Below are 144179 nucleotides of genomic sequence, written 5' to 3'. Positions count from 1 at the left end.
GCTGAATGAGAGCATACACAATTTCAAAACTGTTGTTTTTATTTGAAGTTTTGGAAGCTGAATTCTTTGGGAATTTAATTAAATGACGTTGCCCTCAATTTTTCAGGAAAAGCTGATAAAATTTTAATATATACTAAAATAGAATAGAATAACAGAGTTGGAAGGGATCTTGGAGATCTTCTAGTCCAAACCTCTTCTCTGCACTCTTTCAAGAGTCAATTTTTTTTTTTTGCATTGTGGCAACCAAAATTGAATGCAGTATTCCAAGTGTGGTCTTACTAAGGCATTATAAAGTGGTATTAACACTTCTTATGACCTGGATTCTATCCCTCTGTTAATGCAGCCTAGAATTGTGCAGGCTTTTTTTGGCAGCTGCTACATACTCCTAGCTCATATTTAAATGGTTGTTCAATAGGACTCCAAGGTCCCTCTCACACTTACTACTGTTGAGCAAGATACCACATATACTATACCTGTGCATTTTGTTTTTCTTGCCCAAATGTAAAACCTTACTTTTTTTGCCATTGATTTTTTTTTGTTAGATAGCATCCAATGTTCAAGTCTGTCAAGATCCTTCTGTATCTTGAGCCTATCTTCTGGAGTGTTGGCTATTCCTGCAGTTTGTGTCAGCTAAAAATTTGATGCGTTCACCAACTATCCCCTCGCCCAAGTCATTGATGAAGATGTTGTAAGAATACTGGGCCTAAAACAGAACCTTGGGGTACTCCACTGCATACTTCCCTCCATGTAGGTGCAGTTCCATTGAGCACTACAGGTTGAGTGTGGTTGGTCAGAAAATTTGGAATCCATCTGGTGGTGTTGCTGTCTAACCCACATTCTTCTATTTTATCTAGTAATATCTAGGTCTACTTTATTAAATGCCTTATTGAAGTCCAAGTAGATTATATTGACAGCATTCTCCTAGTCTACTAATTTTGTCACTTTGTCAAAGAAAGCAATAAGATTAGTCTGTCATGATCTGTATTTCACAAACTCTTGTTGGCTTTTGGTTATTACTTTCTTTGCTTCTAGGTGTTCACTGATTCATTGCTTGATTATCTTTTCCAAAATCTTCCATGATAGGTCTGAGTCTTGTGGATCTATTATTTTCTTTTTTTGAAGATGGAAACTACATCAGCTCTTTTCCAGTCCTCTGGCAGTGCTCCAGGATATTTGAAAGATATAGTTCAGTGGTTCTGAAATCTCATCTGCCAGTTTCTTCAGATCCTTGGGGTGTAATCCATCTGGACCTGATGATTTGAACTCATCTAGGGTAGACAAGTTTTCATTTACCATTTTCTTCCCTATTTAATTTGTGTTCCTAATATGGTTTTATGGTGCTGTTTTTGAGAGGCTGGACTGCTTATTCCCTTTCTGTAAAGATAGATGCAAAAAATAAGTTAAATAGCTGAGAGAAAGTGTCAAGAAGGTGACAAGCAACAAGGAGAAAGAAGAGTTATTTAACTTATTTTTTGCATCTGTCTTTACACAAAGGGAATAAACAGTCATATGTTATTTTTTATTTTTGTCACAGGCCTTTGTTTATTGTGAGCCTTAGCTTTCCTCACTTAATCTTTACAGGTTCGGACTATTTGCTGGTATTCTGCCTTCGTTATTTCCCCTTCTTTCCACTTTTTACACTTGTCCTTTTTGTCTTTCAATTTTTCAGAAAGTTCTTTACGTAGCCATGCTGGGTTCTTTTGTGACCTATTATCTTTCTTCTTCATTGGTATTGTGCTAGACGGGGTATTTATAACCTCACTTTCCAAAATTTCCCATGTTTCTTGAGTTGTTTTCCCCTCTAGGATTCTCATCCATGGAATTCTCCCTAAGCTCTCTCTAAGTTTACTGAAATTAGCTCTATTAAAGCACAAGACTCTAGTTTGACACTGTTCTGCTGCTTGTATAATGTTTGCAAAAATGTTGAATTACAATATTGAATGATCACTTGCCCCCAAGTTTCCTGTAGCTTCAACACCTTCTATTATTTCATCTCTGTTAGTGAGAATTAAGTCCAATATGGCTGATCCCCTTGTTCCCTTCTCTACTTTTAGGGAAACAAAGTTGTCTGCTAGGTTTATTAGGATCTTGTTGGATCTTCCACTTTGTGCAAAGTCTGTCTTTCTATTGATGTCAGGGTAGTTAAAATCCCCATTACTATTGTGATGTGCTTCCTCCATACCTTAATTGGCTGACTAGCAAAAATTTCATCTACTTCCTCTGTTTGATTTGGTGGCCTATATTATAGACCTGTGGCAATGTCATTTCACACATCCCCTTTAATATTGACCCAGGTGCATTCAAGATATTTTTCATTATTTTTCTGCTCTATTTCTATAGAGATATAGTTATTTCTCATATAAAGTGCAACTCCACTTCCTCTTCTATTTGATCTATTTCTTTTAAATAATTTAAATCCCTCTAGCTGTATATTCCATTTCTCAGTTTCATTACACATGTTTCGCTAATGGCAACAATGTCATATCTTCCCTCATTTACTTGAATTTCTAATTTACCCTGTTTATTCCTCATACTCTGTACATTGATGTATATACATTTGAGTCCATTTTGATTGACCCTGTGTTTACTGTCTACATAACCTGTGTTGTGCCTGACTGACCCTACTTTCTTGCTGCCTGTTTGATTAGTGCACATGGTATGGAACTCACTATTAAATGCTTGGCTTTACTTGATAGCATGGCTGATAATCTTAACTGCACATACATCCATGTTGCATGAACTGATAGATTAGATTAGATTTATTAGATTTATATGCCGCCCCTCTCTGCAGACTTAATAACTCTATTAATTTTAGATTGTTGGCAATAGAAATATTCTGTATCAATGAATTCTCTGTCCCTGCTTTCAGTTTAAATGAATATCCAGGAAATGTGTGAATTTAATACTAAGTAACTCAGTCCCTTTTTTGATGGATGCAAACCATCTATTTTGTACAGTTTTTCATTGGACCAGCTGCAGACATCATGATTAATAAAACCAAAGCCTTCCCTTTTACACCACTCCTCCAGCCACACATTAAACTCCATTACATGCTGGCCTTTCCTTTTTTTTGTCCCTTATAAACTGGTAAAACCTCTGAAAAATAAGCCTACAACTTATACTACTAAGTTCATACCCCAAAGTCTGGAATCATTCTGCATTGAAAATACATCCTTTTGGGACAGATCATTTGTACCAAGATGTTAGACAGACAGACAGACAGACAGACAGACAGACAGACAGACAGACAGACAGACAGACAGACAGACAGACAGACAGACAGACAGACAGACAGACAGACAGACAGACAGACAGAAGCATCAACATCACAATCCTTACTGGGATTCTTGACTATCTTAAAAATATACCTCTTGTCTCTGCTGGCAGTAGTGCCTGGCAGATACCTGATCTTTTTCAAAACCTCCATATCCTTTCCTAAATTTACATCCCTTACAATTGAATCACCAACCAGAAGGTGGCTTCTTTTTTGGAGTACCTTGCTGTTCCTGTGTGACTGTTGTGTAACACCTGATTCACACTTTTCAGTATAAGTTCTTCATTTTGGACCATGATCCCCTGCTTATTTGAGTTATCGTTATCTCAACTATCTTGACCTGTCACTTTAGTGTCCCTATTAAGGTCATCAAGGACACTATATAAGTTATGCTGGGACACAGCAAAAGTTTTGTGTTCATGGTTCACAGCTCTCACCCTGCCATATATAATAGAGATAAACATGAAGCAATTTTTTAGACTGAGTACAATGCCATTTATGTTTTGTGTGGCAAGGCAGAAAGTATAGTGATTTTGTTTAATATTATATCCAGCTTTTATTTGCATATTTTTATAGTGTGTAATGACAGATTATATACTTTACCAAATGGAAATATAGTTTCTATTTGGATTTTTTAGAATGTGATTAATGGGTTTGTATGCTGCGCACAGTTCTAGCTATTCTGGGTGATAGGTATTAGAATTTAAATTGCATAGTAAGTATTTAAATATCAAAATATAGGCAAAATGGGGAAAATGTAGTGTAACCTCTTCCTGCTGGAAGATAAACATATTTATGACTCTTCTAAAAATTATATTGGAAGTAGAGATTTCCACCTTCAGGTTTAATAGACTATTTTAGAATGGTGAAATTGCAATTATAAATAAGATATGAAACTGATCTAACATTAACAATGAATAAAATGGTGACAATTCTCTTTAGTTATATCTGCTAAGGTTTTGATGATATATCACAGTTAACATGTTGAAAAAGGAATGAGCATTCAGCATTAGCACCTCAAAGTTGTCCAGAGTTTACAGTCTTAAATTTGGTAAATATTTGGCTCTTCTAGCCAAACCTTACCAATGCAAGAAATCTATTTCTCTAGCCTGTCTTGACATCAGTTAAAATTAGAGATGGGGACCCTAAGCCTAACCCTAAACTCCGCTGCATTGAAGATTTTGTCATATCTTGCAGACATTGATCTAAGATTGTGCCAACAAAGGCTACCTTGGTGAAATACTCTCAAATGGTTTCTTTAGTTTCTATTCTCTGCAATTCTCTATGGATTTCATACTCATGAAACCATCTGCTAAGAATTAAGCAATGTTTCTTTAAGGAACATCTCTCTGTAACCTCACCTCGCCCCTGTCTTTTCAAACACGGAGAAGATTCTAAGATAGGAAGAAGCTAATTCCCCAAAGCTATGGATCACCAAAAGCAAATGCAGATGGTGGAGACAGAGAGGTAAAAGGGCAGGAATTTTAAATAGACTAAGGATTAGGGTAAATAAAAAATCCACTCTCTTCAATCTTCCTAACCAATTTACATTCACTTGCTAATAAGATGATGAAAAACTCCTTTTAAACAGACACAGTTCTAATTTTTACAATTTATATTAATATTGTTTGTTTCCTGATTGCTTATTTGTACCCTATGACCAGTAGTAGGTTCCTACTGGTACACCTAATTGCATGCAGCTCTGCTGCATGAGCGCACATTTGAGCACAGATGCAGGAAACGAAATTTTACTTGAGTGCGCACTCATGTACCAGAGCTGCGGAGCTGCACAAGATTAGGCGCACCGGTGAGAACCTACTATTGCCTATGACAATCATTAGGTTTTGTACCTTATGATTCTTGATGAATGTATCTTGTCTTTTTATGTACACTGAGAGCATATGCACCAAAACCAAATTCCTTGTGTGTCCAATTACACTTGGCCAATAATGTATTCTATTCTATTCTATTCTATTCCATTCCATTCCATTCCAGTCTACTCCGGTCCAGCCCAGCCCAATCTAGTTTAGTTAGTCTAGTCTAGTCTATTTTTTCTTATTAAATGTAATTATCTTGGTCTTCCAAATATTATTTTTCAGATTTTTAGTCCTGCTTACATCATACAATCGATCTAGCCTATGCTGTAAATTTGGATTGTTAGCCAAATGTTGCACATTCATTCAGAAATGCTTTAAATAGCCAGATCAATATCAGAGATCTTTGTCTTATCTTTGCTCATTGTTGAACCATTCTCTAAGTTTATTTCCATTGTACGTTGCTTTTCTTGCATTCAGCAAACAACCATCAATTCACACAAAACATTCTATAATTCAACCCTCTCATTTCACATGCTTTATCTAAATCAATTTAAGTAGAAGACCGTTCTTCCTCCAAACGTTTCTAAATGATCTGCTACAGAGCAAACACAGACTATGCATTATTGCTTGATAGAAAGCCACACAGCACTTTCAAACTGTTGTTCATTTCATTTTTATTAATTGCATTCTGTAGAGCAGAATTCTACTAAATAGCTTTAATGTATTAAAAAATAAAATCCTCTTACAGTTTTATTAAAAAATAGATTAACAGAGTTGGAAGGGACCTTGTAGTCATCTAGTCCAACCCCTGCTCAAGCAGGAGACCCTACACCATTTCTGACAAATGACAGTCCAATCTCTTATTGAAAGCTGTTCCATTGGTTAATTGCTCTCACTGTCAGAAAGTTCCTCTTTATTCCTAGGTTGAATCGCTCCTCTGTCAGTTTCCATCCATTATCCCTTGTCTGGCTTTCAGTTACTTTGGAAAACAGCTTGACCCTCTCCTCTCTGTGGCAGCCTCTCAAATATTGGAACACTGCTATCACATCTCTGTATTACCTCTTGTTATCTTTCCGTTTGGAAATATCCCTCTATAGCAGTGATGGCGAACCTATGGCATGGGTGCCACAGGTGGCACACAAAGCCACTTTTGCTGGCACACGAGCCATTGCCCTAGCTCAGCTCCAACAAGCATGTGTGTCCTGGGAAGCTGATTTTTGGCTTGCCACAGAGGCTCTGAGAGGGCATTTTTGGCTTACAGAGACCTTCTGGAGGCATGAGGGTGTTTTTACCCTCCCTTAGCTCCAGGAAATAATTTGGCACCTGGTGAGGGCAAAACACAAGCCTACTGGGCCCACCAAAAGTTGGGAAACAGGACGTTTCCGGCCTCCAGAGGACCTCTATTGGGGTGGGAGAAGCTATTTTCGCCCTCCCCAGGCATTGAATTATGGGTGTGGGCACTAGCGCATGCAAAATAGCATGTGCATATGCTCTTTCAGCACCTGAGGGAAAAAGGGTTTACCATTACTGCTTTATAGTATACCTTTAAAACCTTACACAATTAATACACATGTGAGATAATTTCTACGCATATGTTAAACAAACTGCCCAGACACTGCATAGGCTAACTTCATGCACACTCAGACTTTTCTTCAGTCACATTTCTCCAGCATATGTACAATTTCTTTTTCATCAGTTACATCATAGACACTAACATTTGCATTTAGTTAAACCCCACTCTTTGGCATGTTCTCATACTAAAGTATTCTAAATATGAATTAGATTCAGCTAACTCATGACCATTTTGATTTTAACTTATTTTATGACATCCTTCCATGCTGAGTCAAGGAGGCATCCTAAGCTGGCATGACGCCAAGCCAGCAGCAAAGGTACAACCTTGTTCAACTAAACAACATTGAAAGATATTTTAAATTTCTATAGAGAGAAGATGAATTAGCAATGTTGCTTCATCCTACAGTTTCCCCATTTGGGAAATGGGGATGAGGCTAAAGAAAAAGAATGGAAAAAGAAGACCAATCATTAGAATTCACAACATTTAAAATAAAAGTACTTCACAGTTTCTCATGTGTAAATTAGTTAGTGACTTTAAAACTTCGAGAGGTTGTCTAATAAATAGTGGCTCCAAATGCAATAAGTACATTTCACAAAGTTTAATTGGAAAGATAACACTTCCTAAGAGAGAGAGCTTGCTTTAAATATCATTTTCTCCTTAAAAGGAAGCTGAATTGAAATGGAAGTAACTGAATCAAATTAACACAAGTCATGCATTCACTTAAGGTTCACACCTGCAATTTAACAGGTTTCTCAGAGCTCTCTATATTTATCTGATTGCCAGATTTTTTTAAAAAAATACCAAAGATTTTTGTCCAAAGAATGAAGCAAAACAAATAACAAACACAATCACTTACATTAGCACCATTCCTGTTATTTAAATTTCTGACAGCTGTTCCATTCATTTTATGAAAGTAGAGGATTTGTGAATGTAATTCCTTTTGAACAGTTTTGTCCGCCCTTAAACTGAAATATGTGAACAGTCTTTAAAAGAGGAATTTTAGGAGTTCACATTATAGCAAAAGAGTGATTTGAAATTGGCATATAGCTGTATTTCAGAACATTAACAGAAATGCCTTCTGCTGCACGAATCCCAGTGACCGGTTAGGTCCCACAGAGTTGGCCTTATCTGGGTCCCGTCGACTAAGCAATGTCGTTTGGCGGGACCCAGGTGAAGAGCCTTCTCTGTGGTGGCTCTGACCCTCTGGAACCAGCTCCCCCCAGAGATTAGGATTGCCCCCACCCTCCTTTCATAAACTTCTTAAAACCCACATCTGCAGTCAGGCATGGGGGAATTGAGACATCTCCCCTTGCCTATGTAGTTTTATGTATGGTATGTTTGTGTGTCTGCTTTTTATATGATGGGGCTTTTAGGCTTTTAATGTTAATTGTTATTTTAGACTTTAATATTAGATTTGTTATTGTATATTGTTTTATCACTGCTGTGAGCCACCCCGAGTCTGCGGAGAGGGGCGGCATACAAATCTAATAAATAAATAAACAAACAAACAAACAAACAAATAAATGCTCTATGGTGGAGTTGGAGCCTCTGCACATTTTAATATAAAAGCTATGTATCATTGATTCCAGAGGAATGTGACCATTGCTTATTTTTGTAGCTTTCCAGAAGCCTGTAAAGTTAGATATGGTTGATTTCCTAATGTGGAAAAACACAGGGGGGCTGAAATCACCACAACTGAACTTGCATGAACTCAGCTGGAGTACCTGCTAATGTGATTGGCAAGTGTGACAAGTTTATCTGTCAAAGAGATTGTGACTTATAGATGTTCTTCTTGAAAACGCCAGTAGTGGCTCTATCTCAATTCTCCAAACAGTCCCCAAAGAGAGTCCCCAAAGAGCAGGTTTTCAACCACCACATGAAATGCCTGCAAAGACATTTTTGATTTAGATATGTATCCCTTTCTCTCTTCCTCTTTCTCACCCCCTCTCTTTCTCTCTCATTTCTTCCCTCTCTCCCTTTCTTGACACAGCAAAGCCGTTCGCTTTCCCTCTCGGCAGGAAGGGGAAAAGGCGCGTCTCTCTTGCCTCCGGATCACAAGGGGGGCTGCTGTGGCCGTGGCTGACCACCAGGGAGCTCCTTCCGCAGGCGGCACTGCCCTGGCAGCTCGTTAGCTTCTAAAGTGAACTGAGCATGCACGTCCACCTTTTGCCCGTCTCCGCTTCTCTTGCTCTCCAGCTGAAAAGGCATGAAGGAGGGGAGGAAAGGCGTCCCCAGCATCCGTCCCCTCCCCCGCCGGCTTGTTTTATTTTAATTAACTGGAGGGACCAGCCTAGAAGCAGCCCCAACACCGCGTGTTGCCCTCCCCGGGCTTGCAAGCGGCACCCCCCGCTCCCGTGGCACAAGGCCAGCACGGCGGTCAGGGGTTGCTGTTGTGGCAGCAGGAGCCTGCTGATGTCAAGCCTGGTGGCGCTGAGCAAAGCTGGCTGCCTGGGGAAGCAGCGTGTTTGAAAAGCGCGCATTTGAAAAGAGGCTTTGCTGGCAGGCACAGGGCTTGATGTTAGCGGGTCCCTGCTGCCCCAACAGCAATCTCCAGACCGCCATGGTCCCCGCCCCCCAGCAAGATGGTTAATGGCACTGGAAGTCACCCATGGGCCGGATAAATGGCCTCGGTGGGCTGCATCCGTCCCGCAGCCCATAGTTTGCGGACCGCTGCCCTAAAGCCTCATCCAAATTCCCCATTGCAGGAACAGGCCCAGAGCCAACCACAACAATGTAATGTGTGGACTGACAGACAAATATACAAGTAAAAATCTTTTGAGGGAGAATAGTCAATAATCATATGAATACTTTAAGGCAATGAATGACAAGATAACTCAAACAGATGAAGAATTGCAAATAGAGAACTCTATAAGAATGCTGTGAGAAAATGTGTAGTAAAAATTATTATTGCCATTAAGCTGATGATCCTTCCTAGAGACCACAACTCCAGAATGATCTGTCCCCAATCTTGCCCTTCATGGTGCATTCATCTCATTGTAATTAATTCAATTCATCTCGTGGTCCCAGATGTATAGTGAGTTAAGTTGTCCAACTACTTATGACAATAATTGCTTTAGACAATTTAAGCAACCAATAAGGGCAGAGTGTGACCTCTTCTCAATATTCAATCAAGGACAGAACTTTTTCCCCAAAACATCAGGGAAAATACATAAATGACCTACAATGTTAAAAAAAATAACCAAACAAGCAAAAAAATACACATTTGGGAACTATTCAACCCATGAGACAAAAAGATCCCTCTCTCCCTCTAGAGCTTATGGAATATGTGTTAAATCAACATGTGCATAAGTAAATACATGCATATAAGTTATTGTTTTTGAGTACTGGTACTAGCAATAACAATAGCAAAAGCACCTGGACTGCTTCATAGTGCATTACAGCCTTTTCTAAATGGTTTGCGAAATCAACATATTATTTTGTTTATTTTTTATTTATTAGATTTGTATGCCGCCCCTCTCCGTAGACTTGGGGTGGCTCACAGCAACAATAAAAAAATGTTTGCCCCAGCCTCCTTCCCGCGTCTCTGTAGTTGTTGGGCGACATCTCCAATTCCCCAGTCCTTCAATAACACCGCAAAGTCATACAGCCACCACACAGTCTCCGCAAAGCTCGTCACAAGCCAGCAGCCTCCATGATGTTCTCCTCGGCTTCCTCCTCTACAGGGATGATTTCTTTCTCCCTCCGTAAGCCTCGCCATAGCTCTCTGGCACCCACAATGCTCCTCCAGCTTCCTCCTTCACCACCATGGCCATCTCACTTCCTCCGTAACAGCCCTCCACCCGACTGCCCCTCCAACGCCGAGCGCTCCCACCATACCCTTCTGGGCCCGCTGGGGAGGGAGGGAGGGGGCAGCTGTCCTCTAGTTAGCAGGTAGCATAAATGTTGGCTTTGTATGTTGGAATATCAGCAGATCTTGTTGGAATCTCCAGGGGATGATATGATGGGTGGTTTTTGTTGCATGCAAAATGGCTCCAGATGTTGACAACAATTGGGGCCTCATTTTACTGACTTCAAAATGATGGAAGACTGAGTCAATCGAGAGCCGGTGAGGATCAAACTGCTGGCAATCAGGAGAATTAATCTGCAATACCACATTTGAATTGCCCCAGTATTTTTCTCAAAGCGTCCTGCAGGGCAGATACGATCCACATTTTCCTTTTTGGGAATAAAATCCTTTAAATGGGACGTGAAAACTATTAAGTGTTCATTGTTCTCAATCTCATATCTTAACCCTAACCCATCCTACCACAGTACTTTCCAGATATTCAAATAGGAATTTTTATTCTTTAGCTGAAAATAAAGTGAATTTCTGAATACTGCTATACCATTTATATGCTTTTCCCTTATAGCTGATGGCCACCCATTTGTACACTAGCATTTATTTATGCCCCATTAAAGTCATAAACAGCATTTCTTCCAGAATTGCTCATAACCTAAAAGGAGTATAATATTAACTACATAACACTTTATCAGAATGTAGATGTATTTGAATAGAACATCCAGCAGTTACTGAGATTGCCACATAATTGGATACCATGACCTCATAAGAAAACACCACTTGTGTTAATTCTTATTTAAATAGCCCATGAGGTTGTAATTCTTACTAATACATATTCATACAGAAACTAAAATTTCTTTTGTATAAAGCAAGCTGCTACTTTAGATGTTATTGTTTGTTTGTTTGTTTGTCAAAACATGTATAAGATAACAGGCAAGGTTTAAACATAAACAAAAGCAAAGTAGGTATAGGTAAATTTGGACAACAGGACAGAAGGACAGGGACGGTAGGCACGATTGTGCACTTATGCATGTCCCTTGTGGAAGAAACCACACAGTCAGGTAGTGCATTCCAGGCATTGATCACTCTGTTGCTGAAGTCATATTTTCTGCAGTCGAATTTCGAGCGGTTTACACTGAGTTTGAATCTATTGTGTGTGCATGTGTTGTTGCAGTTGAAGCTGAAGTATTTATTGACAGGTAGGATATTGTAGTAGATGATTTTATGAACTACATTTTTAGATCAGATTGAAGGTGACATAGCTCTAAATTACCTAAACACAAAATTTCAAGTCTGGTGGAATAAGATATTCTGTTGCAAGCAGAGGAGTGGGTGACTTTTCTTGTGAAATATTTCTGGACTCTCTCAATTGCAACTTCAATGATGAGACAAGCAAGGCAGAATGACTTGAAATGCACTGTATGAGGAACTTCTATGATTTGCAAATAGAGACCAATATATGTTAGTTTTAATGGAAAAAAATAGCCTTGGAGTATTTTTCTCAAGTAGCAATTATCTATGATCACTGAAGACAGATAAGACCTACTGAAGAAAAACAAAAAATGAGCAATATATCAAAGAGGTGAGAGAAGAGAGATCAGTTTTTATGTACAGGTGAAACTTGAAAAATTAGAATATCATGCAAACGTTCATTGTAATGTAACTTAAAAGGTGAAACTTAATATATGAGAGATATTCATAACATGCAAGGCAAGATAGTTCAAGATAGTTCAAGCTGTGATTTGTCATAATTGTGATAATTATGGGGCACAGCTCATGAAAACCCTAAATCCCCCATGTCAGAAAATTAGAATGTTATATGCGATCAATAAAAGGATTGTATATAGAACAATATTGAATCTCTGAAAAGTATTAGCATGTATATGTATTCAGTATTTCATTTGGGCCCCTATTGGAGCAATTACTGCCTCAATGTGGAGTGGCATGGACGCTATCAGCCTGTGGCACTGCTGAGGTATTATGGAAGACCAGGATGCTTCAATAGCAGCCTTCAACTCTTCTGCATTGTATGGCCTGGTGACTCTCATCTTTCTCTTGGCAATGCTCCATAGATTTTTAATGGGGTTCAGGTCAAGCGAGTTTGCTGGCCAATCAAGGACAGTAATCCCATGATCATTGAAGCAGATTTTGGTCCTTTTAGCAGTGATGGCAGGTGACGAGTCTGGCTCGAATATTTAAGTCACTATCCCCATAAAGCTCATATGCGGATGGAAGCATAGAATGCCCCCAAATCTCCTGGTAGATGGCTGCGTTGACCCTGGACTTAATGAAGCACAGTGGACCAACACCAGCAGATGATATGGCTCCCCAAGTCAACACAGATTGTGGAAACTTTACACTGGACCTCAAGCATCTTGCAGTGCGTGCCTCTCTAGTCTTCCTCCACTCTGTGTCCTTGGTTTTCAAATGAGATGCATAGATTTCCACAGTCTGTGTTGATTTGGGGAGCCATACCATTTGTTTTACCTCTACATGTATATGCATGTCATCAATAGAATAGGTTTAACATTTAGGTTTATCCACATTATTGATAAATTAGAACTTGATTTTTATGCTCAAATCAATATTTCGGTTTCCTAAAACTTTTCTTTTACGATATGAAAAAAAATCTGTTGATTGACATCTTATTTAGATTTATTTGTTTGTTAGTTTAGATTTCATTACATTCTTCAGTCATTTTAATATAGAGAGAATACAACATGTGATGACAGAGGATGTGGCTATTAACTGGTTTCATTTATTTTACATTTCTCACTCACTTTTAAATCTTGGTTGCTGATTGCCCATGATCACTCCACCAGAAAAGCTAACCCATGATTTCTTCTCTTGAGATGCAGAAAAGTTCAAGATGGCACTAGGATAGAAATCCCTTTAATGTGTGCTCCATGGTTGTATAATCTATTACTTGTGGACTGCGGCTTACATTTTGCCATTTGGACAGGCTTTTTCCTAACTCCCATTTCTTGGTTTCTCTCTCTTTTTCTTTAAAAGTGTTGATTGTCTGTGTGTATGTGTGAGTGTGAGTATGTGTGCATGTGTGGTGTGTGTTTGTGTATTTCCTCATTTTTTTCTGTTAATTTGCAATGAAAATGTGGGGGGGAAATGAGAACACTGTGAAAATAATTCATCTATCAATGCAGTATTCATCTACACATTTATTTGGGAAGAAGTATCATTGCATAAAGTTAATGCTGAGTAAACATAGATAGACTTGTATGTAAAACTTATGAAGTAGAACAGGGGTGCCAAATTTAAGGTCTGGGGGCTGGATCTGGCTTGTGGGTTGTTTGATCTGGCCCACGGAGCCACAGTAGAAACTGCAAAGTACCTCTGCCAGCAAAAACAGAGCTATGGTGGGCTGCAGGCAGCCCTCCCAAGCTCCATTTTTTTCTGGAGAGAGTTGCAGGAAGCTGTCACAGCTGAAAATGGAGCTTGGGAGCCCACTTTTTCTGGCAGGGCACTCGGACCACCACAAGCATTTCTGACATGAGTGGCACTGAGCTGCCCATGCCCTGACCCCCAAAGTCAAACACAATCCTGATGCAGCCCTCAACGGAATTGAGTTTGAAGTATAAGGTTATATGAGTTGCATGAAACTTCCAACTTTTTTTATTTTCCCTTGATACTTCTTTGAATTTGTTTTTTATTTAATTGTAAGCACCCCCTCCCCCATTCACTTAGCTGAGATGGGCAGTGTAGAAATCTGATAAATAAATAACTAAATAAAATACCAAATGAACATGTCTTATTTAACAGTAAAAACTTGGCCCTACTTCACTTATACTTTTAAGAATTTAAGCAGGCAAATGCCATTGAAATACAAATTTTACTTAAGCTAATTAGTTCTAAATAATTGCCTATCATCAATGTTTTAACATATTTTCAAAGCCTTCCTATTTTGTGATTAGATGTGAATTTTGGATTTGGTGCATTAGTATCAGAGGTCCTGCATTTTCTAGAATTTTTCATTACCATTACCAAATGGGTCTGAATTATCTTAGCTCCCATGTGTCCTTCCTTCCTTCCTTCCTTCCTTCCTTCCTTCCTTCCTTCCTTCCTTCCTTCCTTCCTGTTTGTTTCTTTCTTTCTTTCTTTGTTTGTTTTCTATGCTGCCCAATTCACTAGGCACTCTAGGTAGCTCATAGCAAAAATATAAACATCAATAATAGTACTAAAACAATAGTACTAAAACTATTGCAATTTATAATACAAACTCCTGCATACCATTCATGGTCGGAGGTCATTGGTTACCACCGGGATCAATGGCCCCAGGCCTGTCAGAAAAGCCAGGTGTTTACCACTTTCCAGAAGGCCAATATGGTCGGGATAGTCTGGATCTCAGGAGGTAACTGATTGCAGAAAGCCGGGGCAGCCACAGAGAAGGCCCTCCACTGTGGACCTGCCAGGCAACACTATTTAGTTTATGGGTCCTGGAAAAGACCAACTCTGTAGGCCCGTATTGGTCACTGGGGACCAGGAGTGTGTTGCTGCCCAAATTGGGGGGGTGAAGTGGGGCTAGCAAAAATGGAGCTCCACCCCAGAGCATCCAATTTGCACCAAAAGATGTTGAAAGAAAATGCAGGGCATCCTCTTTGGGCAGCCTCTGCATTCTTCCCGAAAGCATTTAAAAACCCCAAAGCCAGCAATTTCCGAATGGCTATAATATTCTCTAGAACAGAGGTCTTCATTGCTGGCTGAAGAATTCTGGGAGTTGAAATGTACAAGTCTTAAAGTTGCCAAATTTGGGGACCCCTGCTCTAGAAAATAAAATGAATAATGCTTGAAAACTAAAGTTTTGCCAGAAACCTTGATTTTGTTTGATGGTCTGCAGGAAGGAGGGTTAAGATTGTTATGTGGAATGAAGCATTTTGGGATGTTCATTTAGGCTGTGAAAATAGCATGCAACACTTTAGATTGTTGCCTTTGAGTAAGTGATTATTTTGTGAGTGGCCATTTTAATCATAAAGGCACCTTTATGATAACGCTCAAAATTCTAAGTGAGATCTTTCTGTCATTTCACTCTACTATAGGTATTCACTTCTAGGATGTGGGTGAATTCGATGACTTGCTTGTTTTGAGTCCTTTGATATAGGTATTGTTTTGAGGTTTTTGAAAAATCCTTGCTCACGTCACATGATCGTTAAGCCACTCCCACATAGTCACATGGCCAGTAAGCCACTGTTACCCGGTCACATGACCAGCAAGCCACATCGACAGAATAAGCCAGGCCCACAGTATGGTAGTAAAAATTTGGCTGCCCTTAACTGCTGGGAGCTATGCAGTAGAAGGTGGTCTCAATGATAGTGTGGCCCTAAGCCATGTAGGGCTTTAAATATAATAAATAATAATTTAATAATGGTAATTATTAAATGAAGGCTTGAGTGGCAAGCAAAAATATGATTTTTTTAGATAAAAGAAATACATCAGGATTCCATCAAAGCAAAAGTTGCTTTGGTATGCATTCAAACATAACAAAAGTATTACATAATCAGGAAAGTCAGTACAAAAGCATGTGAATAATTGATAAACTACTTTAACAAAAGCTTTTTGGAAAATATATTTTTCCATATACAACCCCATATACTCTTGGGGATGAATGCAATTTCCCAAAGCCTTGAATAAGATCCTCAGAGTCCTTGGAAATTGCCAGTGAAGTGTACTTTTTAATGTGAAAAAACTATTTGTCCTGCTTGGCTGATTTTATTTTTTTTAAGTGTTTCCTTCTTAGCACATTATTTAGAGGCCCTGTTCTGGGAAAAGCTTGGCTGCTCCTGATACATATCAAAACATATAACTTTAGATGTTAGTTCTAAAGACTGGGAGAGCAAGAGGGGTCAAGTAACAATAATACTTGATGAAATCATCACAGAAATAGTTGAGTTATGAACTTGCATCAAATGTCAGGGCTTATGAATATAACTTTGTATAGTATATGCTGTGGTTGGCTCTGGCCCAGCTCCTGCCCCAAGGAAAGTGGAGGTGGATGTGGGGGAAACATCCACCTGCTCCAGGCCTGTTTTGCTTCCGATAGAGTCTCCCGACCAAGGCTCCTCTGACAAAGGAAGAGTGAGTAGCAGGGAAGAGGGGAGTTTGGTAGACAGCCCAGGAGGAGATCAATCATCCTTATCATCCCTGGATTCTGAACAAGAACTTATTACAGACCCACGCATGCGTAGAGTGATGCATAGGAGAGAACAACTGAAGGATTATTACAGGAGATAACCCCACCTGTGGTTGGGTGGGGCTGCTGTAATTAGTGCTACAGATAAAAATAACAGCATGCTGGCTTAGCCTTGTGGAAGTTTATCTGATTCATAGTTTCGTCAAGATCATGGTTTTGCTGTTTCCCTGTTCAAGATTGTGTGTGGACTTTCTGGACTTTGGAATTGGACTCAATTTCCCAGTTACTGGGTGAGAAATTGGATTGCATTTAACCTGTGCCTTGTGTGTACCAGAAAATCCCTTTGACATTTAAAAAGGGAATTTTTTCTGCTTTTCTGTTGATAAAGACTTTTGGTTTTCCTTCTATCGTGTGGTGTGTGTCTTTTTGGACTAATTACTCTGTAATTACAGGCGGTTGGGACACGCGGGCAGAACAGTACAGTAATACCTCATGATACGAACTTAATTGGTGCAAGGAGGAGGTTCGTAAGACGAAAGGTTCGTAAGACGAAACATTGTTTCCCATAGGAAACAATGTAAAGTCAATTAATCCGTGCAACCAAAAAAACCCCCGCAAAAAAACGGCTTTCGGCGACTGCTGGGAAGCCGCGCGGCTGTTTTAAAAGGTGACAGCCGGCCTGGGGGGCTTCCCAGCACCCCCCGAACCCAGGTTCGGGGGGGTGCTGGCAAGCCCCCCAGGTTCGGCTTTAGCGTTCGGCTTCAGGAGACAGCTGCGAAGCGGCGCAGGTGTTTTAAAAGGTCGCAGCCGGCCTGGGGGGCTTGCCAGTACCCCCCGAACCTGGGTGGGCGGAGCAGCAGGGCGGAGCAGCGTGGAGCAAAGGGAGGCTGAAACCGCCGGCGGCTTCAGCTTCCCATTGCTCCACGGGAGCGGCAGACTGCCTTTGTATTTTTGGCTTGGGGGGGAAGCAGGAGGCGCAGGATCGGGCCGGCGGCGGGCGCGCCGCAAGGTAGCAGGTCAGCATCCTGGGCGGCTGGGCGGCGGGCGAGGAGGCGCGGCCGAGCGGACCTGGCTCCGGCTAGACCTCCAGCGAGGATGGGGCGGGCAGTGGGCGCGGCGGCAGCGGTAGCGGCGAGGATGCATCCAATTCGGGGCTGGCGGTCCCCGACGCAGTGGGGAACATCGGCGCGGGAGGCAGGAGAGGACCGGGCGACTGGAGCAGCAGCGCGGCTTCTTTTTGCCTGGGAGGGAAGGTGAAATGCTGGCGGCTCAAGCAGCTGCTACGAGCGGCATTTCACCTTCCCTCCCAGGCAAAAAGATGCCGGGGAGAGGGGAACGCCTTCCGCCTGGGAAGTCCGGCCCCATCATCCCAGAATGCTGGCATCTTTTTGCCTGGGAGGGAAAGTGAAATGCCGCTCGTAGCAGCTGCTACGAGCGGCATTTCACCTTCCCTCCCAGGCAAAAAGATGCCGGGGAGAGGGGAACGCCTTCCGCCTGGGAAGTCCGGCCCCATCATCCCAGAATGCTGGCATCTTTTTGCCTGGGAGGGAAAGTGAAATGCCGCTCGTAGCAGCTGCTACGAGAGGCATTTCACAGCCGGGCTGGGGGGCTTCCCAGCAACCTCCCGAACCCCGAACTTCCGCGTTCGGCTTCGGGAGGCTCCTAGAAAGCCGTGCGGCTATTTTAAAAGGTGACAGCCGGGCTGGGGGGCTTCCCAGCACCCCCCCGAACCCAGAACTTTTGCCGAACTTCCGGGTTTGGGGTTCTGGGGGTGCTGGGAAGCCCCCCAGCCCGGCGGTCACCTTTTAAAACAGCCGGGCGGCTTCCCAGGAGCCTCCGAACGCTGAACCCAGAAGTTCGGGTTTGGCGTTCGTAACTCGAAAAACGTTCGTAAGAAGAGGCAAATTTTTTCTGAACCCTGGGTTCGTATCACGAGTTGTTCGTAAGACGAGGGGTTCGTATCTTGAGGTACCACTGTATATAACAAAATCACTCTATTATGTTACCATATACCCATCATCATTTCTAGGTTGTCATGTTTGTTTCAGATGCTGCTCATTCCCTACACCTTTGGTATACCATATATCAGGAAAATGCAAATATTGATATTAGTTTAAATAAAACATATTTTTAGTTTCAAACTTTTCTGGGCAACAATTAACCTTAAAACAAATAGCAAATAGCTCAAGGCTATTATTAATAATTTTACCAACTAAAAGCAATATATGCAGCTTTTCCATTTTAGAAGAAGAGCAAGAGATTCTTTAGTAGTTCCTCTCAAAGTCCTGATCTGAAATATATATGTATAAAATAACTTTCCATCCTCCTCTATATTTTGTGATACTCCTTTTATTTAAAACTTCATTTTATTTCTTATTTATAGTCTTTTGCAGAAATGCATCTGGATATTCCATAAACACTAGTAGTCATATTTGCATTTGACTGTCCCAAATCAAGCTTTCAGTAAGAAATCCAGTAAGACTAAGTTGGTTGGACTATGTTTCAGGATTTACCAAAGTTATATGTTTCTCTTCCAATACCTGCTTGAATGCTAGTTTTAAAGCTGAGAGATGAATAACTAGTCTAGATGTCATGTACAGCATTCTCAGTGGAAATTTTTCAATTGTCACCTTGAATACTTTTAAAATTCTTATTCCTTATAGAAGTGTCAGCTGGGCACTCATAACCCCTAATAAAATAAATTTAGAATTATATGAATAAATAATGGTATATTTTTTAAAAATGCAAAAGCTTTGGTTCAAATCAAGTCAAGCTTAGTTTTGTCCATACTTTTAATAGCTTAATGTGTTAACTTTATACTATGCTGAAATATTATTATCTTCTAGGCTAATGAACATGAACTGGTGCATTCACTGCAGGCAGTAACTATCATATTAAGAACAGCATTTTAGAACAAGAATACAGAAACTAGGAAGAAAAGTGCTGCTAGCTGAATTCAAAAACATTCCACCTGTTTCTGTCATTCACATTGAAGCAACTGCTGTGTTTATTATCCATGTTCTGTTATAAAAGGCAAATGCTTTGATATAGATGAAATATGTACATTATGGATTTTTTTAAATAATCAGTTATATTGATAACAGAGTTGTAAGTTTGAAATAAGGGATGTACCATGTGCCTTATCATACAAGTGTAATAATACATAAAAACCTGCTACAGTGGAGGGGCCTCTATGAGGGTGAGTTCATTCTCAGGTCTCGGGGTGCTTCCCCTTGGGGAGATGGGCCCTTCAATTGACTTAGTAGGGGCTCTTGGGCAAGTGGGAGTATTGCCACCCTTAGAGCCAGGCCCTTCAGTCAGTGCTGTTGATGACTTGGATTTGTCAGGAGGGGGAGGAGCCTGCCATTCATGGGGGGAGCGATCACTGGTAGACTGGGGCACTGGGAAGTGTTGTGTGTGTTCTGTCAGCCTTTGGAAATGTCAGATTTAGAAGAGGAAGGCGACGTAGAAGCTGTCAATTACCCTGATGTAAGAGATGTGGAGGATGATAGTGGTGATGAGAATTTAATAGAAAACCCAGTAGATGTTAGTATAGATAGTAATACTTCGTCATATAATGGGGGTTTAGAGAATAGTCCTTGGTTAAGTGCCAAATTTAGGTCAGAAAAAGGAAAAGACAAACTTGAGGGGAAAGAGGTTTTGAAAATGCTATTCAGTGTGTGTAAATGAATTAATTACCTCACATCCGGAATTGACCGGAAATGATGGATGCTTTTCTGCAAAGTGAAAAAGTCAAAATGGATGCAGTTTCTGCCATTTCTCCAGAAAAGTGAGTTTTTATATTGCATGATAAACTGTTTGGAAGTAGTGTGAACCTGACCCAGATATAAGGAGATGTTTGAAATGGACAGCCTGTTCATTTAGAAAGAGTTTATGACTCTGCAATTTAGTCTGCGAGCTTGGAATGCAATTTGCATGCCGGAGATGTGCTGTGACAAATTCCAATGTGGAAGAAAGCAAATAAAGAAGTGTTATTTTGGAAATCAAGTCTGTAAAGACCGTATTCCTGGAGCAGCCCACGCAGACCAGAAGAGAAAGGAAGAGGCAACCTTCTGTGACACCCCTTCTCCTCTCCCCGCATGTGTGCTCTTTGTCTTGGTTTTCCCTGTGCCACTGCAGTCAGCCATTGCTTTAGAAGGACACCTGCAAGGGAAAGTCATGGCTGTTTGGGTCACTTCATTGACATCTCGGAATGTTGGGAAGGGCAGAGCTGGCTCCCAGCCACTCAAAAAGTTCATGCCTAGACTCCAGAGCCAAAGAGGAGCATCACGTGGGCCAATTGCTGGCTTTTGCAGGGCGGCACAGGTGGCCTTGTAGAGCTCTCGGCAAGTGGAGGCAGGATCTGGCAGCCAATTGAAAGTGGTGATGATGTGAGACAGGCAGGAAATCTGTGAAATGGCTGTTGGTGCCAAGCGTTGGAATCGGCTGGCCTGTTAGCTCCCCAACGCCTTAATTTGACAGCACTGAGGGCTGAAAAGAGAGCCAAGGCTTGAGGCCTGCCTGTTTGTATTTTCACCATCTTTGACAAGGCACAATTATAGTATTGAGAAGTAAAGTTGTAGGCCAGCTATAGGAGCACAGGCTCCAGCTGGAAGGAGAGGCACGGTGGCTGCTCAAGCACAAGGCTTCTGGGGCTTCTCCTCCAGGCCAGTTTATAATGACAGTCCTCTCTCCCTATTTATTATCAGTGAGGTGCAGGCCAGCAACCCAATTTGGTGCAGATAAAGGCCTGCACTCGCTGCCTCAACAGCCGGTAATTCACACTTCAGAAATCAAGCAGGCCTTTGGCTGGAGGCACCTACTGCCTGGGCAGGGCCTGAACCACTCTTTCCTCCTCACAATGACAGGTGCCACTGGTAGAAAACTCACAGTGAAGCAGAGAGTCTGAAGATAGTCTAGATAGATAGAAAAGTGGAGATCCTTCAAGGATGGGAGAACACAAGTCCTAGGACAAGTCAAAAAAGGAGATGGGTGGTACAGAGGTTTTTTTTAATACTTCTGACTTGGTCCTGATTGGCTAAAGGACAGTGTCTTCCCATTATGGGGGCTAGCTCCTCCCACTATGGAGAACTAAGCCTCATTATATTAAATATAAATTAGTATATGTATTTGTGAGATATAGGTAAAGATAAAAGTTTCCCTGTCAGTAGTCTCCAACTCTAGGGCAGGGTGCTCATATCCATTTATTGGCCGAGGGAAGAGCATTGTCCAAAGATATTCTCCATGTTCATGTGGATAACATCAGTATATGCCAGAGGCAGGTGGAACACTGTTACCTTCCACTGAAGTTGTACCTATTTATCTACTCACATTTGCAATGCTTTCAAACTGCTAAATGGGCAGGATCTGATATATAACTTCTGAGATATAAAAGGTCCAAAAAACTGTTTTAGAGAATCATGGTATTCCCTTGCATACAAACATCATTCCACATGTTACTTTTTAGTACTTTAAATGTGAAGTTTTATCTCATTAATATTGTTTCCTAGGGCAAAGTAAATGCTTTGCAATGGATTTCTTTCTCCCTTCTGTTTTTAAATCCCCAGTGAAGCTTAAGATTGGCTTTGAAAGATTAACTTATGCTCATTGCAACATATAAGAAATGGGAGCTGAAAGGGGAGAGATTGTATTTCCACATTTTATGAAAATTCTTCCACCCCCAGAATAATCTTATTCGATTTTATCCATACTGTAGTGTTCTCTTCCAGGGACTTAAATATCTCTCTGAATTACTAAAATTAGTTACTAGATTGTCAACAGTAGACATAGTGTTTAACAGTCCAAAATGCCATGAGGAATAATCTAGCTAATGAAGGCGGCTTTCATTATACTAATGTGTGGATAATATGAACTTCTAATACATTTTAATTCCTACATTAATTGTTTGGGTAATGAGGAAACCATTTTGTAACCTAATAGAAGAAACTCTTTCCCAATAATAGATAAATGTCATGCATTCATCCAGTTCACAAAATCAATTTACATTGATAGAGCAATGCATACATAGCCAATAGATATTCTTTTCTCAGCCATTCTTCTATGCCCTTTCAGATTTCTATAAAGACATGCAGCTTATAGATCATAATATAGATGGCTATCACAACTGAGACATTTAAAGGAGAACACAATTTTTACAGGTTTTTTAAAAGTACAATTGCATTAAGAGTTGCATTAACTTTAATGAGTGGATTCTTTAAAGCAGTGGTGTTTTTGTTTTTAGGATTGTGCATAAATGTAAAAACAATTGGACTAATTTATTGGACTAGTCATATTTGAGTTTGGAAGAATAGACTGGACTGGACTGGAATGGACTGGGCTGGGTTGAGCTAGGTGAGACGAGACGAGAAGAGAAGAGACTAGATTTGAACTGAATTGAATTTCTTCAGATAGTAACCCTGTCTCATTTCTGACAAATGGTTATCCAGTCTCTTATTAAAAACTTCCAGTGTTGGAGCATTCACAACTTCTAAAGGCATGTTGTTCCATTGATTAATTGTTTTAACTTCTAAGAATTTGACAGGTTTTTGTTGTAGGCTCTAATATATTTATGAGAAAATAAAAACCGGAAGCTGTTATCAGGCATAGAAACATAGAAACATAGAAGGCTGACGGCAGAAAAAGACCTCATGGTCCATCTAGTCTGCCCTTATACTATTTCCTGTATTTTATCTTACAATGGATATATGTTTATCCCAGGCATGTTTAAATTAGTTCCCAGGCATGTTTAATTTAGTTACTGTGGATTTACCAACCACATCTGCTGGAAGTTTGTTCCAAGGATCTACTACTCTTTCAGTAAAATAAAATTTTCTCATGTTGCCTTTGATCTTTCCCCCAACTAACTTCAGATTGTGTCCCCTTGTTCTTCTGTTCACTTTCCTATTAAAAACACTTCCCTCCTGAACATTATTTAACCCTTTAACATATTTAATTGTTTCGATCATGTCCCCCCTTTTCCTTCTGTCCTCCAGACTATACAGATTGAGTTCATTAAGTCTTTCCTGATACGTTTTATACTCAAGACCTTCCACCATTCTTGTAGCCCGTCTTTGGACCCGTTCAATTTTGTCAATATCTTTTTGTAGGTGAGGTCTCCAGAACTGAACACAGTACTCCAAATGTGGTCTCACCAGCGCTCTATATAAGGGGATCACAATCTCCCTCTTCCTGCTTGTTATACCTCTAGCTATGCAGCCAAGCATCCTACTTGCTTTTCCTACCGCCCGACCACACTGCATGTTTGCCATATAGGCATAGGAAGTATCTCAGACCTTGCTAGACAAAGTCAGATGCTATTACTAACATCACAAGCAGAACCTGATGAAAACTTACAGAAGCAGCTACCGAGAGACAATTTAGGTAAACTAATGTCCATTGGACCATGGGAAGTTGGTAGCAATTAAACACTTGAACAACAGGAGCACCCATTCCAATGTTCACTGATATCTACTCTTATTGATAGAAGCGCTGCTGTTGGTTTTACCTCGGGATGTAATATTTTGTGCCTTTAAACACAGAATTTTATCATTATATGTTTTCTCTTTATTGGACATGAAAATCCCTGAATTATGTTATTAAAGGATACTTAGCTCATAATTGTCAGATTGCAATATGGGTTCAGATATGTACAAAGAAGATACATGCCATTATTTTACAAATCTCATTACTGTAAATTGGATAGCACAGTGTAAAATATCTTTTTCAAAAAGACCTTTTCCAAGAACAGTTGGAACTGACCAGAAGGTAGATGGCTGTCAAATTAATCCTAACATCTTAGGCTAGAGATATTGTACTGATTGAAAACAGTGTCTATACTCACTATATAATTTATATATATATAGAGAGAGAATCCAATAAAAACTTGTCTTCAGGATAAGAGCACTGGTAAAAAAGAAACAGAAAAAGAAAGCAAAGTGTCAAATTTATCTAGTCTGGAAGACCTTTAAAACCACAGTAATAGCAGCAGACCTAACATTCTTTTCACAGGCAATCAGTGTTGGGAACTATTAAAAAAGGAAGCCGGACACAAAATTGAAATCTTGCTGGAAAGGGGGAGGAAGGAAAGAAGGAAAAGGTTAACAAATAACTGCAAGCAGAAAGCAAAAAAAAGTGTTTCGAAGAAGATATTATTGTTAATATATGGTTCATGCAAACAATGCATAAGTAGTAAGGTCATTGGAAGACAAAAGAAGGAAAATCTGGAATAGTAAAGAAGTTGAATGAATTATTTTGCGACTATAGGTATCCATGTATGTAACTAACATGTAGTTACAGAGGGTGGACAAAAATTGGAAACACTTAACTTTTTGGCATCATAATGTTTGAACATGTTCAAATCAATCAAAACTTGACATATTTTAATGTTTTTTAAAATTCTGTTATTTGATATGTTTTTTTAAACTACCTTTTTTTACAGAAATTTAAGAAAATTGGTTATAACCTTCTAGAAATGGCAGACATCTCAGACTTTCAAAGAGGCCACATTGTTGGTGCTTGAATGGCAGGAGTTGGTGTAACAGAAAGTGCCTGAATGTTTGGTGTTTCAAGAGGTAATGTCTCAAAAGTAATCACTGCTTTTGAAAGAGAAGGGAAAACGTCCTCAGCCAAGCACAGGTCTGCTCGAAAGTCGAAGTTGTCTGAGAGAGACCGTTGGACTCTAAAGCGAATTGTTAGAGTGGATTGCAAGACCATAGCTCCGAAATCACTGCAGAGCTCAATAGACACGTACAGAACCCAGTTTCCACAAAAACTGTTCGAAGAGATCTTCACAAATCTGGATTCCACTGAAGAGCTGCAATTAGAAAACCTCTGCTCTCAGTCAATGTTTCAAGTGTTTAGAGTGGTGTAGAAACCACCAGAAATGGTCCCTCGAGCAGTGGAAAAATGTGATTTTCTCTGACGAATCATAATTTACCATTTTTCTGACCTCCGGTCATGTTTACATTTGGAGACAGCCAAAAGAATCATTTCATCCAGACTGCCTTCTCCCAACCATCAAACATAGTGGGGGTTCAGTGATGGTGGGGTGCTATTTCTTGGAAATCCACCAAGCCAATGATTTCCCTTCATGGAAGAATTAATAGCCATCACTATTTAAGAATTTTGGCCGACCAAATTCATCCTATGGTTCAAGAACTGTTTCCAGAGGGGGATGCCATCTTTCAAGATGATAATGCACCAATCCATAGAGCAAGAATTGTTAAAGAATGGCACGAGGAACATTCTAATGAAGTTCAGCATCTCATCTGGCCACCACAATCACCAGACCTCAACATTATTGAGCATTTATGGTCGATTTTAGAGATTCAAGTAAAAAGTCGATTTCCACCACCATTGTCTCTAAAAGAACTGGAGGATGCTTTAACTGAAGAATGGGCTAAAATTCCTTTGGAAACAATTCACAATTTGCATGAATCAATACCTTGGAGAATTGAGGCTGTATTTGCCGCAAAAGGTGGACCAATACCATATTAAAAGATATTTTGATTATTTTTTTCAAGGTGTTTCCATTTCTTTGTCCACCCCCTGTATCTTTTTAAAGTAACCCGTGAAGCCTCTGAATTTCATTAAGTACCATAGTATCCCTTCCACTATGGTATATTACTTTCATTCCAAATCCTGAACATTTATCCTTTGTTATGCTAAAATCTTGTTGAATAAGGCAGTAGGTTGGAGGTTTTGTTTTGTACTGCTTGTTTCTGGTTAAACAGATTTGCAGATTTTCATCCAGCTGGAACATTGCTTTCATTCAGCTAGTGGAAGATTCATTAAAAACAAGCTTATGAAATCTTTATGTATAAACAATGAAACAAATGGAGTTACGGCAGAAGAAATTTGTTTTATAATAATGACTATAATTCTGTGCAAGCCAAATCTTATTAGTTGTCTATATTTTTGTTTGCTAAATTTAAGTTTATTGCATCAAGTGTTTGGTCCTATGAGGTTTTATTCTTTTTCACTTTGATTTGGCCTCTACATTGATGTTTTTTCAGGCCTGTCTTTACAAAATCCTGGATAAACCATCTTATCACATGGTAACACACAGACCTACTCAACAGCCTAGATGGGTAGAATAATATAACGCCTCAGATTTATAGCGGAACTCATTATTGTTGTTGAAAGAGATGATCTGCGCTACTGCACATTTATGTGCTTGGTTGTCCACTGCTGCTGTATTTTCCTACCTAAGATGCAGTAGAAGATTATGGTCAATCATGGAAGAGTGATTTAGTAGAATCAAGACCAAAGTATAAAGAATAAATTAGAATTACTTTAAAATATGTAAATAGATATACTGCTCTTGAATTAAAATGGTATATAGAAAATATGCCCCCATTTTGGTGGAGGGGTATGAATGTTGTTTGGTGGTGAGCACTGAGCACATTGTTATGTGTTGTGTGAATGTTCTACTGATATATTGTTATTATAAAAATCAATTAAAACTTAAATTAATAAATCATGGAAGAGTGAAAAATGTCATTCTTCTTTTTAAATATTAGTACAACTATAAACATCTAGGGCTCAGAAATATTTAAGAACCTTAGAAAAATCCTGTTGCCTATTGTTATGAATTGTGCTGACTAAAAAATTACCAAGAGAAAAAAAATGTGTGAGGGCAAGTTTCTGCAATTCTATTAACAGCACTCATTTCAGATCAATGATTTTCCCCACCTCTCTCTCCACCAGCCTACAAAGCTTTATCATTTTTCAATGTACCCCAAGCTGGTGTCATTCCAATCCCTTAGTACTTTCATTGGGATCTGAATTTCCAAACAGAGATAAGAATGCCTAAAATTAGTAGCGGAAGTGTTCTTTTAGCCAATGAGTGAAGGATCTTATCTATAATATCACCTCTGATTAATGAGTCTCTGCTTTTATGCAGAGTACCTATTAGGATTGCACCAAGAAACCTGAAACAATGTATTTAGAAAATGAAATTCATGAGCTTACTTGGTTCCCATAAGTAGCCATAATAGCCATACCTTCAAATAATTTTAGAAATGCTGGCAAATAATAGCTAGAAAGAAATAAGTACTAACCAATGAGATTCTTCAGATGTTTAGTTGGATATCAGTAGGATGAACAATATATTTCCCTATACATTGGAATAATTAGCATAAATATTTGAAAAATATCATCTGTTTTGTGCCATGCCCCTCAATATTCCACATCATTAGAGAAGTACCGGTACCACCAGTAAGTCTATAGTCTTAATTTTGTTAAAGCTAATACAGAATAAGTGATCTCTTTAAAAGTAAGCACAGTTTTCATTGCTCTTTTAAATCGTAATGGTGATTTATATACAGATGAGCCTAAAGTTGTGAACAGCCATGAAAACACATTGATGGATCATTGAAGTAATCACTCCAGAGTTTTCTTTCAAGGAACAAATAACTAGGCTCAAATTATCACATGCAAAGACATAATTCTCTGGAGAAACCCCTGATACTGGGAAAAGTAAAGGAAAGAGAAGAAAAGGGTGATCAGTAGCAAGACAGACAAAGGCAGTTATTGTGGCAAGAAGCATACCATTGAAAGACTTGAAAAAAATAGGACAGAGATAAAGTAGGTGATCATGGGGAAAATCTATGTGATCGTGAAGATTCAAAGAATAACTTGATGGTACATAATCAAATTGCCTTTGGTTTACTGGATTAACTTTGGAAGATATTATTCCTTTGGTTAAGTGCCCCATTATCAAGTTGATGTGAAAACTGAACGGTATTACGGTAGTTTATTCTACCTTCTTCCTAGCTAAACTGTTTATATAAGATAGCCCCTTAATATTATTCTGCTGTTCTTATATAAAATGTATATGAGGGCCAAGAGATGATGATACATCAAGGAGAGTATGAATTTATGCCAAAGGACTTTCTTAGATATTGATTCAAGAGATACATGTACTCTATAAAGGAAGCATACAAATCTGCCTTAGGCAATTGATGGTAAAGAAGAAAGTCTTGATTCAGTATGGATGACTTGACTAAATTTTGCTTATTTGCCTGTGTTATCTTCTTTCAACCAAACTGGTCATTTGTAATGTCAGATATTTGACATAGAACATGCTAGTAATAGGATGATGGGAGTAAACTGAATAATCTGTCTTGCCTTTCTTGACAATGTAGTCAATTATGTTCAAACTTCACATATATGAGCTTGTCCATCAATATAAGATGGGTACTGTCTTTCATTTGATGGGAAAGAGGAGCATCTTCCTGGTTCAGTGCCTTGGTAAGAAGGCAGTGAAGGACTACCAAAATTTTTACTACCACACTGTGGGCGTGGCCTATGCAGGACGTCCTGCATTTTCTTTCAAAATCTTTCAGTGGGTGGAGTTCCATTTTTGCTACCCCACTGTGTTCCCTCCCATCCAGGCAGTAGCCCACCCCTGTAAGAAGGGCATATTCCTGACCTGCTGGTCTTTGTATGGCACTTAGGACTTGATTTTCTCTTAGGCATTGGATATATTGGCAGCTCCTCTTTAAGGGACAGGTAGGAAGGTGATTGTCCACAAGCATATGTTTTTGTGTGCTTCCCTCCCTTCTCTGCTTGATATATTTGCAATTTTAAACCTGACATTAGGCATATACTATTTCATTTTTGTATCAGACAACCCAATAAATTAGTAAATAAATAAATAAATGAGACCTGGATTGGAGGACATTAAAAACTGTCACAGTGTCTAGTTTTGTGTTGCCAAATTTTTCTTAAACCATGACCCAGTCAGGCAATTGTTTGCTATCTATGTCCAATCAAAAATTATAAATATAATATATAAATGTATTAACAAATTATTGATATTAAACTAAGAATATTATCTTGGAACTACAGGGGACATTTACTAATGAACAGTCCATGGTAAAGCTAGACATAGAATTACAAACTGAATTTAGCAAAGATGTTACAAGACTGATTTTTTATAAAAATGAGTTAAAATAGATTAGTACCTCAAGCAAAAAGTAACCCACAATCATCACAGGTCTTTCACAGAAAGATAGTTGATACAATAACCTAAGCAGTTCTTGAGTATAGATTCAAAATGAGCCACTTTGCAGAAAGAATATGGCTATACAGAGTTGTAATAAAACTGACTACTTGGCATCAAATGATTGGGCTGTTTCATCCAAATTAATTATGAGGCATTAACTAACAAAGTGATCTACGATCAATATGGAAAGTTGCTCTATATTATTTGAGAGTTCAAATGTTGATATATTGCCAGAATTAATTTAGTCTTTGATCACTTCATTCTATTTATTTATGCAGTCCACTAATCAAAGAGAGATGAATTAGCAATATTTATCACTTGACTGACTTTGTTTTAGATAAAAACAAGTGACAAAGCAATGTTAATGAGACTACCGCAGTATATTTACAGTTTCAATTTACTGCTGAAGTGAGCTTTAGTGGAGGAGAAAATTCATGGATCATTTAAAATTGATTTTTGAATTTTCTCATGCACTGATCCATTTCCATATTTTGACTGCTGTAAAAATCTAATGTATTTTATATTCCACTCCACAAATATTTATTTTTCTCCCTCATTAACAATTACTGTGTTATAATATAATGTAATATTAATCAATAGGTTTAATATATTTTTAAAAGTTAGTGAGCTTCTTTGGGTAGCGAGATACATTGGGAGGGAAAAATAACCATTGACAGTGTTACAGGCTAAAGTAGGTGTGGGTACTGGTGAAAATGCAGACAGATCCAGTGCTACCTTTTTGAAATCTTTAGAGTTCCTTAGATGATGATGATGATGATTCTTCTTCTTCTTCATCATCATCATCATCATCATCATCATCATTATTTAGATTTGTATGCCACCCCTCTCCAAAGATTTGGGGCGGCTCGCAGGATACAATATAAAACAGTAAATACCAAACAAATGTAATTAATTTAAAAACTACGTAAGCTAAAACCCCAGTATATTAAAATCAATCAAACAATTCAATCGCAGCCATACATCACATTTATTGGCCAGGGGATCTAGATCTAATTGCCCCAAGCCTAGCGACATAAGTGAGTCTTGAGACTCTTCTGAAAGGCGAGGAGGGTGGGGGCAGTACAAATCTCTGGGGGGGAGCTGATTCCAGAGTGCTGGGCCCCCCACAGAGAAGACTCTTCTCCTAGGCCCTGCCAAATGACATTGTCTGGTTGACGGAACCTGGAGAAGGCCAACTCTGTGGGACCTAACCGGCCATGGAATTCAGTGGCAAAATGAACAGCCAGCTGATTAAACAGCTGGCTGAAGATGCGATGGGGCTGGCAGAGAAATGCGGCTTTCGGCACTGCCACCAGCATGGGGAGATCATGTGAGATAGCGCACGATCTCCCCATTGCCCCCAGCCGGGCTGAGGTGTGTGTCTGCTCGCCTAGTAGCAGGCAATGCAGCAGCCTGTCCTGAGCTTCAGCTGGTTGCCTAGGCAACCAGCCCAAGCTGCTTTGACAGCTGGGGGCATGCCTGCTCACTCGGCAAAGGGTCATGCAGCAGCCCTTCCTGTGCTTTGGCTGAAGCTACCTTGACAGCTGGGGGCATGCTTGCTCGCCCAGCAATGGGTGATGAAGCAGCCCTTCCTGTGGTGTGGCTGGTTGCCTAGGCAACCGACCAAAACTACTTTGACAGCTGGGGGTGTGCCTTGTGAGCACTATAAATAGGGCTGCACAGGGGAAGCTCCTCCTTTTCACTCCGGCTGTCATCTCACGAGCGAACACCCGGCCACCCTCCTCTGTTTGGTAGTGTGTTTCTAGGGGTCACCTTTCAAGGGCCAAGTAGGAATTTTTTATAATTTCAACCTTTGTTGCGGCCATTTTTTGCCTACTTCACACTGGACAGTGAGGATGGACTGGTTAGGGGATGTGTCATACTGTAGTTTCAATCTGGATAAAATTGGCTTATCCCTTTGGTCATTGGGGTTTGGCAGGTTAGGGGCGGAAATGGCAGCAATAGCAATTGTGCATTCTCCTTTAGGGCATCTTTTGAGAGGTGATGGGCGGCCCCTCACCAGGAACTCCGGGCAGCTATTCACCTGAGCAATTGGAGGGGGAGTGTCCTTGGGACTCCCTTAACCCTATTCTCATATGGGGGTTGGATGGTGAGCCCCTCCTACATGCTTTGTGGGCATGGCCTAGAACATTGTGATGGGTTTGACCCCCACCTTGATCAGCAAGGAGCTATGCCCATAGTTGCCCGAGAATGTTTACCGTTAGGAATTTCCACCCCGTTTTTATGATTGGCCTCTGCAGGTGCTGATTATTAATTAATAATCAGTTATTTTAATGTTAAACAATAAAGTGGCCCATTTCTTCCAACTCTTTGTGTCCGTGTTCTCATTCCGCCTCCATCGCAAATAACAGTTTGGGGATTATATTAGATTTCACTTTATATTTATTTGTTGTTTTCCAAAATGTAGGTAGAAAGTAATCCCTTAATCTTTTTAAAAGCAAAACAATGTTCCCTACACATTTTAAAACCCACCATCGTGGAATAAGAAAAAAATAGTAATATCAAGTCCAGAGACATTTTTAGTAACAACCTCTCACAGACTTCTTTGCTGACAAATTTTGGGTGTTCCATTTCAGATTATTGTTATGCTTCCTGAAAGAAATGTGTGCAGAAGATGGTGGTAAATGCTATCATCATTTATCTGTAATTTCACACAAAATTTTATGTTGTTTCCTACTCAATGTCTAGATGAAAGAACTAGAAGGAGATACCAGATACTTTATTGATATTGATACTTTGGTGCTATTTCACATGACATATTAGTACCACTTTATAAAGCCTTAGTGAGGCCACATCTGGAATACTGCATCCAGTTTTGGTCACCACATTACAAAAAAGGTGTTTGGACTTTGGAAAAAGTGCAAAGAAGAGAAACTAAGATGATTAAAGGCCTGGAGATTAAAACATATGAAGAACAGTTGCATAATTTGTCTTTGGCTGGTCTAGAGAAAAGGACTAGGGAGGACATGATAGTAGTATTCTAGTATTTGAGAGTCTGCCACAAAGAGGAGGGGGTCAATTTATTTTCCAAATGGCAGGACAAGAAAAAATGGATGGAAACTAATCAAAAGAGAGAAGCAACCTAGAATTAAGGAAAAACTTCCTAACAGTGAGGACAATTAGTCAGTGGAACAGCTTGCCTTCAGAGGTTGTAGGTGCTTCATCTCTGGAGGTTTTTCAGAAGAAACTGGACAGTTACCTGTCTGAAAGGCTTGAGCAGGGGTTGAACTAGAACACACACACACACATCCAAGATTCCTTCCAGCTTTATTCTGATTGATTGATTTGCAAATAGTTTTCATTACTCTTCTGGAAATGAAATGGAATACAGTTTCTGGTTAAACAGAGAAAGAGAGAGAGAGTAGTAGGCCATACTATTTCTAGTCTAATTTCCTTCAAATATACAGTATTTTATTGGAAGAGAACAGTATCTGTTCTATATGATTTCGAAATCTGCTCTTAATTTATTCTACATTCTACATTCTACTTCTGAATCATTCTTGAAGGCTGGTAAAATTCATGATTCTATTTAAAATGGTGATAGTGGTAATACATATTCTGCACACCTAAAATCTATCCCCCCCCCCCCTCTGAGGCAACAAAAATAATGTGAAATAATCCTGCATAAGGAAGAGGGATTGGAAGATGCTTGGATTAAGAGGATTTTTGCCTAAGTACATCCAGTATTAGGACTCTGAAAAATGGACAGCATGAGATCTATATAACAGAGCAAGTTTTTCTGGCTGTTGAGAAAAGTGACAGGATGTGGCTGCTGTGTAAAATGTTTAGCAAGTTCCCTAGGTACCTATAGTCAAAGCAATTTCATTTGCATTCTTGTTGTGTTGTGAGTGGTCATTTCCCCAATGCTATCAACCAACTATAACTGGTGACAGTTTTACAAACTGGGACAGGATCTCTAACAGAAAAAATGTAGTTATTTACTGGCTTCAGAAATGCATCCATTTGAGAGAGGGCTGGTGAATCTTTTTTTTTTCCGGATTGTCTGCTCAAAGCATTTTTGTTTACATGTATAGAAATGCATTCACAAGGCTCAGAAGATTTTCCCAATGCCAGATCCCCTTTTCTATTTATATATAATTCAACACACATTTCCAAGTGCCTGTCTTTAGTTGAAAGAAGAGGAGAAAGATGATTTTGCTCTGATGAGATTGCTATGGAGTAAAAAGATTTGAACAGCATGTTGGCCTTTTTATTTTATTATGTATGCCAATTTATTATATGTGTGAGAAATTGGACTTTATTCTTGTAAGAAATTTTAAGAGCAAAGACACAGCCATCTTTATAACATATTATATTCTATAATAAGAAAAGGCTATTCTCACAGAAAAGGCTATTCCATATTCTGGAATAGCAGGATATGTTATGTTCACAATAGAGTGTGAGATTAGGTCATGCTGACATTAGATAGAAGAAGTGTGCAGATGTGAAATTCTAGGGAATTTCCATGCTGGAAGTCACCCGAGTAAAATGCCAAGGTGTTACATAATGGGAGTGGAACAATGGAATGGGAGGAGTAAGATTGTTGTTTGCCTATAGAGATAATTTGTATTTATATGGTATATTCAGATGACAATATTGCCTTTGGTCGGGGAACTCAATATTCTCTTTTCATTTGCCCTTTTGTCAAAGAATATTAATAAATGCTTTTTATTATTCATCTGGACTCCTGTTGATTTCCTTGGTGTATTGCAGCCATAGATCATTACACAACTTTGATATAGAACAAGGTTCAGAATAGACAACTTGATCTTTTAAAATAAATACTGAATTAATATGAGGTTGAATTTATCAGGTAATGGCTGGTAAATTAGAGTCAATACTACAGAGTAAAAGCACTCGGTGATAGCTAGTTTCTTAGTCCTAGACCTATTCCAGACATTTAATATTTGCATTTGATTCAACAAAGATACATCCAGGGAGGAACTATCATTGCTTCAAATTTTCAAATATGCTGATTTCTATATCTGCTGATGTTTCAATATGTTAAAGTATTGAAAAACTAGGAAATTATAATCTGCTTGTTTCATTTTTGGTCTTTTATCAAAATTTTGTGAAAGTTAATTTCTATAATTGGATTACCTGGACAAAGAAGTGCAATTTGTGAAACAAATTACTTGAAAAGGGGTAATATAATGCATCTGAAATCTGAACAGGAAGGAAGGAAGGAAGGAAGGAAGGAAGGAAGGAAGGAAGGAAGGAAGGAAGGAAGGAAGGAAGGAAGATTTCTTGTATTCTGCCACCCTTTGCAAAAAAAAAATCCTTAATGGGGAAATAAGGTCTCTTTAATATTTAATAATTAATATTGTTTCCTGATTGTTTATTTGATCCCTATGATAATTAAGTGTTGTACCTCATGATTCTTGATAAATGTATATTTTCTTTTATGTACACTGAGAGCAGTGAAGGGCTACCAAAATTTTTACTACCACACTGTGGGTGTGGCTTATGCAGGACACCCTGCATTTTCTTTCAACATCTTTCAGTGCAAATTGGGTGCTCTGAGGTGGAGATTCATTTTCACTACCCCACTGCGTTCCCCCACATCCGGGCAGCAGCCCCCCCCCCCTGACTGAGAGCAAATGCACCAAAGACAAATTCCTCATGTGTTCAATCACACTTTGCCAATAAAGAATTATTAACCATTTGAACTTTGTTTTTATATGTGATAACCAGAGCATAATTAGTGTAAGCATTCGGATTTGGCAACACCTACAATGAGTTGGTGAAGATGCTAGAACTTCTTGAGGTGGCCAAATTGACTTGGTTGATTAAAAATGAACAATATATACTTTTATTGCTGACTGGAAATCCTTTATAGACTTATGCATTTAATTTTTTTTAATGATTTGTGATTTTGATGTTTACATAAGATTATAGAAGAGAGTCATGATGTAATTTTAGGGGGGAAAGAGGATTTATAATCGTTCTTATAACTGCTATTGAGAAGATTGGAAGTCTTTGTATCTTTTTCTTTCTTTCCTATTATTCTTTTATGTTTTCTTTCTTTCACTTTTAGCTCTTTGGTTTCATTATTTTACTTTCTTCCTTACTCTATAATATTTTGTATTCATTTTTAATCTTTACATATCAAAATGTCAGGTAGTTTTCTCTACTTTTGAATATATATCAGCCTCCTTGGAGTAAGAAATATTACACATAAAACATAAGAAAAATATTTATCTGCAGATCAAATAAAATAAAATAAAATATTTATTATGTATGTTCTTTTTTGATGAAACATAGATTAATATGGGAATCACTGTGAGGGCAGCTAATACAGTGGTACCTCGAGATACGAGTTTAATTCGTTCCGGACCTGGGCTCTTAAGTCGAGCAGCTCTTATCTCGAACGACTTTTCCCCATAGGAATTAATGTAAATAATTTTAATTGGTTCCAGCCCTCAAAAAACTCACAAAGTTAGTCTAAATTATGCAGAAAGACATGTTTTTAATGAAGAAATGTACATGTACATATAAATGAATAATGAAGTTTCTTTCACTTAACTTGTAAACTTTCTTAAACTTTTAAATTTACATATGTTCAACTTCTCTGCCACCCAATCCTGTAGGACAGAGGTCCCCAACCCTTTTTGCACCAGGGACCAGCTTTAAGCGATCAAGAGAGTAAGAGAGGAATGAGTGAAGGGAGGGAGGGAGGGAAGAAGGTGGGAAGGAGAAAGAAAAGAAGAAATAGAGGAAGGGAAGGTAAAAGAGAGAAAGAAAAAGAGCAAGAAAGAAAGAAAGAAAGAAAGAAAGAAAGAAAGAAAGGGGGAAGGGACAGGAACAGAGGAAGGAAGCAAGGAAACTTATGAAAGGGGAGAGTAAGAGAGGAATGAGTGAAGGGAGGGAGGGAGGGAAGAAGGTGGGAAGGAGAAAGAAAAGAAGAAATAGAGGAAGGGAAGGTAAAAGAGAGAAAGAAAAAGAGCAAGAAAGAAAGCTGCAAGCACCCCCCCCCCGAGCCTCCCAGGCCGGCTGCAACCTTTTAAAACACGCGCGCCGCTTCGCAGCTGTCTCCTGAAGCCGAACGCGGAAGTTAGCGTTTGGCTTCAGGAGACAGCTCCTTGGCGCTTGTATCTCGAATTTGGGCTTGTAAGTAGAACAAAAATATCTCTCCCCTCCCAGCTCTTATCTCGAGTTGCTCTTAAGTAGAGCAGCTCTTATGTCGGGGTTCCACTGTAGATGGTAAATGAAGACAGATTCATGGTCATCATCCAAAGGATTTAAATATTTGCAAGTATAGAATGACATGGCATATAAAATGTTGGAAATACTGGAGCATATTTGAGGATGCCTTTTGTCAGTACATTCATTGATTTCTGACTGAATCCATGTCCACTTCTATTATTTAATATCTGAAAATTACTAAAGTTATTCCTTTAAACATATTTGTTTCAATAACAATACATTAGTGTGCTTTTTTATTTATACAGTCAATGTTTGAGCACATAAACATTTATATCCAGTATAAATAAAAGAACAGGACTAATCAAAGCCAAAAAAATAAATAAATAGCAGACAGAACTGAATAACAAGCAATGAAAAGGGAGATGAAGGAGCAATAAAAGATTTCAAATGACATACTGCATGTTACTTGAAATGTACAGTACATGTTGGTTAAACTGAGATGGTGCCATCTTTCTAAGGTGCAAATATGGGAGAAGGGCCAAGTTAAAATTCGCCAACTCTTGGAAAGCTTTTCCTCTGTGTAGCTAAACTAAGTGACCCCATCCAGTTTCATGACACAAATATTTGTGATCTCTGACACTTGAGGAGATTCACCTATTTGTTTCTGAGATCTCAGACTGCAAAAACCAACAGGAGACTCATTATTTTCACATGGAGAGCTCTGTGTGATAAATAAGAAATTACACAGTAACCTGCCAATCTGTACAGCAGTGAAAAATAAACTCAGCCCAGTAGATTTCAATGTAAGTATGTGGTATTGTTATTGCTAGTTTCACTACAGAAGAAGCTTTTTGCTATCAACAATACAATGGATTAAAGTTAACAGGTTTTTACCTAATGAAAAGTGTAGTGGTGTTCTTGGGACTTAAAAAAAAATCTGTTCCCCATGAATATATTATTTTTACTTTCACCTTTTCCTAAATTCCTTTAAAACATTTTTTTTTACATTTTATCACTGGTTTGTCGCTTAAAAATTCCTGTCCTTGGGTCTCATGTAAGGATTGGATGCATATATGGAATGAAATAACTGTCCACTATCCCTCTCATTCATTTTAGACAATGTTAATATCCAAATCTAAAACTTAGAAATAGAAATCTGAGAATTGTTGCAAGTACATTTCCAAAGGAAAGTAAATAACCATCTTACATTTTAAGGAGTGCCACTATTCCCAGTTTGCAGAAGGCTTGTTCTAGTTATCTGTTCAGTAAACTTTAAAACAGTTAAAAACTTTAGCAACAAAAGAAAGATGGCAATTTATCTTCTGAGAGTGGGAAGAAAATTGGGAACATCATAATAGGATTTTTTCTCACTGATTTCCACACCCAACCTTCAGAGATTTTTGTACATGTGTCTGAATTTCTTTATGTACATTTTTTATGTGATGATCTACTGTATAAACCTCCCTGCTTTTTCCAGACATCCAAGAAAAGAAGAAGACATCATCAGGAAATTGATCTTCTGCAGCTTTTTCCAGATAAGCAATTAGGGATAGGCAGGGAGCTACATCATAGTAAAGATAGAGGCAACCATTCATAGCCTCAAAGGGTGTATTAATTTGCCAGAAGCATGCAACCTGGTTTAACCTTGGTCTTAGGACCAATTTCTGAAAGTACAGTTTTCTTCAAATCACAATTTCAGCAATCCAGATACTACAATCCTATTTAAATTTTCCTTCACAAGTCCCCATAATACTGATCCAGTACTACAACTTGTGTATTCTCCGGGACTGAAACATTATTACATTTGATGATTCCAGAAGCAGCAAATTCACAAAAAAATCTCCACTCCTTTTTCCTCTTCTCATAATCAAGCAAGATTTTAGGTTCTTGTCAATATCTTACTCATTTGGTGAAATGCCAGGGCCTTAGAAGAATATTGCTATCTTCACTACGTATTTTCACATTCATCAAGTATAAAGTGTTTCCTGTGTTACCTGGGGAGTCTGACAACTATTCACTGTACTTAGCTTATTTATTGAACTGATAGAATGCAAATTATCCAATATGGAGTTAATTATTTGATTACCTCTGAAAAAGGGCTTATTTCATGTTCAAGAAGTACCTTTTCTTCATTTAATTTTCAGATAATGGTCCATTGGGAATCTAGATGGGATCAAGGTCTCCAGTAGTAATGCAGAATATAGATCACCCAGTGTCAGTAGCTTTGCTTGAGAGAATTTAATTTCTCTTTGTTTCATATGTTTCAACATTTGTACTGTCAGTTACATGATATGTTGGGAGCAGTTTACAATGTGCTAGATTCATGCCCCAAAATTGAGGTTAACTACCGTAATTACAAATGCTTTTGACGAACATAATGGTCTTTGGAAGAGCTTTATAGCTACCTGTGCTTTAAGAAAGTCCAAAGCCTTCTTAAAGATTCCTCTTATCCTGTGTACTATTACAATCTGGCAGATGGTGCAGAATAATAAAAACAAGGACAGATAGGTTAAAGATCAGTTTCAAAAAACAGGACATTAACTATATTGAATTCTACTGTATAATGCAATATTAATGCAATATCAGGGGTTTTCAGTTCAATTCTACAGAATGTGAAGGATCTGTGTTTGTGTTTTATTTTTATAGTGATAATGTACATTGAAGATGGCATTTAATTTTGTTGTACAAGGTGCAATGACAATAAAGTAAACTAACTAATTATATATATTATAAATCAATAGGGTGAGAGATATATTTTTAAAATTTCCCTGGCAGAATCTTTCTTGCCTCAGTAAAAAGAAATTCTGTTAGGCTGGACTTCTTGGCATCCTCAGGAGTGCCGTACTAAAAACGGGGTTATTCAATAAGCCTTAAATGCACGTTTTTTGGTGTGTATTTTACAGACTACTTGGAATATTCTATTCTATTCTATTCTATTCTATGTTAATACAGTGATCCCCCGGTTATTGCGTCCCCGACCATTGCGAACAGGGTAATTCACGATTTTTCAACCCGGAAGTCAAAACACCATCTGCGCATGCGTGCCCTTTTTTCTATGGGCACGCATGCGTAGATGGTGCCCGGCAGATCAGCTGCTGGGTGGCTTCCCTGGGTCTTCCCCCTCTTGCTGGCGGGAGGGTGAGCAGCGGGCATCAGCAAGGAGTTTCCCCACCGCCCACGCAAACTCCTCGCTGCCGCCCGCCCTTCGCCCGCCCACACCGTTCATTCTCGCGGCCAGAGCGAGCGCGGACAAGCCGTTCGCTGGCGCTAGCTCTCGCCTGCCTGCCCGCTAGCGAGGAGCCGCCTGCCTGCCCGCTAGCGAGGAGCCGAAGATTGGGGGCGGCGCGGCTGTTTTAAAACGTCGCCACCGGCATGGGGGGCTTGCCAGCACCCCCCGGACCCCCAACCCGGGTTTGGGGGGCTGCTAGGAAGCCCCCCATGCCGGCGGGGACGTTTTAAAACACCCCGCGCGACTTTCAAATGAGTCCCGAAGACAAACACGTTGTCTTCGGGACTCATTGGAAAGTCGCGCGGGTGTTTTAAAACATCCCCGCCGACATGGGGGGCTCGCTAGCACACCCCCAAACCCGGGTTGGGGGTTCGGGGGTGTGCTAGCGAGCCCCCCATGTCGGCGGGGATGTTTTAAAACACCCGTGTGACTTTCCAATGAGTCCCGAAGACAACGCGTTTGTCTTCGGGACTCATTGGAAAGTCGCGCGGGTGTTTTAAAACATCCCCGCCGACATGGGGGGCTCGCTAGCACACCCCCAAACCCGGGTTGGGGGTTCAGGGGGGTGCTAGCGAGCCCCCCATGTCGGCGGGGATGTTTTAAAACACCCGCGCGACTTTCCAATGAGTCCCGAAGACAACGCGTTTGTCTTCGGGACTCATTGGAAAGTCGCGCGGGTGTTTTAAAACATCCCCGCCGACATGGGGGGCTTGCTAGCACACCCCCAAACCCGGGTTGGGGGTTCGGGGGTGTGCTAGCGAGCCCCCCATGTCGGCGGGGATGTTTTAAAATACCCGCGCGACTTTCCAATGAGTCCCGAAGACAAACGCGTTGTCTTTGGGACTCATTGGAAAGTCGCGCGGGTGTTTTAAAACATCCCCGCCGACATGGGGGGCTCGCTAGCACACCCCCGAACCCCCAACCCGGGTTAGGGGGGTGCTAGCGAGCCCCCCATGTCGGCGGGGACGTTTTAAAACACCCGCGCCGCCCCCAATCTTCGGCTCCTCGCTAGCGCTGCGGAAGTAAAAACACCATCTGCACATGCGCAGATGGTGTTTTTACTTCCGCAGCGCTACTTCGCGAAAACCCGCTCGTTGCGGGGGGTCCTGGAACGGAACCCTCGCAACGAGCGGGGGATCACTGTAATCCCCTAAACCAGGAAAAACAAATTACCCATAACACTAAGGAAGCTCCAATTAAAAAAAATATCTTTGGCAAAAAACCAAAACTGGCTATGTAGCTAACTTTAAAAGCTGCTACAAAAACCGATGCTACCAGATAAAGACAGAATGCAATTATCACATCAAACAAGAGAAAGCCCACTTGTGCAGTTTGTAGATAACAAACTCAAAGACTCGAGAACCATCCCACCTCTAAATTATTTATTTATTTGTTTGTTTATTTATTTATTTATTTGTCAAACAATTATAAGATGGTAATTTGTACAAATAAACATTAGATAGGTAATGATAAAAAGTAATGACAGAAGACAATAGAACATTAGGACATGGATGATAGGACCGATGGTGCGCTTATGCACACCCCTTACAAACCTCTTAGAAAGGGGGAGAGGTCAATTGTAGATAATCTAAGGCTAAAGGTTTTGGGGTTGGGAGTAGAAACCACAGAGTCAGAAAGAGCATTCCAGGCATTGATTACTCTGTTGCTGAAGTCGTATTTTTTTGCAGTCTAGTTTGGAGCGGTTGACATTTAGTTTAAATCGTGCTCATGTATGGTTGTGGTTGAAGGTAAAGAATTCACTAACAGGTAGGACATTTGGTATATGATTTTATGAACAATAGTTAAATCGGAACAGAGATGTCAGAGTTGTAAGTTGTCTAATTGGAGAATTTCAAGTCTGGTGGAGTAAGGTATTTTGTTGTGAGAAGAGGAGTAAAAGACTCTTCTTGTAAAATATATCTGGACTCTCAATTGTATTGATGTCAGATATGCAATGTGGGTTCCATACAGGTGAGCTGTATTCTAGGATAGTCCTGACAAATGTTTTGTAAGCTAATGTTAGTAGATAAATATTACCAGAGAAGAAACTGCGAAGGATTACGTTAACAACTTTTAAAGCCTTTTTAGCTTTCCTATTTTGCTCAAAATAACAAATCTGTGAAATGGTTTTGAACTGAGTTGATATTAATATTGATATTTTACGGGAATAACATAGAAAAACCCACATACATTGAAAATGTAAAAATAATATAATAACAAAAATGCTTCTATATTAAAAACTTTATGTGACAGAGCAAAACTATGCCTATTTTTGGAATCAACACATCAAACTCCATAAAACAGACATATTACCTTTGCTGATGATTTTTGTGTGTGTTGACCAGTGATATCAGTGAAGCCCCCCCCCTCAGTTTTCTCAATTTGTTGATTATCTGCTATGATTATTAGAAGCATGGCAACTTGAATATATGGGAAACAACTAAATATTTCTGATTTAATCTTTTTTAAAAACCTTGAAAACTAAGTAATGCCATCAATTGTACAATAGTGAAAACCACCTGCTGTCATTCATGGTGTTATACTGGGTAGCTTTCATAAGGCTATTCTGTTTTAAACCTCTCCCTTAATTTTCCTATATTTATTTTTTTGTCGGTCTATGTACATCTGTTTCTAGACAGGATGCCTTCCCCTTTCCTGTCCCTGTAGTTTAACTGGCAGTGATTCAGAGTTGAGATGTAGAGTTCGTATCCTACTGTGACTGATAGAGAAAACATTTAGTGCTAAAACTACTTGGCAAAAGGGCCTTCAGCTGAAAAAATCTAAAATAAGTGCAATTTATTGGAATTCAAGTACATGCAAAGGTTTAAAAAAGCTTAAATGACATAAGACTATCACTTATGATTCAGAAAACATTCATTTTTAAAGCTCTAATTTTATGCCAAATATTCCATTTAACTATTCCTCACATATCTACTTTTATTGCTATTTCTGATAGCAAAATATTTAAATTCAATATGATTATTTGAGATACATGGGGATTTTCAGTCCAATATACTGTTGCTTCTGGACATCAAAGGAATATTATAAAGAAAATAGAGTCTGAAATTTTTAATTGGACTCAATTAATATATCTATAAATGATTTCAAACCATTTCTATCATATCTATATCAACACATAATTTCAGACAGTTATTTTATATTACTTGATGACTTTATTCAATCACTATTCTGCTTAAAAATGCATGTTAAAAATTCTATACTTATCAATGGATATGAAAAAGTCAGACAGACCTATCTCATACATTCTGCAATGACATTTGAATAATTTTATCAGTCTAATTGCTAAAACAATGACCACTGTTACTATAGAAGCTCCAAACTTTATTATTCTAGATGATCATTCATCTATAATCAATGAATCCCACTTCACCAGAATGTATTAAATATATAATTGCACTGGAAAAAACATTTGAATTGAATCTCTTTATCAAATATTCACATAACTCTATTTTCTAATAAAATATAGATTGTGCTGGCTTATTTTAAAAATAATTAAATATTACACATGAATGTGGATTTTATGAAAAATATATTGGAAATAATGCAATTTTTCTGTATTTTTTTAAAAAATTGCATAATGATAAAGAAATATAATGGAATGGATTTCAAATGGAATTTAATAGACTTGGCATAAACACATTGAACTGGATTTTACTTTTTTATCTCAAGCATGAAAATTTTAGTGAGTTCCTTTTTTGTCTTTAGCATTGACCCAAAAGAAAAATATTTTGAGTACAATAAATTTCTACAAAAAGCTAGAATCTTTTTATGGGAGAGGGAAATGGGACATAACTGTTGACATTAGAATATATGCCATTTGTTTTAATGAATATATCACAAACACATTAACACTGAGATTCTGAAACAAAAATGAAAGATTTATGTTATTACAATTAATTGCAGTGCCCTAATTTTAATTCAGTTAACACTGGACAAAAATCGTTTAAATTATCTCTAAAGAGCCTGATCAAAACTGTCAGAGCTTCTTTTCTGACAGTAAATTTCAGCTTACTTATAGGAATTATCTTGAGCAGCCATGGCAGGCAGAGGGTAAAATGCAAGTTTCCAATGAGCAGGACAAAGCAGTGTAGGGAAAAGTATTCAAATAACCTATTCTATAATGTCTAAACAATGTACAGAATCTGGAGTGCAATTGCCTATAAATTCTGCCCTGTCTGTTCCATGTTGACTGCTAATTCATTGTCAGTTTGTGTTATGGCTGAAATTCCAGTAAACAACAAAGATTTAGTTCATAGCTGTGTTAGGCTAAATCTGTGGGGAGCTACTGCCTAGTTCATCCTACCTTGGGGAACTCAACACAATTCTGTCAAAACAACTTCTTAGAATGTTACTTTTCTTTTCTATGTTGTAACTGAGAGCCAGTTTGGTGTGGTTGTTAAGGCACCAGATTACAAGCCTACCTTAAGTATGAAGCCAGCGAGTGAATATGATTCTGTCATCTCTTTTAACCACAGAAAAAGGCATCTTGCCAACAAAACTGCAGGGATTAGTTCAGGCAATAGTTAGGTGTCAACACCAACTCAAAGACATTGTGATGAAATAATAGATCAAATATCAGGCTGGGTACCATGGTTTCATTTTTTCTCTGTCTTTCTTCATTACTTCTTAAGAAATACAAATCCTTCAGAGGTGCTGTTTTCTTCATGAGAGCACATAATTTTACCCATAGTAAGTCAGTCAATCATTTTATTCTGGTCATTGACCACAAAACGAATTTTAAAAGACATTACTAATAATACTGTTCTATAAATTTTCAATATTTTTTAGTTTCAGAAATGAAATGTTCCATTTCTTAATGAATTTTACATGCTGAATTCAAATATAATAATGAAATTTGTTAGCTGGCTCTAGTTTTCATGCAACGGACATTTTACATTTTCCAACTACAGGCAATAGGCAAATAATGCACTAAAACCTAATACATATATATATATATATAAACCCATATATTTTTATTAAAATTAAGTGAATTATATTCACAACAGTGAATACATAAAATACTCTATTGTATATACTTATCAAGAAAAACTAAATTAGTTAACAAATTTAAAATGTTCAAAAGTTTAAATTTCTCATTAATCTTGCCTTCAGTTTGTGTCCCTTTTGCTTCTCTTAACTTTTCTTTTGTATTCAAGGAAAGGATTGTCTCTTACAATTGTCCAACAGTAGTCTGCAAGCATTGATGGCCTCCATTTACCTTGATATTTTCCATAGCTGCAATGTCTTGATGGGAGCGCTCCCCATGCTTGTTACTCACTGTTCCATAATTTGATGGAAAGAAATTCAAATAAGAGTGTAAAAAATGGATTTTTAAGGTCATGTTACAACCAAGATTTTTGTAGGATTGAATGAGTTTTTCAACCACTTCCTTGTAGTTTGCTGCTTTATTATTTCTAAGAAAATTTGATGTCACCTTCCTGGTCAAAAATGGAAGAAGAATCACTCAGATCCGGATCGACCTGGACTCTGACTGGGCAGGATCTACTGAGGTGACTGGGGCAAGTCTTAGTCCAGTTGTATGGGAGGAGCTTGAACTTGCAACACCTGATGAAGTGGACAAGGCCATAGGAGCTGTGAGTTCCTCCACCTGCTTATTGGACCCATCTCCCTCCTGGCTGGTTTCAGCCGCTAAGGTGGAGACATGAGGCTGGATCCAGGTGGTTGTCAATGATTCCTTGAGGGAGGGGTTCTTCCCGCCTCTGTTAAAGGAAGTGGTTGTGTGGCCTCTTCCCAAGAAGACTTCCCTGGATACAGCTATTTTAAACAACTACTGTCTTGTCTCCAACCTTCCCTTGATTTACCAACCATGTCTGCTGGAAGTTTGTTCCAAGCATCTACTAGTCTTTCAGTGAAATAATATTTTCTCATGTTACTTCTAATCTTTCCCCCAACTAACCTCAGATTGTGCCCCCTTGTTCTTTGTTCACTTTCCTATTAAAAACACTTCTCTCCTGAACCTTATTTAACCATTTAACATATTTAAATGTTTCGATCATGTCCCCCCTTTCCCTTCTGTCCTCCAGACTATACAGATTGAGTTCATTAAGTCTTTCCTGATACGTTTTATGCTTAAGACCTTCCACCATTTTTCCAGCCCGTCTTTGGACCTGTTCAATTTTATCATTAAATTTTATATTAAATATTTAATTGATTTTCAGTATTAATATTCTGCGGGGGGAAATCAGAGGAAATGATGTATAACAAATAACAGTCACATCTGTGATAGGCCCCTTGCTCTCCTTAACAATTAAAATTCACCACCATGGATAATAGATATCTAATTATTTCTATAGATAAAATGCATTCTTTCCAATATCTATACACAGATTAAGTGCATACTTTTCATGCATACACCAGTTCTATTCCTTGTCCTAATGATACAGTATTAAATTACAATTTGGTAATACATTTATCACATAAATGTTTCAGCCCCATTTTCTTTATATATATATATTTTCCCGAGAATTGTATCTTGATGAATCCAATAAAATTTACTTTATAAAGTTAACAATGCACTATGTTTATTTATTTCCTACTTTTACTTAGTGACAAGTAGAAATAGTGCAGATTACAAATGTTGCCTTTATGTAAACTCACATTTATGCTCTTCTAAAAGCATAAATGTATTCATCTAAAAGCCAAAGTTTAAAAACTTTTCTTACTCAGTTGTGGATTAAAAATGAAGAGACTGAAAAGGAGCCTAGGGAGAAACGTGTGGAAAATTGGAGGAAGAATTGAATAAGCCTTAGTAAGAGCTTACATTCAAACCTTCATAGTGATGATAAGGGTAATAAATTATTCTCCACATTTATTGCATTAACAGAATTCTGACTGATGTTCCCCACTGCCACACAGTATTGCAGGAGAGACGGAGTAACGACACGGACACAAGAGCTGGATTTAAAACTGGGTCATTTTATTAATAATAAATTAGCATAATTTATTTAATTAAATTAGCATAATTTAGCATAAATTAACATGCTTAACTATGACCCAACAATGGACCTGCAGGGTCAAACAAATACTTCCGGGGCGGAAAATGACGTCAGATAAACTTCCTGGGCAACTTATGGGCGTAGCTCGATGCTAGTCCAGGTGAGGGACCCCTCCCTCACCTGAGACCATGCCATGCACTTGCATGAGGGGGGTCCAGCCGGCTAACCCCTAACAGGGGACTTAAAGGTGCGGGACCCAAAGACAGGTTCCCCCCAACTGCTCAGGTCGCTTCCACCACAAGCTTGGAGAGAACCTGTCAAATATCCCCAAAGATGCCCAAGGGAGAACGTGCAGTTGCTAAACCACCACCCAGTTTTCCGCCCCTAACCTGCCACGGAGCGGGGGTCAGATCTCTATCTTGGCCCCCCGACTCCCCCCTCTAGCTGCGCCAGCTCATACAGAGACCGCTGCAGGTCCTGTCAGAAAATGGCGTTCCCCTGTTCTGACAGGTGAACGCCGTCGGCCCGGTAAAGCCACGGCCGATCTACAGTGAGGAGGGGATGGGCCGCTACCACCCCACCTAATTCCCTGACTATCCTACTCAGGGCCTTATTGACTCTACGCCTGACCCAGTGAATGGCCCTAAGGGAAATGGCGACCCACAAATGATCCCCAGGAGGATCAAAGACCACACCACATGCATGGCGGGCCATGCAGCGCGAAGCCACCGCAGGCTTCCGCAAGCCTGGCAGGTCCCCCACAGACCCCCAAGCAGATACCGGTCATTGCCCGAAGAGCAAGACCAGCCACCGGGGCGCAGCAATGAGATGCCGCCCTCCCCGAACAACTGGGCGCAGCAATGGGATGCCGCCCTCCCAGGACCACCTGGGCGCAGCAATGGGATGCCGCCCTCCCAGACATAGCGGTAGAAACAGCCGTCCCACTGCACACCCCTTCTCCCCAGCCAGACAACAATGACCCAGCCGCCACGACAGCAGGGTCACCCCCTTGTTGCTGAGTGATCGGCGGAGCGCTCTATGACCCAAAGCAACACCGTCGGTCGCATCCTGGTGGGGTTGAATAGAAGGGGACCAAAGGAGAACCTGCCCTAAGATCTTAAACCGGATCCTCAACCGGCCATTCGTATCCTAAAACAGGCCGCTGACCGCCAGCGGTCGACTTCCCCGAATCCTACGTATCGAGAACGCCGTTACCGCACTAGTGGCAGCGCCGCTACGGAACGAGATCGGCGGGATCCATACTTGGCCTGGCCAAACCCTGTACTCCAGAACCCACCTGACTAAGGCAATGAAATGGAAGGCACGAAACGACCTGGCAGTCTGCGACAAGGCCCTGGCCCAGCCTTCCCGCATGTTCACAATGCAGAAGTCACCAAACATCAACAAACCCACCCCCGCCTTAGACAAAAGGCGAGGCCGGCCAACCTGGACCTGAAAGGCCACGCTGCCTGAGCTGGACACAAATATGGCCAGGTACACAACTGGGGCAGGCCAGCTATAGGGGTAACCCGTATCCTGCCTGAAATCCCCGAACTCTTCACCAGCCTGCCGCTAAGCCCCCCAGAGTGCCAGGCACCACTGAGAGGGCCGTAGCCCAGCAGACCTCTACTCTCCACTGCCCAGGAGCCTACTCAGGCTCCAAAGGTGGTGGGGAAAAACCTCTGGCGACGCACGTGCCCACGGGGCCAGGGTCCGAAACCTGGACAACTGACCACGGGACAAGGCATCAACGACCCCGTTATCTAACCCGGGGACATGCCTAGCCAAAAACAACGTGTTTAGGGACAAGGACCTGTGCACGAAATGGCGGACAAGCCGCATGACCCTGTCACTCTTAGAGGACAGGGCGTTCACAACATGGACAACCACTAGGTTGTCACACCAAAAATGCACAGTCTTGTCCCTAAACTGCTCACCCCAAAGCTATAGGGCCACTATCAAGGGGAAGAGCTCCAAAAAAGTCAAATCCTTAACCAATGAAGAGGCACTCCATTCCGGAGGCCAAACCAACCAGCACCACTGGTCACCTAACACTACCCCAAAACCACAAGTCCCCGCAGCATCGGAGCAGAGCTTCAACTCAGCTTCCAAAAGAAGCTCGTGCCTCCAAAAAGACAGCCCATTAAATTGGTCTAAGAACTCCCGCCACACGCAGGGTCAGCCCTGACCCCTGCACATAAGCGGGTACGATGATGGGGCAAACGAAGCCCCTTCATCGCAGTATATAACCTCCTAGAAAAGGCCCTACCCGGCACCACAACCCGGTAGGCAAAATTAAGTATCCCAGCTAGTTCCTGGAGCTGCCGAAGAGTAACCTTCCTGCAGCCCAGAACCGTATCAAGCTTATCCCTAATTTTAGTCAACTTATCCAGGGGCAATCTAGAAGATTGCTCCTCTGAGTCCAATTCAATACCGAGGAAGGTAATCTTGGTGGCGGGGCCTTCAGTCTTCTCAGAGGCTAAAGGCACCCCCAACTGAGCGCAAAGGGCTGCGAAGTCCCGCATCAGAGCAAAGCATTGCTCCGAACGCGCAGGCTCCGCCACCAAGAAATCATCAAGGTAGTGAACGACCGAACCCAGACCACTGCGCCACCTGAGCGCCCAGTCCAAGAAGGTGCTAAAGCTCTCAAAAAGAGAGCATGAGACAGAGCAACCCATGGGTAGCGCCCTGTCCACATAAAAACCACCTTCGAAATGGAAGCCCAACAGCTCAAAGTCGTCTGGGTGTATGGGGAGGAGCCGGAATGCCGACTTAATGTCGCATTTACCCATAAAGGCTCTAACCCCACACTTCCTAACCATGTCCACGGCCGCATCAAAGGATGTGTACCGGACTGAACAAAGTTTGTCAGGAATGAAATCATTCACTGACTCCCCTTTAGGAAAAGACAAGTGGTGAATCAACCTAAATTCACCACTCGCCTTTTTGGGGACCACCCCCAATGGGGATACTCTAAGATTCGGGAAGGGCGGCTCCGGGAAAGGCCCGAGGACCCTGCCCTCGGCCACCTCTTTCCGAATCTTTTCCCTAACAATGTCTTCATGTCCCACGGAAGAGGCATGGGTCCCCCCACAATTCCCGCATGCATGCTTGTACTTGCAAAAGGGACGAAAACACGCCCCTTTCGCAGCAAACTCATGACACGCAGGGGACGCTCCCCTCCCTGCTCCCCCTGTAGCCGCCTTGGCTGGTGTGGAAGCCGCGGGCTCTTCCTCCATAAAATGACCGCTATCGGTCCTATCGCACCGTTCCTTGCCGGACATATATGTGGCCTGGAACCATAGGTCCGGCACCACCATATCCCAGGGCAGGGAGGGGTCATGAGCTATACGCATTCTAAAACCCTTGTCATAATGCCGCCAGATAGTACCTTTGTACTCAAAATGAGCCCTAGCAATTAGGTCAATATATTTGAGCAGGGAGGCAGACCTAAACGGTTGCCTTTGAATGACAACTGATGTGTAAGTCAGGAAAGCGTACAGCCATGAGCTGAAACACTTGGTGACTTTGGGCTTTTTAGCCTTTTCCCCGGGCACTACATCCTTGGGGACCTCTCTGTTCAATAGGGAGAAGAGGTCCACATACTCCCCCCTCCAAATTGCCTCCTTCACCGACGGGTGGAGGTGGTACCCCAGGGGAGTGGCTGGCAGCCCACATGGGATGGCCCCAGTCTTGATGCTGGCGAACGGGTCCCACACGGTGGAGGCCCCCGTTCCCAACACCCCTAGCCCCGGTGGGTACACCAAAGGGGGCGGGGGCATAATAGCGGACGCTGGAGGGGTCCAACCCCCCACCCCAGGCCCCGGTGGAAAAACTACCCCCGGCACCACTGCCGGCGGAGCCGGCGGGGACGAAACCTGGCCACATGTGCCTGACAGGGGCCCCATGAAACTAGCCCCGGTCCCCAAACCCGGCGGGTTGAGCCCTGAACCGGGTAAGGGGAGGAGCGAAGTGTTGGACATGAGTGGTGCAGCCTCACCTGTCCTGTACGGGGTGGATGACATCCACGGGGGGCCCATCCGTGCCGGGCCCTGCAACGCCGCCAGCTGCCCCGACTGGGCCATCTGCCTGGTTTGGGCCATCTGCCCGGCCTGGGCCACCTCCTCCTCCGGATCTCTTCCCCAGGCCGCCGATGCAGGCAGGGGGGACCCGCCCGGGCCCGATCCGGACCGCCAACGCTCCAACTCATCCAGCCTCTCCAGGACCCTGGCCCAAAAAAGAGAGGGAGAAACCTCGGGGTGAGGGGCTGTGGGCATAAACCCCACCACCCCCTCTGGTGGGACCACCCCAGGGGGCCCCTCCATGCTAGCCCGAGCCCGGGCAGAAGGCCTCAGAGCCCTCCTAGGCCGCACTGCTGGTGGGGCTGGAGGGGCCCGAGCTTGCCTCTTCTTTGGGGCCATACCCTTATTGCTATTTCTATTAGCCGGTTATGCTACCCCAACCAAAGAGCCCTTGCTGGGAAGCAAGGCCGACACCAACCACTCAGGCCTTACCAGGGGAGGCCCCTCAGTAGGCCAATCCCCCCAGCGGTGGCAGCGAAGCCTCACTGGCCACCCCTTTATTAAGGGCCCAGAAAGGAGATAGCCCACCCTGGGAATGCCCCTATGTAGAGCGGCCAAATACCCCCCTCTAGGAGGGAAGCGCCAGGCCGCACCACCCAATGTGCCCCCACAAGACCCCCCGATCCCGGGGGAAACCGGAGCGTCAAACCGGAGGCAGAGCCCAGCCGATGCCGGCTCCGCAATTGAAGAAACGGCTCCCGCCGCTGTAATCTCGCTCCAAAGGGCAAAATTATTGTCAAGGCCTTCTCGCCGGACACAGAGCAAGCCACAAAATGGTGGCCGCTACACGAGGCCGCCCCAAAATGGCTGACGCAAGCAGCACTCAGCCGAGTGTCTGCTCGGGGCAATGGTCCGGGCGAAAAGGCTGAGCCCGGGCCTACACGCCCTTAAATAGGTCCGGCAAGCCCCACCCGGACCAATCAGCAGTCAGGCCTGTTGGCCTGACTCTCAGGCGAAGTCTCGCCTTGCGAGACTTCGCCCGAGCACCAAGATGGTGGCCGCCAGGGGTCCGGTGTCTTCCCGGCCCTCCCGCAAACGCTACCGGCGGGTAAGTCCGCCGGCGCTATTCTTATTTAAAAATAAACAAGGCACAAGAGAAATATAGTTATACTCCTTGAAAGAGATAAATGGAGTACCTAAACAAAGATGGGAGTCTAGAAAAATATTGCCAGAGAAAACCTAGATCTATTGTCAGGATATGGAATGTGCTGAGAAACAAGAATTTACTTAATATAAAATAAAACTATGTTTAAGCTAGCAAAAGAATAGTGGGAAATGATTTTAAAAGTGAAATTTGGGGAAATAAAATTTAAAGTTGCAGTAATCATACTTGGATTTCTGAATGGACTTGTTTTGTATCTCCTGGATAAAGTATTATCAGAACATCTTTTTTAAAAAATCACATTTTCCTAGAATTTATGATATAGCTCTTATTTTTTTTACAGGGTATATATATTGTAGGATAAAACACATTATTTTGAGGGTTATTTCTGTATGCTACAATATGATCCAAGACTTCCAGAGGAGGTATGGGAACTTTGTTTTTCCTTTGGCTAGTTGCCATTTAACTAATTTGACTATTTATTTATTTTATTTATTTATTCAATTTTTATGCCGCCCCCCTCCTTCGACTCAGGGTGGCTTACAACATGTTAGCAATAGCACTTTTTAACAGAGCTAGCATATTGCCCCCACAATCTTGGTCCTCATTTTACCCACCTTGGAAGGATGGAAGGCTGAGTCAACCTTGAGCTGGTGATGAGATTTGAACCGCTGACCTTCAGATCTACAGTCAGCTTCAGTGGCCTGCAGTACAGCACTCTACCTGCTATGCCGCCCCGGCAATTTACTTGTACTTAAAGCAGGCTCAAAGGAAATTGGGGTGAAAAAAGATCATTTATAAGGCAGCTTATTGAAGACTTCTTTTTTTACATTCATTTTCACCAAAGAATCATGCTAACTTTTAAAATAGCTAACAATACCATTATTTATTAAATATTAAATTAATGTTAAGCCACAGCTTCCCACTACACTAAGCAAGATGGACCATGATGCAACAAAGTATACATGGAGATATTTTGTTAGGGGAGCATTTCATTTGCTATTAGACTTTAAAATATGTAATAGTAGGGTTAATTTGGGAAGTAACATAATTATCTGGCAAATATGGATGCTTATTGCCTTTTAACTGGTGCCATTTTTAAAAATTATTATTATGGTAGTAATAAAGAACAAAAATTTAAAATGTTTATATGAAAACACAACCTAAGATATAATCTTCTCAAATAATTTTTTAAAAGTAATAGATAGCACCTGCTCTCTCTCTCTCTCTCTCTCTCTGTATTGTCATGTGAAAACACAGTAAATCACAATATTTGAAACAATTAGTGGATACTCTTTCTCTCAGGGCCATGGCAGTGATTTTTTTAAAAAAAATGCAGCAATGAGAATGGCAAAAACTCACATGACGAACAAGTATTTCCCCTTGTAACCATAAAATGAAAAGAAACCCTTAAAACCTTCAAGAAGGCAATGTTTAAATAAAATCTAGGCACTGAAATTCTATTTATATTTATATTGTTTTTCACTACTCTGAAGGTCTTCACTTTCTTTCTTCTCCCAAATGCCATCATTTCCCCAAATTTTTGATAGAAGACTTTTCTCTGAGGGATTTGATACAGTAGTCCCTCACTATACCGCGCTTAACCTACTGCGGCTTCACTTCATCGCGGGTTTCTGAGGAAGTCGATCGGCAGATTTAAACAGCCCGCCGAACTCGATCGGCAGGTTTTTAAAAAAATATATCTAAAATTGTAAATACTGTATTTAAATACTGTATCTAAAATAAATACTGTGTGGGAAGGGTTTATAAACACTTAAAACAATGAAAACTTACCAAACAATTACAATATAAATACTTAAATAAGTACTATCAGTCGATAAATTCCCCATCGCGGATTTCACCTATCGCAGCCAGGTCTGGAACGTAACACCAGCGATAGGTGAGGGACTACTGTAGTTTTTATCCAGAAGAACTTGCTAAAATATATGCTTAGGATAATTACTGGCTTAAGCATAAATATCACTGAAGGAAGCAAATAGTATATGATTCTGAATATTATATGTTGATTGAGCTTTGTGGTTGCCCATGCAAAGACCTGAAATTTGGGGAATATTATTTTATTATCTGTTAGCAGGGTCCTTTGTTGCTTGCTTATTGTGCTAGCCCTAGATTTGTCTAATATGCCAGATTTTACTTTGATCTTTCTTTTTTTGTTTGTCCTTCATGTTCTGGGACAGATTACTGTGATCCACTTGAAAATATACTGTATTATTTTGTCATTAGCTATCCCATGGGAGACCCAAGCTTTCAACAACAACAACAAAAGAGCTTTCCATTGCCTAAGTATTAATAGATGACTCCCAGCTGTTCCTTCATTCTTCTTCTGTCAGGAAAGATGTAACTACATGATTAAACAGCATGCAGTTCTGAAGCTATTATCAATTATACTAATTAAGGTCAAACAGAATGCAACAGCAGCTTTTGTAAAATAGAAGGAAAAAGTACATTTGAAATATAAACTAAGATTAATTTGAAGGTATCCTATATACACACGATACTTTCTGCAGTCTTCATTATTAATTATTTCAAGGTGATCTTTTCCTTTTCCTTTTTAAGAAACAGAGCTATTTAACATTTCAGTTGTTTTCTATTTGTTTTCATTGGAGAAAGAGACTCAAAACAAGACCTATCAGTATCAATGCATTTTGGGTAACGTTGACCTAATTTTTCCTCAGAAAATTAATCTGTTTTATTGTTGACAAAATACATAGACATATCCACTCCCATGTTGTCACAATACACACACACACACACATATATATACACACACACACACACGCGCACATACATACATACATACATACATACATACATACAAGGCTGCAGCAGAGGCCCTTGACCGAATTGTGCCACTGCAACCTCTCCACGGCACTAGACCCCGCAGAGCTCCATGGTTCAACGAGGAGCTCCAGGAGTTGAAACGCCAGAAGAGACGTCTAGAGAAGCGATGGAGGAAGAGTAAGTCCGAATCCAATCGAACACTTGTAAGAGCTCATATTATGACTTACAAAGTGGCGCTCAAGGCGGCAAGATGCGTGTATCATGCCACCTTGATTGCATCAGCGGAATCCCACCCGGCCGCTCTGTTTAGGGTAACCCGCTCCCTTCTTAACCAGGGGGGAGTTGGGGAGCCCTTGCAGAGTAGTGCTGAGGATTTTAACATGTTTTTCGCTGATAAAATTGCTCGGATTCGAGCGGACCTCGACTCCAATTGTAAAAGAGAGTCGACTGACAACGAGTCAGTTGAGGTGACTGGGGCTAAACATCTCTGTCCATCTGTCTGGGAGGAGTTTGACTTGGTGACACCTAAGGAGGTGGACAGGGCCATTGGAGCTGTGTGTTCTGCCACCTGTCTACTGGATCCATGTCCCTCTTGGTTGGTTTCGGCCAGTCGAGAGGTGACGCGGAGCTGGGTCCGGGAGATTGTCAACGCTTCCTTGGGGAGTGGGTCCTTTCCGGCCCCTTATAAGGAGGCACTTGTGCGCCCCCTCCTCAAGAAGCCTTCCCTGGACCCAGCTGTACTCAATAACTACCGTCCAGTCTCCAACCTTCCCTTTATGGGGAAGGTTGTCGAGAAGGTGGTGGCATTTCAGCTCCAGCGGTCCTTGGAAGAAGCTGATTATCTAGGTCCTCAACAGTCCAGATTCAGGCCCGGCTACAGCACGGAAACTGCTTTGGTCGCGTTGATGGATGATCTCTGGTGGGCCCAAGACAGGGGCTTGTCCTCTGTTCTGGTGCTTCTTGACCTCTCAGCAGCTTTCGATACCATCGACGATGGTATCCTTCTGCACCGGCTGGAGGGGTTGGGAGTGGGAGGCACTGTTCTTCAGTGGTTCTCCTCATACCTCTCTGGTCGGTCGCAGTCGGTGTTAGTGGGGGGTCAGAGGTCGACCTCTAGGTCTCTCCCTTGTGGGGTGCCTCAGGGGTCAGTCCTCTCCTCCCTACTATTTAATATCTACATGAAACCACTGGGTGAGATCATCCACGGGCATGGGGTGAGGTATCATCAATACGCCAATGATACCTAGTTATACATCTCCACCCCATGTCCAGCCAACGAAGCAGTGGAAGTGATGTGCCGATGCCTGGAGGATGTTGGGGCCTGGATGAGTGTCAACAAACTTAAGCTCAACCCAGACAAGACGGAGTGGCTGTGGGTCTTACCTCCCAAGGACAATTCCATCTGTCCGTCCATTACCCTAGGGGGAGAATCACTGGCCCCCTCAGAGAAGGTTCGCAACTTGGGTGTCCTCCTCGACCCACAGCTCACATTAGAGAAACATCTTTCAGCTGTGGCGAGGGGGGCGTTTGCCCAGGTTCGCCTTGTGCACCAGTTGCGACCCTACTTGAACCGGGAGTCACTGCTCACAGTCACTCATGCCCTCATCACCTCGAAACTTGACTACTGTAATGCTCTCTACATGGGGCTACCTTTGAAAAATGTTCAGAAACTTCAGATCGTGCAGAATGCAGCTGTGAGAGCAATCATGGGCTTTCCCAAATATGCCCATGTTACACCAACACTCCGCAGTCTGCATTGGTTGCCGATCAGTTTCCGGTCACAATTCAAAGTGTTGGTTATGACCTATAAAGCCCTTCATGGCACCGGACCAGATTATCTCAGGGAACGCCTTCTGCTGCACGAATCCCAGCGACCAGTTACGTCCCACAGAGTGGATCTTCTCCGGGTCCCGTCAACTAAAGAATGTCGCTTGGCGGGACCCAGGGGAAGAGCCTTCTCTGTGGTGGCCCCGGCCCTCTGGAACCAACTCCCCCCAAAGATTAGAATTGCCCCCACCCTCCTTGCCTTTTGTAAGGTGCTTAAAACCCACCTCTGCCATCAGGCATGGGGGAATTGAGACCCTCTTCCCCCTAGGCCTTTACAATTCTATGCATGGTATGTATGTATGTATGTATGTATGTATGTTTGGTTTTTTATATTAATGGGTTTTTAATTGTTTCTAACATCAGACTATTATTGTACACTGCTTTATTGTTGCTGTTAGCCGCCCCGAGTGTCCGGAGAGGGGCGGCATACAAATCCAATAAATAAGTAAGTAAGTAAGTAAGTAAGTAAGTAAGTAAGTAAGTAAGTAAGTAAGTAAGTAAGTAAGTAAGTAAGTAAGTAAGTAAGTAAACAAACAAACAAACAAACAAACAAACAAACAATACTGTACATACATACACATATATAGCTTTTAGACCAGTGGACACCAACTGGTGGTCTGTGGACCATTGGTGGTCTATGAAATAATTGTAATGGTCCACAGAAAAATATTTGCATTTTTTATATTGCACTAAATTAGGGGTACTCAAACTACAGTCCCTGGGACAGTTACGTGCAATGGACACATGTGTTGCTATAAGCAGTCTCCCCCTTCAGGGTCTATGAGTCAGAGGGGGGCAGAAATTTCAACTTGGGGTCTGCTTCAGCCTCCTGTACAGGGCTTTGGGTGAAAGCTGGACGGGAGTGCCACTGGTGGCAAAGAGCTGGAGGGCCTTGTTCCAGTGGAACTGCATGACGGCCTGCAACTGGCTGACCATCTCAGTCCACTGAGCCTCCAGGCGCAGGCACTCAGCCTTGCACTCCCTCTGCTTGCTTCCGTCTGCTTGGAAAACCTATGCATAGTTTTCAATGAGGTGCTTCTGTTGAGCCTCCTTTTTGGTCAGATACAATTTAAACTGAGCCAACTGTTTTGCCAACTGTTCCTTATGGTGGCTGCTTAGCTCCAATAACTGCTTCCTGTTGGGGCCCTAAGGAGCCCAGGAGGGCAGGTGAGGAGTGGCTAGGAGGGGAGAGGTGAGTAGAGCCAGTGAGGCGCCCCTCGATGTGAGTGACATTGAGTTGGCCATGCCCAGCTAGTCACATGACCACCTAGCCACACTCACCCAGCCAGTCATTAGGTGGATCATATTAGTGGTCGTGGGATTAAAAATTATGTATTTAGTGGTCCCTGAAGCCCAAAAGTTGGTGACTTCTGTTTTAGATTATATGATGTGAATAGTTAGTTAAAAGATGATATAGATTGAAGTTCACTTCATCATTAAAGATGAAGCAAATAAAACCAACCTGCAATACCAAGAGCAAAAGAAGGAGAAATAGTTATTTGCTGATGTGCTGAAAATACCCATAGACTCCATATGTTCTGGAAAGGGAAATTAAATGGACCTTAGAAAAAATTGTTAACAAATTTGCAGAAATGGAAGACATACCAGAAAAACTGTTTAAAGGCTTACAAGATGCAATGAAAGTGCTGTATATGGTTTGTAAGCAGGAATGGAAGCAGCCAAAGTATTGGAAAACATCAGTTTATATTGTAGTAACTAACAAAGGCAGTGTTAAAAAACATTCTAAAAGCTTCTGAAAATTGAACTGCCAAACAACATTGCCAGTAAATTTCATTTATTAAACTAACTGATGAATCCTAATTTCTAAATGAGCAGAAATTGAAAAAATTACTTATTATTTCTGTGTAATTGTTTACAGAGTCAAAATAAAATCACCTATTAGTACAGTATCTGTCAAGACTTACTCAATTAATTCGGCAGCAGGTATGATGGTTCCTTTGCATGGTAAGGACAGTGAAAGCTATTGGAAAATCTTTTTTAAAAACCAGGATGAAACAACTTAGCAAATAAGCATGGGGCCATGTAGGTCATTCACATGGCAGCAATCAATAAAACCTGATGTTGGAAAAATGAAATTAGGAGTGTCAAATTTCGGCTGTCTGTTATTGTCAAATATTAGTAGCCACATTAATGAAAAGAAAGACAGAAAATGTTAGTGCAACGGAGAAAGTTCTTTTAAAAAAACAAAGGCCTTAAAAATGTTACATGCTTTAAAAGAAACTACATAGAACACTCCTGTCATTTAGTGCAGTAATCTATTGATCATTGCAGAAGGAAAAGTTTCCTTTGGTATATCTTTCTTATTTTTTCTCAGTATTTCCAAGACAACAAGATTATTTTGCTTCATGAAACTGGCTTCTACTTTCGAAAACCTACAAGAGATTGACTATACTAGCCTCTTTGAATCACTCATGGGTATCAAGAAAGGCCAATTCAAGAACAGATTGAAATAATAATTACAGTAGTCCCTCGCTATATCGCGCTTCACACACCACGGCTTCACTTCATCGCGGGTTTTGAAGTCAGCGTTGGCACAGATACGGCGCTTAGAAGTTTGGAAGGGCAGGACAAGCCAACCAGCCCACGGCTGGGCGAATGATGAGCGGGGCGGAGACTGAGCTCCGTCGGAGGCCCGTCCCCTCGTTCAACCCGCCTCGCCAGTGCCGAGAAGGCAGTCTTTGGAGGCGCGCTTAGTGGTTGGCGGCGGTGGCGGTGTGCTTGGGGTTGTAGAAAGAGCTGGGAAGGAAGAGAAATTCCCCATCGCAGATTTCACCTATCGCGGCCGGGTCTGGAACGTAACACCAGCGATAGGTGAGGGACTACTGTATACATATGTACTATATTTGTATGTAATTATGCCTACAAAGTCAGAATTGAGAAAACAGCAATATATAGCAAATGCTGTGTCTGTAAAAAAGTTGAAGAAACAGTAGACCACTTAGCTGCTACTAGAAGATCACACTGATTAATTATGAACAACATCATTACAAAGTAGTAACAATTGGAATATTTGCAAGAAATATCATTTGCCTGCAAACAAGAATGGGGGATCACAACATAGATAAAATAATCAAAAACGAAGGTGCTAAAGTGCTTTGGGAATTCCAGGCACTATAATTCCTAGTGAAAGTATACAACGAGGAAAAACTACTGATAAATTACGCCAACTCTAAAGTTTTAGCTTTTTCTAAGTAGCCATGAACACAAATGACAAATAAATGGACAAATATTTTATTTTTTGGATTTCTATGCTGCCCTTCTCTGAGGACTATATAAATATAAATATTAAACTATTAAACTATTCAGGAAATATCTGTTGGCATGTCACAAAGTCCATTATGGAAAACATTTTGATATCTGCAATTATCATAGCCATCTTCTAATGAACAAAACATTACTACAGAACTCTACTTCGTCAGATTAATCCCTCAGTTACTCTGTGTCACTATAAAGATACTTCAGCCAAATGTTTCTACAGAAAACATTGAACATTTCTTGAAAGGTTCCAGATGAAGCTCTGCCAAGGGAAGCATTAAGGAAGATGGCTTTGACAGAATGATAAAGGAAATCTAACCTAGGCTATATAAGAGGCTAAATAATTTTCAAATCCAGACATTCAGAAGTGGCTGAAACAGGGGTGGGCTAATGCCTGGGCGGGGTGTGTGGACACAGTGGTGTAGCAAAAATGGAGCTCCACCCCAGAGCACCCAATTTGCACTGAAAGATAATAATAATAATAATAATAATAATAATAATAATAATAATAATAATATATTAGATTTGTATGCCGCCCCTCTCCGAGGACTCTGAGTGGCTCACAACAAGTAAAAGCATCATACACAAATCCAATATTAAAACAGTTTTAAAAACCCTTATTAAAAAACAATCATACAACCCAAACAAACCATACATAAACCAAGACAGCTAATGATATATCAATTCTTCCATGCCTGGTGACATAGGTGGTTTTTCAAGAGTTTACAAAAGGTGAGGAGGGTGGGGGCAGTCCTAATCTCTGGGGGGAGTTGATTACAGAGGGCCGGGGCCACCACAGAGAAGGCTCCGCCCCTGGGTCCCGCCAGATGACATTGTTTTGTCGACAGGACCTGGAGAAGGCCAACTCTGTGGGACCTAATCGGTCACTGGGATTTGAACGTTGAAAGAAAAGATGAAAGATGTTGAAAGAAAATGCAGGGCATCCTGCATAAGCCATGCCCACAGTGTGGTAGTGAAAATTTTGGTAGCCCTTCACTGGACTGAAACCATTAAATGTTCACTGAACTTGGAGGAGGAAGAGTATGTGCCGCACAGCCTGACTTTCAACATTCTGTGACAGCCAATCTGTTTTTTAAACATAAAATAATTTGTAAGTTTGGGAGAAGTCTTTATATAATGCTGGCTCTTCAACTTTGAAACGTAGATGAGCACTGTGCCCTAGAGTCAGAAACAACTAGCGCACATGTGCAAAGGGAACCTTTACCTTTTAAGCACAGGTAGTCCTGAAGATATGACAGTTCACTTAATGGTCATTTGAAGTTACAACATATGACCTGTTTCAAAGTTATGCGACTGCAGCACCCTTGCAGTCATTTGCTCTTAAAACTGACCACAGGGACACTGCATTGGCCCATCCTCTGTTTCCCCAATGCCTGACTGGTCCCTGCAGTGCTTGGACCTATTTCTCCTTCAGTTCTGAAAGCAGCTGCCTTTTGTAGTGCTCTGAAGATTCCCTGTGGAATGGGAGGCTGCTTTCTGCCCTGATCACCATCAGGAGACTGCAAGCCTCTCCTGTGTTTTTCCAGTCTAGACAAGTATAAACAATTTCAGTAAACTTAACACCCTCTCTAATATTTTAGTTTTAAAAAAATCTCTTTTTTTCTATGTCATTCCTTATCAATAATCAAATTATAAAAGTACACCACTCATTCCTTTTAAAAGCTACCAGCTATCAGCTAATGAATATATTTTAATATTTTAACCTTACTCAAGAAAAACAATTTCATATTTCAACTTGTCACTTTCTCTAAAAAACAAAATAAATTTCTTCCCATTTATAAATATATCTTTAACCGTTCATCGTTCAGTCTTAGTTAAGAAACATTCATTAGAAGTTGCCAAAAACCACAACACAAAAATTTAACTGTCAAATAAGTTTATATGTCTCCTTTTATTTTTTAAACATTGATCATTAATCCCATTGAATAATGTCCCCAAGTTGATTTCTTATAATTTTCTCTTTGTTTCCTTTCAGGAACAGCTTCAGTGGTTTAACATGTCCCCTTTGAAAATTTAAGATATTCAAGCTTTTCAAATGACTCTTTTGATTTATTATTTATATGTCCTCTTTAGTTATGAAGACATCAGCCAGTATCAAAGGTAAATCAATTGTATTGTCCCTTTCCATATTATTCTTATAGCTTGATTTTTGAAAATTAATTTTTAAATCCATAGCACATTTTTCAATATCACTCTTGTAGTCAGGACTTTTTCTTATCACTATGGCCATTAAAGTAAAATTTAGTGTAATAGTACTTTCCCAGAAGTCTTGTTATGATAGCAAAACTTAATAAATTGGTTTTAGCCTTAATAAATTGATTTCCTGGTCTGGTCCATCTAGTAGACCTGATACCAGCCTTATAGGCCTGGGCTATATTTCCTCCTCATTATTATAATTCACTGAATTTTGTTTTGTTCAATGCATCTCAACCTTCCTTATTTATTTATCTATGTTATAGCAATATAATTTTAAAAAGCAAATCAAGAGGAATTAATTAAATCACAACTAAACTAACTCCCATTGATTTTTAGAATCCATAGTATAGATCCCACTTCAGTACTTCAGTGATTTATTGTTTTACAGCTGCTTTTGACATTGGAAATAATTTTTAATGTGTTAGAAGATATTGAATGTTACAATTACTAGAGCTGAAAGTGATTGTTTAAATATATTTGTAGATTTATGTATAATAAAACAAAAATCATAAATATGGTAATAATTGTTATTTTCTACCGCTCAAGCTTTTCATTTAATTGTCATAAACTGGACAATTTACTGTATATTCAATTATTATGACTAGCTTAATGGTCAATCAAAAATGTATTTCACTTTGGTTCAATATGACAAATAAAAACTCTGAGGGCTAGGACTTTATTTAGATGGAAACAATGAGGATCTTATGCCAGATCCAATACTTAGTGTAGTTCAACCTCAGATTCAGGACATGATGCCTCATTTGCAGTATTATAATATCAGAAAAATTAAATACAGGAAAATTAGGAGAAAGAAAGAATTATCCAACAAACTGCATATACCACCATTCCCAAATGTATTCATTTTGGGAGGGAGGTGCCTATCACCACATCACACTTTCTCTCTCAAGATCTCTCAAATCCTAGTTCCAATATTAGAAGACATTAGTAATTGAAGATGAAGTTGTGTTTACAATTGCAAGTACCATTCTTTCTTAAATAGAACACAGATTCATGCAAAATCTTTGCTTAAGTTCCCACATGTTAAACCTAAAGCTTAGTCTACAAATACATTTGCTGTGTTCACCTTTCATTGTAATAAAATTTTAAAATATATTATGGTTGAATATGTTGGTCTGGTTCACCCAACATGTTGGAGCCTACATAATCCCATTTTATTTTACCAAATACAGTGGTACCTCATGATACGAACCCCTCGTCTTACGAACATTTCATGATACGAACCCGGGGTTCATGATTTGTTTGCCTTGTCTTAAGAACCATTTTCACCTTACGAACCCGAGCCGGGGGCGTGGGCTCTCCTACTGCGCATGCACTCTACCTTGTGCTCTCTTACTGCAGCAGGGATTTCCCTGCCTTGTAACTGTCATTTCCGGAATTTCCTGACTCCCTCCCTCCTCTTCCTCCTCCTCCTCCTGTATTCCGCCTCCCTCCCAGCCTTCAGGCAGCATTCGCCTTCCTCCGCCGCCATCGGCACCCAGCTCCTCCTTGTCTTCTCACTTCTTTACAAGTTGACAGTCAGGCGGCGGCGCAGAGGCTGGGGGCGGTGAGGGTGTGTGAAAGAGGTCAACGGGAGAACTGGGGGGAACCGCAGCCACTGCTCCGTGGAAGGGACCCGGCTGGGAAGCTCCCAAAGGTGGTCTTTGCGTCATCCCAGGAAAGCAAGCAGTAGGCATGGGCTGGGGTCTTTCCCCTAGGGGCAAAGGTGGTGGTCGCGGGGTGGTTTTGCTGCAGGCGGGTGTCTAGGCACCGCAGCTCCCCCCAGTTCTCCCGCGGACCTCTTCCACTCCCCCAGCTTCTAATCTTTTCTTTCGGCTACTGGATGGATGGGAGGAGCTAAGCGGCCAGAGGAATTAATGTAAAACGCCGCTGGGCTGGCAATGTCTCCGTGCTGCTTAGCTCCTCCTGTCCAGCCCGAAGCCGAAAGAAACGCTGGTAAACAAAAGGCAGAACTTTCAGCTTCTGGGTGGATGGGAGGAGCTAAGTGGCTGGGCTGGCAAAATCTCCGTGCTGCTTAGCTTCTCCCAAAGCCGAAAGAAATGCTGGTAAACAAAAGGCAGAACTTTCAGCTTCTGGATGGATGGGAGGAGCTAAGTGGCCAGGCTGGCAACATCTCCCTGCTGCTTAGCTTCTCCCAAAGCCGAAAGAAACGCTGGTAAACAAAAGGCAGAACTTTCAGCTTCTGGGTGGATGGGAGGAGCTAAGTGGCTGGGCTGGCAAAATCTCCGTGCTGCTTAGCTTCTCCCAAAGCTGAAAGAAACGCTGGTAAACAAAAGGCAGAACTTTCGGCTTCTGGGTGGATGGGAGGAGCTAAGTGGCTGGGCTGGCAAAATGTCCGTGCTGCTTAGCTTCTCCCAAAGCTGAAAGAAATGCTGGTAAACAAAAGGCAGAAATTCGGCTTCTGGGTGGATGGGAGGAGCTAAGTGGCTGGGCTGGCAAAATGTCCGTGCTGCTTAGCTTCTCCCAAAGCTGAAAGAAACGCTGGTAAACAAAAGGCAGAACTTTCGGCTTCTGGGTGGATGGGAGGAGCTAAGTGGCTGGGCTGGCAAAATCTCCGTGCTGCTTAGCTTCTCCCAAAGCTGAAAGAAACGCTGGTAAACAAAAGGCAGAACTTTCGGCTTCTGGGTGGATGGGAGGAGCTAAGTGGCTGGGCTGGCAAAATCTCCGTGCTGCTTAGCTTCTCCCAAAGCTGAAAGAAATGCTGGTAAACAAAAGGCAGAACTTTCGGCTTCTGGGTGGATGGGAGGAGCTAAGTGGCTGGGCTGGCAAAATGTCCGTGCTGCTTAGCTTCTCCCAAAGCTGAAAGAAACGCTGGTAAACAAAAGGCAGAACTTTCGGCTTCTGGGTGGATGGGAGGAGCTAAGTGGCTGGGCTGGCAAAATCTCCGTGCTGCTTAGCTTCTCCCAAAGCTGAAAGAAACGCTGGTAAACAAAAGGCAGAACTTTCGGCTTCTGGGTGGATGGGAGGAGCTAAGTGGCTGGGCTGGCAAAATCTCCGTGCTGCTTAGCTTCTCCCAAAGCTGAAAGAAACGCTGGTAAACAAAAGGCAGAACTTTCGGCTTCTGGGTGGATGGGAGGAGCTAAGTGGCTGGGCTGGCAAAATCTCCGTGCTGCTTAGCTTCTCCCAAAGCTGAAAGAAATGCTGGTAAACAAAAGGCAGAACTTTCGGCTTCTGGGTGGATGGGAGGAGCTAAGTGGCTGGGCTGGCAAAATGTCCGTGCTGCTTAGCTTCTCCCAAAGCTGAAAGAAATGCTGGTAAACAAAAGGCAGAACTTTCGGCTTCTGGGTGGATGGGAGGAGCTAAGCGGCCGGAGGAATCAATGTAAAACGCCGCTGGGCTGGCAACATCTCCGGCTGCTTAGCTCCTCCCATCCACCCTGAAGCCGAAAGTTCTGCCTTTTGTTTACCAGCCTCCACGCGTTTCTTTCGGCTTCGGGCTGCTTGCTCTCCCGGAAAGACCCCAGCCCACACCTTCGGGAGCTTCCCAGACGGGTCTCTTCCACAGGGCAGTGGCCACGGCTCCCCCCAGTTCTCCCGCTGACCCTTTCCACACACGCACACCATCCCCAGCCTCCGCGCCGCCGGCTGTCATCTTCTAAAGAAGCAAGAAGAGGAGGAGGAGCTGGGCGCCGGTGGTGGCGAAGGAAGGCGAATGTGGCCCGGAGGCTGGGAGGGAGGCGGAATACAGGAGGAAGAGGGAGGCCAGGAGGGAGAGGGGAATGGAGGGAGGGAGGAAGGAGAGAGAGAGAAAGGTTTCTGCCTGAACTTACAGATAGGGGTGGCGGCGCAGCGCGAATCCGGCAAGGGCTTCCCCAACCTTTCCCCAACCACTACCGGACTCCCGCAAGACGATCCTAGAACCCCAGTGGGTCCTCCCAGACACAAAAAATCAGAGAAGACGCACGTACAAACCGCCCGTGCGTTTCCTTCCCTTCCAGTCATTGCAAGCTGGACAGTAACTGTTGACTTTTCGGTTAATCCACCCATGAGGGTCCCTCTGGGCAGCCTGCACTGTCTCCCCCTGTCTCCCCCCCTCCACCCACCTCCGAACAAAATCCGAATGCCAGCGGTAATGAGGCAAAAGGGGTGAATTTTGGGCTTGCACGCATTAATAGCTTTTCCATTGATTCCTATGGGAAACATTGTTTCGTCTTACGAACTTTTCACCTTACGAACCTCCTCCTGGCACCAATTAAGTTCGTAAGACGAGGTATTACTGTATTTTGTATGAACCCAGCTTTTCTGTATAGGTACCTAGAGGAGAATACATTAGCTCAGAGTTGAGAGTTGAAATTAGGAATCCTTGGTACTTTCTAAGCTTGATTGATTTAATGCAGATGGTTCATTACTTAAACTATGTAACATCACCAGTGCTAGTATGAGTGGGGTTTACTCTAATTTTATATTGTGATGGCTTGCCATGTCAGTATTGGTGAGATGGATATTGGCTTTTTGGTTGGGCTGTTTACTTTTGGCTTGTTTGGCAGTTTGTTAATAGGGCTTCTTGATTGGAGTATTAAAACAACTCCCCTGAGTTCTTCCCTCTATATAATCAAAGGTGACAAAGGGAGAAGTGAAGCTTGTACTAAACATGAATATTGCTCGATCAGTGGAAACCACTATTATATATTTGTTTTTTTATGCATTAGAATAGCAAATTAATACTATATTTAGATGATAGATAGATGGATAGATAGATAGATAGATAGGTAGGTAGGTAGGTAGATAGGTAGGTAGGTCTTAAGTTGTTCTGATTTTTTTCACATCAAGAACTGGGATATTAAAGCAAAATATTTCAACTCAATCAGTCATTGAAAATAGCTGAAGGAGGTTTTGCAATTTAATGTTCATTTGTAGTATACAGAATAATACCATGTATTGTCTACTTTTCTCCCAGCTGAGGCAACTGAAACCTTTCTAAATCTCTTATATGTCATAAAAACTTGTAGTGTAGATCCCTCAGTGTGTTGATTATTATTGCTTGCTTCATATAGTTTTATTCTATCCATTTCTTTCTGAACCCTTAATATTTCCATCATTTTGAACATAAACTGCCATTTCTTTAAATGCCAAGAAGATTTTCTCATTCAGTTCTATAATAGTTTTTGGCTAGGGGTAGCAGGTTGTTTTTATTATTTTTTAGAGGTGCTTTTTACTGTGCATTGGTTTAAGATGGTAGGACTGAAGCTAACGTAGGCAAAGCAATATAAAAAGATTTATGTTACCAGACATAAAGCAGGATTAATCTGTAATAATTCACAAGAAGAAAGAAACACATTCATCTATAATTTAGAATTTTTCAGATGAATTAGCTTTTTAATTGTGCTTATTACCAAATTGGGGGTGGGGGGGGGAATTCTCTACTGTGTTTTGAGAAAAAACAGTAATAAATGGCTATAAAGTTTGCCCATAGATACAACAGCTTGACAAGTAAATTGGCATAGGGAAATGGAGGCTGTGCTTTGGATAATAAATCCAAAGACAAGCAATGGTATGGTAGATAATAATAGGTACATTAAAGGAAATTCAGAATGCCTGTTCCAATTATCTGGGCTTCATCTAAATTAGACAAAATATACCAAACCAATTTTAACATGTTTTAATCTCATAACCATTGTTTTGAGTAATTCAGGCATGAAACAAAAATATAAGTGTTTCAAGAAATTGCTATAATTGCCATCACCACTACTACAATCAACACCCTGGTTATTTCAAAAAAGCATCTTTGGAGTATTACAGCTATACATGATAGCTTGCCTATTAAATTACTTTTCTTCCCCATGATGAAGTCAGAGTTCATGTGGGTGGATGGTGAATTGCCAGTGTGTATTCTTGTAGGTTATTTCCTGCAGAGGCAGATTGCTCCTACTGCCGCTACCAGTGTGCTATGTTCGCAGCTTCAGGGGTCTTGCATGCCTGTGCATGAATCCCAATGTGTTTTGGCTTCTGTGCTTGCGCAGGAAGCAAAATCTCATGAGGGGATATGCACGCACAAGATTTTGTCTATTTTTTTGCTTCTGCGCATGTGTGGAAGCAAAAAAATCCCCCAAATCTCTCTCATCCTCTCAAAACATTTTGCTTCCTGCGCATGTGTGGAAGCAAAAGCACTCTGGGGTGTGCGCGAATGCACGCAAGACACCCGAAGCTGAGCATACAGCTCAACTTTTGCTACCTTTGCGAAGTCCTTCACCATTCTGATAGGAACCCTACTGATTTCCTGACAAGTAATGCAAAGAACGTACTTCACACAGATAATGTTAATATGTTAGTGTTCTAAGCACGGTTTCAGTATTTTACCAAGACTCTCAAAAATCCACTCCTTGAAATAATAGTCTCTTTATTTTTATTCACACCAGCTTAGATACATGAAACTTTAGCAAGGTAAAAAGCAAAAGCAGCAAGACTGAAGCAATTTCTCTCAGCTTGAAACTCTAACTGTTCTGGGAAGCATTCCAACATTCCTTTCTTAACTGGCTCGGAGATAACAGGAGATAACTTTAAGCTCATCAGCTTACCGGGATTCATAATAAATTCAACAGTACAACTTCTGACTCATTTCGAAAAGCACCGCATAGGGTTTTTACTCTTTTGTTTCAGGAACACCACAAAATCTTCACCATTCTCTTTGATCAATGTTGTCAAAACCCTCTTTCACTTCCTGCTCAAACATGGAAATGACATTTTACAATCCACAGAGCTATTCATATGGATTAATATTTTTAACCTTGGATTTCTTCTCTTCTTTTTGCCCTTCTTCTATACCTAGGAGCTAACCATTCATCTCCTGATACATTTTCCTCACTATCTGACAGGGACCAACTTGTCATTGTAATATCAGCCCCCTCTGGCACTCTGAAATCACTATCTTCCTCACTCTTGGCTTTCATTTCCTCTGACAGCCTCTCTAACCTAGGATAAAGTGAGGGACCTGGTTCATCATTCTCAGAATCAGGCATGTCCTGAGACTGACAAGGATCACTCACAACAGTTAGGATTGTGTAGAAGTTATTTTTATTGGTTAATTAAGTTTTAGTATGGAGAACAGTATATATTCCTTTAAATCTTCCAAGAGATACATTTGCTTTGCTTACATGAAAAGATTCTATGTTGGCTTGGGATGATTTGTTCTTGTAAAGATTCAATATACACCAGTGGTGGGTTGCTGCTGGTTCAGACTGGTTCGTTAGAATTGTTAGCTCTGACTCCAAGCTGAGAGCAAACTGGTTCATGTCTCTGTGAAAGTGGGCCCAGCTGCCTGCCCCTGGGTTCTACTGACCTTTAACTCTGCTTCTGAAGCCCAGAACTGTCCAAGGGGACAACGGGGCAAGTGAAAAGAAGATGACAATCTCCAAGACTCTAACACCAGCCAGGCTGAGAAATTCCATATCGCCATGTCCACTGAAGGAATTCCCTGTGATATGAGCTAGACACTAGCTCCGTATTTACCATCATGTCCTGAGGGACTCTGAAGCAAGTTTTGACAACCATCACAAGGCAACAGCTTAAACCTCCAAACATTAGGCTAAATAATTTCCAGAAAAATTCCATTAGAGTGCTCATCCAAGCAGAAGTTTCAATCAACTTCAAAGATTTCAAAGAGAAGCTACCACTAACAAATGTAGAGGGACACAGACCAACCCTGTTTGGAGTGGAATGGCTCAAGCCCCTCGGCATCGGCATCGGCATCACTGGGCTGAATCAAATCCAGGGGAACAAACTAGACAGATTGGTTCTATCTGAAGTGGCAGTTTTTCCAATAATTGAAAACAAGCCCTATTAGTCTTATAAAGACCATATAAATCGTATAAATAAAACCGGCACTTAAAATTGTACCAAAAAACAATTTTATAAACATAGGTGTAATATGCTCTTAGCATTGAGTATTGGTTAATACATGATCTACTACATTTGGAATGGACTTCAATTTTCAGATGGTATATAAAGGAGCTTCAGGTAAAGTGTATTGTCTAATCCAGGGGTAGGCAAAGTTGGCTCTTCTATGACTTGTGGACTTCAACTCCAAGAATTTCTGAGCCAATCATGCTAGCTCAGGAATTCTGGGAGTTGAAGTCCACATGTCATAGAAGAGCCAACTTTGCCTACCTCTGGTCTAATCTAACTGATGACAATAAGAGCATGAATGTTGCAATTTAATTCAATTCAGGTTCCTAATAGGCTTCTGGTGCACTAAATGCACTGAAACTGAGCAAAGGCCTTCTAGTCATAGTCTTACCACTCATACAGCAAAAGATGTGAGTTCAGGTGGACTTTAAGACACATATCTAGGAGTGGTGCTATCTTTTGGGGACATTATTAGGTTGAACAGAAAATCATCTGAATAAATAGCAACTCTATCTTACTGGGATGTAGCTTTCTTGATTCAGTTTGTTTCTTCCCATTCAACAACCAAGTGCAAGACTTTAGTAGAGTCATTGAAATGGTCCAAGTTGTATATCAGCAACATGCTATTATTATTTCAAATGGACAGATGACCACTCCCAGTGGTTTCATAAAATAATGAGAAAACCAGATGGCAATCTATGTGTAAGAGGCCATTTGGTTAAATTCTCTCCACTTACATACACCAGCTAAAAATGCCCTTTGGAAATGGGTAGATCCAATGAACCCTAGTACTCCAATCTCAGTCCTCAGAAATATTCTAAAAGAAGATCATTGTGAATGGTATTGAAGACTCTTGGATGTCTAATAGAAGAAGATATGGACTTTCTTATCTAGGTTACATCAAGTGTAACCAATATTGTTTCTATTCCATAGTTCTGAATTACAGTTGAAAATTGTCTAAATAATCATAATTGTTTTAGGTATTTTGAAGTTTCTTCCCTTTAGTAGCCTTAACTGCTGAAAGATGTTTCCCAACACAAAGGAAATTTGACACCCTAAAAAAGGCATCCTCCCCAATGAAATAAAGGAGAGGAAGTAAAGTCTCTCTTATTGGTTTAGTGCAGGCTTGGATGTGAGCTAAAACCCAATGTAAATCAAATTCATTCACTGTTACTCCTGGGATAACCTCTATCACTTCTATCTGGAACAGCTTCTCCAGGCTGTTCTCAGCAAAATAAGGGGAAAATAAACTGTGAATCAAGAGGTCACTGAAGACCAATCAAGAGCTTGGGTCCCCTCCTATTGCCAGTGGCAACTGACAGAGCTGTCCATTGCATTATCAGAAATATGCTCAAAAGTCCACAAGAATCCATAAAAGGCGTTTGGAGCAGGTCACATGAATGGACATGAGATTAGAGGAAACAGCCAATCTTACTGTGACAGGGAAATGATCAGATCATGGGAAAGAGCTAGATATTATGCTATCCACATCCAGATCATTAAACATCTGTTCCAAGGCCAGTTGCAGTCTCCATGCAGCTGGAGGTAACTAGACTGGGGAAAGCTGGGAAAATGCTTGTGGCAACAACTGAAGATAAGCAATTTATTCAAGTCAGATGTACAAATGAAAATATACATTATATAAGAAAACCAAACTAACATTCTATGATATTCCTCTATCATTACTGCAAACTGACTAAATAGAAAATAAAACAAAATGATTGAATTGTGCTTATTTATTTATAGGGCTTGGAATTACAGACTGGCTATTTTATGCATAAAACCTTATTAATGCATTTGAACTAGAATTTTTCCAAAGGAATAGTGTAGATTGGATGAGGAAGGTATTAAATTGAAGCATGTTATAGGAAAAAGGCAGCATGTGTGGGCTTCTGAACTTCTTGGTTGAAAGAAAAAAGAAGCTGTAACTGAATGAACCAACCACTAACTGATTTCTATTGAGAGTCTCTCTCTTCTTGACCTTGACTATTTATAGTAGTAAGTTTTCAGAGGAATATAATTTATACATGTGATATGCCTAAGAAGATTTTATTTCATAAATAATTCTTTTAATCATGGCTCATATCACCTTAACAATTACAGTTTTATTTTTATCATTAATCATTGGAAACCTCCAAAGGTGGCAGCCCCATTGTCCAAATTAATCTTTTTGAACACTAATATATCATTTTGCATGGCAATGAATCTTGTTTTCTCTATATATTTCCATCTCAAAATCCACATTTCCCAGAGTATACTGGGAAATAAAAAATAATTTCTTGGACAAAGCAATACCAAACCAAAGAACTATATAGTTGATAACAGGGATCAAAATTGACTTAAAGAAAGATAGCAATTGAGGTACAACACTTAATGATTGTCATAGGGTACAAATAAGCAATCAGGAAACAATCAATATTAATATAAATAGTAAGGACACAAGCAACATGTTATAGTCATACAGTCTAAATGGGAGGAGATAGGTGATAGGAACGATGAAAAGACTAATAGTAATAGTAATGCAGTCAGTTTGACAGTGTTGAGGGAATTATTTGTTTAGCAGAGTGATGGTGATTGGGGAAAATTAGCACCGGCAGACTTACCCGCCGGTGCCTTTTGCAGGAGGGTCGGGACGACGCGGACACACGGCAGCCGCCATCTTGGATCTCGGCTGAAGTCTCGCGAGATTGCGAGGCTTCGGCCGAGAGTCAGGCCAGAGTGGCCTGATTTGCTGATGTGTCCGGGCGGGGCTTGCCAGCCCTATAAAAGGGCGTGCAGACCTGGGTTCGGCCTGTTCGCCCGGACCACGTCAGAAGAGCAGACACATGGCTGTCTGCTCTTGGAGCCTCTTTCGGCGGCCGCGTGGGCGGCCGCCGCTTTTGGAAGCCTCGTCGGAGGCTTGAGGAGGCTGCAGCTCGTTGGAGCAGCTGGGCGAAAGCCCCATCCGAGGCCGGCGGTCCACCCCTCTTATCCCGCTTAGTAAGAGGCGGCCGCGGGTTGCGGCCGCCATTTTGGAAGCCTCACTGGAGGCTCGTGGAGCGGTCTGGGGGGCTTCGGGTCTGGCGGGAAGGCCGGGCCTCGTTTCGTTTCGGCCCTCTATTTTGTCCGGGGGGTGATCCTTCTGGTCGCCCCCTCGGGAACGTGGGGGATCGGGCGGGGGGATCGCGTGGCGCCCCCCCGGGTTCGTGACCCCGGTACAGGGGGCAGTTAGGCCCTTGGCGGCAGCTCCCTGCTGCTGCGCTGCCTTTGTGGGCAGAGGCCATTTGCTGCCCTCTTGTCATTACTGTGTAAAAAATAAGAACGAGATAACACATAAATAATAATAATAATAAAACTGATATTGGTAATTATGGTTAACACGATTAATATATTTATATATATATATTATGAGCAGACAATTATTTAAATATTTTTGGTAGCCCAGCTGGTAGCGGTGCCTAGGGGGGTGATGAGGCCCTCTGCCAGGGCTAACCAGGAAGGGCCCCCCGGGGGGTCCTGCTGGAGAAAAGGGGGTGGATGCCACCCGGTCCCAGTTTCCTGGGATTTTTTCGGGGGGGGGGGCACCTGTAACCAGGTTTGCCCCCCCGTCGGCTCCTACTGCGGGGGCACAGGCCCCTGGGGCAGTTTTTTCAGCCGGGGCCTGGTGTGTCGGGGCGGGGGGTTGGACCCCGCCACCGCAGGCCGTAATACCTCCGCCCCTTTTGACGGCTTACCCGTCGGGGCCAAGGGTGTTGAGTATGGGGACCACCACGGTGTGGGACCCGTTCGCCACATGTCATGGGTTTGCTTTTGTGAGTACGGCCATGCATGCGGGAGGGCGGGGGTTCCCATGCCGCTTTGATGTGCCCCTGCCCCTACAAAGGGGACGGTTAGGAGGGAAGGGGGGTCCAGGGGACACCCCACCTACTATAAAAAAAGGGGGGGCTCAGCCCAATTAGTTTAAAACACTCGAGGGTTGGTGGAGGGACTACCACCCTCGCTCGAGAGCGGCTGCTCTCTTGCTAAGTTCATCAAAGGGATTTAGGATCCCTTGCATGGGGGTTAGGCGAGCCTTCATGTCCGACAACCTCAGGTCGGTTGTAGGCCATGCAGACATTGTTCGGTCCACAATAGGGAAGGAAGTGGCCGAGGGGAGGGTCCTCGGGCCCTTCCCGGAGCCTCCCTTCCCAAATCTTAGGGTGTCCCCGTTCGGGGAGGTCCCCAAAAAAGGCGAGTGGTGAATTTAGGTTGATTCACCACGTGTCTTTTCATAAAGGGGAGTCGGTGAATGATTTCATTCCTGACGGACTTTGTTCAGTCCGGGGCGCATCCTTTGATGCGGCCGTGGCCATGGTAAGGGAGTGTGGGGTTGGAGCCATTATGGTTAAATGCGACATTATGTCGACATTCTGGCTCCTCCCCATACACCCGGATGACTTCGAGCTGTTGAGCTTCCACTTCAAAGGTGGTTTTTATGTGGACAGGGCTTTGCCCATGGGTCGCTCTATCTCATGCTCCCTTTTTGAGAGCTTTAGCACCTTCTTGGAGTGGGCGCTCGGGAGGCGCAGTGGTCTGGGTTCGGTCGTTCACTGCCTTGATGGTTCTTGAGGGTAGGGCCTGCGCGTTCGGAGCAATGTTTGGCTCTGATGCTGGACTTCGAGGCCCTTTGTGCTCAATTGGGGGTGCCTTTAGCCCCTGAGAAGACCGAAGGCCCTGCCACCAAGATTATCTTCCTTGGTATTGAATGGGACTCGGAGGAGCAATCTTTCGGATTGCCTCTGGACAAATTAGCCAAGATCAGGAGTAGACTGGATCTAGTGCTGGAAGGTCACTCTTCGGCAGCTGCAGGATTTAGGGGGATCCTTACTTTTGCTTGCCAGGTTATTGTGCCTGGCCAGGTTTTTCTATAAGGTTATACAGTGCGATGAAGGGGCTCCGTTTGCCCCCTCATCGTACCCGCTTATGCGCTGGGGTCAGGGCTGACCTCTGTGTATGGTGGGAGTTCTTAGCATGTTTCAAGGGATTGTCCTTTTGGAGGCACGAGCTTCTTTGGGAAGCTGAGTTGCGGCTCTGTTCAGATGCTACGGGGACTTGTGGCTGCGGGGTGGTGTTGGGGGACCAGTGGTGCTGGTCTGCCTGGCCTCCGCAATGGAGGGCCTCTCCCCTGGTTGAGGATTTGACCTTTTTGGGGCTCTTTCCCTTGGTAGTGGCCTTAGAGCTTTGGGGAGGGCAAGTTGGGGACAAGACTGTGCACTTTGGTGTGACAGTCTGGCGGTTGTCCCTGTAGTGTACGCCCTGTCCTCAAAAAGCGACAGGGTCATGCAGCTTGTCTGCCAATTTTTGCACAGGTCTTTGTCCCTAAACGCATTGTTTCTGCCAGACATGTCCCTGGGTTCGATATCGGGATTGCGGACGCCTTGTCCTGTGGTCAGTTGTCCAAGTTTCGGACCCTGGCCCCATGGGCCCGAGCGTCACCACAGGCTTTCCCCGGCCACCCGGGAAGCCTGGATAGGGCTCCCGAGCAGTGGAGAGTAGAGGCCTGCAGGGCTATGGCCCTCTCAGTGGCGCCAGGCACTCTGGGGGCTTGTCAGCAGGCAGGCATAGAGTTTCGGGATCTCAGGCAGGATAGGGGTTACCCCTATAGTTAGCTTGCCCCAGTTGTACACCTGGCTGTATTTTGTGTCCAGCTTAGGCAGCGTGGCCTTTCAGTCAGGACAAGTAGGTCCCTGTTAACCGCCCTCACCTTGCGGTTCTAGGTGTGGGGGGTTTAGGGATTTTTTATGGACTTCCGCATTTGGGGGATGTGGGAAGGCTGGGCGAGGGAGCGACAGGGGACCCTTTATGATGCTCATCAGGCCCTGCCGGCGCAGCAGCTGTCACTGATTATTCAGTTTTGGACAGGCTGTGTGCCTCTCTGTCCGAGGCCCGTCTTTTAGGGTGGCGACTTGTGTCATGTTTTGAGTGTTCCCTATGGGTTAGCAAGGCCCCAGGGCCTTACCGCAGGCTGACAGGTCACTCCGTGCCTTTCATTTCATCGCTTTAGTCTAGCTGGGTTCTAGTGTCCAGGGTTCTGGCCAAGGCAGGTATGGATCCCGCCGGCTAGGGAACGCTTTGTTCCGTATCGGCGCTGCCAATAGTGCGGTTATGGCTTTTCTCGATACGGAGGATTCGGAGAAGTCGACCGAAGGCAGTCAGCGGCCTGTTTTAGGGTACGAACGGCCGGCTGAGGGTCCGGGGGGGTGAGATCTTAGGCCAGGTTCACCTTTGGCCCTCTGCCAGTCAACCACGCCAGGACGCAACCGACGGTGTTGCTTTGGGTCTTAGAGCGATTCGGTCCGACCACTCAGCAACAAGGTACTGCCGGGGGGACCCAACCGTACTTGGCGGCTGGGTCATTGTTGTCTGGCTGGGGAGAAGGGGGGTGCGGTGGGAAGGATGTTTTCCACCGCTGTGGCTGGGAAGGCGGCATCCCATTGCTGCGCCCACGTGGTGCTGGGAGGGCGGCATCCCATTGCTGCGCCCAGATGGTCCTGGGAGGGCAGCATCCCATTGCTGCACCCAGGTGGTACTGGGAGGGCGGCATCCCATTGCTGCGCCCAGATGGTACTGGGAGGGCGGCATCCCATTGCTGCGCCCAGGTGGTACTGGGAAGGCGGCATCCCAATGCCGCGCCCAGGTGGTACTGGGAGGGCGGCATCCCATTGCCGCACCCAGGTTGTACTGGGGGGGCGGCATCCCATTGCTGCGCCCAGGTGGGGCTGGGAGGGCGGCATCCCATTGCTGCGCCCAGTTGGTGCGGGGGGCGGCATCCCTTTGCTGCGCCCAGACGTGTGCCGGGAGGGCGGCATCCCATTGCTGCGCCCAGTTGGTGCTGGGAGGGTGGCATCCCATTGCTGCGCCCAGATGTGTGCTGGGAGGGCAGCATCCCATTGCCGCACCCAGTTGGTACTGGGAGGGCGGCATCCCATTGCTGCGCCCAGTCGGGGCTGGGGGCGGCATCCCACTGCTGCGCCCAGAGGTGTGCTGGGAGGGCGGCATCTCATTGCTGCGCCCAGTTGGCGTTGGGAGGGCGGCATCCCATTGCTGCGCCCAGTTGGTGCTGGGGGCGGCATCACATTGCTGCGCCCAGATGTGTGCTGGGAGGGCGGCATCACATTGCTGCGCCCAGTTGGTGCTGGGAGGGCGGCATCCCATTGCTGCACCCAGGTGAGGGTCTTGCACCTCGGTGGCAAGGACCTGTCTGGGCCTGGGGGTCTATTTTAGATCTGCCAGGCTTGCGAAGCCTGCGGTGGCTTCGCACTGTGGGGCCCACCGCGCAAGTGGTGTGGTCGAGATCCTCCTGAGGATCACTTGGTGGGACGCCATTTCCCTTAGGGCCCTTCACCGGGTTAGACGTGGAGTTATTAAGGCCCTGGGTACGGTAGTCAGACAGTTAGGTAGGGTGGTAGTGGCCCATCCCCTCATCACCATAGATCAGCCGTGGCTTTACCGGGCTGCTGGTCTTCCTCTGTCAGAATTAGAGGAACACCATTTTTCTTACAGGACCTGCAGTGGCCTCTGCGTGAGCTGACGCAGTTAGAGGGGGGAGTCGGGGGGCCAAGATAGAGATCTGACCCCCGCTCCGTGGCAGGTTAGGGGCGGAAAACTGGGTGGTGGGCTGAATGGGAATTTTTTGTGGCCTGTCCTATTAACCGGGCCGTTTTTTCGCCCATTCCACACTGGGGAAAGGGTAGGCGGTTAGGGGGTGCTTGCACCTTTTTAGTCTAATTGGCTTACCTTTGGTCATTTGGGTAGGCAGGTTAGGGGCAAAAAACTGGGTGGTGGTTTAGCAACTGCGTGTTCTCCGTTGGGCATCTTTGCGGATGATTGACAGGTTCTCTCCAAGCTTGTGGTGGAAGCGACCTGAGCAGTTGGGGGGAACCTGTCTTTGGGTCCCGCACCTTTAAGTCCCCTGTTAGGGGTTAGCCGGCGGGACCCCCCTCATGAAAGTGCATGGCAGGGTCTCAGGTGAGGGAGGGGTCCCTCACCTGGACTAGCATGGAGCTACGCCCATATGTTGCCCAGGAAGTTTATGTGACGTCATTTTTCGCCCCGGAAGCAATTGTTTGACCCTGCAGGTCCATTGTTTGGGTCATAGTTATATATGTTAATTTATGCTAATTTAGTTGAATAAATTATGCTAATTTATTTTAATAAAAATGACCCAGTTTAAATCCAGCTCTTGTGTCCGTGTCATTACTCCGTCTCTTCTGCAAAACTGTTCTTGTATCTAGTTTTGTTGATATGCGCTGCTCTATAGCATCATTGTGAGGTTAGGAATTGAAAAAAATTATGTCATAATGTAATAAAAGTAACGATAAAAGAGGACAGTAGGACAGGGATGGTAGGCACAGTGGTACACTTATACATGTCCGTTGTGCCTCTTAGAAATGGGGAGAGATCAACTGTAGACAATCTAAAGTTTTTGGGGTTTGGGTCAGGTAGTACTTTCCAGGCATTGATCTCTCTATTGCTGAAGTCGTATTTTCTGCAGCTGAGGTTGCAATGTTTTACATTTAGCTTGAATCTATTATGTGCTCATGTATTGCTGCAGTTGAAGGTAAAGTAGTCATTAACAGGAAGGACATTTTGGTATATAATTTTGTGAACTACATTTAGATCAGATTGGAGGTGAGGTAGTTGTAAATTGTGTAATCCCAGTATTTCAAGTCTATTTCAATGGAGAGTGGGGTGGGCCTCTGCCCTCCATTATCCTCACCCCACTCTCCATTATTCCTACATACTTTTCTTCTCCTTTTTCTTCAAAGAGCATCTGCCCTCCATTATCCCCACCCCACTCTCCAATATAAAGAGATCATTTTTTGGGATTGGAGCTTCCTTATTTTTATGGGTAATTTATTTTTCTTGGTTTTGGTGAATTATTAGTGGTACATATAATTTAATGACTTAATGATTTTGAGAAAAAATATATTTTAGTAGTCTTCGGCAGTATTATGGCCAGAGAATAGTGTATGCCAATCAAGAGACGGTATCTTTGATATCATAGTAGGCTTTTTTAAAGTTATAATTGGTTATCCCATCATTAAGTTGGTTTTTGTAAGGACATATATTGAGACAAAAGTCAATCATACTATGGTCATTGTTGGAAAAGAGTTTTTTTATTTGTATTCCATAAATTGAGTGCAAACCATTGCCGAAAATGAGATCAAAACTATTGTAGAGTCTATTATTGTCTGTAACCAGCTGATCTAGCCCTAGACTGGTAATAAAGGGTTGTAAAGGGTTGAATGTATGGGTTCAGTTTATATGTGGTAGGTTTGGGTCACCAAGAAATATAAGAGGATGTGGGTAGGAGGCTGCCCATATTAGTAGTGAGGTTATATTGTTCGCATGTGTGATGTAGTAATCAAGAGCTCTATAACATAGGAAGCAAAGTGTGGCATTTAAGGTCATTTCACAGATGATAGTTTCTGGAAGGTTGAGTTCGTGTTTAACTTGCACCATTTTTAGATTCAGTTATTTCTTATGGAAGATTGCAACTCCATATCCTCTATGGGTTTTGTGATCAGATCAGTAAACATGATAGACATTCTAAGTAAAGCAGCAACAATCTCTCAGCACTGCTGGGCTCAAAACAGTTCAAGGAGAAAAGTAATTAAAAAGCTGCTAGAGAACATTCCGGCACCAAAATAGGGCATATCACAGACAGGGTGCAGAAGAGTTGATCTGTGATTTTCTCAGCCCAAAACCGATCTAGCCATTAAGATGGCCTAATTTAGAACAAGAATGTGAATAAAGTTCAAACAGGTAAGCACCTGTCAAGAAACACCCCGGATTTAATATTTATCATTAAGAAAGACAATTCTGGATTGGGCTTTCTTCAAGAACCTGGATGCAGCAGAATAGAAGAGGTGGGAGAAAACCACAAAACAAAAAGAGTTGCAAATAGAAGTAGAATGATGGTGCCAAAACAATAAAAATCAAAATCAAAGATCGTGCCAATTGTAATAGGCACCATGGGTGCAATACCAGGGCATCTGGAGTACCATTACCCTTGATAAAACTACCATCAATCAACTGAAAAAAATGGCTTTACTTGGAACAGCTTATATCCTGTGACAGTACCTTTAACATGATCAAAGAGCATTATTAGCCTATCTCAGGTCCCACAGTCTGTATGTGTATTTCTTTGTATGTGCATACCCACACACACACTAGACCAATGGTCCCCAGCTTTTGCAGTTTGGTAGCTCTACTGGGAAGAAGAGTGGAACCGACCCACCAAGCTGAAAAGATTGGGGACCACTGGTCTAATGTGTCTGTGTGGTTATTCACACTTGCGCAAATTGATCTATGTGGGCGCCAGCCAGCAGCTTGTGTGAGTTCAGTTGAGTGAACATATGTACAACATCCCACTACTCATGCAGCGTGGTTGCAAATAGGCTGTGACCTGATAGTGGGTCATGGCATCAAAGTTGCATTCATGCCGTGTTGTGTCATCTTTCAAGATTATTTCCTTACCTAAACAAAAAAACAGAATGACAATGGGGAGATTGTTATTGTTATTGTTTTGGCTTAAAATTTAAAAAGGAAACAATTTTATTAAAGAAGAAATATGTATAATAAGTTTTGTTTAATAAAGAATGCTTTTATGAAATCATTTGTGGTTCATTTGCTATTATTTACAATTCTCTAACATTTATCTATTTTTCCATGGCTTCAAGTAACACTCAGTTGACCATGCTAAAATACCAGTTCCTCCAACTAGATTAACATATTATCCACATCTTGTCCTTGTGTTTTATGTACAGTGAGAGCAACACATGACTCTATTGGGAACCATTTATACTGAAGGGGGACATCTTCACCTTCTCATAATTTTGCATAGTTCTTGGAATCATGATAATGTCATTTTTTAATGCACCAGTGTTTATCTTTACTCCAATAACTGTTATTGCCTGTACCAGTTTTCCAACACATTGAGATTTTGCTGAAATATGGAGCATGGATCGTGTGCTTTAATAGAACTTTATGTGGCTCAGGACTTTTTGGGAGTTGGTATTTCAGCTTGCACAAATGTATCATCATCTTGTGATCTTGGCTTGGATGCTTCATCAAGCCCAACAGACAATGTAAATGAGGCAGACCCCACTTGAAGTAGCCCGCACTTAACATGTAAGCAACGCATCTACTGAAGAGTCATGTATTCCAGTGAGATACTTCAGGAACAACTTTCTCATCAAGATGAATATTTTTGTGATTAAATCTGGCTGATTATTTGGCTGGTGACTCAAAAAAACATGCTGTTTCATTTCTGGCGTGTTTGGATATGCATGTCAATGTGAAAAATTAAGCACTGCCATACTCTTTATATACTACACATAATGGCATCACAACATCTTTACATCTTTACATCATCTATCTTGGTTTACCAACAAATGTTAAAGAAAGGATGATGCACTTTTGGATTGCTTCTAAAATCATCATCATCATTCAATAGGTTATATATTGTTGATCTCCAGATTGCTTGATTCATTTTGATACAACTCAGTATCTTTGATGTAACTTCAATTTTAGCAGACATACCAACCACATACTGCTGGAATAGAAGTTATTAGAAGGTTATTTATTTCATTAAGCCACATACTGTATTCAGTTTTGGTCACCTCAATGTAAAAAGGATGTTAAGACTCTAGAAAGAGTCCAGAGAAGAGCAATACAGTTGATTAGGGAACTGGAGCCTAAAACATATGAAGAATGGTTACAGGAACTGGGAATGTCTATTTAATGAAAAGAAAGACTAAGGGAGACATGATAGCATTGTTTCAATATCTCAGGGATTGCCACAAAGAAGAGGGAGTCAAACTATTCTAATCAAGGGGAGAAGCAACTAAGAACTAAGGAGACAATTCCTGACAGTTAGAACAATTAATCAGTGGAACAGCTTGCCTCCAGAAGTTGTGAATGGAATTTTTAAGAAGATGTTGGATAACCATTTGTCTAAAGTAGTGTAGGGTCTCCTGCCAAGCAGGTGGTTGGACTAGAAAACCTCCAAGGTCCCTTCCAACTCTGTTGTTGTTGTGGTTGTTTTTGTCATTGTTGTTGTTGTTGTTATTATTATTATTATTATCATCATTATTATTAATCAGATTTCTATGCTGCTTCCCAGCGTGCCAAGTACCACTGTGACCACTTTCACTGCCTTATGCCAGAGTTGTTGCAGCTCGATTTTTAGATCTTCATATTTCACTAATTTCTCTAGCTGCTTCTCCTCAATTCTGCTCTCTTCTGGGATTGCGATGTCGATGATCCATACTTTCTTTTTATCCACAATCAGGATATCTGGTGTGTTATGTTTCAAAATTCGGTTAGTCTGAAGTCGGAAGTCCCACAGTAGTTTTGCTTGCTCATTTTCGACCACTTTTGGGGGCTTATGATCCCACCAGTTCTTTGCCAGTTAGATGGTAGTTTTGACACAAGTTCCAGTGGATCATCTGTGCCACAGCATCGTGTCTATGCTTGTAGTCAGTCTGTGCAATCTTTTTGCATCAGCTGAGTATGTGATCAATTGTTTCATCTTTTTCTTTACAGAGTCTGCACTTTGGATCATCTCTTGATTTTTCAGTTCTGGTTTTGACAGCATTCGTTCTAATGGCCTGTTCTTGTGCCGCCAGTATTAGTCCTTCTGTCTCCTTTTTGAGTGTTCCACTTGTAAGCCATGACCAGGTCTTTTCTTTATCCACTTTGCCTTCAATCTTCTCCAAGAACTGGCCATGCAATGCTTTGTTCTGCCAACTGTCCATACAACTTCAGGTCATCCATATATAGCAGGTGTGAGATTTCCGGTGAATTCCTAGCAGTTTGGTAGCCTAGGTTTGTTTTCTTTAGGATGAGTGACAGCGGGATTATAGCGATGATGAATAGCAATGGGGACAAAGAGTACCCCTGGAAGATGCCCCTTCTGATGTTGATCAGTCCGTAGTTTTCATTCCCAACAAAAAGCTCAGTCTTCCAATATTTCACTGCCTTTTCTATGAATTTCCTTATGTTTTCATTGACTCCAATGCAGGCATTTTATGATCCAGCTGTGTGGCAATGAGTCAAAGGCTTTCTTGTAGTCAATCCAGATCATGTATAGGTTTGTTTTCCTGTTCTTACAGTTCTCCAAAATCATTTTATCAATTAGGAGCTGGTCTTTCATACCTCTGCTTCGCCTTTTATTGTCATTTTGCTCCACTGGCATTATTATCATTATCATTATCATTATTATTATTATTATTATTATTATTATTATTATTATTATTATTGGAGCCATGCATAATAATGTATTGCCATTCATTTCTTGTTGTACAACATTGTTAGCTGATGGTTCCAGCCATTATCTTCAAAAGGAAAGAAAAGTATGCATTGAAAGCTGTCATAAGAGCTTAAATGATTTGCAAACAACTTTCTTGGTATTTCAACATAATGTGCCTTTATTGATTTAGTCTCAGTATTCTTTGGTACAATGATGATGACTTTGTTGTCAAGTTGTGCATTTAATCATCTCCCAAGTTCAAATAGTAATCTCCAGACATGATCAATGACAATGAAAGGTTGTGACTTTCTCTAATTTGTTCTTTATAAGCAAAAGAGATGTAATGTAGGAGGTTTTTGTTGTTGTAGTACTTTCTTCAATAATTCAACAATCTAAAAAAACAATCTCCATGATGAATTCCATTTCTATATTGACTGAATATATCTATATTCACTTGAAGATCCATGAGGTAAATTTGAATAAATTTGGCTTGTTGGTTAGTATCCAGCATTAAAGTGTCTGGTGACAAATTTGCTCTGGAAAAGTCACAGAAGGGTTCCATCCTTTCCTCGTTAGAGTGACATCATTGGTACCAAGAATAGCATTTGGAAGATACAGTTGTATTATCTGATGTTCTTCCTGAACCTCTTTGCAATAGGTTCACCATTGTTCTATAAAATGAGACGTTCACTAGAGTAGGTTGCAAATTGAACTATCCTGACCTTTCCCTTTAAACAACATAAATTGATGAAATAGAAATAGGAATAAAAATGCATGACAGTGAGGGAAGAATTTGGCTATAGCATCAACATCACCAGAAATATTACATTGTGCAAGTCATGCATAGAATACTATGTATGTGCCTAAACAATAATGGGATTGCTGTGAATGTTTGTGTGCCAGAGAAGAGACATAAATCAATAAAAATATCCATGCCTTCATGCATCTTAACATTGTTGTTTCTTTAAGAGCTATATGATGATTCAATTCATTGCCGCTGGGTGGTGAAGGGAGCAAGGGATTATGAGATTGGCTGGAAAACTGTCAAAGAATATTGAAAATGAAGATCATGTAATTGCAGTAGCAGCCACACAGCACAGGAGCAATCAGCAGTACTGAATCAGTCACACCTTTCCTAAATTTCATTTGTTTAGGAGCCATGAGTCTTAGGTTTTTGGACACCAGCAATTTAGCTCATTTGAGCATCTTAGTTCAAAAATTATTGGTGTGTGACACACTGTTTCACCCAGATAATGTGTGTTTGTGTTTATCATAAGGGGAAGGAAGATGATTAGATAACAACTAGATTGATGGCAATGTAACATATATGGTAGTACAGTACATGTAAAAAAAAACAGTTGAGAGACTGAAAAATAAATAATAAATATGATGTTCAATTGACTTCTTGGAAGGTAGAATATCGTGACTGACTTTGGATGGTGGCTTTGATCAATTCTAGGATCATAGAATTGCAATTTGAACTTTATCTTTTCCTTTAATTTGATTCTGAAATATTTGAACTCCAATTTCATATACAGATGAGAACTTTTTATCTGAGCAATAATTACATTGACAAAAAAATATTCCAAGGAAGTCCAGATCTGGCTTCAACAACCTTAATTATAACCATGCTTACAAATTATTAGCAAACTATGTTTATCCTACTATTTCTTTTTAAGCATGTTTTTATCAGCAAGCTTATGCCAAAAGCAAAGACAACCTTGTAAATTCAATGGTATGTAATGTGTTCTCTTTCCTTTAATATCTATTCTCTGTGAGATTGTGATTACTACTGTCATTTAGTAAACAGAGTGTAGGAATGTAATTACCAAAGCTTTAATTGTATAAGAAAATTAAGGGGGTTAACTGCCTCCTCTCTCCCCACCAGCATCTTGTTTTCTCTCTTTAATCAATAAACACCTGTTACCCTCCTTTCTCAGATTGGAGGATCTCTGAGCATCTCCCCTCATCCCTAAATGAACAGCAATCCCGTTCAAATTTGCAGCTGCCAGTTTAGGGTTAAGATATGAATCCAGGTAACAGAAACCAATGAGAGTACACCCAGTTGATGTTTGTGACATCATCCTACAGTCAGAGTACATAGAACAGCTGAGGTAGCTTTCAGCTTCAGTTCCAGTGCTATTATGATGGATGTTTACATCTCTTCATTGAGAGCCAATTATTTTGCTTTTGTGTGAGGCCCGAGAATCACTTGTGTTGCCTGCCTGTACAAAGACTCATTCACAAAGACTCAGTTGGATGCAGCTGAACAAATTGCTTTTTCTACTCTGGTGGTAAGAGAGTATTCTGCTTTCATCTTCCTTTTCAAAATGAAGGTGATGATGGATATCTGTCGATGCCTAAGAAAAAGGAGCTTGGTTTAGAATCCCGGAGCTCCTGCTGTTATGTTTAAATATTGCCTTTGTTATGAAAAGGTTAATTTTTAAAGAGAAAGAAAAACACGTGTGCCTGCCTGCTTGCCTGTCTGCTTGTCTGCCTGCCTGTCACAGTGAAATTCCAACAGTGTGACAAACCTATGCATATTTCCTTAAATATTTGGCACTTACTGGATAAATGTGTAATTCTGATCAGTTATTTACTGTAGTTTCCTGCCTGCTTTTTGTATGCACTCTAATCACTTCAGTAGAATGTATGGAAAAGCTTTTGTGCATAGAAGAATAATTTTACATCAAACTTTTAAAAAAATGCTCTGGGATAGTTTTGTTTCAGTGATATGACTGCAATAGTCATGATTATCAAATACATTGTTTGCATTTCTTCTGTATGAGAAGGTATCCTGGTTATATGTTCCTTATGATCAACATGTAAAATATACAACCTGAGAGTTGTGAAATGTCAGTTCTCTATATATGTGTATATGGAAATATGTTTCTGTGTTTGTCTATATGTGGGATTAAAAATTGCTATTATATCATGCACAAAGTAAAGCAGTGGTGATTATCTGTGGCTGTTCTTTATGAGTCTACTTATATGTACCCGCCTCATTTTGCAAGACAGTAAACACATGTAAAGCTCCTGAACTGCTGTAGATTTAAGAGATTAGCTGTGACAGTGACTCTGACAAATCAGATACAATAAATGTTTAATTGACTGAGGGAGTTGAAGGCTACTGTCTGAACAATCCAATAACCAATTGAAATAATCAAATAGTGTGAATAATAAGAACTAAACAGCAAACCAGAGTTAATTTAGAATGTTGAATTTCTATTTATGCTTGAAAGGTTTGGTTATCTTGAATATTTACCACTTGCCTTCTAGGGGCATTTTTTAAACTAATCTGATAAACTACGGTAAAAGTTGTTCTCTAATTATTACTGGAACTTTTATGCAGGAATGCCAATTATAATACCATTATTACTAATCTATAGCTATAATTTGTGATAAGATATTAATGGCCTAAGAGTTATACTAAATTGAAACAAAAGATTGTTACTAAAAAAATTGTTTACAATCATGAGCTTGCTTATTCATTTTTCCTTGTCTCAAGTGTTTTCACAGCAGCTTAAATTATTTACCATACCTGATTTAACTGTTTTGGTACATACTTGTCCCAAAAGATATGTTCAATGGAATAAACTGATAAATACACAGTGTAACAGATAAATAATAGAATTCCCTCTAGAATAGAATTATTGAATTCCCTCTTCCTATCATGAAAATAATAATCAGTGAGAGACCTCCTGGTTAATGGTTTCAGCAAGGAGACTCATAGAACTATGATATTGGATGACAAGTGACAATGTAGATTGAGTGTAAACTTATGGAGGTGAGATCACATAACTATCTCATTACATTTCCAGATCCCAGATTTTCAGTGTGAATGGATATTTCCCCACTTCACAGTCCAAACATCTGGAGATGGTAAGCCAAAGCTATAATGCCATTTTTCTTCAAACAGGCATGAGGATCTGAAGACAGTCCTTGTTCACCCAATTATGGGCCATATAGCATCTCTGAATCTATCTTCTTATTTTTCTCAGCTGTTTATTTAGAAATACATATTTATTTATGGAGTGTTATTTGTTTATAACACTATAATTAACATTTACTTTAAAAGCTTTGGTTAGTAGTTGTGCCTAATGAATTTTGGAAACACCAAGGAGGCAGCAAGGCAATTCAAGAATAAAACATGGCTTTTACAGAAGAAATTCTTGAGTAGGGAGGATGGAGAGTGAGAGTTACTCCACCTTAATTACGCTAGATAAAATCTGTGCAGGAGAATTGCTCTAGAAGGTGTTCAAGATTCTGTTCCATTGCCTATTAACAATGAAGATACTTCCCGAAGTCCAAGTGGTTCTTATTTCCTAAATTTGCAGTGCTTGACATTAATTTTGAAAGTCTCCTAAGTAATTCTACCACACAACTTGTAAGATAATTAAGGTGGAATGGTTCTGAATCTCCTAAACCTGTTCCCTCTGTGGACTATCTTCTGTAATAATCCCATTTCTTCCTTAATTATTTTTTCTGCTTTTCTCTCTTTGTATAGTCTGTTAGGCAGTGCAGTTTCTTTCTTTCTAGCTGTTTTGTGTTATGAATGATTCCAATTTCTTTTTAAGAAGAAGGTGATACATAATATAGTAACAACATCAAAAATATTCATTTTACAGTGAAAAGGGGCATTGGGACTTACCTGATACACCCTTTCTCATAGGGTGGAGCTAGCCTCCAAGAATGGGAAAGGAGACCACCCTTAGCCAATCAGGACTGAGTCTGAAAGGGTATAAATAGCACCTCCGTGCCTCAATTCCCCCTCCTTGGACAAGGGACGTAAGTCAGACTCTGCGTGCAATTTTCAAACCACAAAGCATACAAATCTAATTAATAATAATAATAATAATAATAATAATAATAATAATAATAATAATTTATTAACACAGAATTCATGTGCAACAAGAGAATGCAAACTAGAATCCACTGGTCAGATAGACCCAAGGAAAAGGGAGGGATTTGGAGGCTAGCTCCATCCTATGAGAAAGGACATATCAGGTAAGTCCTAACGCCCCTTCTCCATTGTAGGTGGAGATAGCCTCCAAAAATGGGACTTGCCAAAGTAGTCTACTCCTTGGCAGGGTTGTCTAAGTCTGGCTGGAACACCCACTGCCTGGCACCACCTGTTGCAACACCCTTCATCCAAAAGCCACCTCTTCTGAGGTGAAGATGTCCAGTTTGTAATGACGGATGAACAGTGTAGGTGAAGACCAGGTGAAAATCTCCTCGATTGTTGCCTGGTATTCCATGCAGCAGGGATGGCAGTGCTCTGTGTGGACTGTGCAGTCACATCGGGAAGACGTGGAAAGGACAACTGGTCATAAGAAGAGAAATAACAAAACAAATCCAGCACTCCACTATTGTGGAGGACACTTTCTCACCCTTAAAAGCATCCTTAAGAGAAATAAATAGTGCTTCCACCTTGCAAAAGTTTGACGTGCGCTGAATATAAATGTCTAGTGTGCATCTTGTATCCAAGAGGTGCCACTATCATTCTGCATCACTAGCAGGAGAAAGGTAAAAGGTAGGTAAAACAATTTCTTGAGATGTAGGATTTAACCTTTGGGACAAAGGTTGGGTCCAGTCTAAGTACCACTCTCTTCAGGTAGAACACACAAAGATCACCCCTGATGGAAAGAGTGGCTAACTCAGATATTCTACATGCAGATGTTACTGCTACCAGAAAAAGCACTTTATAAGTGAGTTTACACAATGAAACAGACTGTAAGGGCTCCATGAGAATGGTGAGCACTTTGGCCAAAACCCAAGTCAGGAAACTATGTACCACAGGTGGAGATGCATTAACACACACACACACACACACAAGAAACCTGCAAATCAGGATGGACAAAAAGCAAATCTAGCGATCCATATGACAGTACCATCGACAAAGTTGCCATCTGACGACAGAGCGTGTTGGGGGCAAGCTCCTTATCTAGTCCCTGTCACAGGAATTTGAGAATGGTAATGATGGTCAAATCTAACAGGGAGCACCTTGTTTGTGAGCACCAGGCATAGAAGGCCCACCAGGTGGCAGAATATATCCTGTCCATGGATTGTCATCTGAAGGCCAACATGATGTCTATAATGTCCTCTGGAACATTACAATGTTTCTGAGTGAGCTGCTCAAGCACTAGGCATTCAGTTGAAACCAGTGTGGATCTGGATGCTGAACTGATTCCTGGGCAAGTGACCATGAAACCCTGTTTAAAATGGCCAATGTAACTTTTGCACTAAGCCAGACCTAAAAATGGCAGCTGCACGCAAAGTCCCAATTTAAAATGGCCACCGGACCCTTTGGTGGGAAGAGCTGAGCCTGGCAAGGCTGAGGAGGCTGAAAAAGATGGCATTCTGAGGCCCACAATAGGAATGTGACAGAGTATAGTCACAGGCAAGGTCAACGGAAGGCAGCCAATGTGCAAATGAGACACTGTCAACCCCCACAGCACAATTGGCATCCTTCAAATAGCTGAGCGATCAGAAAGAAAGATAAGGGTTAAGCTCATCCAGCGATCCATGTGAGGAGCCCTGTGCTCTCCGGGGATTGCTGACGGGGAAGCCGAATGATCAGGAGGCAAGATAAAGAGCTTTGCTTGGTCCATGCCCACCTGGGTAGCTGCTTCTGGCCAACTCTGCTGCAGACTCTGTTCTTGGATTTCTCTTTTGCCCTCACCATAGTCAGCAATGTCAGTCAGCTGTAAAGCACTGACAGCAGATTCAAAGGTGAAGCCCAGCTGCAAGCCGATTGGCAATTAGATAAGCAGCAGAAAAAACAGCCGATTGATACCAGGTAAGTGGCCCCTCAATATGTACCTTTGGGAGTCTTGACAGTTGGCTTTTGGGACATAGGCCCCAACCAGGAAATCCCTGGTCCTTTAGCTGAATGAAAAAGGGACAGTCCGTCCCCCCCACCTTCACAGCTGGAATGCTATTTCATAAGTTGACAATAATAACAAGACCTTTGGCTGAAGGGACAAGCGGCAACTAGACTGATGCCCTGGGCTGCCTTCAACCCAAGTGCAATATCAGTGCACTTGGAGGGCTCGATCAGGGGTTTCGCAGAATCAGATGAAATATCAAGTAGGAGAAGTCTTGAGTGAAGAAAAGAAGAAACGTGTTCTTGGCTCAGGACTAAGTCAAAAGAGAGGGAACTGAGGCACAGAGGTGCTATTTATACTCTTTCAGACTCAGTCCTGATTGGCTAAGGGCGGTTTCTTTTCCCATTCTTGTAGGCTAGCTCCACCTACTATGGAGAATATTACTTTTGCTTTGTGACACAAATGGCCATTAGGATGAAACTATTGAAGCAATCATTTAGGACCTGCTTGCTAGTTTCTCATGACTATGATGCTTATGAAGCAAGAAATAGAGCTACTCTGTTTAGAACCCTAAGGCTAAAATCCTATATCCACTTACTCAGTGGGATTTCCTCTTGAATAGAAATGTATAGCATTGCAGTATTAGCCCACTGAAGGAGAAACAAATATATCCATATATCATTTCACCCCATCATAACCATAATGGCTCTCTGAGTCAGATTTCATATACTGGATTTATAGTCAGGCTCTTAAGCATTTTAAACAAAATAGTAACTCCCAAATAGCACTCTATTTCTACTACAAATAGAGCAAAAGAAAGTCAGTGTGTGTTTTCTGCACAAATAAAAGTACCCCACCCCTCTTATTTTGCATCAGGATGCTTTATCAGCACGTCAAACCTCATTTCCATCAGAAATTAGATTTATTGTTGTGGATGATGATGTTGATTTTAAGTATGGTAAAACAGATAGCACTGTGGCTGTTAGAGTGATAGAATAATACTAGATAGATTGAGCTCAAAACCATTCTCCATTATACTTACTCGATGACTCAGACTGTTGTTTATTCTAAAATTACACAAGTTTAAGAATGAATTTTGTATGGTGCCCCAAAGGAAAAAATAAGTATCCATATATACTGGAGTATAAGTCAATATTTTCAGCACAAATAATGTGCTGAAAAATCCAACCTCGACTTATACTAGAGTCCCTGACTTTCACTGACCTGAAAACTGTCCCAAAGCTCCACAGTTCTGATGTGAAAGGCAGGGAGGAAAGAAACCTCATGGCTGGCAACAAGTGGTTTTTTTTTCTTTCTGCTCTTGCTACCCCTCAGCTGCCTGATTGGCAGCAGGCTGAACCAATCACAGCTCCTCCTCTACACAGAAAGGAGGCACTGAGAGAGCTATCTGATTGGCAGCAGGCTGTACCAATCACAGCTCCTCCTCTACAGGAAGCACTGGGGGAAGTGGCGGGAGGGTTGAAGAGACTTTCAGAATGAAGGAACCATGGCTTTCTCTTCTGATTAAGCCAGCAACAATATTTTACAAGTAAATAAAATGTACAAGTAAAATGTAAGTTACCCATTTAAATTTGATTAACAGGATAGGTTATTTTGTAAGAAACTGTTGCTTAAAGTGGGGATAACTCTGTGTAATTAAACTTTTTCTTCCAACTATACTTCTCATACCCAAGAAGATTGTTAATGCTGACTTGTTTAAAACAATACAAAGGTTAGGATAATATAATAGTATGAATTTTGTCATTAATCATTTGTTCTACATAATTAATATGAATAGATTTACCTTTTTTAAAGAGTATGATTACTCCTTATGCAAGATATATGTATGTATGTATGTATGTATGTAGAAGAAAGATTTTACAATTAATGATTGAGTAACCCCGAATTGTTATTTACTGATCTATTGAGATAGTAATAATGATTTTAACTTATGAAATACGTTTTAAATGGAAAATCTGAATATTTATCATATAGAAGTTTGATTTAAGCAATTGTTTTGAAAGAATATATGAAATCCCAATTATTAAGAAAATTATAATGATATTGTAATGAAGATTAAGATAACAGGTTTTAAGATTAAGATAACATTCCTAAATATATTTTAAGAGGTTTTTGGAATTTTAAAAAAAGAAAGATTTTGGAAGGGGAGGAAGAAAGATGCAAGAAATAAAAAACACTTTGGAAGGAAAAAAGTTACATAATATAATAATAACAACAGGGTTGGAAGGGACCTTGGAGGTCTTCTAGTCTAACCCCTTGCCTAGGCAGGAAACCCTACACTACTTCATACAAATGGGTATCCAGCATCTTCTTAAAAACTTCCAGTGTTGGAGCAGTCACAACTTTTGGTGGAAGGCTGTTCCACATATTCATTGTTCCAACTGTCAGGAATTTTCTCCTTAGCTCTAAGTTGCTTATCTCCTTGTTTAGTTTCCACCCATTGCTTCTTGTTCTGCCCTCAGGTGCTTTGGAGAATAGGTTGACACTTTCTTCTTTGTGGCAAACTCTGAGATATTGGAAGAATGCTATCGTGTCTCCCCTGGTCCTTTTTTTCATTAAACTAGATATACCCAGTTCCTGCAACCGTTCTTCATATGTTTTTTTTATTCTCCTACAAAAACAATTTTAAGAAGCTATAATAGAAGAATATTCCATTTTTATAAGTTACCAGTAGCCACTGTATTTTCTACCCTGGACTTATATTCAAGTCAATAAGTTTTCCCAGTTTTTGTGGCAAAAGTAGGTGCCTCGACTTATAATCGGGTCGACTTATACTCGAGTATATACGGTAAGTTAATAGTTTGTATTAATAATAAAAGTTATTAATAACAAATCGTATATTTCATGAGAAAGTCTAGTTTCTCAAATTTAATATTTCAGAAGTTTGGAATCTCCAGATATTACCAGCTGGCATGGCCAATGATGAGGGATTTGGGGATTTATAATTTGACAATTGTTCTGTTCCCCATTTGTATAAAAGTATAATCCATAACCCATGTGATTAAAAATCACTGACAATTTTATTCTCAGTGATTTTTGTAATTCCATTTTAACATTGCCCAGTTGGGCAGCCATTACTTGATTTAGGAATAAGTTCTACTATGCTTACCAGGTGGGGGTTGCTACTTACCGCTGCTACTGATGCAATGCATGTTCAGTTTTGGGGCGCTGGGATGCGCACGCATGCACACTTATGACACAGAGCTGCATGCACAGCTTCATTTTAGCTACCGGTGCACAGTGTGGCGTGTACTAGGTTACAACCCAGTACTGATGCTTACCTATACTTCTGAATAAATCTGCATAAAATATGTAATAATTTATGTAAAAGAAATTCCACATTATTATTATATTATTATTATTGCAGCCTTGAAAGACCATGGTATCATACTCTGGATTGTTGTTGTTGTTGTTGTTATTATTATTTCTTTCTATCTATTATAAGGGCTTTACAACAGATGCTATTTTCTATAATACTTAAAAGAACTGTTTGGAAAAATATGTAATATTAAATATCCTGAATAAATATTATATTTTTCAGAAGATGTATACAAATATTACAAGTACATTTATTTTTATTTATATATGGAATAGTAATTAATAGAAGTTGGCTATTATGTCTTTTTGTATATGAAACATTTTCATAATAAAGGGGACTTAAAACAGCTCAGTAATGCTTTGGCATCTATTTTCATTCCACTAAATCTTTTAAAAGACAAATTCCTGTTGTAACTATCCTATGTTGGGTGATAGACTAGCAAAATTACATTGTGTGTGGTGTTTGGGGGGGAGGGTTGGTGGTGGTGGGGTTTGTTTGTTTGTTCAGCATTTATGCATCTCTTTTTATACTTATGGGGTTATTTGGCCTTGGAGAGATTAGGATTTCTGGTAATTCCAGAAAAGATTAAGTTCTAAAGGGTGAGTAAATAACAAGAGCTACTATTATAAAGATTAGAGCATACTACAAGACAATATTTAAGAGTACTGATACCATTAAAACTAAATTATATGTTTAGTTTTCATGACCACTCATTTGTGTCCATATCCAATTCAGGTTTTCTGAATTTACTTTTAAAGCTCCTAAGCATGGGAGCCAAATAATTTATTTTATTTTACTAACTTACTCACTCACTCACTCACTCACTCACTCACTCACTCACTCACTCACTCATTTATTTATTTATTCATTCATTTTGTCCAATGCACAATAAAACACAATGCACAGTAATACACAATGAAGATTATTCTCTCAATTTTCTCATATTGGTTTCCAAATGGGGTGGGTGGGTCTTACCCCCTTTTTATGTCTCTATAAAGATTTAAGTCTTGTTTATTATGGAGCTCCTATTCTTCAAACCTCCATCCCAAATACTAATTCTACCATATATTCATGGAATCATAGAAACAGAATTATAGAATTAAAAGTTGAAAAAGTCTATTTAGACCATCATGTTTCACCCACTGCAGAGTGAATGAATTCCAACTAAAACATTGCTAACAAATGGCAGTCCAGTTTCTGTTTAATTATATTCAATAAAGATGAGTGCATTACTTGATGATAATTAATCATCAAAGCGTTCTTACTGTTTTGGTTAATATTTAAGCAGAATATATTTTCTTCTACCCGTACTTTGAGACAATTGCTCCAATCCTGCATTCTTTCAAAATCTGGGAGATTTTGATTTTATTCTGTGTGATAGTGTTGCAGTATCCTACTTAGTCTTACATTTTCAAGATTAAACTTATTGATGTCTTAATCTTGTCAGTCTTCTGTGAATGCTTCAGATGAAAAGAAAGAAGTAATATACTGTATTTGCCTCCTATTCCAATCCTTTCCTCATAAATGGTACAAATTGTAAGTGAGGATTACAAAGTGATCTTACTTATTCATGCTACACCTTTATTTGATGGTCCATATTCTGTTTTCTCAATGTTATTTATGTATGTAATTGGAACATTTAAATATTACTATCAGTGGTAGGTTGCTCCCAGTTTGGACAGTTCTTAGAACCAGTACCACCAGTAGCAAGCCACAGTAGCCCCAGTAGCTTCCGGCCCAGGAAGCTTCTGTGCATACAAAGCAGCAGCAAAATTATTTACAACCCATCACTGATTACTATGTACTAAAACATATTGAAAATAATAATAAAAAATACCAGAAGACTTTTTTTGAGGTGGTGGTGGTGAAACAAAATGTATGGTTATAATAATGTGTTTAGTGATACAATTGTATATCTTAAAAACCACAATGCTAACTTTTGTTTATCAGAATGTAAATCTCATTCCTGCTTCTGTAGTGGGCAAATATTTGCTTTTAGATTCTGAATGTGATGTACAAACCTGCTTCATTATTATTATTTTTTTAAGTATTCCATAAGGTCACCATCTACTTAAATCTTTTATATTTGTAGCAACACTTCATTGCATCTCTATTCTCTTTCTCTCATACAAACACAAATATAACAAAGCAGCAAGGCTCAACTGTCAAGGACCATGCCTCTTTACTTGTTAAATAGAGAGTAGGGAAAAAAGGAGGCCTGCATTTATTTGCATATTTTTAAGTTTGGCTAAATTAAATCCAACTATCCTGAGACTTATGTGTTAGAGTACCTTTTTTGGCTGAAGGCCAAATACTCCCCTTGAAATGTAGACCCCATTCTATTCAAGTCAAGTCCCACATATCTTGGTATTTTAACTTTAAGTTAAAAGTGATAGGTTTTAGGAATTGAAGCTGAGGCAGTAGCTCCTAGTTCAGACATTCTGAATGTGAGCCCTCGATACTGTAATTCCCAGAATTCCAAACATTTGCCCATTCAGAATGTCTACAATATGGGGATTCTCATTTATCCAGGTCATGATTGTCCCAAAGATGCTTTTCAAAAGGCAGCTGAACTGTTTGGATTTTTTCCCTTTCCCTTTTAAAAAGCACCTTTGGCTTTCTCCATGCTACTTTCAAATTTTGGAAATTATAAATATAGAATATCTGAAGGGTGCAAGTTGGACAAAAGCTGATTATACCACACTTTTGCCAACAACGTACAATATCAAAATGAACACACGCAGAGAGACACAAACACACAGAGACAGATACGCACAAAAAACTTGTGTGTGTGTATGTATGTGTGTATGTATGTATGCATGTGAATATATATATGAAAGTCTTGGCATATTCGGGTTTCTTCCCGTGTAGGATTTAGAGATTTCTGGCGATGTTTCAACGAGGTCCCACTCGTCATCTTCAGGCTGGTGCTTCTGTCCTTGTTCTAGGGCGAACACAGCTAGACCTGAGCTGCCTTCCCTTTATAAATACTGGTGAATGGGTGTGGTTTGATGGCTCAGCTGATGCAAGCTGTGTTGAAACTTCCTGGTGAGTCAGTGGGATAACACCTGGGGGTGTTGATGTAATTGATGTATGCTGATTAGTATACTACAAACACTAGCTTGTATTTTTCCTTCTGCTTAGAATCTTTAGTCCCCTCTAGTGTCCACTTACTAAAATCATAAAATTACATATATTTGTTATGGACCAAGATAGCCAAAATAGTTCTCATTCCCATGAGAATTTTATATATATATAGTTAATTTCCATATCTTACAGTAAAGGTCAATGTTCCAAATATAACTTTCTTAGATCAAAATCTTGTTTAGCTTTTCACTGCTTATTGCAAATTATTTAAGTTCTTGTAATTATTATTATTATTTATTCAGAGGTGAAATTAATCTCGTCATCTCGCAACTTTACAAACCTGTTTTATGAAGGCCTCTAATAGCTTAAAATGGTTAATAGGCAATTTCCGAAAATGATTAGAAAATTAGTCTTGCATACTTAGTGTCCTTTAAAACACTCCACCTCAGTTACTTTATCTTCTTCCACCATTAAAACCAATTGCACTCCTGTATGGAGTATCTGCCTGGAGCACACATGGGCATTTTAAGAAAAATTTTAAACCAGAGTATATGCATATGTGTAAGTTCCTAAAGGAAATCAACCCTGACTGTTCTTTGGGAGGACAGATGTGAAGCTGAAGCTCAATTACTTTGGCCACATAGTGAGTATACAGGGCTCATTGGAAAAGACCCAGATGTTAGGAAAGAATGAAGGCAAAAGGAGAAGGGAATAATAGAATATAAGATGGTTAGACATTGTCATTGACAAAATGATCACAAATTTGGGCAAACTCTAGCAGACAGTGGGAAATGGGTGGCTGACATGCTATGGTCCATAGAATAGCAAAAAGTTGGACATGAGTTAGCAACTGAACAACAAATGCATGTGAGTATGTGTACATTATACTTCCTCTCTCTATCCCACCTCACATGGATCTCTTGAGATGAAAGTTCTTAAGACAGGCTGATATGTGGTACATTTAGAAGCATGAAAAAAATTAGATTTCAAGTTTTTTGTTTCAAAGTGAGATGAGTAGTACATAAATTTAATAAATAATGATAATCTTTCCTCAAGTGTTACTGCAGACAAACAGGTTGAACTATTTATACAACATTCAAAATGAATACTTTGGAACAATTCAATCCAATTTACTAAAAAAAGATAAAACAATGGGAATTGTTTCTCTTCAGTTTATTCTTGCTTTCCATTTCATAACAAATTATAATATAGACATAAATTAATGTATATATCATTATATAATATGATCCATTGATAATTCTAGGGCTGCTGTCTCAGCCTGAAAACTTCATTTAAACAGATGTTCCAAAGTTTCAGGGTAAGCTAATAAACTTCCTTTTCTTAGTGCTTCCATATATCTACCACTCAGTCATATTATTGGCTGTTGCTTAAAATATACTGATGCTTTATTTATTTTCCCCACTTCCATCTCTATGAAGAGTCTCAAGATTCCATTTGTAGTGTCTCCATTTCTCCAAGACTCCATCTGTAGTATCTCTTTATGCATTTTAATAGCATAATTTATAAAGATGGTGACAGAAATACTCAGTGATATCTTTCTTCCATATGTCATGCATCTCCATGGAACAAGACCATTGAATGCGACAAGATTTACCTTTGAGTAAATGTTAACTAAATTTAACTGACCCTGTTACTACAGTATTCAATTTATCTACTATAGATCTGCACCAATTTATATTCAATTTCTTTAAAACTTTCTCTTTAATGATACAGCAATGCTTCTTCAAATGATCTTCGGTTAATAAGTGATTTACCAATTGCCTTATTTCTCAAAATTTTATTTTGGCTAGTAAGGTAAGCAATCAATCTGTCATGGAAATAGAACTGATTGCTTTCTATAGTCACTAAGAGATCCCCATATCATATTAATCATAAGAAAAAAAATAAGCTGTTGCATTATTAAATAATAATTTCCTTGGAGACATTCCAAGTTAAAATCTCAATATATCTCACCTTAGTGTCATCTTATATCATTTAAATTTTGGTAAGTATAGCTTTTCAATGGTTCCAAAAGACAGGCATTGAAAATCAAATAGTGGTTCAGTAATATAGATTTCAGAATTAAGAACATGCTATTATCCAATAACCCAAAGCTTTAAACTAAATAAATTAATAATACAGATAGAGAATAGAATAGAATAGAATCCATTTTATTGAGCCCAAAGTTTATGTTGCTAAGCAAGAAAATAGTTAAATGAATATTTCACCATTTTACAAACTTTCTTGCCACAATTGTTAAGTGAATCACTGCAGTTGTTAAATTACTAACATGGTTTTAAAATGATTCTAGCTTCCTAATTAACATTGCTTGTGAGAAGGTTGACAAAAGTGATCATATGACTCCAGGATATTTCAACTGTTGCAAATATAACTCATTTGCCATGCATCTGAATTTTATACTAAATTTACACTAAACAAAGTATTGCAAGTTTAGGACTAACTGTACTGTATTTTATAATAAATTAGCAAGAACTATATTTTTAATTATTTCCTTTAATAATGCCAAGCCAGCGACTTACTGCCGGCCGGATTTGCTGTGGTGCCGGGGAAACGCGGTCCCTGGCACAGCCGCCATTTTGTTGGCCAGAATCTTGTGATATTTTGCGAGATCCCAGCCAGGCCTATCATCAGCGCCAGCCGATTACGTCGTTCGGGGCATCGCCAGCCAGCCCTTTATAAAGGGCTGCGCTGGCTTGGGGCTTCCTTTTCGCCCCGCCGATGAGCAGGCGAAGACCCTCCCTCCCTCCCTATCTTTCAGTGTGCTACAGGGGTCGCCCTTAGGGGGCCGAATAGGAATTTTTGGCGGTCTCGGCATTTTACCTGCGACCATTTTTTCACCTATTCCATACTGCAGTGCAGGATGGATGGTTAGGGGGTGTTTTGTTATTTGATTAGTTCTAATTGGCTTGCCTTTGGTCATTGGGTTGGCAGGTTAGGGGCGAAATTAGGAGGTGCTAGTAACTGCGTGTTCTCCATTGGGCATCTTTGGGGATGATTGGCAGATTCTCTCCAAGGGCTCATGGTGGCTTTTGAACTGGCCTGAGCAACTGGGGAGAAGTTGGCTCTGGGTCTCATCCATTTCAATTGCCTTTCAGGGGTTGGACGGTGAGACCTCCCAAATGCGTTGCATGGCTTGGATCCAGGTGAGGGTGTGGTCCCCTTCACCTGGATCAACATGGACCTACGCCCTGAGTTGCCCAGGAAGTTTTTGTTATGTCATTTCCGCCCCAAATGTTCTTAGTTGACCTCTGCAGGTCCCATTTTAGTTTTGAATTAAATAAGTTTATTTAATTAATAAAAATGGCCCAGTTTAAATCCAACTCTGTGTCCGGGTTGTTATTCCGCTTACGCTGCAATCTGTTTTGCAAATAATATTTCAAGAGAGTGGGAAAATAGATTTCTATTTTTCTTTCTTCTGTTCTATCTATAAATAATAGAGAAAAAAGATTTAGAATTGAGGAAATGACATGGCTGACCAGAGACATAATCAAATCATCACGTATGGATGACTCCAAAAACCACCAAGTTAACTCCTATCCTCCAGTAATGAAAAAGAGACCATAAAGAGGAAAACTAGAAGATAAGACTAAGAAGGGGAATAAAATTAGCAAGCCAGTCATCTTCTGAGAGCTAACACCAAGAACCAGACAAATAAATAAAACACAGGAGAATGAAAATATTTGCTTAACAAAATATGAAAAGGTAGGGGGTGTCATCTGGTTGCCTTGGCAATTCTCCCTAATGCAATGCAATTAGTGTGTACTTTTTTCATGATACACATGTTTTGTGCATACTTTTATCCACTCTACACTGTGCGCTATAGCGCAGAAGGTTTGAGACCTCCACGCAGCAGTTTCCAATTCCAGCACAGATCTATAACCATCCATGGTAGTTAAACAGGGGGGAATTGGGGGGGGCGGAGTGGCGAAGGCTTTTCTGCACCGAATGGCACGCGCGCGCGCGCGAGCTCCCTATTCTGCTGCCGGCCCTCTTCAGCTTCTAGATCAGCAGCTGCAGAGTCAGGCAAATGGCAAGCAAAGAGCTGTTTTCTTCAGGGAGGGGCCGCCCGCTCCGCCACCCTTCTCTTGGCGCTGATCAATCGCCCTCCAGCAGAAGGGAGGAGGAGGAAGAAAGGCGACCTCACAGAGGGGAGCCAAGGAGGAGCGACCTGTGCTTTTGTAATGTTTACCTGCTGGATGGTCAATCTTTCCCTGAAGGATGGCGATTGACCATCCAGCAGGGAAAGCTTAGAAAAGCACAGATAGCTCATTCTTGGCTCCCATCTGTGAGGTCGCTTTTCTTCCTCCTCCTCTTCCTTTGCCTGCCGGGCTCTGTCGCTGCCATCGCAGCTGCACCCCCCACCAGAAGAGAGTCTGCCTCTTCCCGCATCTACCTCCAAGTCCTGCAGCCCTTCTTCTGGATTATGATGAGAGAAAGGAAAAGGGAGAGGAAAGAGAGAGAAAAACAGAAATGAATGTGAGAGAAATGAGAGCAAAAAAGAGGAAAAACAAATGAGAGAGAGAAGTGGGGGTAGAGGGAGAAGTACACACAAATGAGAGAAACCTGGAGGGAAAGAATGAGAGAGAGGGAAAAGAGGGAAAAGAGAGAGAAGTGGAGAAAAAGAGAGAAAAGGGAAAGAGAGGGAGGGAAAGAGGGAAGTGGAGAGGAAGGAAGGAAGGAAGGAAGGAAGGAAGGAAGGAAGGAAGGAAAAATGTAGGGAACAAGGAAGGAAAGAGGAAAGGAAGGAAGGAGGGAGGAAGAATGAAATGAATGGAGGGACAGAGGAAGAAAAGGTTTTTTGGGGGATGTAATTTTTTTTAAATTTTTCTCTCAACTTACATTCAAACAATAGTGTACCATCTAATTTTCCGTGAATAAAATGCAGTATTTTGTTAGTAACTAATATCAATCATCCAAAAAGTTGCAAAAGTTTGTTTTTTCTAGTTTTGTCATCCAGTTACATACATTTTCTTAAATTTCCTCCTTAATGGTCCTTCAAAAAGTACACCACCAATTATATTTCTAACTTATTAACCATTATGCCAAAGTGCTTCCTTCTTTCTTTACACATTTTTCTATAAACCAAGAAAACGTTGTATAGCAAATCAGATGTTAACAAAAGAAAATTAAAAACAAAACATAAACATATACAAAAATCAGACTTCTTCCCCCTCTAAATAGTACATTTACCTAATCCCAAATTTAAAAATTATTTCAGCCCATCTAACATTTAGCCAATTAATACTTATCTACATTTCTTACTTAATTATCAATCTTAAATTTCAGTCAATTTGAGAAAAGAAAAAAAAGGGAAAAAATTTCAAATATTCTCTATTTTCAATCAATTAAAAATCATTAACATCATTAATCTCCCCAACAATTCTAAATTCAATTCTATTTATGCATTAATCCAAATCAGTATCATCTACCACATTATAATAAATACTTCTAACTTTATTAAAACAGATCTGCAATTCATAAATGAATATACAGTGATCCCCCGGTTATTGCATCCCTGACCATTGCGAACAGGGTAATTTGCGATTTTTCAACCCGGAAGTCAAAATACCATCTACGCATGCGTGCCCTTTTTTTTCTATGGGCACGCATGCGTAGATGGCAACCGGGAGATCAGCTGCTGGGCGGCTTCCCTGGGTCTTCCCCCTCTTGCTGGCATCAGCGAGGAGTTTCCCCACCGCCCACGCAAACTCCTCGCTGCCGCTCGCCCGCCCTTCGCCTGCCCACGCCGTTCGCTCCCCCTCTTGCTGGCGGGAGGGCGAGAAGCCCTCCCCAGCACCCGCTCGCCCGCCCTTCGCCGCTCGCCCGCCCTTCGCCCTGGCGGAGAAATTCCAGCCCCCACCTGGTCCCGCCCGATCCTCCTCCCTGAGGCAGCTCGCCCTCCCATGGCCGCTTCCTCCACCCTCCATCGCAAGCCCTCGCCACTGCAGCCAACGCACGCTGCGATCTTCAAGCCCGGCTCCTTTCGGCCCAGCATCCCGGGCCAAGCAGCTGCCTTCCGTGACTGAGCCTGGCTGGCCCGGAAGATCGTAGCGCGCGTTGGCTGCAGCGGCGAGCGAAGCCAAGCCGGCAGCAATGTCGCCGCCGCTGCAGCCAACGCGCGCTACGATCTTCCGGGCCAGCCAGGCTTAGTCACGGAAGGCAGCCGCTTGGCCCGGGATGCTGGGCCGAGAGGAGCCGGGCTTGATCCGCTGAGCCTGGCTGGCCCGGAAGATCGTAGCGCGCGTTGGCTGCAGCGGCGGCGACATTGCTGCCGGCTTGGCTTCGCTCGCTCGCCGCTGAGGAGCCGAAGATTGGGGGGGCGGCGCGGCGAGCGAGCGAAGCCAAGCCGGCAGCAATGTCGCCGCCGCTGCAGCCAACGCGCACTACGATCTTCCGGGCCAGCCAGGCTCAGCGGATCAAGCCCGGCTCCTCTCGGCCCAGCATCCCGGGCCAAGCGGCTGCCTTCCGTGACTGAGCCTGGCTGGCCCGGAAGATCGTAGCGCGCGTTGGCTGCAGCGGCGGCGACATTGCTGCCGGCTTGGCTTCGCTCGCTCGCTCGCCGCTGAGGAGCCGAAGATTGGGGGCGGCGCGGCTCTTTTAAAACATCGCCGCCGACATGGGGGGCTTGCTAGCACCCCCCCAAACCTGGGTTGGGGGTTCGGGGGGTGCTAGCGAGCCCCCCATGTCGGCGGCGATGTTTTAAAAGAGCCGCGCCGCCCCCCAATCTTCGGCTCCTCGCTAGGGCTGCAGAAGTTTAAAACACCATCTGCACATGCGCAGATGGTGTTTTTACTTCCGCAGCGCTACTTCGCGAAAACCTGCTCGTTGCGGGGGGTCCTGGAACGGAACCCTCGCAACGAGCGGGGGATCACTGTATCTAAATAGAAAAAATAATTAAAGTTAAAAAAGAGCAAACAAAACAATACTCCAAGCTTAATCAACCCTTCTCAAACTCCAATTTCTTTAATCTGAGCTGAACTTTGAACTGAACACTTTTATTTTTTATTTTTTGTATCCCCCTTTAATCCCTTTTTCCATTTTATTCTTTCTATTCTTCCTTCTAGGAAGGAAGGACTTCGTTAGAAAAATAAAGGGTTTATTGGATCAAACTTTGGACACTTGACAATGTAGTTATGAAGGTGGCAATGTCCCAGGGTTATGTGAACATCTTTTGGGATCTTCTGACAAGCAACTGCATGGATTCACTTAACAAGTGTGGCAAGAAAGGTGGCAAAGTGAGGCAGAACTCACTTAATAATTGTCATACTCAGGAGATAGAAATGTTGGCCTCCATTGGGGTCAGAACAGAAGTTGAGGATTATCTGTCTGACCAGTGCACTCTTTTAGAAGCAGATCAGGAGTCCATTTTGAACCTCCACAGAAAACACCTAGGGGAGAAGGCAGATTGTCCTCGACTTACAACGGTTCATTTACTGACTGTTCAAGTCGCAACAGCCTTGAAAAAAGTGACTTATGCCCCTTTTTCACGCTTATGACCTTTGCAGCAGCCCCACGATCGTGTGATCAAAACTTGGCTGCCGTTTCATATTTATGACCATTGCTGTGTCTTGAGGTCATGTGACCCCCTTTTGTGACTGTCTCACAACCAAAGAAAATGGGGGAGGGGGGGCAGAGAAGCCAGGTTCACTTAACAACCAGGTTTCTAACCAATCCATGCCCAGGCATGAAAATGTGCCGCTCAGACATTAAACCTTTCCGCCCACACTGAAAAAAATGTAGAGGGAACATTGCGATTACAAGTGCACTAGAGTGCCTTCCGTCCCCTGTCCTATTGCTCTCCTATTCCTTTCTTCTATTCCTATATCTGTTCTTCTATTTTTTCATTGATATGTTCTATTACTATATCTTCTTTTCTATTCTTTCATAGATATATTTTACTATGAGTATCTCCTGTATAACCATCATGTATTTTACTATGTGTATATATACATACCCACTAAAACTCTCATTGTGCATTGGACAAAATAAATAAATAAAAATAAATAAATAAATAAATTGCTGGCCAGCTGATTTTTGGCTTTGGGGAAGACCTTTTCACTCTCTGGACACTTCAAGGAAGCTTTTCTGAAGCCCTGGAATGCAAAAAAACACCCAACGGCAAACCAGAAGTTCAGAAAAACAGACTTCCAGTTTGCCCATTGTGCTGTTTTTTGCACTCCTGAGGGTTCAGGGAGAGGGGGGAGGGATGGAGGGTGAAAGATCACTCATATTTTAGGGGTATTTATTATAAATTAACGTGAATATTTATTATATTGCATACAGGGGGAAGAGCTGTAGCATAGTTGTGGAAGACATAATCCACCGTAGGGATTTGAAGGGCTGTTTTGCTTTGCTGGAGCTTCAAATGAACCACTGCTTCAAAGGAAACTGAAAGTGTCACCTCAATTCTACATATAACCGTCAAATTGTTGCCCTATTTCAAAATGATTGATAAAATTAACATAATGCCTTGCTGCTTCACTTTGATGTGGTTGGTAACAGATTGGTACGACATATTTTATTTATATTTTTATTTATTAAACATAATTAAATCACACAACAGCTGAAGCTCATTGCATGGTTTACAATAAAACAGTGTAATGGTTGAATAAGTTAAATCAGTCCCAACGTGGTACCTATACACTGTTAAAACTCTAATTCCAGCAACCTTAGATTGCTGAAACAGTGGCTGATAGGGAAAAATGTTTTGTACCATGTTGGATGGGTTAACTTATAGAATGCGTCCAAAATTTGGCACTCCAAGACTGCTGTGGAACTGAAACCTGATGAATTGTGATAAAACATTTCACAACATAAAAATTATCCTAAAACAATTTATAACATACTGTAATTCAAAAATGTAATAAAACAATTATTGGGTTTGACTATGCTATATAGGTCAAAATGGGCTGAACTATTTTATGACATAATTCAAAAGATCGCAAAACATTTCCTGTGCTGATGTTTGACTATAGTATGTCTTTCAAGGCAGATACATCTTTGAATGCATCCCAGGTTTTTTCCATTGAAGGCATGTACATTAGAAGTTCTGTCACTGTTGAAGCCAATGAGGAATCTGTAAGGAAATATCTCTGAAAGGATGACTCAATAGGACACAGGTTTTCTAGATTCAGTTAGAAACTTCAAAAAGTGCAAACTTATGCCTCAAGATAAAATAACTTGCTTTCTTAAAGCAATACACCCAAGTAAACTAGTAAACAGAGTCCTACTTGAATACATATATTTATGGTTTAGTGTCTGGCATTTACAAATAACAATGGCAATACTTTTAGTGCAGGTAATACTAAACTACTTTAACAACGGTTTTACTGATCCAAGCATTTTCAAGTATCTTTACATTTACGCTAAAATATTTCTTGTCCAAATAACTGTTTTATTAAATGGAGGAATGACTGAAGTTTTTATTTCTATTATTCTTACAGAGAGAGTTTTCTTTTTCAAATTGGCAAATCTTAGTCCCTTTACAATTAAAACTTTACCATAAGGATTTATGTGTTGTGTATTCTACATTTCTCAATCGACTAACATTTACTTCTTTATAAACAATAGGGACAATGTGTTAATTTTTATTCATAATATATTATTTGGTCCTTGGAGGGAAGCAAAATGCACTATAACTAGAAAAGAGAAGAGTTAAACCCAAAGCTTCAGTCAAGGGGGCTAGTGCATTAAATTTCATGTGCTGGTTTCAGTCTCCTGATTACACTTTATGCTGGTTACGGCAAAAAGGAAGATAGATTAATGACATGGGATAAGATAAAAAATTCATCATTTATGCTTGAAGTTCTGGGAATCAGTGGCAGCTCAATTAATATTAATACTGAATCAGAAGTCTGAATGGAAAAGGACTGATTCAAGCTTTGAAAACTGTGTTTAATAATATAACTGAACACAGAGTTTAATTGAATCTTAAATGCATTTTAGCATTTAGATAAATGAGACAGCAGGGAAATACTAGATCTAGGTTTGAAAGAAGTAAAGATGGACCAGCACACTAAGAGGCATTTTAGGCACATGGATTTGCCAAATAGCAACTCTCCTCCCATGCCACATCAGATATCATTTCAAACTATTTTGTTACATAACTTATTAACAAATCCTACTTGGTATGCCCAAGTACTTCCTGCAAAAAGCTTCTATTTGGACTGATCAAGTAGCCTTGAAAAGTGATTTGTATTAACTATAATTTCAATGTGCTGGTGATAAATCTTAAACTTCCAAAGTCTACAACATATAACTATTAAATGCTTCTCCTAAAATGTTTACATTTTAGATCCCTTTTCAAATCAAGGGATGGGCACTCTGGACTGCCATTGGCTGTTTTTTTTTTGTGATCACACTGGTGGGTAAACCATAAGTCAGACACACGTGATTAGCTATGGCAACCTATTTATCACCTGCAACACATGGAGTGATTTAGAGTAGAGCCAGTCCAATGGAAAAGTAAAAATCAAAAGAAATTGCATGATACTTGTTAAGATGATCCCTGTCTACATCTTTTAGCACTTGGCTTTCTAGAGCAGTGTTTTTCAACCAGTGTGCCGTGGCACACTAGTGTGCCGCGAAACATGGTCAGGTGTGCCACGAAGAAGGAAGCTCAGGTTCAGGTCTCGCAACTTTTTGCTGAGAGAGAGAGTGAGAGAGAGAGAAAGAGAGAGAAAGAAAGCAAGAGAGAGAGTGTGAGAGAGAAAGCAAGAGAGAGAAAGAAAAGAAAGAAACAGAGAGAAAGCAAGAGTGAGAGAGAGAAAAGGCAAGAGAGAGAGAGAGAAAGAAAGCAAGAGAGAAAGAAAGCAAGAGAGAGAGAGAAAAGGAGAGGAAGGGAGAGAGAAATGAGCAAAAAGGGGAGGAAAAAAGAGAAACGAGAAAATGATTGAGACAGAGAATGAGAGGAAAGAGAGAGAAACAAAAGAGAGAGAAGTGACTCTTGATTTAAAGCATATAATAAAAAGCACCCAAAGAATAAGAGAGAAAAAACCCCTAGCCCTCACCTGTTTTGGAAATGGTTCAAGAGCATGTATACACACACAAGGGTGGGGAGGAGACAGATGGAAAAAGAGAGGAGAGTGTCTTAGGGTGTCCTTTTGGTTGGTCACACCACCAACCCCCCAGGATTTTAAAATGTAAAAAATGTGTCGCGGCTCAAAAAAGGTTGAAAATCACTGTTCTAGAGGATATTTCCAGCCGAGTGTTATATTGATTTAATGGAAAAAGATGTTTATCATAGTTGTTTTATGCATGTCCATTCTGAAATAATCTCCATTGGGTGTTTTTTTTCTTAGACATGTATAGCAAAAATTGTTCATTTGTTTGTTTATTTTATTATTTATATAAACAAGTCAAGGTGGTGAACATATCTAATATTCCTTCCAACTCCTATTTTCCTCAGAATAATAACCTTGTGCAAAGAGTTGGGCTGAGAAAGTGACTGGCCCAAGGTCACCCAGCTGCCTTTCATGGCTAAGGCAGGATTTGAATTAATGGTTTCCCAGTTTCTAGCCCACTGTCTTAACCAATAGACAACTCACATTGAATTCTTGCACTGAAATCTACAAGGTTTTAAATATTTGGGCCAAAGGTATCTTGTCTTTTCACAGGATTTTTCTAATAAAAGCATATTTCATAAAGGCTTAGAAAAGGGAGATTGATATATACAACAACAAGCAGAAAACTCTTTTTCCACTTTTCCATGACTGACTGATACACAAGGGAAACTTAGGGATATGTGATACGGAGGCAAAAATTTGCTTTGCAAGCCTTTCTGCAGTCATTTCTAATAGTGATGGGGGTAAAGATGTTTCTCAGAGAAGACATTGTATTGGGCTATTTCAATATTGGACTCATTTGTGGATTTTTTAATCACCTGTATCCAGGGGTGGGCTACTGCCCGCACTGGGGGGGGGGGGATGCAGTGGGGTAGTAAAAATGGAGCTCCACCCCAGAGCATCCAATTTGCACTGAAAGATGTTGAAAGAAAATGAAGGGCATCCTGCATAAGCCACGCCCACAGTGTGGTAATAAAAATTTTGGTAGCCCTTCACTGCCTATATCCAAGACAGTAGCAATCATATTGTTCTGTAAAACATTATTCTATATTAATTTCCATCATTATCTCAGTCTAGGACACAGTGAAGAAAGATTTTGAAAGAATATCCTATTAAAATCCTGACTTAGAACTTCTATCCAACTTTACATTTCAAATAATTGATAGTCCTATTTCAAAGAAATTTGGGATGCCTTAATAACTTGTTCACATCAGTTAAACTGTTCCGCGATTTACAAGGACACTGTGGCTCCTTGTTTCGTCATCTTGAATCTAATATGCAGGTTAAACAATCATGTAGAGTGTTTGGAATATATTGAACATTGGATAACTTGCATATGCACAGGAGTAAATCTTCAGTAGATAAAGTGGTCGGTGACTAAAGAGCTACTGCTGTTTCTGTGATTCTATCTCCTATATATGCTGAAAGCTGGCAAATTGTAACAGAAAGATATTAAAGGACTTTATGCTTATAATGTGGGTTAACAATCTTTTGTCAATCAAATGGAAAGATTGATCAGATAAATCTTCTTAATCCTTATAACCTTCATAAGGTACATATTGCATCTCCTATTTCACATTACCATTTAAATTGGGATGCAGATTTTTTTTATATGAAGGCTGCACTTGAATGGAGTGCCAGGAGCAAAACAACAAGAAAAGAAAAAGAATATGTGGCTCCAAATTAAGATTATATTTCATTTTATTTCCTACAGATAAAATTTATCTTTTTATAGCAACTTCATAATGATCAGCGCCAAAGTTTTTAGCAGTTTTATGGTACATCTAGTGATGCACTAAGAGAGAAGATATATTTTTTCCCCAGAGATACTTTCTGGGGCCCACTGTTGACTTCCATTTTAATTGCTGTCTTATGATGAAGTTTTCATACTACTTTTAAGCTTCCAAGCAACCAAAATTATTGTGATAATTATAATATTAAAATGATATAACACATTGAAAAGGGATGGACAGAAATAATACACCACTGTGCCTACCCTCTTTGTCCTACTGTCCTATTGTCCTAATTTATCTACTTAGCATTTGCTCATTTTCCGTCTCTGGTTTGTTGCTTTTGCTAAAGAATCTACTTGTGGTATAGCCACAGTTTGTGTTTTTCATTCTCAGTAATTTTGAACTGGCAGAAAGGAAGGCACTTTCAAGCTGCTTTGAGTATTGTAGTGTGAAAGCATTTTAACCATGTGGAAGTGTCATATAACCTGTCAAACAGGCTGTCTTTCTGTCTCAGTCAGAAATAGAGAAATGGTAACTCTCCAAGTAAAACTGAATTCCAAACATTTCCAGCATCAGCCGTGATGAGGGATGTTTTTAATTTAATGAACATTTAGAAGGCTACAACATTCTAATATCTCATCTAAAGAGTAGCAATATAAGTCATTCAAAAATTAAAATAAATGTACAAGGCTATCTGCTATATCCAAAAATAGTAGTATCTATCAAAGCATTGAAAAGATATTCAGCTTTATTTTCAATATTCCGTAGTATCATTATAAGAAAAATTGCAGCTGCAATCAAATTTCATACATCATTGCTTGTCCTGTTCAATAATTTGTAGGAGGTCTGCTTTTGGAACAGATGTTATTGAATAATCTATTTAGTTTCTTGAACTTTCATATAAAAGTAATAATTCTCTATGCCAGGTATTTCTAAAAATAAAAACGCATCACTTTCCTAATTGTATCATGTGTTTCAGGATATTCTTAGGATAAATAATAAAGTGTGTGTGTGTGTGTGTGTGTGTGGTGTGTGTGTGTATGTGTATTCAGCATAAAGGTTTTGTCATCACATTCCACACATTAAAATAACTATTATTAGAAGAAAATCTATCTTTTAACCATGAAGCAAGGAAAACTATTTTTTTCTCCACCAATACAAAATGATGTTAGCTTTTCAGATAGTCTGTCTGCTAGTAGATAATGATAAAGTGTTATTTTATATTAGCACATTAAAATTCCATTTTTGGTTCTGAAAATAACTTAGGTTATTATGAAAAATGCCACTATTCCATGGATGAAAATTCTATTTTCACGGACAAGATTAGGTGGAAATCACTGTCTGCCTAAATTATGATTCTTGACAAATGTATCTTTTCTTTTATGTATATTGAGAGCATATGCACCAAGACAAATTCCTTATGTATCCAATCACACTTGGCCAATAACAAAATTCTATTCTATAAAATAATTCTATTATATCTAACTTTACTGAACCAATAATTCAGTTGCATTCATTATATGGCATACCTTTAAACCTCATCCATACATTTTACATCTGTTTTAGAAGAATATTTGATGGTAGATTTTAGCATATATAAAATTACATGAAGACATAATGCACTTTTTTTAAAAAAAGTTTGTGATTTGGTTATCCTAAATGTGTCTTATGAGAGAAAGAAAAAAAAAGAAAGAAAAGTGTGAGGAGGAAGTTTTTGAAAATTGCCAGTAAGTCCAAAACAATTTTATTGTTAATTGTGCAGTAGTGTCTGACCCATCACGATCCCAAGGACGATGTTCCTCCAGGTCTTCCTGTTCTCTACCATCCTCTAGAGTCGATTTAAGCTGAGGCCTATTGCTTCAGTCCAGCCACCTCATTTTCTGTTGTCCCCTTCTACTTTTGCCTTCGATCTTTTCCAGCATTAGGATCTTCTCCATTGAGTCCTTCCTTCCCATTTGGTGGCCAAAACAATAAAACAATCTAAATAACAGCCTTGAGTTAAATGAATATCATAATATTTATTTGATTTTAATAAAGTGCAAATGATATGCAAGAGACAAATAAAGTGCAAATGATAACTGTCAACAAGCAGACAAAAAAAAGACATTAAAAGCTAAAGGTCGCCTCCTTTATTGTGAATGTAACAGAATCTTGCACTCCCATCAAAGCAATTTTCCTGCACAGCTTATACCTAATGTAATTATGGAGGAGTTGCTTTGAATTTATGTCTGACACTTCCTCCCTTTTCCTGAACTTTAGAATTTTTTTTCAAGAGCCCAGTTTCCTACTTTAATTGCCTCAGCTGTCCCCTCTCCTCCAAGGTCTGTCAGGCATTCCATCACTTTCTTCAAGGAGCCAGGTAATCTCAAAGTATGTTTGTTTCTATGTGTTGGGTAAAGTCAGTCAATTCTTCCAGATGACTAAAGAAAATGCCTATGCATCCACTGTGTGAGATATCACATTGTTCACCAGTATTTTTACCAGTATTTTATAAGCTATTATTATAATTGAACTAGTTCTCAAAATACTATGTACATGTTCAAGGAGATGTTAAAAATGTTGCCGACTGCTTTGGGGTACAGGGTATTTTACAAAATGACTGGTAGTTAAAATATCTCTTTAATTTGTTTATCATGATGAATATGATAGCAGGAAAAGTTTCTAAAATGCATATATCTATAAAATCTACTATATGACACTATCCAATTATCAGTTCAGTTCATAATTCAGCAGAGCTTAGTTCTGGTCACCTCCTTTAATTTTTTCCTTCTAATATACAGTAGGGGTTTTTTTCATTTAAAAAAGGGAGCAATTTTAAAGGTGGAAACTATAAGAAAAAAAATCAAATCATTTGTTTACTACTGTACTAATTCAACTATCCTGTCAACTACGCCATGTTATAGACCCTGAAAATTGGGAGCAATTGTTCAGCTTTGATAAAAGAGAACACACACCCTTGGTCTCAAAAGAGTTATTTGTGTTGCCGTGTGCAATAGGCTTCTCCGAACCCAAAAATTCAACTGAAAGGAAAGGGACATGGATGTCTCTTGGCAGCGGTGCAGGTGCCACCATCTTGATTTTTGCTTCTGTGCATGCATAAAAGCTTTTTTTTTTGTAGGATGCATGCACTACTTACTCACACTTCACATATGTGTGGCGTGTCCCTGAGCAAACCAGCAGTGGGAGAAACCAGAACCCACCTATTCTGTCCCAGTGCTGAGTTTGCCAAGAATCAGATGTACACCACCAGATTAACTAATAAAAGTTTTACTATGTACCAAAGACTTACGCAGTTGAGTCTTTTTGCAAAGAAGTTAAATGCTAACAAAAACTTCACGGCTCTGATTATCAAGTCTTAGCAGCTGGCCAGAGTCCTAGGAATAGATAAATACAACAACTAATTACTAGATTGTAGTAGGTGTTATTATTGTCAATTTACAGAATTTGTTTGGAAGCCCAGAACTTACTAAGAAAGCCAAGAATGTAGTCTTTTTAAAACACAAGCCAAAAATATAGGAGCGGAAACCAGATGTCTAAGATGAATGACATTGTTCTTTGCACCGGAGTGATGCATGACTCCATCTTAAATAGCTTGACTGTGTGGTCCAGTAGTCAGCAGTGTTACTCATGAGTAAACCTCCTCCTAAGTAATCACTCATGCCTCCTATAGGTCCTGCTAATCCTAGCATCAAGAAGAGGCTCCTCCTCTTCTCCTGAGTCACTCATCTCAGGAGATGCAGAAGGCCCTGGTTGCTCTTCAGTCTCTGACACCACATCCTTTTCACTGACAGTCTTGGGTGCCAGGAACAAAGGAAGTCTGTACCACATCTCCACTGTCTCTGAGTCCTTTGGGTCCATTATGTATTGCACAGGACACAAGTGGGCCACAACACCACCCCTGCTGTTAACACTGAAGAGAGGAGGATGATCTGTTCATACTCCAGTAGCTGTGCCTTTCTCCATTTCTCATATAAATTAAGTAGAAACTCAGTAGAAACATGCCTGCATAAGGCAAATATCTGATAAAGGTCAAACTTTCAGAAACATCTTTCTGACAGATCTCATACAAGCAATTACCTTGTACATTTTTATTTCAAATACTGGGCTGATGGATGGCTTGACTTTCTCTACTAGACCAGTCTTTGTCCTCTAACAACAGGCAGTTTAAAAATGACAGCTCTATGGGAATAACAAAGAATGGTCTGATGTTTTAGTTATATGGCTAGCTGTGAAGACATTATTTTGATGCTTTCTCTTGCAGACAGGTGGATTTTGCTTTATTACGTGAATGGCTTTTCCTTAACATTTATTTTACTTATTGTATTTCTCATGACTCTGACACATCTAGGGATCTGAAAGAAAATGAAAATGTCCTCAGCACTTAGTAAAAGTTCTCATGTTCAGGATTCCAAATTGAAACAGAAACCTCACCATTCTACTTGCATAGTTACCTTATTTCCTTTTTATCCTCATACCTTCTTTCATTGTTCAACAGATTTTATTTTATTTATTTATTTATTTATTTATTTATTTATTATATTTGTATGCCACCCCTCTCTGTAGACTCGGGGCAGCTCACAGCAACAATAAAACAATGTACAACAAATCTAATAATTTAAAAAACACTAAAAACTCCATTATTAAAAGCAAACATGCATACAACCATACCATGCATAAACTGTATTGGCCCGGGGGAGATGTCTCAATTCCCCCATGCCTGACGGCAGAGATGGGTTTTAAGGAGTTTGCAAAAGGCAAGGAGGGTGGGGGCAGTTCTAATCTCTGGGGGGAGCTGGTTCCAGAGGGTCGGGGCCACCACAGAGAAGGCTCTTCTCCTGGATCCCACCAAACAACATTGTTTAGTCAACAGGACCCAGAGAAGGCCAACTCTGTGGGACCTAACCGGTCGCTGGGATTCGTGCGGCTGAAGGTGGTCCCGGAGATATTCTGTTCCGATGCCATGAAGGGCTTTATAGGTCATAACCAATACTTTGACTTGTGACCGGAAACTGATTGGCAAACAATGCAGACTGCGGAGTGTTGGTGTAACACAGGCATACCTAGGGTCACCAATGATTGCTCTCGCAGCTGCATTCTGCACGATCTGAAGGTTCTGAACACTTTTCAAAGGTAGCCCCATGTAGAGAGCATTACAGTAGTTGAACCTCGAGGTGATGAGGGCATGAGTGACACTGAGCAGTGAGTCCCGGTCCAGATAGGGCCGCAACTAGTGCACCAGGCAAACCTGGGCAAACGTCTCCCTCGCCACAGCTGAAAGATGGTTCTCTAATGTGAGCTGTGGATCAAGGAGAATGCCCAAATTGCGGACCCTCTCTGAGGGGGTCAATAATTCCCCCCGCAGGGTTATGGACGGACAGATGGAATTGTCCGTGGGAGGCAGAACCCACAGCCACTCCATCTAATCCGGGTTGAGTTTGAGTCTGTTGACACCCATCCAGACCCCAACAGCCTCCAGACACTGGCACATAACTTCCACTGCTTCGTTGACTGGACATGGGGTGGAGATGTACAGCTGGGTATCATCAGCATACTGATGATACCTCACCCCATGCCCCTGGATGATCTCACCCAGCGGTTTCATGTAGATATTGAATAGCAGGGGGGAGAGGACCGACCCCTGAGGCACCCCACAAGGATTAACCTTGAAGTCGACCTCTGACCCCCCATTAACACTGAATGTGACCAACCGGAGAGGTAGGAGGAGAACCACTGAAGAGCATTCCACTGCCTTCCCTCAACCAGACGTGAATTTTAACAGGTCAAGGCTAATTCTTTTTTTGTTGTTGTTTTTACATTTATTCTTATACTCTTTTTTTGGTTTATTTTGAAGTAGAACACATGTTATAGCCATTGAACTTTTCTTCTGACTTCCTAAACTTCCCTGGGATTGCTTAGGCTAATTTAGTCCATGTTTACTTCTTCGCATCATGGAATTTTGTAGAACTGAATAAATTTGAAACATGATGATAAGAAGTTTTGTGTAATATGAACAAATTCTGTCCCTTCCTAGAAACAGCGAAACACTTGGTGGATGTAACAGTCTATTTCACAGTCAGATGCCTCCAAAAATGAAACAGTCTTCTCATAATATTGGAAGGGAAAGCTTTGGAATCAAAGTAAAACTTTTTTTGCATTTTGTTCATCTGGGTGCTTTAGGTTAGTGATGGCAAACCTGCTTTCCTCGGGCACCGAAAACACTATTGAATGCACATGTGTGCCACACCCATAATTCAATGCCCCCCATTCACCACCCCCTGCACAAGCAAGTGTGACCCCCCCCCTCTGCCCCACACTCCTGCACATGCATGTACAATCCCCCCCACGTCCCAACTTCCAGTGGGCCCAGTAGGCTTGTTTGCTGCCCTCCCCAAGCTCCAAAGGCTTCCCTGGAGCCTGGGGAGGGAGAAAATGCCTTTCCCTGTATCCCAGAGGCTCTCTGGAGGCTGAAAACTCCCTCTCAGAGCCTTCGTATGATTAAAAAATCAGCTGGCTAATGCACCCATGCACGCAGAAGCTGAGCTAGGGCAATGGCTAGTGTGCCATATGGCTCCACATGTCACTTGTGGCACATGTGCCATAGGTTCACCATTATGGCTTTAGGTTGTCATATTTTTAACAATTGTATGAAATTCCTGGAATTTCAGATCAATCCAAGCTTTGCTTAAATTGTGTGCATTCATAAATTCTTTTCAACTCATCTATTCATAAATCAGAATGAAAAATTATAATTTCAAAATGTTAAAACTCACTGTTGTTTCAACTCAAAATGTGACCTTAAAGTCAGGAGTAAATTGCTCTAAGCTGGGAGAAGAAAAGAGAAAGAAAATTCTAGCTGGAAAAGCACACATATAAAATCATGCATGGATTAGATAATGGAGTATCTAAAGCAGTTCACTTATAATCAACTCCATTTTTTCATACTGCACAGCAGTAAAAAAAAACCCACACCACTAGAGATTTTTGGAATAATGTTTTAAACTTTTGCAGCCAGCTGTTGTAATTTCGTTCCCATTTGTATGCTAGGGAATCAGCTTCTGTTGCTCAGATCATTAAAAAAAAAACAAGCTCCCCCTTCTGTTCTATTTAGAATACGTGTCAAAATATCCTTCTAAGAATGAAAGAAAAAATGGATATCAGTAATAATGGATTCAAAATATCAAGGACAAATCACATATAGTGGAGCTCTATGGATAAATTGGTCTTCAAATAACAAAAATCTATAAAATGTGAAGAGTATAACCAGAAGGATATGATATGCCCATTTAATTTTATAGTTCTATATAGGTTTTTCAAAAGTATCATTAAAATCAAACCTTCTACAGACAGCACAAATAATTCACGAAAGGAGCAATTATCTTGCATTGGCAGCAGACAAATAACCTGCAAACATGCTATTCCTTTAATTATATTTTAAATTAGGAGTGATGTATATTAGAGCAGTTTCCCTGATTTTAATGCAGCACATTGAAATCTGAAGAGATAAATTCATATTAATTTAGAAATAATGTTTGTTCATTAGGGAATGGCATGATGAAATAATGTATCAGGTTAATTGTTCTATAGCACCTTTGCTATAAAAGCATCTTTGGGACAACCATGACCATGACCTGGAAAACTGAGAATCTCCATAGACATTATTCATTTGAGTAATAAGAGTCAATTCTTTATTTGTTTTTTAATCTGTAACATTCATATGGATACTATAATTGTATTTATTTTACTACGTTCCAGTAGTGCTTCCATTGAAAACCTGACATATTCAAGTCCATTCTCTGCAAGATTAAACAATTTACCTGGAGGAAGGGGAAAGTAGCATAGAAATAGACAGAAAGAACAACATTTAGAAGAAAGAGAAGAGAAAGAAAGAAAGAAAACAAGAAATCAAATAGAAACAAGAAGTACAAAGGCGGCAAAAGTGCACTGAGGGCAATAAGATGGAAAAACAAATCAAGATTCTCTTAATCAACATAAATGGTATTAACTCACATATCAAATGAAGACAAACATTCACAAAATTACACAAACAGAAAGTAGATATCAATTTTTAGAAGCGTCTGAATTAGGCAATCTTTATATAATTCTGACTGATTCAAAAAAAGAAAGAAATAGCGGTGTATGTCAAACAATGCTTGTGTTCTATATTATATCTGTTTTAAAGTTTTTAAAAAATTGGTATGCCTTGTGAAAAGTAACAATAGTGACCACTAAAGAGGTGCATCAATATTTCATTAAATATGTTGACAAATATATTGGCAAATTGAATATAATGGCCTAAACAAATTGGACACACACACACACACACACACACACACACACAAAAGGAAGACTGTGACCATCAAGTTTGCTTTTACAATTCTAGCATCAGGTATAGAAAATTATTTTCTTTTACTATTGTTCATTTTATTTTTCTTTTGTCTTTAGATTATACTCAATGTCCCATTGGTTTTCCATTTTCCATTTTTTCTGACATTATTTGATATAAGCTAAATTTATGTTTAAATTTAAGTTTTAAGACACATCTTTTTACCCTCCAAAAGAGGGTGAAAATGTGGATGCATCTTATACACCAAATGTAGCCCCACCTGCTCACCCTTCTCCCTTTGGCATCTGCCTCCCAATAATTTGCTTCCTTGTAGAACAGAGCTCATTATCAGCTTCCAGACTCTCAGCTGATTAACGCCTGCAAGGCAACCCACAAAATGAACGTGAAACTAAAGTGTAGCTTTAGCTGCAAAGAGGCCAGAGGCAGAGGCAGAATTTTATTTTCTTGTGCTAATCAGTTGCTGAATCTGGATGCAAGGAGTTAAGTAATAACTATAAATGATAAATTGAGTGGTTCAGGGTGGGGAATTTGTAGTGGGTGGCACATTTTATTCTATTTTTTATTATATATTTTATTTTATTTTTAAATCTACCTATTCTGATTTTATGTATGGTGGGACTGGTCTCTGGTTGTCACACGACTTTCGTTGCCAATGACAATTCGTTGTTTTGACAATGACAATAAGTTTATTATTATTATTATTATTATTATTATTATTATTATTATTATATGTCTATAGAATGTTGAAATTATTAGACTTATTTTTTAAAGACTGCTTTATTATTGTTCTAGACATCTTAACAAAATGAAGAAGCTTTTTAAAACAAATGCTTGATCTGAAGATGCCCAGTGCTATTGTATCTTCTTTTAAATGATAGAGAATAATGTATACTTCCAGAAAGCCACATCAGTTTTAAAGATCTGTAAAAATATAATCTGAAATGTAACACTGTCCTGTTTTAGTACAGTATTAGGATAATGCAGCTGAGTTAAACTCTTACTTAATGATTATATATTTTGTTAAGCTTTACGAGATTTATTGCTGCAATTCTAAAGGGTGATTCACTTTCCACTCAACATTAGCATCAGCAAGTATAGTTTCTAGAGCAAAAATCCATTGTGAAACTTTAGATCTTTAGGACTGTAATGTAGCTATGGAAACACTAGAGTTTTTGTTGCCAATGTATTGACCTTTATTTTTTTCCATCATATTCCACTTCTCTCTCTAGACATCCTGTGACTAAGCTGACTGGTTGCTCAATGAAAATATAGATAGAGTAATAATCCACAATTTCATGAATAGTATTTTTCCCTACTACAAAGAGAGTCTCCCAGTAAACTCTATTTTTCCACATCACAATCCAGTTCCAAATATGAGGTAAGACACAGTTTGGGCTAGTTATAGTGGTTGTTCTGCACATCCATTAAAAAAAAAAAAAGAGCAGCTATAACCGTTGAGGTTATTTCTTTACTCTTCCAAACAAGAAAAAAATATGGATTCCAAAATATCACATTCATAGTAGTCGATACCTATAATTTATATAAGTTTAAATATAATTGATACAAAATATACAAATGTAATGTATTACAAAATATAAACTACAGTGATCCCTCAAGTATCGCGAGGGTTACGTTCCAAGACCCCTCGCGATACTCGATTTTTCGCAATATAGTGGTGCGGAAGTAAAAACACCATCTGCACATGCGCACCCTTTTTTCCATGGCCGCGCATGCGCAGATGGTGTTTTTACTTCCGCACCTGGGAAGACCCAGGGAAGGTTCCTTCCGCCGCCCAGCAGCTGATCTGCTCGGCAGCGCCGCAGCAGTGAGGAGCCGAAGATCCGGGTTTCCCCGCCGCCCACGCAAAGGGGAAACCCCGATCTTCGGCTTCTCGCTGCTGCCGCGCCCACCGCTTGTCCGCCCGCCGCTTGTCCGCCACTTGTCCGCCGCCTGCCTGCCCACCTGCCCGCCGCTTGTCCACCCGCTGCTTGTCCACCGCTTGCCTGCCCGCCGCTTGTCCGCCCGCCGCTTGTCCGCTACCTCGCTTGTCCGCCCGCCGCTTGTCCGCCGCCTGCCTGCCTGCAGCAGCAGCGAGCAGACGAAGATCGGGGTTTCCCCGCCGCCCATGCAAAGGGGAAACCCCGGCTCCTCGCTGAGGCGCCCGCCCTCCCGCCGCCCGCCGCCCACCAGCAAGAGGGGGAGAGATAGAGAAAGAGAGAGAAGGAAAGAAAGAGATGAGAGAGGGAGGAAGAGAGTGTGAGAGAGGAAGAAGCAAGATAGAGAAAGAGAGAGAGAAAGAAAGATGAGAAAGGAAGGAAGAGAGTGACGTCATCAGGTGAAAAAATCGCGATATAGCGTTTCGCGAAGAACGAGATCGCGAAAATCGAGGGATCACTGTATATCCAGCTTTTCAAAAGGAAATTTGTTTTGTTTGTAATCCTCTATTACAGGAAAACAACCCTATTATATGAAATAACACCACCCACTTGTATTACTGTAGCACTTCTCATTTAATTAGATTTGGGAGGGGGAAAGGCTACATGACCTAGATTAGTTCACTTTTATGAGTCTGAAATTTTGCATACCAGAGTCCTGTGGATCAGCCTCTTTATTCACTACACAAGGAGCAATCCTACTCTACTGAATATGACTTTAGCCATGGAAGGCAATATTCACAAACTGGGAACAATAGAAGACTCAGTTCTCTTGCTAGGTAGGCCTATAGGAGAGGATGTTGCTGAGGCCTAATTGATCTGTCAATTTAGATCAGTAATGCTACATGCTAGAAGGGCAAGGGTATCAGGAAATATCTAGTAAATGAAAAAAATAACCTCCAGCCACCAATTTATCTTGATAGCTGGCACAAATAGCAAGTGTTAGTTCAGCTATTATCTAGGAAAAAAAGAAGGATGGCACAGAATTCCCAGAGGCATGCTGGTCCAGGCAGAGTCACTTTTCACTAATGTGTAAATTGAACATCTTTCTTATTTTTTTCTGAAAGACTGTTTATAGAACTCTTTGAATACTAACCACATCTTTCTTTCTTGGAATATCTGGCTCACTTTACTAATACATATACATATAGCTACACACACACACATACACACACGCACACGTTTTGGCCAACCAGGAAGGACGTCTTCGTGACATCAAAGCTCCGCCCATGGAATTCCCTATTGGGATTCCCCACCTCCATTTCAGCCTCCAGATCGGCCGAAAATGCCGCCACCAATCGCAAAAATGGTGCTCCGCTGGGTGGCGCCGCCCGGCTGTAACCTTCTGAAACAGCTGGGTGCTTCTCGGCGGCCTCCGGAACCTGAACCCGAACATTTGTCAAACTTCCAGGTTCGGCATTCAGAACGCCGAGAAGCCCCCCCGGCTGTTTCAGAAGGTGACAGATGGGCGGCGGTGCTTCTCGGCGGCCTCCCGAACCCGAAAAGTTCAGCAAAAGTTCGGGTTCAGGTTCGGGAGAATGCTGAGAAGCCCCCCGGCTGTTTTATAAGATGACAGCCGGGCGGCGGCGCCCAGCGGAGTGCCATTTGGTGATTTTCCCCCCCTTGCATGCATTAATCGCTTTTACATTGATTCCTATGGGAAACATTGTTTCGTGTTATGAACTTTTTGCCTTACGAACCTCCTTCCAGAACCAATTAGGTTCGTAAGACGAGGTATTACTGTACTTATTTAAACTGAGTAACTAATTCTCCAGCTGTCTATTGAAAACTTCTGTGTTATCTCAATTTTTCACAGTTGCATTCTTTGTTTTCCTTTTTTATCTAGCTCAGAAGTTACACAATTCAAATCAACAGCTACATCTTCAAAACTGTCAGTCTGTATTTGAGTCATGCCACAGATGAATGCTTCCTGATTTCATTAGAAAGTGAATTAACTTTTGGTATCCCACAGAAACTGTTATCTGCCCACCACACAATCAGTTATGTGCTACAATGATCAAGGTGGAAATTCTGCTACAAAATGAACCTGCCCCCGTTTTCTGCCCTATAAAATTAAAAAGAAAACCACAAAAAGCAAGCAAGCAGGTCTTTCACATATTACACCCTTTAATGTCATCCTTCTCTTTGAATATAGACTATTAGCACAAAAAAACACAAAGGCAACAACAATTGATTTTTAATTCAAGTGTTTGGATTATATCCAATGATATTTGTTGTTTGGCAGAACAAATCTGTAGCCAGTGTGGCTCATGACTGAGCTGTTGGATGACCTTTCAGAGGATCATATGACCTACAGGTTAGTTAAGGAGAAGTCCCATTGTTCAAATATAGGTTAATTTGCCATATACTCTCTATCCTTTTAATCCTATTTTTTTAAGACAAATGCCTTTTACAAATCAGCTTTTAGCATAAGAAATAAGAAATAATCTAAACATAATTGTGGGAAAATAACATTCAGTAAAATCAACAATCCAGACATTTATACTGCAGTTATAACATTAAAAAAGGAATAATTTAAACATGAAAATATGTACTTTGGTTAAGAATACATCAAAGCTAAGATGAAGAAGAATTTAATCAGTGTAAACCCTAATTCAGAATTCTAATTGGAGCAGAACATATTGCAACAGAAAAAAAATCCCAAGGCTTATTGCAAAGGCAGTAAGGATTTGAACCATATACAGCAGTGATAGTGAACCTATGGAACACTAAGCATGTGTGGCATGCTGAGCCATATCGGAGGCACACGAGGTTTTGCCCTATGTCAGCTCCAGCATGCATGTGCGTGCTAGGCAGTGATTTTCGGCCATGGGAAAGGATCTTTTTCCCTACCTGGGAAGCTTCCTGAAGCCCCAGAGTATGAAAAACTGCCCAACAGACAAACTGGAAGTTCATAAAAATGGATTTCCGGTTTTCCCATTGTGCTATTTTTCGCACTCTGTGGCTTCAGGAAGCTTTCCTGAAACCTCCAGAGTTCAAAAAAACAGCACAATGGGCAAACCGGAAGTCTGTTTTTCCAAAATTCTGGTTTGCCTGTTTGACCATTTTTTCACCATCCCAGGTTTCAGTGAGACCAGGAACGGGGGGGGGGGGTGTTGTGTGCAAACTCAGGGGCTGTGCGGGTTGTGTGCATATATGGGGGGAGGGAATGGGTATGGGCACATGTGCTCATGCCAGCACATGTACACACACCCTTTTGGCACACGAACCAAAAAAGGTTCACCATCACTGATATAGAATATTCAATATGCTCCCTGGGGAAGTATTCCAGCTACCTGGAAACATGTTTTTTGGTGAAAATTGAAAACTTCCAGAACTAGATAATTAAAAATAAACATAAAAAATATTTTAAGAACTGTATCACATTAGATTAGGCCATGCTGATTTTTAAAAAGATACTTTGTTCTGAGAAAACCTCAGCAAATCATTCGCACTAAACTACTCCATAAAGCAACCTGGCACCCCTCATTTCTATTGCCTTACTTTGAGTCCCTCTTTGAAACACAGATGGAAAAGGCTTTAAGGGTTGACTGAAACGTAGGAAAGGGTTTATCAAGGCAAAATTTACAATATTTTCACCTTGGTGAAGTTGGCTAACCATCTCCTTTCTCTGATACAAAATGCCACACCAAAGGCAGATAAAATTGCCTTCCCCTGTTCAATCCTAACATCATATTTTGCCAAACATCTTGAAACAAGTTCTATTTGTGTGAGCTAGAACTCCATTTGCTAATTGCTGAATTTAATATAGAGGACTCCCCACACAATTAAAAAAAATCCTCCCTTCTAAGCACAGTCATTTAAACAAAAAAAAATTGTGATATATGTTCTAATTATAATAAGTGACAGGTTTTAGCTAAAGGAACTAAATTGTCCTACAAAAATCTATGCTCTGCAATTTATTGTCTTTTAAATAGGTTATAAACAAGAATTAACAGAACAAAGTGTGCATAATTGAGCTTTTGAGGTTTTGAGACTTGGCTGATATGTTTTGCCGGTCTCAAGTAGTACATGTTCATTTATCGGCTCGCTCTTGCTTAATGTAAGTTTAATATTTAATTCAGAAAAAAAATGCTAATTTGACCTGCTTTTGATCTACTTTACTCATTTTGAGCACATCTTCCTATAGCACAGTACAAACATAATCTCAATTAGTGGCTAATGTATTAAATATATGCTTATAACATATTTCTACAATTTTGAGAATGGAATGAAATTGCTAATGATGCTAATGATTAACATTTAAACATGTTAAAACAGATGCTAAATAAACTGGAATTTAATTTACCAAATGTTTCTTTTCTTTTTCATATTAAAAATTGTGACATACAAGGAAAATATTGGTGGCTCCATCAGATAAATTCCCGAATATAACTTTAAACACATTATCTAGCAATTTAAATGCTACTCAGGCACCACAATATATTCCATTTTCACTTCTGATTTTCTCTTTCCATAGACCTGACTCTATGCTTGAATGAGCTGCATAAACTTTAGTCCCATAGAAGATTAAGAATTTGCAATCACTTCACACGATCTTTTTGTTCAGTGTTCCCATTTGTATATATGCGCTTTCCTTATATTGTCGTAATGCTACATAAAAATGCAATGAAGAAATGCACATGTGCATTTTAATAAATTAAAGTCTGTATTTTCAATTCCTGAAACATGCAAGAAATGCTTGAAGACCTATGTACTATAATTGTGTATGTGTTATTCCATATTTTCCAGAGATTTTTTAATTTTGACAAAAATCCTGCTAAATCCTGTTGTATTTTTCCACTCTGAATGTTGATAATTTACTGTTGCTTATTTGCATTCAAGTGATGTCTTTTATCACAGAGGCAAAAACAGGCTGTTAATTGGGAAAACATAGTTGTTACCTTTAGATGTTTACTCTAAACTGGAGTGGAGAAAAGAAACATATATTTCTCAGTGACTTTGGAGGAATGAAATAAAATAAAGGAAATTGCCAAGTTTGTCTTTAACAAATTAAATAATATGTGTAAATAGCTTAGTTTTGTATTTTTTCTCAAAGTTCTCTGGTATCTTCAGCTTCAATCACAATAATACATGAGCACACAATAGATACAAACTTATGGTAAACCACTCCAAACTTGATTGCAGAAATTATGATTGCAAAATTGTCAATGCCTGGAATATACTACCTGATTTTGTGGTTTCTTCCCCAAACCCCCCAAATTTTAATCTTAAACTGTCTGCTGTCTATTGTCAACTTCACCCCATTCCTTAAGATGTCCTTAAGGAGCATACATAAGCGCACTAGAGCAGTGTTTTTCAACCAGTGTGCCACGGCACACTAGTGTGCCGTGAGGCATGGTCAGGTGTGCCGCGAAGCTCAGAGAGAGAAAGAAAGCAAGAGAGAGAGAAAGAAAGAAAAAGAAAGCAAGAGAGAGAAAGAAAGCAAAAGAGAGAAAGAGCGAGCGAGAGAGAAAGAGAACAAGAGAGAGAGAAAGAAAGCAAGAGAGAGAAAGAGAACAAGAGAAAGAAAGAAAGAGAGAAAGAGAGAGAGGGAAGGAGAGAGAGAAAAAGACATAGAGGAAGGGAGGGAGGGAGAGAGAGAGCAAAAAAGAGGAAGGAAGGAAGAGAAAGAAAGGGATGGAGAGAGAAAAAGAAAGGAAGGAAGGGAGAGAAAGAGGGAGAGAGAAATAGAGTGAAAGGGAGGAAGAGAGAGAGAGAGAATTTTTTTGTCCAAACTTTTTTTAGCCCCCCCCCCCCGCTCAATGTGCCCCAAGGTTTCGTAAATGTAAAAAAATGTGCCGCAGCTCAAAAAAGGTTGAAAATCACTGCACTAGAGTGCCTACTGTCTCTGTCCTAATATTCCCTTTTATTCGTATCCATTTCTTGTATCCATAATCATTATCTGTTATCGAATGCATACAGTGTTCCCTCGATTTTCGCAGGGGATGCATTCCGAGACCGCCCGCGAAAGTCGAATTTCCGCGAAGTAGAGATGCGGAAGTAAATACACTATTTTTGGCTATGAACAGTATCACAAGCCTTCCCTTAACACTTTAAACCAATAAATTACAATTTCCCATTCCCTTAGCAACCATTTAGATTATTATTCACCATGTTTATTTATTAAAATTCATTTAAAAAAAATATTTATTAAAGGCAGACGAAAGTTTGGCGATGACATATGTCATTGGGCGAGAAAAACCATGGTACAGGAGAAAAAACAGTGAAGTATTTTTTAATTAATATTTTTTTAAAACCGTGGTATAGACTTTTCGCGAAGTTCGAACCCGTGAAAATCGAGGGAACACTGTACTTGAAAATAGATAGATAGATGATAGGTAGGTAGGTAGGTAGGTAGGTAGGTAGGTAGGTAGATAGATAGATAGATAGATAGATAGATAGATAGATAGATAGATAGATAGATAGATAGATAGATATCTGTAGAAATTGGATTTCGTGAATTTTATCAGTAAGCCATCATAAGTTGATTTGAAATAAAAACCACAGAAGTTACACTGATCCCTCGATTATCGCGAGGGTTCCGTTCCAAGACCCCTCGCGATAATCGATTTTTCGCGATGTAGGGTTGTGGAAGTAAAAACACCATCTGCGCATGCGCGCCCTTTTTTTCATGGCCGCGCATGCGTAGATGGTGGAGTTTGTGTGGGCGGCGGGGAAGACCCAGGGAAGGTTCCTTCGGCCGCCCAGCAGCTGATCTGCTCGGCAGCGCAGCAGCAGCGAGCAGACGAAGATCGGGGTTTCCCCTTTGCGTGGGCGGCGGGGAAACCCTGATCTTCGTCTGCTCGCTGCTGCTGTGGCCGCCCAGCAGCTGATCTGCTCAGCAGCGCAGCAGCAGCGAGCAGACAAAGATCGGGGTTTCCCCGCCGCCCACGCAAAGGGGAAACCCCAATTCGGCTCCTCGCTGCGCTGCCGAGCAGATCAGCTGCTGGGTGGTCAAAGGAACCTTCCCTGGGTCTTCCTCGCTGATGCCCCCGCTCGCCCGCCCGCCGCCCGCCCCGCCGCCCGCCGCCCGCCAGCAAGAGGGGGAGAGATAGAGAAAGAGAGAGAAGGAAAGAAAGAGATGAGAGATGGAGGAAGAGTGTGAGAGAGGAAGAAGCAAGATAGAGAAAGAGAGAGAGAAAGAAAGATGAGAAAGGAAGGAAGAGAGTGACGTCATCGGGTGGGAAAAATCGTGATATAGCGTTTCGCGAAGAACGAGATCGTGAAAATCGAGGGATCACTGTATTATTGTTTTGCTACTTTGGCTATGCAGAACTTAATAAGAATACTTCATTTTGTTAAAGAATCAGGTGAAGGACTTCATGTTGGACAATCATGTTGTCAAAGGGTAGAGTAGAATAGAATTAGAATAAAATAGAACAGAACAGAAGAGTTGGAAGGGACCTTTGAGGTCTTCTAATTCAATCCCCTGCTTAGACAGGAAACCCTATGCCATTTCAGACAAAGTTAGTGACACTGTTGGACTTCTTTCCAAAGGTCTTCAGGTTGGATGGCTTTATGATTGCCCACAGCATGTATCAATGCTACCTGATCCTGATGACCTTTAATATAGTCTAGGAGACCAAGATGAGTCCAAACTATTATATAGAAAGCACACATTGCATGACGGAACTGTCTAGTCTGGAAGATCTGAGATACACAAAGTTTTTGACAAGCTGTCTCAAGGAAGTGAGGGGTACATCCTGAATAGTACTCACCAAAGGGAAAAAATATACTACCTTTTCTGTAGTAAAACATATTCCAGCCAGCCAAGGTTGCTGAAGCTACCCAACCTTGAAAATCTTAAAACATGTTGTGAGGTTTCCAAGCTAACCACTTTAGTCATATTGTGGGCATTTGCTAAAGGGCTTCTTTCCAGTGCTGTGGGAGAAGATTCCTCTCAGTCCTTACATTTAGAAGTGAAGTGACCTTATAAAATTCTGGGAATATTTATTTCAAATGCTCTTTTGTAAATTTGGAAGATTGCATTGCAGTTACAAACACAGGGTGATATTTCAAGTGGAAAATGAGAGTCTATGGAAGAAAGGAAGTGACAGTCACAAATCAGACATAAATAAAATCAGACAGATGGAACTAGGACATATTGCAATTTGTGAATTATTAAATAATTCTAGGAGGTTGTGGATGAGAAGATGCTTGGAACAATTTTCTTTTGCTATTGTGTTTAAGAAGTTGCTTTTATAACTGTTAACAAAGGAATGCAGGACATCATGCATTTGGGTCTTGTTAAAATATTCAGTGGCATAATTAAAGGTTGGTTGCCGATCAGTTTCCGGTCACAATTCAAAGTGTTGGTTATGACCTATAAAGCCCTTCATGGCACCAGACCAGATTACCTCAGGGACCGCCTTCTGCTGCATGAATCCCAGCGACCAGTTAGGTCCCACAGAGTGGCTCTTCTCCGGGTCCCGTCAACTAAGCAATGTTGCCTGGCGGGACCCAGGGGAAGAGCCTTCTCTGTGGCGGCCCCAGCCCTCTGGAACCAACTCCCCCCAGAGATTAGAACTGCCCCCACCCTCCTTGCCTTTCGTAAACAACTTAAAACCCACCTCTGCCGCCAGGCATGGGGGAATTGAGATCCTCTTTCCCCCTAGGCCTTTACAATTCTATGCATGGTATGTATGTATGTATGCTTGGTTTTTATATTAATTGATTTTTAATCATCAATACCAAATTACTATTGTACACTGTTTTATTGTCGCTGTTAGCCGCCCCAAGTCTCTGGAGAGGGGCGGCATACAAATCCAATAAATAAATAAATAAATAAAATGTTCAAAATGGGAGGATGTCCTAAGCTATTACAAGCCTTTATACATCCATTGTGATCTTTTGATCTCCCAAACCCACAGAAATTGAAAAAAAAAGAGGGGGGGGGTTCCACTAATCTAATAAGATAACTGTGTGACTGCCATATTTCCTGAAAATTTCAGAGCTTCAAGACTCATAAAGAAATTATAAAAGAGCAGTCATAGGCAATATAAGCTTTGTCCTAGGTAATGTTCTATGCTGGGCATAATCAAACTGGAGAGGCTCTTCACTTCTTTAAACGAACTTTATTTACAGCATATTTCTCCAAATAAACACATCATCTCAAAGCAGCTTGTTAAATCTCTATAGCAGAGCATTCCAAACTGAAGTCTGAATAATTACTCTGGGAGCCACACCAAAGGTTAATCATTGCAGTCCCCTTTTTAGTTAAGTCCTCAATACTTCAAATTAGTACTAGCAGTTTACCAAATGTACTAGCAGCTTACCAAATGTCTAGGTATGTCAGCGTTTCAGGCAAAGGGCCTTTTAGAGCAGAAGGCCAAGATTTTCTGAGCAGATTTAGCAGAAATCAACTACCGTGATGAAAAGTTGCAACTCCACAAACATTTAATCAGACTCCCACTCTTATACTCCTTGTGACAAATCAGCAACTATAGACTTAAACAGTACAGTATAGGTTACTTCCTTTTCCTGTACAATTTATCCGGTCTACTCTGAAGTCTTCTAAATCTAGGATCTAACATTGAGTCATTGTTTCGAACGTCCTCTTCCTCCTCTTCAGACTCAGAAATAGTCTGAATTAACACCTCTGCCTCCTCTTCACCCTCATCTATCTCCTCTTCACCCTCTGCATCAGCTGGCAAGGCCATGGGCCCAGGGTATCCAGATGGGCCTGTTTCATCTTCTTCATCATATGACATTATGTTTTATAATAAGGGTTTTTTAGTTGTTTTTAGTATTGGATTTACATGATGTTTTTTATTACTGTTGTTAGCCGCCCCGAGTCTACGGAGAGGGGCGGCATACAAATCCAATAAATGAATGAATGAATGAATGAATGAATGACATTATCAAAGTTGATCTAGGCTCACTCACAACAAGTAAAGATAAAAGTTCCCCCTCCCATGCATACTATTCATTTCTGTCTCTAGGGGTAATGCTCATCTCTGTTTCTAAGCTGAAGAGCCAGTGCTATCTGAAGATGTCTCAATGATCATGAGGCTGGCATGACTAAATGCCAAAAGTACAAGGATTTTTGTTACCTTTCCACCAAAGTGGACCGTATTTTTCTACTTGCATTTTTTACATGCTTTCAAACTGCTAGGCTGGCAGAAGCTGGGACAAGTAATGGAAGCGTATTCCTTTATGTGATGCTAGGGATTTGAACTGCTGAACTGCTGACCTTCTGATTGACAAGCTCAGTCTTAGCCACTGAGGCACCATGTCCCTTAAACTTTGTCCTATATTGATTTATATCAATAGAAATCCTACACCTCATTTTTTAAAAAAAGTAAGCTCATACTCTTCTTAGTGTTATTTGAATAAAGTGGTAATTCTTATTTATAGAATGCTGTTGTCTTTTCCTTCTTTTCTTCCTTCCTTCCTTCTTTCTTCCTCCTCTCCTTCCTTCCTTCTTTTTTAATAGTTTTTTTCATATGTTTGAATGTCTTTGACATATATTAACTATAATTTTCATGGCTGGTAAGGAAACTGTTTCAAGTAGAACTCCATGGTTATATGCTGTCCTGAATTTAGGAAGTCTGGGCAATAAAAGAAGAATTTATTTCCTGTCCAATTATTTATTTATTTTTTCTATACAATTTTTCAAGTGGTACTTTTTCTGATATTTTCTCAATGTAGCAAAGATAGTTATATGTATAAAAACAAAAGTCTGTCTCCTCCACTATAAAAGCACAATTCTGAGGAATTATAGATGGTAAACATTTGTTCTTCAGAGATATAATGTAGATAGTTTGGTATTACAGTGTTCCCTCGATTTTTGCGGGTTCGAACTTCGCGAAAAGTCTATAACACGGTTTTTCAAAAATATTAATTAAAAAATACTTTGCGGGTTTTTCCCCTATACCACAGTTTTTCCTGCCCGATGATGTCATGTGTCATTGCCAAACTTTTGTCTGCCTTTAATAAATATTTTTTTTAATAAACTTTAATAAATAAACATGGTAATAATCTGAATGGTTGCTAAGGGAATGGAAAATTGCAATTTAGGGATTTAAAGTGTTAAGGGAAGGTTTGTGATACTGTTCATAGCCCAAAATAGTGTATTTACTTCCGCATCTCTACTTCACGGAAATTCAACTTTCACGGGCAGTCTCGGAACGCATCCCCTGCGAAAATCGAGGGAACACTGTAATAAGATTCTCTTAATTTATTTTATTAAAATAAGCATCACCAAACTACTGACCTCCAAATACACTGAGTATTTAACTTTCATAATTCTAATTGGCATCACCATGTTAGAGAACTGGATTTGTTACGATTTTTTAAATGTGCTGATTAATTTGAATGGTTGATTGATTGATTGAGTGTCATGAAGTTAGTGTTGACTTATAGCAACTACATAGTTAGATTTTCTTCATGATTACCTGTCTTTTATTTGATCTTTCAGTGAATTTTTCATATAGTATAAAGTGAGCTTTTAAGATATTAAAGTGAAGTAAACAAACAATGAAAATAATTATAATACTTAGGTAGATAACAAATTTTGTCTAAATATCTGGTTGACTCTGTGACTAATTATCATATTAATAGTAATTGTTGCACAACCAAGTCAGGGGAGCTACTTCAACAAAAATAAGGAAAATCTAGACAATCTTGAGATCAAAGTTGAGCAGAGAGAACATCATAAAGACAATTAACACTGGGCAGTGCCTATAATATGATACTTAGCTGGAATAATTGATTGGACTTAGCTAAAACTTAATAATTTGGACCGAGAACTAAACCCTCCCCCCCTTAATTGACAATGTGCCATGTTCTACACACAAACAGTGATACTGATTTATTGTACTTGTCAAGATCTCAGAGTAATCAGAGGACTTTTACAGGTGAAACAAACTTGGAAGTGGAAAAAACATGACTTAAATGACTACTTTAAAAAAGCAAAAGAGCCTCTGCTGATGGAGGTGAATAAGAGAAACCTCTTGAAAAACAACAAGAGTGAAAGCATCTAATTTCTAACTGGAAAAAGAAATGTATGCACAGTCAATACCTGAAGGAAACTGAAGACTTCATTTTGGTTGTTCAAAAATAAGCTTTGCAAACTAATTCCATGAAATAAAAACTACTGATCCAAAGATTGGTAATCCCATAATCATAGGGATTGCACCTGATAGCCGTCCAGGCTCAGACATGGGTTTTATCATTTATAAACCAAGTTGCTAAATTAATCCATTGGTCATTATGTAAAAAAATGTGACTTACCTATATCCAGAAAGTCATGGGAACATAAAGTGGAACACGTTGTCAAAAATGAAAAGGTGAAGATCTTGTGAGACTTTTGAATACAGACAGGTTGTCATTTGGAACACACCACACCACATATTACAGTTGTTGAAAACTAAAAGTAAAATTTATTGATATCGCTGTATGAAGTGTCAAAGAAAAAGAATTGGAGAAAATCATGAAATATCACAACCTGGCCATCAAATCTACGCGATTATGGATGAAACATGTAACAGTGATAACCATTGTCATCAGGGCACTTGGTACCATCTCCAAAAATTTTATAAAATACATCAAGAAATTGCAGCTTCCTGCAATAACACAGGTGGAACTGCAAAAAGGGCACTACTTGTACATTTTAAGAAAATACTTGGTTGATACCTAGGATACTGGCAGGAACCTACAGGTATATCAACCTATATCAACCATTAGTGCCAGCCAATGATAGTTGTGATGCATTTTTAAAAGTTCAGTTGATTGAGTTTCATGTTTAATTAATAAAATGTATAATAAGAATAATATGTGTGGGACCAAAAAATAGATGGTTTTATATAGCACGTGCCAACCCTGAAGCTGACTTGACCAAAGCCATTTTGTAGCTTCAGTGTTGCCACATTGGAGCTGAGAGATAGGGAGGTGGGAATAGAGATAGTCGGGCTTTTGTAGCAAATACTTTCTCCTGAGAACTGGGAACATTCTCATACCAGATTGGAGAAAGGAGAAGTGACATTACCAGGCAACTGGATGGCAACCTGATTGGACCATGTGACTGATTGTTTGGGAAAGGTGAAACACTTTTAATTAGGTGAAAACCATGGGAACCTTCAGAATTGATTTTCACAACAACTGTGCCAATATGATATAAACTATTCCTTGAGGTATCTACAGGCTTCAGAGTTTTGTTTGCTATTAGATTATTACTTGGAACTCAGACAATAAAATTTATTTAATCTGAAGAGAAACCAAAGTAATAGAAGTAAAGAAGTTAAAATGCTCTAGGATTTTAGAATTAAAACAGACAAGCATTTGTCACATTAACAATCCAGACTTAAAAATTGTCGATAAGAAAGACAAAACGATTTGGATAATAAACATGGCAGTATCTGGGGGCAACAGAATTGAAGAGAAAAAACTATAACAAAATTATTATTTTTATTCTTCTCTTTTTCTTCAAAAAATAATTGCCTTCTGAAACAAGGCTCTGTTCTTTATTTTCATAAGTTTAGTATATGTTGGCTTATTGTTTCTCTAAATTATAGGTTACTGGTTGCATCAGGCAAGAAGGAACATATAGCATGGTGAATTTGGATTACATATATTTCTATAGTCTGCTCCTTCAATTTAATGACTTTAAATTTCTACATTTCTATGTGTTAATTATCATTATTTAATCATATTGGAATGTAAGTAATTGTAATAGATGATTTTTAAAAAACAAATAATTAGGATGAGATGCAGATTCACCAATATAACTAGGAATATAGCCAAAAGTTACATTAAATTTATGTTTAAAATATGGTAAGTATAAATGAAGAAGTAGGTAGATGTTAAATTTACACTACTGCACATTTAGTTTTGTACCTATTTTCAGGTAAACAATTTTTCAATTGTTCCTATTATACACAAATCAAATCACAGTATTTTGCAAAACAAGGGGATAGATGGGGAACTTATCAAATTTGTAGATGACACCAAACTGGCAGGAATAGCCAACACTCCAGAAGATAGGCGCAAAATACAGAAGGATCTTGACAAACTTGAACAATGGGGTGCTATCTAACAAAATGAAATTTAATGGTTGAAAAAAGTAAGGATCTACATTTAGGCAAGAAAAACAAAATGTACAGATACAGTATACGTTGTTGTTGTTATTATTATTATTATTATTATTATTATTATTATTATTATTATTATTATTATTATTATTTAGATTTGTATGACGCTCCTCTCCGCAGACTCGAAGATTGTGTAATACATTGCTCAACAGTAGTAACTGTGAGAGGGATCTTGGAGTCCTATTCCCATTTAAATATGAGCCAGCAGTGTGCAGCAGCTGCCAAAAAAGCCAACACAGTTCTAGGCTGCATTAATAGAGGGAAAGAATCAAGATCAGGTGATGTGTTAACACCACTTTATAAGGCCTTGGTAAGGCCACACTTAGAATACTGCATTCAGTTTTGGTTGCCAAAATGTAAAAAAAGATGTTGAGGCTCTAGAAAAAGTGCAGAGAAGAGTGGCAACGATGATGAGGGCACTGGAGGCTAAAACAGATGAAGAATGGTTGCAAGAACTGTGCATGACTAGTTTAATGAAAAGAAGGACTAGGAGAGACATGATAGCAGTGTTCCAATATTTCAGGGCTTGCCACAAAGAAGAAGGAGTCAACTTATTCTCCAAAGCACCCGAGGGTAGAACAAGAAGCAATGGGTGAAAGCTGAACAAGGAGAGAAGCAACTTAGAACTAAGGAGAAATTTCCTGACAGTTAGAACAATTAGTCAGTGGAACAGCTTGCCTCCAGAAGTTGTGAATGCTCCAGCACTGGAAGTTTTTAAGCAGATGTTGGATAACCATCTGTCTGAAGTAGTATAGGGTACAAGGTCCCTTCCAACTATGTTGTTGTTGTTGTTGTTGTTATTATTATTATTATTATTATTATTATTATTATTATTATTATTATGTTAGGTTCTGAATTATGCAGATAATATCTTTTGTAAAGCAGGCTCCAATGGTGGAGTGAGTGAATGGTGGAATCAAAGATTTGAGTTACCAATGAAAATCAGCTTCCCTCCATTTACTCAGGCGGGTTCCCACACGGAGTTCCTGGCGAGGGGCCGCCCATCACCTTTCAAAAAATGTCCTAAAGGCGAATGTGCAGTTGCTATTGCTACCCATTTCCGCCCATTATCTGCCAAACCCCATTGACCATAGGGATAAGCCAATTGTAACCAGATTGAAACGAATGTGTGCCACCCCCCCCCAACCTGTCCATCCTCACTCTCCAGTGTGATATAGGTGAAAAAACGGCCACAACAAAGGTTGAAACTGTAAGAAATTCCTACTTGGCCCCTGAAAGGTGACCCCTAGAAGCACACTACAAAGAGAGGAGGGAGGGTGGTTGTTCGCTCCTGGAATGACAGCCGAGGCAAAAAAGAGGAGCCTCCCCTGTGCAGCCCTATTTATAGGGCTTGCTGTGCATGCCCCCGGATATCAAACTAAGCTTCAGCTGGTTACCTAGGCAACCAGAAGCTGAAGCAACAAGGGGAGCCTCACTGCATTGCCCTGTTTGCAGGGTGCACAGACATGCCCCCTGGCTCAGCCGAAGCTTCGGCAGGTTGCCAGGGGTGACGGGGAGATTGCACAATATCTCGCACAATCTCCCCCATACCGTTCCCCGTCGGCCTCGTCACAATCTCCAGCCGGCCGTTTAATTGGCTGTCTGTTCATCTCTTTAAATACCTACAGACAGACCGATTGACTCTGAACTATCTGAGGCTTATTGTATATTCTAAATCCAGCCATTTCCCCTGGGCTGTGAAATGTATAATAATTAATTGTTGAGATGGGGAAATATATCCATCTTACTTCAATTTTTGTTGTGCATAGGCTACAATTTCCATGTGTTTTCAAAATTGATTTCTCATAAAATGCATAATTTTTTAATATTATGTGTGAAATAACAGGTGTTTAGGAAAACATTTATTTAGATACAGATTTGACTATAAAAAAGGCCTAACTAAACAGTTTATAAAGATGTGTAATATTCAGTACAGAAGTCTTATTTAAAGACCCATTCACCGTTACAGTGGTGAAAAAAAGTAACTATGAGTAATGCCCACTTTTATGACTTTTGCACATCTGTGTAACAAAGGAAAGCTATAGTAATACAGTGATCTCTCGATTAGCGCGGGGGTTACGTTCCAAGACCTCCCGCGCTAATTGATTTCCGCGTTATAGTGGTGCGGAAGTAAAAAACACCATCTACGCATGCGCGCCATTTTTTTTCATGGCCGCACATGCGCAGATGGTGGAGTTTGCGTGTGGGCGGCGGGGAAGACCAAGGGAAGGTTCCTTCAGCCGCCCAACAGCTGATCTGCTCCGCAGCGCGGAAGCAGCGAGGAGCCGAAGATGGGGTAAAGGCAAAGGGGAAACCCCATCTTCGGCTCCTCGCTGCTGCCGCGCTGCGGAGCGGATCAGGTGTTGGGCGGCTGAAGGAACCTTCCCTTGGTCTTCCCGCCGCCCAGGCAAAGGGGAAACCCCAAGATCGCTTGCCGCTTGCCGTATTGCAGCTTGGAGCCTTGCTTCGCCTCCTTCGCTGCAATACGGCAAGCGGCAAGCGATCTTGGGGTTTCCCCTTTGCCTGGGCGGCGCTGGGGCCATGCGGAGCCGCTCATCTAGGGGGGCGTGGACCGGCAAGGTGCCCTCCACTCTCTCTCTTTCTCTCCCTGTTACCAGTGTGGTATAAGAGAGAGAAAGAAAGAGAAAGGAGGACGACTTGCCAGTCCACGCCCCCCTGGATGAGCGGCCCCGCATGGCCCCAGCGCCGGACTCCGCCGTTGCCTCCGCCCTTGTTCGGCTCTGCAGCTGAGAGGCCACGTCCACCACCTCCTCGGTGTCCCCGGCACCCAGCGTCCCCACGCCGCCTCCACCTCCCGGTAATGCGCCCGACCTCTGCCTCTCTCTTTCTCTCTCATATACCACGCCGGCAACAGGGAGAGAAAGAGAGAGAGAACTAGCGCGGACTTATAGAAACATAGAAACATAGAAGACTGATTATTATTTTGATTATTTTATTATTAATTATTTTTTAATTAATATTTTTTGAAAAACCGCTTTGCAGCGTTTCGCGCTAATCGAGACCGTGCTAATCGAGGGATCACTGTATACACACTATGAGAATTTCAAATAGTGATTGCTTTGCTTAACAACCAAGTTGTTGATCTAAATTGTGATCAATAAATGAAGACTACATATATTCTAGTTTCCTCTTAATCATCTAGAATGCTGAGAAACCTTTCCTGTTTTGGAACATATACTTATAGAAAACAAAGGAACATTCCCAATCTGAAAGCAGTTTTTTCCTTTAAAAAAATGGAATAATATGTATATGTACCATGCTGGAATACTTCAGGACTGAAGCAGGGAATTTTGAACTCAACAAATCCACTGATATTCTTTTAATATTCTTTAATAAGTCTAGTTTAGCAAAGTGAGGTAATGTACACCATCTTTTTTTTCCTCTGAGTCAAACAAACTTTTAATGATATTGTTGCAGGGCTTCACAAAGCAATTAATTTGTTCCAGGAGTCGAATAATTCAAGTGTTAACCTCATTTAGGACTAAATTTCTGTCTCTCCCACCTTTCAAACTGCTTTCCAAGGTGTTAATTTTCAAGTCATGGAAATTGATAGATGCTGTTGATCTTTGGGTGCTTGAGATCTACTACTTATGCCGTTGCTATGTTATTACATTTCATCATTAAATAAATTATTTTTGCATTCATGCAAGGAATATTAATGTTATCTTTCACTTACATATAGTAGCAGGAAAAAACCTTAATATATAGTCGCAGCAAAATATTCATATTGCCAGATGTGCAAAGGGATGTGACTCCAAGTCCCACAGAGCTGGGGGAAATAATGGAAAGAAGAATTACATAGGCTTCAGTAAGATATCTTTAACACTAGAATTAGAGATAAATTTTAGAAATAGCGAGAATAATTTTAACCCATTTTTAGCAAGTTCATTATGATTCAAACTCTTAGAACTATTCTGAAACAATTATCTTTAGGATTCTTGATGCCTTGACTCAAAAGTCTTTGCAGGATGGCGATCTTTGACATCACACGGGCAGATGCCACTGGGTGATCTAAGCCTTGCCTTTTGTTAATATGTGCCACCTGCATCACATTCAAAGAGTTTCTATTAACTAGTCAGGCATGCAACATTTATGTCAATTATTTCCCTTTCAGATGCCTCTTCCTGGATTTAGTTGCTATTTAAGAGACAAAGTATGAATGGATTCTTATTTCTTGCTGCTTATGTCTAACTTTCCTCTCCTTACAAGCCTTCTCACAATCTAGGTTGCCTCCTAATGTACATTGCAATAGACATTTTAAATAAAGTTCATCTCAGTGAATTGATCTCTGCTGCTACACCTAGAGTAACTTTTTTTAGAAGTAAAAAGCGGTTTTAACTTTTTCCTATAGAAAAACAAAGAGAAGTAAACATGATGTTCTCAATAAGAGACATTCCACAGGAAACGGTAATTATAGGAATATGGCTTGAAATTAACCATCTTCGTTTTCTTCTCAATTATATCCAAGTTCTGTTTACTTCTGTCCTTTCTAATTTCATTTGGTGCTCAGGCTTTCTTCTTATTTTATATTAGAGATTCTCTAAATAAGTATATTTCATAGTCAAATGGATATAATACACCTTATGGATAATTCTATAAATTGATAAACTGAGTTGAATGTAAATTGTTGACTGCATTTTTTAGTGCTTAGTGAATGGATGTATAATATTTAACTTGTGATAAAAATACATGATTAAAATGGTGGCTGTATAAAGCTCCATTTTAAATATAATATTTACTTAGTAATTCATGTAGCCAGGCCATAAAGCAGTTTTGAAGTAACTGGTTTAGCTGTGCTGTTCAAGTCTTTATCTTTTCTGGTTCTGTTCAGGCAGTATTTTCCTCTATTGCTTAACTGTAACCCAAATTTGCTGTTTAGAATAAGATGCATCACATCATTTTGCAAAATATAAGATTTTGACACCAAGATTATTTATTAAAATCTTAAATAAAGTTTCAAGCAAAAGATGGCTTGAAAGTTGTTAAGCTGTCCAGATTGCTATCATGAAATGTACCCCCTTATTTCCATAATGAGTAGCAGGTTTATTAATAATAAACAACACCTTTCTTTTCATGAATATTTCATTGTACAGTTCAATGATCTACAGGGGATAACATCTGCTTTTTCATAAGCAAAGTATTTAATGACCTGAATTTCTTACTGAACGTTTGATTCATGTAAAACTGACTACTAAATAAACTATAAGCCTCAGGTTAGGAACTATATATTTATTTCCTATACTCATAGTATATATACATCAGATTATTTTTTATTCCCTCTTTCTTATTGAAATTTGTTTTAGATTGTTCTATCTTATTATTACAGTTTTTATTATTGTAAGCCGCCACGAGTCCTATGGGATTGAACAGTATAGAAGTCGAATAAACTAAATTAAATTAGATTAAATTAAATTACAGTTGATAATGCACTTATCATATTAACTCTTCAATTTCAAAAGTTTAATCTTATGGAAGGTAGCCTTTTAATTCTTTCTTATTGCAAAAAGAGGCTTTATGTTAGAAAATTAACTGCCATTTTTTTGAAATTAATTCCATTTCACAGAACAAATATGCTCATAAGACAAAATGAGAAAAATGTTTTCTGCATCAATAGCATCAATAGACACAAGAACATTTTAGTTAAAGACAGATTGTTAGATTATGCAAAATAGGTCAGGCCTAATAATGCATTTTTATTAGCCAAGCTACACTTGGGGGAATGTTCTGCTGACAAGGTAGAATTATCATTGAGTCAATTGAATTATTGGGAGTTCATTGACAAAGCCCATAAGTTGTTGGCACAGCATTTTGTTCAACAAAATTACGGTAATAGAATTTAATTTTTGCAATAGATATTGAGAGGACCAGACTGATTTAGAACTTATCAGAGTGTTTTTTAAAAGTTAATATATAGTTTTGATAAGGAGAATGAAGTTGATGAATTTTTGAGTCAGATGGATAGTCAATTCTTATTGTTAACTGCTACTCTAAAAGCTCTTCTGCTATTTCATGAACTATGTAAGACTATATAATTTCTGTAAAATAGTAAAGCTCCTGGCCCATGTAACTTGATCCTGGAATCCAACAAGACAGATACAGACTTCAGAGGATAATTAGAACTGCAGGGAAAAAATTGCTACCAACCTGCCTTCCATTGAGGACCTGTATATTACGCAAGTCAAAAAAAGGGCTATGAAAATATTTACAGACACCTCACATCCTGGACACAAACTGTTTCTCCTACCCTCAAAATGATGCTTTAGAGCACTGCACAACAGAACAACTATATACAAGAATATTTTTTTTTCCTGAATGCCATCACTCTACTAAACACATAATTCCGTCAACATTGTCAAACTATTTATTATGTCTGCACTACTATTAGTCTTACCATTATTCCCATCACCCATCTCCTCCCACCAATGACAGTGTGACTATAACTTTGTTGCTTGTATTCTTACAATTTACATTGACTGGTTCCTAATATGATTTGATTGCTTATTTGTATCTGGGCTATCATTAAGTGTTGTATCTTATGATTCCTGATGAACATATAATTTCTTTTATGTACACTGAGAGCATATGCACAAAGACAAATTCCTTGTATGTCCAATCACAATTGGCCAATAAAATTTATATTCTATTTTTTTCAGTGCATGGTGCAACACATTTGAGATTTGCTAGAATATATATTTTTGTAGATGTATAATGGATGTTTTAAGGATGCTAAATAGCCACTATGGAATATGCAGGGTTGATTTAAAACCAGATAAATATTCTGAATCCTAAAGTTATAGCCTATTTGGTTGTGGATATTCAGAATTTGGGCACTTTATTGTCAAGGCTGCTGTACAAAGTTTTATCAAATGTAATTCATACCTCACAGTTCCATAAAGCATCAGACAATCTATGTTGATCAATTGATACATTGACTTAACTGTTGTTGTTTGTCCATCATGTTTGAAAAGGACCAGAACATCTAATGGGTTGTGGGCTGTCCATGATGTGTCCGCAGGTGGCTGGTAAGGCCTATATGGAAACAAAATGTTCTCCTACATGTTGACATGTGTGGGCGCCATTGTTGCAGCATTTGTAGCTCTGGCTTTGCAGAGTGCTTGCTACTCTTCTGCTATGAATGTTCTTTTGCCCTCAGATGTCTGGCAGCCTCGGTGGATCAGCACATGCCATGTTGGTTGATCTTGTGCCAGGGTTTCCCAGGAGGTGGTGTTGATATCGAGGAACTTGAAGGAGGCTTTTAACATGTCTTTCTATATCTTCCTTTGTCCTCCATGTGATCCCTTTCCTTTAGACAGCTCATCATAAAGGAGCTGTTTAGGGATGCAATGGTCTGGCATCTAGCAACATGGCCTGCCCAGCGTATCTGGGCTTTCATCAGCATGGTAGGAATTGATGGCAGGCCTGCTCTGGAGAGGACTTCAGTGTCTGGCATCTTATCCTACCACTGGATCATCAGAATTCTACAGAGGCAGGTCATGTGGAAGTGGTTCAATTGCCTAGTATGTCTCCTGTATGCAGTCCAGGTCTCACTGGCATACAACAGCATAGTTAGTACTACTGCTTGGTAGACTTTGAGCTTTGTAGCAAGGCTTATTCCACATTGGTCCCACGCATTAGTCATTAATCTGCCAAATGCAGAGCTTGTCTTGGCAATTCTGCAGTTGACTCAATGTTAATTGTCACTACATGGGAGAAGGTGCTACCAAGGTATGTAAACTGGTCCCCTGCTTGTAGCTTTTGTCCCTTTACTGCGATGGTGGGTTCTTGCTATTTGGATTTTGGAGTTGTCTGATGCATCACTTTGGTCTTCTTTATGTTGATAAGGAGACCAAAATTGTTGCATGCTAATGCAAAATTATTCACACTGGTTTGCATTTCCTGCTCTGATTCAGCATTCAGGACACAGTCATCAGCAAAGAGGAGATCATGTAGCATAGTCCTCCTTTATATCTACTACTGTAAGGCAATGTTTGCAAATTAAAAATATTAAATTGGTGGAGTTTAATTTTGTAAACATAGCACAGGGTTTTGGAATGTAATATCTCTATAAGATTAATTGGGACAAATCTTGCTTGTTTTCTTTAGCTCTGAACATATTAACGCAGATAGGTATACAGCAGAGTTTTGTCGAATTATGTTAAATATCTGGGAGTTTTTTGTTTCTGAAATATTTCTAAATATGTGAAAATAAGTAAGCAGAAACTTTTACAAAACATTGAATTAAACATAAATAGATAGATTAAAATCCCTTTAATATTGTGGGGGTAAAATCAATGTTATTAAAATTAATGTTCCTCACTTTATTTATAGGAGAGTGGTGGCTCATTTGGTTAGAATTCTGGATTGGAGACGAGCAACCCTACATTTGAGACCTGGGTGCTGCTTCATGGCAGAATAAGTTCCTGTCATTTGTTCTAGCTCTTTGATGGGAACATGAAAGTCAACAGGCAACAGTGATGTCACTGGCTTAATCCTTTCAACCTGAAAGTGCCTAAACTGTGCCTCTGACATGAATGGGGACAGGACTTCATTTATTTTTATTTTTTTTAAAATGTGTAAACTACCCCAAGTCATTTGTGTGAATTGGGTAACTGTAGAAATCATATAACAAAGAAAAAAATATTTTGTTCAAGTTGATTGTTGTTTATACAATTTAAAAATATCATTGAGTTTGATCAATATATGGAATGAAAATATACTGGAATATTATCCTTTGTGGATTATGTTGGACAGCTATTGTCTGTGTTGTGTCAACCTGAAAAGCTCCACATGTTGTTGCAAGCAAAGCTGGCAACAAATTCAGACAGTGGGAAAGTTGGGGGGGGGGGGGGACATGGGCCAGTCCAGGAGTCTGTGGAAGGCTGAGAGAAGGACTCTACATTGGAGGCAGAGAGGAGGCCCAAGACCATCTGATAGTTAGCAGCTGCCTCTGGAATCAGAGAGCAGCGAGGTAAAGGAACAGCTGGAATCTATTCCCAGTTTGTATATGCTTAGCACTGCCAGAAGACAAGAGCAATTAAGAAAGCATGGTCAACTTGTGAGTAAGGCCGCACCTGGGAGATGATTGGCCCCTCCCATAGGAAATGAAAGAGGAGCAAACTGGACATGAGCTTTTGCAGGAAACATTAGTTCCTTCAATCATTGCAAGAGTGAAAAGTGCTGTTTGTGACTCTAATAAACTCTGTGCCAAGTTTTGTCTTGCCTGCATTTGGAAAATAGTTCTCTGGCAACATTCAAAGTGAGATAAAGTGTCTGTTTATAAATATTCCAAGCCTTGTGGGCTACGAATGAAAGGAATTCACAGTTGTGTAAATAAAAGAGGTTTTACCAGGACTAAGACTCTGCTTTATGCTTTCTAAGGAAGCCTAGGTCAGAACAATATGTTTCCCTTGGAAGAACATATACTGTACTGGAACAAGTGTCTCCCTCTCTGTCTGTTAAAGGAATATATTACAATATGTTATAAGGAGGAGACATTTAGATTGCATGAATGGAGATTTCTTGAGTATCTCTCTTTATAAGAGTTGAAAATGAGCTGAACACATCTCTCTCTCTCTCCCTACCCCCTTTACTTTGAATTCTATTAAGGATACGGCATCAGGAGACATGATAATGCTCTTCAAATAGCAAAAGTCTTGAGACTGTTATAATAAAAAAGTACATTTAGAAAAGGGTACATTTCACTTGAATACAAATATAAGAAAAAAACCGAACAAGGGATAGATAAATAAAGCTTCTCTAAAACTAGATTTTTTTTGTATCAATTGTGGAACGGAATTAATCCTTCTCCATTTCTTCTTCATTTCTTCAATGTTACTCTCTTTGAAAAAGTGCACTGATAGCTGGGAAACTACTTCCATCCCTTGCCATATGTCCTTTTGCTTAGTCAAGTAGAATTGCTAGAAGAACTTCTGTCAATGGAGACTCACCTCAACAGTGCTCCATGGTAGGTAATATTGTACTATATTGTTAGAGAAGGATTTATGATTATTGTAACTTGTTGCTTGTATCCTAAGATTTTTATTAATATTGATTATTTCTTCATTGCTTATTTGACCCCTATGACAATCGTTAAGTGTTGTACCACATGATTCTTGACAAATGTATATTTTATTTTATGTACGCTGAGAGCATATTCATCAAGACAAATTCCTTGTGTGTCTAATCACACTTGGCCAAAAAAATTCTATTCCTCTATTCTTCTATTATTATTATTATTCTATTCTATTCTTTTTCTTCTATTCTTCTATTTTTCTATTCTATTGGGAGT

General features: G+C 40.3%; 1 long non-coding RNA gene across 1 annotated transcript; it reads left to right on the top strand.

Annotated features, from left to right (window-relative positions):
* The first annotated feature begins 62134 nt into the window (after nucleotides 1-62134).
* Nucleotides 62135-119121, top strand: LOC139168989 (uncharacterized). Its single transcript, XR_011559411.1, has 3 exons — nucleotides 62135-62197; nucleotides 87250-87310; nucleotides 119073-119121. It is a non-coding gene; the product is annotated as an uncharacterized lncRNA (long non-coding RNA).
* The last annotated feature ends 25058 nt before the right edge of the window (nucleotides 119122-144179 follow it).

Source organism: Erythrolamprus reginae, chromosome 6 (assembly GCF_031021105.1).
Source record: "Erythrolamprus reginae isolate rEryReg1 chromosome 6, rEryReg1.hap1, whole genome shotgun sequence".
NCBI lineage: Eukaryota > Metazoa > Chordata > Lepidosauria > Squamata > Dipsadidae > Erythrolamprus > Erythrolamprus reginae.
Note: the sequence above shows the minus strand (reverse complement) of the source record. Positions and strands in the feature narration are given on the sequence as shown.